At 42.6% G+C, this 134544-nt stretch overlaps 7 protein-coding genes and 1 non-coding gene across 9 annotated transcripts in view; 5 read left to right on the top strand and 3 right to left on the bottom strand.

Annotated features, from left to right (window-relative positions):
- LOC133110731 (homeobox protein aristaless-like 3) overlaps nt 1-4687 on the top strand; it is a 7006-nt gene extending 2319 nt beyond the window's left edge. The window contains exons 2-4 of the mRNA XM_061221003.1: nt 3023-3297; nt 3678-3806; nt 4328-4687. Coding sequence (XP_061076987.1) covers nt 3023-3297; nt 3678-3806; nt 4328-4687 — 764 coding nt within the window. The remainder of the gene's footprint in view (nt 1-3022; nt 3298-3677; nt 3807-4327) is intronic.
- A 9924-nt stretch (nt 4688-14611) lies between these two features.
- LOC133109295 (RNA-binding protein 15-like) lies at nt 14612-20483 on the top strand. Its single transcript, XM_061218556.1, has one exon. It carries the CDS (start codon nt 14764-14766, stop codon nt 17365-17367), a length of 2604 nt encoding a protein of 867 aa, XP_061074540.1. The 5' UTR covers nt 14612-14763; the 3' UTR covers nt 17368-20483.
- Nucleotides 20484-30699: 10216 nt separating this feature from the next.
- On the bottom strand, nt 30700-47745 carry LOC133110504 (monocarboxylate transporter 5-like). Its single transcript, XM_061220674.1, has 9 exons — nt 47285-47745; nt 44206-44314; nt 42806-42938; nt 42565-42708; nt 42094-42255; nt 41032-41655; nt 35622-35833; nt 33437-33530; nt 30700-31587 (listed from the first exon to the last, which is right to left on the bottom strand). Exons 1-9 carry the CDS (start codon nt 47290-47292, stop codon nt 31412-31414), a joined length of 1662 nt encoding a protein of 553 aa, XP_061076658.1. The 5' UTR covers nt 47293-47745; the 3' UTR covers nt 30700-31411.
- An 8004-nt stretch (nt 47746-55749) lies between these two features.
- LOC133110612 (zinc finger protein 397-like) lies at nt 55750-59462 on the top strand. The gene is made up of 4 exons (XM_061220843.1): nt 55750-56285; nt 56434-56558; nt 57411-57519; nt 58130-59462. Exons 1-4 carry the CDS (start codon nt 55994-55996, stop codon nt 59290-59292), a joined length of 1689 nt encoding a protein of 562 aa, XP_061076827.1. The 5' UTR covers nt 55750-55993; the 3' UTR covers nt 59293-59462.
- Nucleotides 59463-62878: 3416 nt separating this feature from the next.
- On the bottom strand, nt 62879-66973 carry LOC133110577 (zinc finger protein 397-like). The gene is made up of 4 exons (XM_061220794.1): nt 66453-66973; nt 66167-66291; nt 65461-65575; nt 62879-64450 (listed from the first exon to the last, which is right to left on the bottom strand). Exons 1-4 carry the CDS (start codon nt 66739-66741, stop codon nt 63270-63272), a joined length of 1710 nt encoding a protein of 569 aa, XP_061076778.1. The 5' UTR covers nt 66742-66973; the 3' UTR covers nt 62879-63269.
- Nucleotides 66974-67546: 573 nt separating this feature from the next.
- On the top strand, nt 67547-67627 carry trnai-uau (transfer RNA isoleucine (anticodon UAU)). Its single transcript is given in 2 exon segments — nt 67547-67584; nt 67592-67627. It is a non-coding gene; the product is annotated as a tRNA-Ile (tRNA).
- Nucleotides 67628-77820: 10193 nt separating this feature from the next.
- On the bottom strand, nt 77821-85867 carry LOC133109522 (amphoterin-induced protein 1-like). Of its 2 annotated transcripts, XR_009704733.1 has the most exons (3): nt 85783-85867; nt 82393-84936; nt 77821-78385 (listed from the first exon to the last, which is right to left on the bottom strand). XR_009704733.1 is itself a non-coding variant. In XM_061218852.1 (2 exons), exon 2 carries the CDS (start codon nt 84831-84833, stop codon nt 83337-83339), a length of 1497 nt encoding a protein of 498 aa, XP_061074836.1. In that variant the 5' UTR covers nt 84834-84936; nt 85783-85867; the 3' UTR covers nt 79944-83336. The 2 variants fall into 2 exon arrangements, 1 of the variants encoding a protein (XP_061074836.1); XM_061218852.1 differs by lacking the exon at nt 77821-78385 and having other exon boundaries at nt 79944-84936.
- Nucleotides 85868-120941: 35074 nt separating this feature from the next.
- LOC133109401 (G-protein coupled receptor 61-like) lies at nt 120942-122535 on the top strand. The gene has a single exon (XM_061218724.1). It carries the CDS (start codon nt 120942-120944, stop codon nt 122367-122369), a length of 1428 nt encoding a protein of 475 aa, XP_061074708.1. The 3' UTR covers nt 122370-122535.
- Nucleotides 122536-134544: the final 12009 nt, after the last annotated feature.

Raw genomic sequence — 134544 nt, 5'->3', positions numbered from 1 at the left:
CACGTTTCACGACTAAAAGTTAAAATTGTTGTATTCGATAATAGTAGGCTACATTTGTTAGGCTACTTTTGGTTGTAGTCGTATTGTAATTAAAGTATAACTTTTAATTAGAGACAGCGAGAGCCGCTCGTAAGGAACCCAGACAGTGGGGGTGATGAAACTTCTCTGAAATGATGCGGCACATTACTGCTAGGATACGCTTATCGGTTTTAGAAGTGCGATGTGTTGGCCTATGTAGGATATGTTAACATTTTATTTTTCTAATGGGCAATAATGGTTTCGGATGTAAGCCTATTTGATTTTAATTTTGTGAATTCCTGTTTCGTCGAATTATCTTTAGAGAAAGCGAAAAGAACAAAAATAATAATATTTAAGTAGTCAACATTTTAAGCGATAACTAGATTCGGTGCTCCATTTTTCCTGAATTAATGCATTACTTTTATGCGATAAAATGTCGCAAGCCATGCTCCAATCAAGCGTAATGTATAACTTTTAAATCCAGGATTAAGAGTATGAGCACTTTGGTAATGTAGACCTAAATGTTGAATTGTTGTATGTAAATTAATGCCAGGCGGCTCTCAGGTTTTCTCCCCCATGTAATATATGGCCTAGGTGACTCTAATCTAATTTGAAATTAACAAATTCTGCAATGTTTAGAGATCAATATACTACAGGTTAGAATATTTTTTTGAAAATTAGTTTGCAGTGAAAATTCTGTAACCCACAGTTTGCATTCTGGTGGGGAAACCTTTTCCAATGTCATATCATAAAGGGTGTATTCTAGTGAATTTCAGAAATAGGAATATCTATGCAATGAGCACAATATTTTGAATATTTCTTGTTGGCTTCTGTCAGAACATATATATATATATATATATATTTTTTTTTTTTTTTTTTTTTTTTTTCAGTTTTAAGAGCTGGGGAGACCATGCTAGCATTGCAAGTATTTTAATGATGTACAACCGTTCACGTGATTTTTAATGTCTAGTTACAGAATTATTAGATTTTTGGAAATGTTCTGCTTAGATTGTATTTTGGTTGTGAGATAAGTCTCCGAAATATGATTTCAGTCATGTTACAAACAAACTAAGCGGCATCCCTCATGGTTATCATTTAGTCATGAAAACACATGCCAACTATCTTTTGAGAATGTTCCAAGTGAAAGCATTGAAATGGCAGACTAAATTCAATATAAATGACCATCTACAATTCAAATTCTTTTTAACTTCAATAACAAATCTGAATCACATTCTAGGCCATTCCTGCTATATGCTTTGTAGCTTAAAGAAAGGGTTCAGGGCATACCCTGGAAACTGGACAATGTTTGTGCTGGGAACATTTAACCTTTTTTTCATAATGCTTTTATAATGTCCTGGGAGGACTAAAAATGGTTTGCTGGGTTTGGTCTCATTTTACTGAAAACAAATGCACAGATAAACAGAGGTTCTGATTATGTAACTCTGGCTGAAAAATTATTTCTTGCTTCATTTCCCTTTTCCAGTCAAAGGTCAAGGGAGTATGCCTCGCTTCTCTCTCTCTTTCTCACTCGCTCACTCTCACTCTCGTTCACTCTCACTCTGCTCACTCTCTCTCTCTTACTCTTGCTCACTCTCACTCTCTCTCACTCACTCTTGCTCACTCTCACTCTCTCTCGCTCACTCTCTCTCTCACGCTCTGACTCTCGCTCTCTCTCGCTCTCTCACTCTTGCTCTCTCCCTCTCTCTCTCACACTCTTGCTCTCTCTCTCTCTCTCTCTCTCTCTCTTGAATATGGACCTCCTCAGTAATAAGCTCCTCTTCTAGGTTCCCATTTTGCACTCAGAGGTATCACAGCTTTCCTGTTTTGTCTGATTCGGTGGGGCGACGGCCCTTCGGACAGACATGGTGAGCGTGGTTCATGTCTTTCCCCTCTGCTGTGGTGTGTTAAATGGACAGAGTGCGCTGGCCTCGCCGAAGCAGACATTTTTTGGCATTGCTGCTGGATACTCCAGTAACACCATAAAGGAAGCCTATAGTTTTCAGGTTCCACCAATTTTGGCCAACGAGCACATACAGGATCAGCATTGACTTTATTTCTTAATGGCCAATTCCCCTGTGAACTCCCTCTACTCTACTGTCTGTTTGTGGGATTCACACATTCACAATTTTTCCCCCTGGCCTTTGACCTCTGAGTGCTGATCATCTGTTCACGTGATCTCTGTACTGTAACTTGCAGGTATTTGGCATCAATAATATATGAATTTCCAGGCTTTCACATCACTTTATACTGGATCTGAGCTTGCCTAAATATACCTTGCAGTACATTTCAATTGATTGAAGTCACCCAGCACTTGTAATGGACTGAAGAATATTCAATGGTGGCCATTTTAGATTTCTCTGCACATAACGGGACCCCATTGTGGCCTTTAAAGCTAGAACAATATATTGAGCTACGTTTGTCTCACTATCTCAAGCTGTGTGCTGGGCTTTTCTAGTCCAGGATTTACAGTCTGTTAGCACAGTCCTGGCATGACTCGTGGCCAGGTCACGTGATCAGATCACATATTATGGTCATAAAGAGCAGGAGGTGACGTCTCAAGGGGAGGACAGTTCAAATTTAATATCGGCAGATTGGCGAGAATTCAGAATATTCTGCTCGTTTACAGCCTCAACAGACACGTAGATATTTGTTTTACTCTGAGAGAAAGTAAACCTAAATACACTAAATATCAACTGTTTGAAAAGTATAGACCAGTTAAATGTTAAATAATAAAATATAGAGGTTTGCGTATCTTAAGTAGTGAGTTGAGACAGAAGAAAAAGATTTTTTTTTGACATTACAGCACAGTACGCTTTCAGCACAATACTAATGATAATGCTGACTGGTTATAGGGCTGAAAGCACCCCACTGGCCCCACCTGTTGAGTCTCAGCTTCACAGCTGTGAGGTAGAAAGGCGTTTGGTCTGGAATGAATGGTGTTTGTGCGAGGGGAGTATAAATAGCCAGCTCTGTTTCACAGCTCCCTCCCCTCTGTGTTTATCAGATGGGGAGAAAGGCCAGGCCAAGCCCCTTGGTTTCCCAGTCCCAGGCTCCTACTGCTGCGGCAGACTGAAGGAGCTGCCAGCTGAGCCGCTGGGAGAGTCCATCGCCGACTCCATCGACCTGTCGGGCAAGAGCAAGAAGCGGCGAAACCGCACTACCTTCAGCACCTTCCAGCTGGACGAGCTGGAGAAGGTGTTCCAGAAGACGCACTATCCGGACGTCTACGCCCGCGAACAGCTGGCCCTCCGCACTGACCTCACAGAGGCTCGTGTGCAGGTACCCTGGTTAACTGCTTATGGAGTGTGTGTATGTAATATCGAGAACCAGCACACCCTGTAGCTCTCCAGGGCCAGGGTCGATGATGACTGATATAACACCCAGTGTCAGTGTCGATATTTAGTTCAGTATAAATATTTCATAATTACAATGGTAACAATATTCACAAAAATGTGTAAACTAGACATGATTGATTTTATCAGAAAGTACAAACAATTCAGTTCATGAAATATGAAAAAATAACCAAAAAAAGGAAGATACACCATGTATATCCTTCATGGACCTCCACGAGTCCCACGCCATAGTTTGGGAAGCCCCTTGCACCTCGTGGCCGAGTACACATATATATGCTGAGCTGGTTCTGTTTTGCTGACCCGCAGGTGTGGTTCCAGAACCGCAGGGCCAAGTGGAGGAAGCGGGAACGCTATGGCAAGATCCAGGATGTGCGCAACCACTTCGCTGCTACATACGACATCTCCATCCTGCCTCGCTCTGAGGCTTACACCCAGGTAACCCCTCACTAATGTGCGCTCGCTCTCTCTCCAACCCCCCTCCCAGATATGACTGTCTCCCACAGTCATAAAGATAGCCATCAGCCCAGTATGCTCCCCTGACACCCCCATGCACAATTGATTTGAACTGATATTTCCATTGGCTGGCTTTTCCTCTGGCTCTGACCATTTATGTAAACACATTTATTTAAAAACTACACAACATGGTAGTTTGTGAACTTTTCTGTGTATAGTAGGTCTGAGGATATTCTTCCACTGACTTCAAACTGCAAATTGCTCTAAGTTCGTAAAATAACTTTTTTCTTTGTATTATATAAGTTTGTAATCATTACTGCTGATTAAAAGGCAGTGATGCTCTACAGAATAGGAACAAAATGAATCCATTGTTGCTACTATTGCACCACTTCAAATGAACAGGATGTTGCAGTTCTCCACTGTCATTAATAATGAACATCGCAAGCAGTTTTTGAGTTGTTTATTTGTGAAATGTCTGACAGCTAACATCCTCTGCCTGCCAGATCCAAAGTAACCTGTGGCCAGGGAGCAGTCCTGGGACCCCGGGGGTGGGTGGGGGCTGCGTTCTGGGCCCCGACAGCATGCCCTCATCCTGCATGACCCCCTACTCCCACCCCCACCCCCACCCTCACAGCAACATCCCAGGTTTCATGGGTATCTCTGCCTCGCCCGGTGGTCCGCACCACCCCCACTCGCACCCCCACGCGAGCGTCAACAGCCTGTACTCACTGCACGGCTTCCCCGGGGCACTGGGAGGCCACTCTTTCGAACCCGCACCCGAGTCTGACTACAAGCCTTCCGGCCTGGTAGCCCTGCGGATGAAGACCAAGGAGCCTGGTAGCCTTCTCTCCTGGCCCACATGACGCTGGAGCTGACCCAGTGACTGTTCCACTGGACACACTCTGTTTGGCCAGCCCAGAGTGCAGAACCAGGGGCTGCTTATCCAGAACATCTGTCTGGCTGAAGGGATAGGGAACATGCTGAGGTCCCTGCCTCGGTTTTGGCCCCGGAATCTGGCATCTCCTCCTCTTCCTCTCAGCATTCTTCCTGCCACAAAGTAACCTCTCGATGTCAGTATTCAGGGATACTTCTCTGTGCAGGACACCATGGGATGCTGTTGAATGGGGCAGTGTGCTTGTGCACCTCGTACATATAAGTCAGTGCAGGCCTGAGCTCTATTTTGAACAACTTGCACGGGACATTTTTACTTTTTTTTTCTTTTTAATCGTCATTGAATTTTGATTATTTTGCATTTAGACTTGAAATGTATGAAAATGTATGTTTCCAAAGTGAAACGGTAATAAAATAAAAAATGAAAAATATCTGCCCTTTATCTGACAATGCCCAACAATAAATGTACTGATTTGTTATTTTGGACCACTTAAAATTTGTTTGTGTTTCTGTGCTGCAGATATATTCAAAATCAGACTATGAATCTGCTTTACTGGGGAGAGCTAAAAGAGTCAAGCAGCTTCAGTGAAATTAGGTGCCTTCAAATTAAATTACATTTACAGCTTAAATCAAGTATGTTTAAAGAATAAGTGTGTGGGATGTGAGTAAGAATTTACAATTATTAAATTGTTAAAAATGAGACCTTTCTGCTCATTTTAAAGCAAGCTTGCCTTTATTTTAATTTCTTACTGTTTATAAATTATAAAAAAGGAAATTATTTCTCGTTAAAAAGATGCTTACTAAGGCCCAGACCCAGGTGATTTACTTCAGTGAGTCAGGTGAGCATAATTCCAGGGCTGAACTTTTTTTTCGGAAGCAACTTCATGCCTTCGAAAGTATCCAACTGCAATGGCTGTTCTGTCTGGTTAACAACCATGGGTTCCTCTAAACAGTTGCCCAAGGATTTCAGAATGAAGATGGTTAATTTCCCCTAAGAAGGAGAAGGCTACAAAAACTACCATCAAACTACCATTCAAACTACCTATTTACACTGTCGGAAACATTATTAGATAATGGAAGATAAATGGAACAGTTGAAGTCAAGGCAAGGCCTGGAAGATTTCAGCCTGAGACCTGGTGAGGAATAATCAGAAGAACCCACACATCACTGCAAAAGAGCTGCAAAAAAGAGTAGCAAACACAGGTCTAGCTGTTCACAGGACAACAATACAACGTACTTTAAACAACAAAGACCTAAATGGCAGAGTTGCCAGAAAGAACAATCTCAATACAAAATTAAGCATCTGTATACTGACAGTATACTGACCTTATTATAGCAAAGCTAATTATTGGACAACAACTATGTCCTTTCAGTGGAAAACATTTGCATCAGTGTAAGGCATTAAAATATGAGGCATGTAATCTGTCCCATCAGCTGGCCAAGGAGGATAACGGCACATTGTGTCCAACCAAACTGAATTTGTTGGTCTGTTATAACCTCAGTTACCCTGGAGACCATTGGAACCTTTTTGAATGTTTCCGCTAGCCAGTGTATTTCCCATATTTGTTGCTGCCTCTTGGCAGAAGGGACAGGGCAGACTCTCACGGATCTCAAAAAAGTCACAGACTAATCACTGAAGCTCAACAGACAAGGAATTTTCAAAGGAAGAAAGTTTGTTTTGGGCATGAGCATGGGTGTGAGAATTACTGTGAATGACTTATGAGAGGTAAACCTGAAATGGGGAAAGTGGAACGAACTTTGCTGTTGTAAAATAAAAACATTTTGAAAATGCATATTAGCATCCAGGTATGTGCACATATATGCTTACAGTACATATGGAATTGTATTTCATTTGTTTATATGATCCACATATGCAGCTTAAAATATATGGGTCGAATCCAACAGAGGAACCCCCCCCATACTCCCTTTCCATCCAGCCTCTTCCGTCGGCTAGCCACATCAGGTAAACAGGATGTGCAGAAAGGGTGAGATAGAATCGCACACAGTATTGGATATCCATGAGTGCCCCTCCTGTCTCAGCTGAGGGGCCTCATTTGTTGTGAAGATTTTAAGAGGAGAATGTTCTCTGTATAATCCCTACTTTTGTATACAGTCCCCTCAAAAAGTATTGGAACAGTCCTTTGTTTTTTCAATACACTGAATACTGAGTTCTGAATTTAAGCTTTTATTTCCTGGTATTTACACCTTGATGTGTTAAACTACTTGCTATCAGACCATCCATTTTTTAGGTGAGCAAATGTATTTCAACAGAGAGTATTTCAGTAAATGAAAATAAATAACACTTAATATTTGGTAGCATATCCCTTGCTTGCAATAACTGCAACAAGCTTGCGACCCATTGACATTACTAAACTGCTACATTCCTTTTTTTGATGCCTTTCCAGGCTTTTACTGCAGCCTCTTTCAGTTGTTATTTGTTTCAGGGGGTTTTATCCCTTCAATGTCCTCTTCAGGAGGTGAAATGCATGCTCAATTGGGTTAAGGTCTGGTGATTGACTTGGCCAGTCTAAAACCTTCCACTTTTTCTCCCTAATGAAGTCCTTTGTTATGTTGGCGTTAGGGTCATTGTCTTGCTGCATGATGAAGTTTCTCCCAATTAGTTTGGACGCATTTTCCTTAACTTGGCAGACAGAATGTTTTTGTAGACTTCTGAATTGAAGGGGCGACATGGATCAGGCAGTAAGAGCAGTTGTCTGGCAGTTGGAGGGTTGCCGGTTCGATCTCCTGCCTGGGCTGTGTCGAAGTGTCCCTGAGCAAGACACCTAACCCCCAAATGCTCCTGACGAGCTGGTCGGCGCCTTGCATGGCAGCCAATCGCCGTTGGTGTGTGAGTGTGTGTATGAATGGGTGAATGAGAAGCATCAATTGTACAGCGCTTTGGATAAAGGTGCTATATAAATGCCAACCATTTACCATTTGAATTCATCCTGCTGCTACCATCATGAGTTACATCATCAATAAAGATTAGTGAGCCCACTCCAGAATCAGCCATACAAGCCCAAGCCATAACCTTGCTTCACACCAGGATTGTAGATTTTGGATAATGAGCTGCCCTTCTTTCTCCACTCTTTGGCCTTTCCATCACTTTGGTAGAGGTTCATCTTGGTCTCATCAGTCCATAAAACTTTGTTCCAGAACTTTTGTGGCTCATCTCTGTAATTCTTTGCAAATTGTAATCTTGCCTTCCGATTCTGACTACTAGTGGTTTAGATCTTGTGGTATTGCCTCTGTATTACATCTCACTAAGTCGACACTTGATTGAGATACCTTCACCCCTGCCCTGTAGAGATTGTTTGTGATGTCACTGACTGGTGTTTTGGGGTTTTTCTTCACAGCTCTCATAATGTCTCTGTCATCAACTGCTGTTGTTTTCCTTGGTCGACCTGTTCGATGTCTGTTGCTCAGTACACCAGAGATTTCTTTCTTTTTCAGGACATTCCAGCTATCTTTTTCTCCCAAAGACAGCTCTCTAATCTTCATGTTGGTCTATCTTTTCTAACACAAATGCCGTCTTCACAGGCAAACCCCATGGCTAAAACCAAGAGTAGACATTCAGAATTAATCAATCAATCTAACTGGGCACATCTGGGCACCACAAAACACCTGTCAGTCACAGGTTCCAATACTTTTGCCCACCTAAAAATTGGGTGGTCTGATAGAAAAGGTGATATGTTCTAAGTTATTTAACAAAAGGTAGAAATACCAGGAAATAAAAGCTGAAATTTGGATCTGTATATCTTTTAAGGAATTTACCTTGCTGTTCCAATACTTTTGGGGGGGACTGTAGGTACAGAGATGACATCTTCAGCCATTACATTACATTACATTATTGGCATTTGGCAGACGCTCTTATCCAGAGTGACGTATAGTTGATTAGTCTAAGCAGGAGACAATCCTCCCCTGGAGCAATGCAGGGCTAAGGGCCTTGCTCAAGGGCCCAACGGCTGTGCGGATCTTATTGTGGCTACACCGGGATTAGAACCACCAACCTTGCGGGTTCCACGTCATGTGCCTTAACCACTACGCTACAGGCCGCCCCTGTAGCCTACTCAATATGTTTTAGCAGATCCAATCTTTCCGCAATGGCTGATTCTTCTTCCTACCAGGATCCCCTAGACGTGAGATTTTATAATGTGTCTTAGTAGGGGCAGAATATGGTGCCACTTTTGTTTGCTAACATACAGTCTCCCTCAAGCCAGGCAAGTATCAGATATGCAAGCAAAAATCAAATACATTTGAAGGTCCATCTTCTGTGTGCAGTTCTTGATGGAATTTGCAAGTGAACCAGGTAAGTTCCGGTTTATATGGAAATTAAAAATGCGATTCTAATCACAAAAAACCACACATTTCTTGTATTCAAGCTAGTGATTTTTTATATGCATAACTCACCTTCTGGCCTCCAGTTTCAAACCTGATACAATTGGTCATGTCATGTAAATGTTACTACCCAGATTTGCTTCATTCAGATCTTCATTGCTATGTGATTATTCATCTGTTGCTGTGTCATTGGCTTGATGTTATCTTACATTTTTACCATTGCGGTGGATTAAAACCATTGTAAATTGTACAGAAGAAATTCAATTAGTGAGGAAATTTGTAGTGGTTAAAAATGTTTTGCTGCCATGATTTGAATAGCGTCTAACTGTTTGAAGCCTCTACGCAGAAGTGATTTATTTCAGTTCACATTTTCATCAAAATATAAAATATTTCCACTTGTTAACTTGCTGAATATACCATACACCACCTCCAATATTTTCCAAAGTAACTGAATTGGCTAAACACAGGCTGAACGCCAGGATACCAGACAAACTCTGCAAGCCCTCAGAGAAAGTCCACCTGAAATGAGAAGCATGAAAAACAGAAGGGAGGCACTGGGAATAACCGTCTTAGGTCGTCTTATTCTACATTATTATTTTTAAATACAGCCACCGGCTACTAACCACATCCTGACATTTTGCCTCCCTGCCTTTGTCACGGGTGCAGTTGGTCTCAGGCGCAGATAGCTATTGGCAACTAAGGGAGGGACCTGCCCACTATAAGACATAATGTCTGCGCCCTGTATAAGGAGCCGTCAGCCAGCACCTCGTGCATCAGTGCCAAACGGCAGATCCGTTAATGAAAAAATAACTGAGTGACCATAAGTCTGCACTCAATTAATAATGATGCCACAGGCCTGGATTCCTCCTCCTCTGCCAAAGACCAGCTCCTCCTCTACACAGTGGTTATTTATGAGTAGTAACTCTGCCGTCTAATGGCTAAATGAAAGTTCCTCTGCTTTAAGCTCCCAGTGCCTTTATAGCACTGTATTCTTTTGGGTTATAGAAGATGCTGATACACCACAGAGTATCTGCTATTTATAGGATGGCCTTGCAGTGCCTCCAGCAAGAATCGGCCCAGTAAATTTACCTTGAAAGGCCATGTTCACCTTACAGAGTGAGACCAATGGGCAGTTGCCAGTTCAAGACAAAGAGTACCAGATACAGTGAGGGTAAGATGGTACTTCTAAGTCCCTAGAGTTTTATACTTGTGATTGTATTCAGTATTTTCTTAAGTAGGCATTCATTGCTTCACTTCAAGGACAGGGCTCTCAGCTGTAGATCAGAATGTGTTCCCTGCTCACAGTACAGTAATACTGAGAGATCATGATTAACCTCTACACTATTCATAGACAAATTCACTACCCTGTTTACTACCAGGTTAAGAGATATCCTAAGAGTACAAACACCCACTCAGGGTAATTTTGTTCATACAGGGCACAGACATTATGGTTTTTATGTTCTCAAGTGTGTGGAGATTGAAGTTATGTGCAAAGGGCTGGAATCTGGTATGGTGGCTCTACAGCACATTTTGAAAGTTACCGAGTGTCAACCTTCTCTCAGGTTCTTACACACCTCAGAACAGCTCTTCTGACATTTAAATTGTTCATTTAAACAGTAGTGACCGATTTCAGTTGACAGTCTCTCATTTGTTTGCATCGCACAGCCCCATCTGGTACAAATAACTGGATGTCAGTGGCTGCTTCCTTAGGCCGATTGGCATGATGTTTTTTTAAAAATATACCAGAAGCACTGGTTGGGCCTTTCAACACTACTTTCTCTGAGAAGCGAATATAACACTCCAGGCACAAAGCAACCCCCCCACCCCTCGAAATACATCCTCCACTCTGCACATTAACTACCAGTCTCTTGGATTGTGCGGTATGTTTGCATGAGCAGACATGTGGTTTCAATAGAAAATGGGGCTGGCCTGTCAGAACCGCTTTCCACACCCCCGCCCTTGAATTTGGGCAAAGCCGGTGGGGACAGCGGCACTAGACTTAGCTAAAAAGAATCCCCTGATTAAATCCCAGATTAAGAGGCTGAGATATACCATGACAAACGTCCAAGTGATGATAAAAAGTTGGAGCAGGAGACTCACTTGGAGATGGCTGATGTAATGTATGGAAAAAATATTGTTCAAGCGCTTTTTTAAATCTTGACATTCAAAATTATCCTTCAGGGTGCTGCTAGACAAAAATTTAATTGGTTTACACCTTCCAATGCATTTGAAATCTTAACTGTAAGACTGTAGTGCCCTGTGATCGATTCTCAATGGCTTTCAAGAGGTAATTTCATAATCATACGGAGCAAGATCGTACCTCAGATCAAGCACACGTTAAAACATGAATCTTTTCCTGCCACACCTTTAAGTCTCCAAGCCAGTCATAAAATATAATGTATGACATTGGCATTTATGGCTGGTGAAACTTTTAGTCCAGGGCCTTGGTCATCTTGTACCCATTACCACAGTAAATCTAGTTGCCTTATATTCTGATGGAAGCTTGCAGTGCTGTTTGCCATTAGAGAAACAAGGCCATCCATTCATCAGAGACCTGTCAGTCTGGCAGGCGGCATGGGGCTGAGGTGAGGAAGAATTCAACATCCATCCCCTTCTCCTAAACTCCCTTTATTGTGGTCACTGTTTGCTGTCCTGATTTAAATTCTCTTCATTAACTGAACATAAACATAGTCATAAAATCCATTAGGAGTTGAAGAGTTGGCAGATGATTGTGGACTTAGAACTGTGCCTGACTACAAATTGGTAATGGTAAGACACATATCTAAATAAAATCTACTTTATTTATTTTGTACTTTCTTTTGTTCTATGTATTTATACTCAGAACACCCCTACAGTATTAATTCTAGCATAACATAATAATAATTATTTGCTTTTATCCAAAGTGACTTACAGTTGATTAGCAGGTGCGTAATTAAGGATTAAGGGCCTAGCTCAAGGGCCCAAAAGCTGTGTGGATCTTACTGTGGCTACATCTGGACTTGAACGACCAACCTTCTCGGTCCCAGTCATGTACCTTAGCCACTAGGCTACAAGCTGCCCATAACATCCCTGGCCGCCCTTGAAGTTGGGTTATTAATTGTTATATGTAAGTATGGCAGTTCAGTTAATGTTAGTGCTGTTAGTGCTGCCCATGTTCAACGGCATAGGCAGGTGAAAGCCTTTGTATGACGCAATAAAAAACTGAATTTATGGATGTTTTCCATAGATGGTAAGAAAACCGATTTAGTGATACATAGAGAATGGCTAGAGATTGCTTATTCAAGGTGACAGATTTTTATTAATTTATTAAAATGTAGACTGTAATAAATCATACAAAACCTATTATGCAAAAAATACCTAAGTAGGACTTCATGCAGATGGAAGATGCATAAGCACATTTAAAAGATATGTCCCAGATCTCTCCGAAACTACTTGAAATATGTGCCTTGGGCATCTGACAAAAGATGTTTCTTTTTATACTTTAAAACTTTTTTTTCTTTTTTTTGGAAACTGTGAAATATTGACTCGTTACCACCTGTTTATAACATATGTGATGCATTACCTGTAACACTAAAATGCAACCAAAAATAAATAAAAATATGGACAAGTCAATCTATAGTTGCAAATTAGTTATCACTGTTGGTTTAAGTTTTCACCAATTTGCTATGTATGTAATGCATCATAAAACAAACACCTTTTCAAATACTATTAATACACTTTTTAAATCACAGTATTGGCATGTAATATTTTAAAATACCAAGTATTTTATTTCAAGGCATATATGATTAATGCAGATTTTATGGTAATATCTACAACCACAGCCTCAACATACAGAACATCTATTGTAATGCAAAACGCAATGCAATATTTCCTCAAATAATTTCAGTGATACAGTATGTGTTTGCTAAGTGATTGTATTGTAATGAGTCACAGCAAAAATTGCCTATTTGAAAAGCATTTGTTGAACATATTTAAAATTTGATGTATTTATATTTAACTGGAAAGGTGTTCAGGAGAAAGTAGTTCAGCACTTGAATACAAAACACCATGTTAAACATTGTATTTGAAAATACTGCAAAGAACTACTAGAAATAGGGCAGTTTATTAACTTTTTTACAAACACCCATTAAAATATTTCCATTGGGATACAAAATGATGGTTAAAATTCATAAGGAAAAAATCCATCACAATCATAGCAATATTGAATCTTATAACCAAGATAACCTTAACATGGATACTTACATATAAACAATGCGGCTAAACTATCATTATATTACTAAATATATAAAATTAACAATATTCTTCTCAATGTCCTAAAAGATATTTACCCACAACATACCACCAGAGTGCATTTTTTAAATGTATTTATTCAATTAATTTACAGTTTGTGGTATATTTCTGTTCACTCTGATGTAACCTTTCCAACACAGTGTCAGGCCTGAAGCATGTACCCATGTGAATTGAGCATTTTCTATTTTAAGAGCATTTCCAAAAGGCCATTTGTAAAACTTCTTTCTGCAGCATTTGTTTTCTGAACAAAATAACCAGCATGCTACAATGGAAAATTGTCTGAAATCCTATTTCAATTTTATAAATGGATTTAAATTTTATATGAATGATGGCCCTCTGGATTGCAGATGAGATTTATGAAAAGATATCTTTGTCTTTGAATATAAAAGATTATACTTTATAACTGTTAAAAACTGTTCAAATCTAATCACCATGCACAAACCATATAGCCTTGGTGGAATAATAGACAGTAGTGTTATCAGGAATATCTGTGACAACACAGCCTACGTGGGTGTTGCATATACGCCATCTTCTTGCAAGCTGGTGTAAGTACAACTTTAGGACACATTTTGCTCAATACATTATTGTTCAAAATTGTGAAAATATATGGCCAGATTCACAGACGCGGATTAAGGCTATTATGTAATCATGTCGGTCTGTCTTGATGTATTAATAGCCATTCCACACGTGGGTGCGTTGACATAGGTATAGGGAAATCATTGAAAAGCAGAAAGTAGCCTACCGTCACCTACACACAAATTAAATTACATAGGAATAAAGGAACTGAACAAGCTCCCATTTGCAGTGCAATATCCAATATTTATAGATTGCCAGTTGACGCCAGTTTAACCAGCTTTGAACAGCTAGAAGTATCGAAAACACGGTTTAAACCATCTAGGAATCCTCGCCGGTCTTAGCTGGAATTTTCAGCAAGTAGGATACCAGACCGTCCTGCAGTGGAAAGAATTTATTTCCGTAATGTGTCATAAAAAGCTGCACGCATCTTTGAAATTAACAAGTGACTTAAGGTTTTATGCTATCCACTCAGACTAGAATACATTTACGTCTGGTCTGGGAAACTAAACAGCTGAAATCCAACACGGCAGAAGAAATTGTCATCATCTACGCAGCCATTTTCAAGAGGAAAAAACAAAAAAAGTCCCGTATTAAGTGGCATTTGTCTAAACCAATGAAATGCTCTCTAGTGCTTTGGTTATCCAGTAGCAACCATGGGCGGGGTTACTTATGTGTAGCTTCAAGATGGCGGATGCGGTGTTTTGAGGAAAGGACATCGGCTGTTTTAAAAAAAAATCTAATCGTTTAGGAAATATAATAGCGAATATTTACAGTGAATGTTAGTGCGTTTAGGTATTTTTTATTTTCGCCGGGGTAAAAGTAGTCGCAAGAAGCAGTTGCAAGCATGAAAGGCAAGGAACGGTCGCCTGTGAAAAAGCGCTCACGGGCCGTGGATGACATTCGAGACAGGGGAGGAAGCCACCCAACCAGCAAGAAAATGGGGGCTCTTTCGGTGTCTGGTGGCAGCAACAACGGGAACAGCTCGACCAAAAGCGACGGTGGCTCGGCTAGGAGGAGTTTACTCGCGGAAAAACGAGAAAGTCGGGACTTCGATGGTCATGTTTCCAGTCGTACTGGGAGTAACCATGGCTACAGCAACGTTGCTGCCAGCTCCAGCAGCAAGAATCACACAAACCTAACACTCGAACTCGCCACTACAAGGACCAATGCGCGGGTGGAACCGCGGCCTTCGCTCCCAACTAACGAAAGTGAGTACAAGACGCTTAAAATTAGTGAGTTGGGCTCACAGTTGAGCGACGAGGAAATAGAAGACGGACTTTTTCACGAATTCAAAAAATTTGGAGACGTGAGTGTTAAAATAAGCCGGATTGGTGACGAGAGGGTGGCGTTCGTGAACTTTAGGCGACCGGAAGATGCCAGGGCAGCTAAACACGCCAGGGGGAGATTAGTGCTTTATGATCGACCTTTAAAAATCGAAGCCGTGTACATGAATAGGAGGAGAAGTCGCTCTCCCATTGAAAAGGACACTTATGCAACAGTGGCAGGGCACAGACATTTGCATACCCAGCGACCTTTGTCCCCTACCGGCCTGGGATACAGAGACTACAGGCTGCAGCAATTAGCCTTGGGTCGCCTTCCCCCACCCCCACCACCACCCTTGCCTAGAGACCTGGAGAGGGAAAGGGAATATGCTTTTTATGAAGCTAGGGCACGTCCCGCTTACATTGCTGAGCGAGCTGCTTTTCGGGAAGAGGACCTCATCTCCCCAGAAGATGACCAGAGAGCCAACAGGACATTGTTCCTGGGCAATCTGGACATTACCGTCACAGAGAATGATCTGCGCAGGGCATTTGACAGGTTTGGCGTGATTACTGAGGTGGACATCAAGCGCCCCAGCCGAGGGCAGACCAGCACTTACGGATTCCTTAAGTTTGAGAACTTGGACATGGCACACAGAGCCAAAATCAGCATGTCTGGCAAAGTGGTCTGCCGCAACCCCATCAAGATCGGTTACGGCAAGGCCACGCCCACCACGCGCCTCTGGGTGGGCGGTCTGGGGCCTTGGGTGCCCCTCGCTGCGCTGGCGAGGGAGTTCGACCGGTTCGGCACCATAAGGACTATTGACTACAGGAAAGGGGACACCTGGGCCTACATCCAGTACGAGAGCCTGGACGCTGCTCAGGCGGCCTGCACCCACATGAGGGGCTTCCCCCTGGGGGGCCCGGAGCGCCGGCTCAGGGTGGACTTCGCGGACACGGAGCACCGCTACCAGCAGCAGTACCTGCAGCCCTTGCCGCTGCCCCACTACGACCTCGTGGCCGAGTCCTTCGTCCACCGCGCCGCTCCCGACGTGCTGCGGGTCAGAGAGAGGACTCCGCCGCCCCTGCATTTCCGGGAGAGGGAGCTGTACCCAGCGGCAGAGTGGGCGGCCCCGGCGGTCCGGGAGAGGGTGAGGGCGGCGGCGGCGGCCGCGGCCGCTTTCGAGCCCCTGGAGCACCTGGAGCGGGAGCGGCGGCCCCGAGAGGCCTGGTCCCTGGAGAGGGAGCGCGAGCTGCAGAACCGCGACCAGACCCGCAAGCGCCGGCTACTGGAGGACAGCCGGCACCTGGAGCGCTCGCCCGACAGCAGCGAGCGCGCCCGCCGCCGCCACTGCCCCTCCCTGGAGCGCAGCCCCGGGGGCAGCAGCAGGGACGGGGGCCGCTACAGCGACTCGGAGAGACCCCTGCGGGCGGAGCGGCCCTCCCCAGCCAGGGAGCGGCACGCCAGCCTGGACCGGGCCCCGGCGGAGAAGAGGATGAAGACCCTTGCCGGTGCGGAGGCCGCGGCCGGGCTCGGCGGGGCGGCCAGCGCCGAGCGAGAGCGCAAACGCAAGGTCAGCGAGACCTGCAAGAGCCCTGCCAAGAAGGAGGAGCGCTTCGACACGGGGGCCTCCAAGGGTGGGCAGCTGGCCAAGCAGGACGGTGCGGGGCAGAAGCTGAGCCTGGCCTGGCAGGGCATGTTGCTGCTGAAGAACAGTAACTTTCCCTCCAACATGCACCTCCTGGAGGGGGACCTGGGCGTGGCCACCAGCCTGCTGATCGACGGCTCCACGGGGGGGAAGGTGGCCCAGCTGAAAATCACCCAGCGCCTGCGCCTGGATCAGCCCAAGCTGGACGAGGTGACGCGGCGCATCAAGGTGGCGGGCCCCAGCGGCTACTCCGTCCTCCTGGCCGTCCCGGGCAGCTCCGAGGGGGGATCGTCTGCGTCGGACCAGGCCGCCTCCACCCAGCGACCGCTGAGGAACCTGGTCTCCTACCTGAAGCAGAAACAAGCAGCGGGGGTCATTAGCCTCCCCGTGGGCGGCAGCCGCGACAAAGACAACGCTGGAGTCCTCCACGCCTTCCCGCCCTGTGATTTCTCCCAACAGTTCTTGGATTCCTCTGCAAAAGCCCTCGCCAAAACGGAAGAGGACTACCTGGTCATGATCATTGTCCGAGGAGCATCTTAAAATGTAAAACAAAGGAAGAAAAAAAAAAAAAAAAAAATCTACGAGAAAGAAAAAAAAGTATTGTAATTTATCAACAACATTGCATGTGTTATTTTCTGCATTATGGGATATAGCAATCGTATATGTCCAGATAAGTCCCTCTCTTGTCCACCAAAAAGAAGTTGCATACCGAAAGGATCTTAGTGTAGCTATTTTGGCACCCTCTTGTAAAAAGGTTCCGATTTGTCAAAATGCTTTGTCCTGGGATCATTTGCTTCTGTGTGATTTGGTTGTACACCCACATATTGTATGGTCAGATTTACTTGTTAAAGGAAGGCATTACAAAGGCAGCTAAATTGGGAGGGAGTGACCGTTCATGTAAAAGCAGAATGAAATTCTAAATAGCCAGTAAACTTCTTTCTTTTTGGTTTTGCTTCATTTAAATGTAATAATTGCAATTTCTACCCCAAATTCAATAGTTTAATCTTTCTATGAAATTGCACAAATTCAACTTTGGGCATATACTTAATATCTGAATCTTTGAATCTGCTAGACAATTTGTAGCTTTCAGTTCAGAATTTGGGTCTTGGCAAGGCCTGTTTTCTCATCCATAAATACAGATTCAGCAGTCATACATTTTTTAAAGGGAATATTTTCTAAGTTTGCTGCAGTTGCATGAAATGACCTTTAGGTTGTGACTGGCCTAAGATTCATTATCCCATAATGCATAAGGTTTTCGGTTATGTGGATGTGAATATTTTTGGAAACAAAACCAAGTCTACTGTGATTCATGTGTTTATGCAACTGACAGTTGGTATTATACAGCCTCCATTCTGCTAATCAGCCTTCAAACCTAATTTTCTTTCCAAGTTGATCGAAGTGTAACAGAAATGTTCAGCTATAGTTTGCAATCGATAGAATTATTTCACATTTCCCATCCTTTTGCCGATTGAATCATAGCCTAAGGCATGTGTACAGATGCAAGGCAATGCTTATTATTACTGTAGAATTAGATTGGGTTTGAATCACTTTGAAAAAAAAAAAAAAAACTTTTTCCCCCCCCAGTGTTTACTTGTAAACACTGGAGACTGAGTTAAATTTGAAGTGTCTAGTAAATGTGTGATGAGACTTTATTTGATAATATATTTGATTTGGGTACCAAATCAAGCAGAACTATTTAATTTGGGATTAAGATATAAATCCATATAAATGTATAGGAAGTATTTTAAATGGCAGGTTATTACAAATGAACTCTTGTGAAACATTTAATCAGAAACTCAGTGTGTAAACTAAATGTCACATCTGCTTCATCAGAACAGGATCAAAGTGTCACTGCGATGTTTTTCACAAAGGTTAATGTCAGGAACAGGTTGTTCCACCATTATCACCAGCTGTCATGACGCATACAGAAAATATGGTATGAATAGAGGCTGGGGAGTATGCCTAGGCATATAATACTATATCTCCTGATGGAGCCGGAACTGAAGCTTCAGAGGATTTTAATTGAACCCAATTAACTTTTCTTGTAGCTGAATGCTCTTAATATTACCTGCGTGATTTTGTTTTCACAGCAATGGCAATATTAACATGTTCCCTCTAAATAAGCCACCCTATAGTTAAAAAAATAAGTTTTTATTTTTAATTTCTGTCTTTCATTTTTCAGTTTGTCAATTCACCACTAGTGCGCAGGATACATGTTGAACGTCAGCCAGGTTGCGTTTGCAAAAACAAAAGTACTTGAGCCTGGGTCAATAGGAAAGTCACACAACAGAATTCCCAATTGTTTGTGAGGTTTTGTCACGGCCCTGTGATGGTTGATGATTATTTTCAACAGGTGGCCCATGCACATCTGAGTGTGGGAGACTTTAATGGTGCTTATCTAATATTAGATGAATTGAGATCTGGTTATAGTTCATAACTGCCATTGGTACATGGTTGTGTATTGGTAGGCCCTGAGTACAGCGGGGGCTCTAGCAGGAAGGCCTTTGAGACCTTGGGTTCCACATCTTGGTATTCTGAAATGCTTTAATTCCATACCAGAAAAAAACATTACTGTTTGGTCTAATGTAAGTCCCGGTTCTCTAATTGTTTGTAACTCCATAAATTACCCCAATATAGTATACAAGAGTTTGGTGAAATACTTGCTTTTGAGACCCTTTTTGAGAAAATATTTTCATTATGGCTATTGACATTTCTCTACAACCAGATGTTCATTTTGAGTCAGTCTGTGAAACTGTTGTCAATAGCAGCACATTAATGTTATCTCATGTTTAAGGGTCCTATTTTGATGTTCACTTAAAAAGAGACTGGTTTTTAACTTCACAACACTCCTATACCCTTTTTGATAACGTTTTTCAGAACAGTTGCTTCTGAGTTTGTGCTGTACGGTTTATTTTCAGTGTGTTTTAAGCCTGCCACCTAAAATTGAACTGGATGATTGAAATATGGGCTTCGTGCATGTTAATCGATAATGTGTTTCAAACGAATTTTAGATTTTATGCCAGTGGCATTTTTTTTTTTTTTTTTTTCAAGGATAATATTTGGAATGCACTTGATAATGTACGATTTGTTGGTGCCATTGCCCATATTCTGTTTTAGTTTAATTTTGAAATAACTTCTAACCGTCTAACCGATATTGTAATATAAAAAAAAAAAAGAAATGTAGTCAGCTTTCTATGTTAGGTGCTGTTTAAAACATCTGTATTCTTCCACTGACTTGTTCTTCAGCTCCAAGCACGCCACGCAGAACTGGACAACCAATTTCACCTGACAGACGGACTTTCTGTGCCTGGGAACGACCAAAAAAAGCTTGTGTAAAGTCATACAGGAGCCTTTCTGATGAGGCATGGAGAAAGTTTTCCATGTAGTACTTGTGCATTTTCACTAAGAAAGCAGCTTAAAAGTTGTGTAACTGCATTTGTGATGCCAGTTTCCCGTGTTTTAAAGTGGAAAAAATGACCTTTTGCTTTGTGCTGTGTACACCTGATTTCTGGGGAAAAAAATATATTTGAGGAAACCGTCTGTGCACCTATGCAGCTAAGAAGTAGCTGTTCACACAAAAAAAGTGCACACGCACTTAATTGATTTTGTTTCAATATCAATAAATTGTCTTTCTCTTGAGGAAAAAAAAAACAAAACATGTTTCTGCATTGGAAGTGAGTTGAAGACACCCATTCTGACCCTTGTTGTGTTGCGACGGAAGTTGTTGCCGTACTTTAAAAGGCCTCCTGTCTGCGAGCGAGAGAAAGGAAAGCGCACCCTTTCAGTCCAGGAAGGAGAGGAAATAGAGTGAGCAAGGGAAAGCCGTCTTTCAGTGTTGTTCATCAGTGTTGTCCCTCTCCCCCTTTTCGAAGAGTTCCTGATGTTCTCACGGTAAATGCCTGCTTGCCTTCACCTCCTACTTCCTTCCTCCCCCCTGCGGAGCAGGGAGGGGCGGGGTGGTCACGTGTGTTGCCTCCGGCCCCTGGTCCTAGGGCCGGGTCCTGCTCTGAGGTGCGAACACGGCAGGAAGCGTTCCAGTGTAAACGGAGAGTCGGGTGCACCAGTTACCTCCCAGGGTGGTGTTGTTGGTTCCTGTCCACTTGTCCCCAGGGGTGGGGGTTTCCTCCTGGGTACCTAATGTTTGGCCCCGGTGGTGCCCGTTTCCACATTTGGGCGAGGGAATAGACCCGACAGCGTCTATGCACACACAAGTGGGGGCGCGCACACTGTGTACAGGGGTTACTAGACCAATGCCCCTGTTGCCAGCTCCAGCACAGCCAGGAGAGTACCGTTTGAGAGTCGGTTCCTCCCCCCTCCCACTGCGAAGTGGAGCCGGTTCTGACACCCTGGGTCCAGTTCCCGAGGAGCAGTCCATTTCTCTCATCGTTCTGCCGTTTGGTTTGTGTTTTCTCCAGTTATCATTTGATTTTTTTGTTCTCATTCTCAAGCCTGATGGAAGAGGATTTCCCCGGGGTCAGGGCTAGGAGTTTGGTTTGCGTTTTTTTCCCTTTGTTGTCCTTGTTTTGATTTGGAGGGGCCCAGCCGGCCTTCGTGTGCCTGCCCTGTACTGCCTGCCGCTCCAGTGCATGTGTCCTGATGGCTGCGGTTTCCACGGCAACCCCAGCACACTGCCCACCCATCCCTGCGACACCATCTTCTGCACTGTGTCTCCCGGGGGGAATTGTACGACACAAGAAAAGCATAGTCATTTTGATTTCTTTTGCAGGGATCCATATTGGTTTTTGTTCTTTTTGTTAATTTATGATTTTTTTGGTTTTTAATTTTTAAAAGATTATCCTTATTGAAAAGTGATCCAGCCAGGAATTGCTGTGAATTTTCACTGTCGCCGATCTAAGAGCAAGAGGAAAGAGGAACCTTGTCAATTTACTGTGTTGGGAGCTGTGTTGCCCACGTCTTGGGGACACCTGTCCTGGTGTGTCACTGGTCCTCTCTTCCTCCTCTCCTGCTGGAGGACCTACGTGACCTTTTCGTCTTGCTCTGTGGTCACCAGGATGCAGCTGTTGGGCGTGGTCACAGCTTCGACATACTCCAAAGTTCACGTCAGGTAATGTGTGATGCTAACCAGGGGTTGTGATGGTTTTCGGCTCCAGAGGTGCGTATGATGTAGACCTGTCTTTCCGCAGTGGTTAAAAAGTTGTGTGTACCACATGCAATAGCATGTTTTTATAGAATTATTTATTTCTTTGGCGCTATGCCTCAGTTGAATGACATTTAAACAGTAATCACTAATCAAATGGAGTTTCAGTGATTTCAGTGGGTGATGGCGGTTGTAGCAGCCAGATAAATTATATGAAATGCCCCTGATATTGTCACAGGATATTGTTCTGCTTCAAATATATCTTGTGGCATATATATCTAACGTCAGACTAATTTGAATTCAGCTTTTTAATGTATTTTCTGTCCTCACAATCACAAGGATGAGAAAATTAAAAGATTATAATGTAATCTTTTTCAAATATAGGAAGAACCAAATGGACGGTTCATACAGTCCTATGGTGAAAATGAGATGTTCCATAGATCTCTATACAGTACACTGTAATAGTCTTTGGCAAATGTGAAGTGAAGATGCTTTGAAAAATAATGAAATCAACAGTTTCTAAATATCAAAAAGTGTCATAAAATACGGTGTACAGTCAAAAACTAAATCAAATCATTATTTGAGGTGACTGTCCTTCACCTTTAGAACCATACAATCTGTTGGGTACACTCTCCTGCATGTTTTCTTAGAAAATCAGCTGGTAGTTTGTTCCAATCATCTTGGAGAACTTGCCACAGTTCTTCTGCAGACTTGCTTCTGGAGGTCCGGGTAATCCCAGACAGTTTCGATCAAATTTTAATCTGAAAAGTGGCCTATTAATTAATATGTTACTGTATATAACAAAGTACTTGTCTTGTAACTTTTTTGGGAAATTACTGTTTGAAAATCTGAAGTTTGCTCTTCTACTGACGTGCTAATGCAGAAAACGAGAAGTAATCTAGGGTGCCTAAGACTTTTGCACAATACTGTATATAATGATATACACACACACACACACGCATACACCAGATACATAATGCATAATAGTTCAATAATGCATTAAATGTTGTAAAATACTCTACCACAGTTCCGTACTTACCAAACTTCAGATATGTGATGATCATGAAATGGCTTGACGTTTAGCTACGATTTATACACCTCAGCACATTGCTATCATACAAATAATTCCCATTTGTCAGGTAAATGTAGCATTGTATGGCAAAAATAGGTGACAAGTTTATAATGGCGAACCAGTACCTATATCTTACCAGTATATTGTCTGGGCATCAATTTCGTGAATTGTATTTGCTGCTAACGGTAAGTTAACCAGTAGTGGGCAGAATGTATAGCAATGGCAGTTAATCAGGCCGTATGTTTGGTGGAACTATAGCCTGCTGAAGGATGGCCCCATACTGCTACCCGCTTAAGATTACATGATCTAGAGGAAAGGGGAAATGTGGTATTTGAAAGGGGTTTAAGAAAGTCTAATGGCAACAAAAACATTTGAGGCTTCGAATGCCTTTGCAAATATTCTGGTGACGGTAGGTGCCCACTGTATAAGCTTCGAAACATACTGACCCATGAAGTAAAATGCTTTAATGATCTATTGTGGCATTTGCAGGAATAAATCGATGCAGGGACTTTATTTCAGTAGTTGTCCCGGTTCTACAGTTAATTAGAAAAACATTGAGAAAATGGTTGAAAGATGCAGCTGACAGGATGGCCAGCTGGTCACTGAAGCACCATCTCTCTTGTCTCTCTTCCTTTGAGCTGACAGAACCGCCTGCTCTCCAGTAGAGGGAAGGTGGCCGTGTCTGATGAGCAGGATGACCGCAGTCATCATGTAACCCGCAGGTTTCTCTAGCCATTAACCTGTCTTTTTGACATAATGGGAGGGGGGGGGGGGGGGGTCTGTATACCCCTGACGTTGTTAAAAGCAGTTACAGTAATGAATACCATTGCAGTTTTAACATCTGAATGGGTGCACTTTATTCAGCTTTCCTTCTCATTTTTGTGTGGACCTGGGTGTTGACACAGCCAGGGAGAGGGCCCCGGTCATGGCTTGCTCTGAGCAGCTCCACTGTTTAATCAGGCCGGCCTGGGCCCCTGTTACCACCCACGTTTCTGTGAAGTCCTCGAGCATGTGTACACAGCTGTAGGTTCAGGCCCCGTCCCTCAGGGCGAACAGCTCCCTAAATGACCTCAGAGGTTTCGGCCCCCCCCATCCCCTCACCATTGCTGTCACGGAATAGCAGGGACACCACACCTATACGCCCAGGAGGTGGCACTTTTATGAGATTGAACAAAAAACTAAAGAGTTTCACACCTGTTCCTGCAGTGTCCCTACCTCTTCCTCTTGGCTGTTTTCAAAGCCTTGGCCATTGATCAGAGTGACAGGTCCCATTGTATTACAGTCTTGTTTTTCAGCTCCTTGAAAGTTTTTTTTTTTTTTTAGTTTGCAAATTTTTAAATCCGTTCAATTGCACTATTGGTATTTGAGTAATCCTAGAGACCGTTGCTAACCTGTCATTTGCAGAAATGTCAATCCTCAACGAAGGGAGATGCCATCTATCCAGACCTGGGCCAAACACGTAATTGTTTTTGATGCAAATCCTCTTCCAAGCTCTTCTGAGCTTGTTTGGTGTTTTGGAACCTATGAAATACTCTCAAAAAGTACAAACCCTGCCTTTGGGTCCTCTTGGTTGGCTCAGTTGCACCAGGCAAGATCAGTCGAGCCCTGAAAAACAGTTGGGTATTTGATCCAGATTTGTATTTATCATGTATAATAGTGTGGTATGGTCTCTATAATCTGGGGCTGAAATGTTGGTGTGAATAACTTGCATGTGTTTTTATGTATATTTTTGTTTTAGAGACATTGCTGTCGTATGGGGTTGCCTGTCTTGGATTCCTGGAAGTACCATGGAAGCAGACCAGGCTGTCACCTCCTCTTGTAAAAAGCTAAGTGGAGTAAGGCAAGGATGATTAGGAGGCCTGGTAGAGCCAGTGTTCAGCGGTGGGGCAGTGGCTTCTTTATTCTAATGGAATAGAGGTTCCCGGTAAGAGACAATAAAAACCAAGGCCGAAGGAATCCTCAGCCGCCATCTGAACCCGGCCACCCAGGTATTTGTATGTAGTGGTGAATTGGGTCATTAAAGCTCTGTGAGGGTCATGAACGGTGTATCACAAAGGAGATTTGTGCATTTTTACATAAATGGTCTACTAGGCCAGTGGTCTTCCTGGTCCTGGTGAGCCACAGGGTGTGCTGGTTTTTGTTTTTGCCTTATCAACTCAACTCAAATTGGTATCAACTTACCAATTCAGACCCAAGAAACCAGATGAAGCAAGTTAATGCTGGAGTGAGGACCACTGTACTAGGCAATGTGCTTAAATTGGCGTGTTAGAAATGGAAATTGAAACAAAATGTAACCATAATAATGGCAACTCGCTTAAAGTTGGGAGCAGGGCCCTGTTTCACAAAGCAGGATTACAGAGTTGACTGGAAAAAAATCCCCAAATCTGGAACATGGACTGAAGAAAAAAAGGCTGTTCCGGATCTTACTCCGTGCTTATCCAGTTAACTCTGTAATCCGGCTTCATGACACCGGGCCCAGTTCTGTTACGCTGCTGTCATTTAAGCTTTATTTCAGCTTGGGTGCCTCCCAGCTTCTGCATTGACATTCTGGTCTTGTCTTTACAGGAGCCTTCCTTTGCCTGAGCTCTCTACTCATTTTCTGGTGTACCAGCTCGTTTCCAAAAGTTACTTGAGTTTTTAAGGTTTTTATTTTATTATTATTTATGTTTTATTTATTTATTTATTCATTTGTAAACAAATAGCAGCACCATGGGAGCAAAAGGCATCATGCAATACAATAGTAATGTAAAAGTGGTGCCATGGTTTCTCAGTCTGCCCTGAGAACTGAAGAGAACAGTCGGCACCTTGTTTACAGGAAGAGAGCGACCACTTCACGGTGAGTACAGGTGGAACCACTCATTCACTGCTTCCCCCCTGGTGAGTTTTTGGGCCGCCGCTCCGAGGGTGGGGGGAGGGACTCGGTGGGGAGGTTCACTGCACACAAGCGCCCTGATGGCCTCAGAATCACGGCCCTGGGCTCGAGATGATGCAGCTTGAGGAAGCCGTGTCGATCTCTTCCCGGCTGCCGGGAGACGAGGGGGGTGGGGGGGGGGGGGGGGGATAAATAAACAAGGCAATTGGCCACTGCATTGGTAGAAAATGGGGGAAAAAAATCTTTAAAAAAAACAACAAAAAACCCTATTGCGTTTAAATGGATCAAGGGTTTATGTAAAATGTTTCTTTGTTTTTGTCTGTACTGGCATTTACCATGTTTTGATGTACATTTACAGCATATACATAAATAAAAAGTTTATCGCACCAAAAGAATTTGCATTGTTTTGTTGTAGTGTGAATGATTGAGTGTGAAGGATCTTTGTTTAAGCAAGTTTATTGTGGAATAAGACATTAATAACAGTAGGAAATCAGTCTATTCAACAGCACTCCCCCTACCCCATTTCTTCTAGAATAGGTGGTTTCATTCCCTCAGTCCCTACTAATTTATTTACACTTTGGATCCTCAAACCATCAACCCCACACTTGCCTCGATAAGTCAAAGTCAGTGGCATTCGTCACTAGTCACAGGCAGTTGCACACTGGGTTGAGCTGGAACGGTTTCCTGACCTTCCGCCACATTGTAGGTAAGGGGTGGCCAACCCTGGTCCTGGAGACCCGCAGAGTGTGCTGGCTTTTGCTTTCACCCTAAAATCAGCAACCAATTCAGACCCAAGAACCAGATGAGGTGAGTTAACAATGTAATCAAATGCTTTAATTTATCAATTAAGTGCTGAGTAACAACAAAATCCAGCACTCCCTGCAGCTCTCCAGGACCAGGGTTGCGCACCCCTGTTACAGGTTATTTTTTTACTGTGACCCAAAGTGTAAAACACAGCCGATAATAAGCCATAAGCAGTCCCTTTAATAAGAACATGGGAATAAGAAAGCCAACAACCACCTTCAAATATATTACTGTACAGTTGGCTAAGATGAAAGTTGATTTATTTGTTCTTTGTTAACCTTACTGTTCAAAGAGAGTCATTCCTGCTCAGTCTCTACATGGACAATTCAAATGAAATAGAATTTCAGATTTGTGCCTACCATTATATTTAGTATTTTAACTAAACATGTATGTACTTCAATATGGACATAGTCAGGAATGATCAAATACAGGGCGGCCTGTAGTGTAGTGCTTAAGGTACGTGACTTAGACCCGCAAGGTCGGTGGTTCGATCCCTGGTGTAGCCACAATAAGATCTGTTGGGCCCTTCAGCAAGGCCCTTAACCCTGCATTTCCCCTGGGGAGGATTGTCTCCTGCTTAGTCTAATCAACTGTACGTCGCTCTGGATAAGAGTGTCTGCCCGAACTCCACCCGGAAATGGAAAATGCATCTGGTACTAAATACATAGCCATACTATATATAATATAGGTATACATGGGAAAATCCAAAAAAAGATTCAAAGCAGCATTCTGCCAAATTTATGTTTTTAACTTTTTAATGTTTATGACACAATTGTAATGAGTGAAACAGAGTATTTTAGAGAGACTTTGGTTGCCACTAGAGGGCAGAGTTAAATAAGGAATGCTAAAATTACAGTAGCGGCACATAAGGTGAAGCAGCATTTTCTTTCACATTGCTATGCGGTTTCCCAAGTTTGAGTTAGTGCCGAATCACGTAATCACAAATCTAGTTGAGCAAGAACTGTTGCAAGGGTGTGCAGGCATGTAATGGTCAATTCACAGATATTTGCCTGTCAGTCTTTATTCTCTAAACTAAATGCATGACATATAAGAACACTATGCTCCCAAGATATTTCTTACAATGTCCTGTATCATAACTTCCCAAATAAAACCACTAAATGTGTCATTGCTTTGATTATCAATTCTTATTGGGTCTGTTTTGCAGACACAGATTAAGCCTAGCCTTGACTACATTCAATTTTGAATGGAGATTCTCCAAACAAAGCTCAATTTAGTCCAGGACTAAGCTGAACTTGTGTCTGTGAAACTCGCCCAGTATGTTGCATGAACGTGTAGTAATTAGATTGCACATTAACCCTTTGAGGAGTCAGTTTTTGGAATTCAAAATTCAAAGTCAGTGTTCTAGAACGCAATCGCTTACCACCCAGTAGTGATGGTTACGTCAGTATTAGACTGTTCTACTGGACATTCTCAACATGTAGTTGTGATCTCACACCTTAAAGGTGCAGTTCACCTAAAAAGTTTCCTCTTTCCCAGAGTAGTATCTGTCCATCCACATCCAGACTAGATTTCTACATATTTGCTGCAACATTTTTTGTTATTTTGGTTCTGTCCTCTAGCACTTTGAGTTTGACCATGAGCAAAAGGTGCTGTCATTTCTAAATGGTTCATCCGATATGGATGAAAATACCCTCAAATTAAAGCTGACAGTCTGCACTTCAACCTAATTGTCATGGTGTCCTTTCAAAGTAACCAAAATAACAAAAAATGTGTCACTGACCAATGAATTGTGCTCACTGTACACTGGCAGAATCTCCTGAAAATATGAGCAGTGATGTTAGTCCTGTGCAGTGGGACCCAGCTGTCACGGCCAGCCATACAGCCCCCTCCAAAAGTATTGGAACAGCAAGACCGATTCCTTTGTGTTTGCAAAACACAGAATACATTTGGGCTTGAGATAAAAATATGATCACGAGACAAGAGTTCAGAATTTCAACCTATTTCCTGGTATTTAAACCTAGATGTGTAACCAACAGTGTTATGTTCTAAGTATTATCAGACCACCCAATATATAAGTGAGCAAAAATATTGGAACATAGAGTATTTCAGTAAATAAAAGTAAATAACACTTAATATTTGCTAGCATATCTCTTACTTGCAATAACTGCATCAAGCTTCCAACCCGATTACATCATCAAACTGTTGCATTCTTCTTTTGTGATTCTTTTCCAGGCTTTTACTGCCGCCTCTTTCAGTTGTTGTTTGTTTCAGGGGGTTTTATCCCTTCAATGTCCTCTTCAGGAGGTGAAATGCATGCTCAATTGGGTTAAGGTCTGGTGATTGACTTGGCCAGTCTAAAACCTTCCACTTTTTCTCCCTAATGAAGTCCTAGTGTGTTTTGGGTCATTGTCTTGCTGCATGATTAAGTTCCTCCCAATTAGTTCTGGCATTCTGTCTGCCATTTCTCCTGTAAGTTGGCAGACAGAATGTGTTCTTCTTGGTTAATCAATAAATCAATCAATAAAGATTAGTGAGCCCACTCCAGAAGCAGCCAAGCCCAAGCCATGACACTTATTTTAATGAATGATAATGTCAGCAAATTGCTTTTAATCATTATATTTAGAGACCAGCAGAGGAATTTTGCCAAAAATAGCTCAAGACCATGCGGGACTCGAGTGATATTCACAGTGGATAGATGATCTAATTCTGTAGCCTGAGGGCATCACTCCCTGGCATCGTCTTCTATCTTATGAAATCGCACTTCAACTACACGATGATCCATAACCGTGAAAAGTAGACTAACTAGGTAGTCTAACTAACCAGACTACCTAGTTGATTATAATCTTTCGGTTTCACTTAACATCAGGTTGCAGAAGCAGTGTTCACGATTTTTATTTTATAGGCTAATGCCGTTAGCTGTTGTTAGCCTTGGGCTTCTTGGCAATGAAATAAGTGCAAATGTGGGTTTTAAACCGTTTTCTGTTCTGTAAGGCATTCTTGCATTTTGAAAATATCTAAGATTTTTATATGTGACTACATTTTGTGCTCATTTAAAGACTTCTAAATGGCCACTTCATTCATTTCCTATGGAAACTCTGCCAAACTTTCCCCTTCCTCCTTTGTGGGTGTGTCCGCTCTTGCCATCTGTCTCTATTGTAGCCAATCTCTTGAGTTCAGTGTATTGGATACATGCTTTTCACATACAGCGCATAAATACAATGCCACGCCTTTCGATTGAAGAGGCCCGAGGAGTTTTTAGAATAAAAATTAAGTAGACAAACAAGATATTGGGCAGAAGTGAACAGAGACAGATTGGCAGCGTACCACAGTAATGACTACGCACGTTTGTTTTCAAGGTGGAAATCCTGCATAGAATAGTATACAACTTCATTGCTCCCTGAGCTTAGATATATAGGGTTATATAGATCGATAATGACGTTATACGATATAGATAATGTTAGCCAGCAAGCTACAAATAGGATGAAGCTATATTCAAGGCAATTCATTTTTATTTACCAAAGACCAGAGTTTCAGTGGAGACAGAGATGGCCAGGGAAGATTAACGTCAAAAGTGAAGACCCCAGCGGTGATCTTACCTGTTCATCGGGCTTTACCACCACCGGTATGTTAAACCCGACCAGTTTAACCTGCAGTGGCAGAAAACCTTTCCATGGCTTATTTCCGAGGACAACCTTATGTTTTGTAAGTAGGGTAGACTTGGGCAGAAACTAATACGGGGCATGTTGAAACATGGGGTTTTGTGTAGTTACTTTTGCTCAAGTAACGTTTTTTCACCAAAGTATTTTCCCCTGTCTGATTTTTGGTGGTGGGGGGGTTATGTGTGAGTGGAAATAACCTCAAATTAAAGCTGACAGTCTGTAGATATTAAATGTTCATTGTTTTTGTACATGTTTATACAATTTAAAGCAGCTTAAAGCATAAATAATGACATAATTCTTAAATAAATACAGTTGAAGGCAGAAATAATAATTAAAAACCTAGAGTACTTTATATTCAAATAAATTAAATCAATTTGCTTGTAAATGTCTTTATTAAGGAAAAACATATTTGATCATTTTTCATTGCGCTCCTTAATTTCTTTGTGCTCCTAATTCCTTGGGAAGAAGGTCAAGCCATGCCTCTGCTGGCCCTTATCCAGTTGCAGGGGCTTGTCTATTCAAACATGCTCTAGTTCCAGTCACAGCTCACAAAGACAAAGAGAGAAAAATCCTCCCATGCCAATCTCTTCTAAATGAGGCAGCTCAATTGACTTCTTACACACCAAAACAATGATTTGATTGGTTGATATGGGCTGCTGCCTAACAACAAGTCGCACCCAAAACTGTCAAGCCACATTTATGGTACTTGGCACACGAAGAATGCAAAAACGCCATTGGCTGCTGCCCCACTTTTCGTAGATTAAAACAGAATGCCCCGGTGTTGTGCAATTCAGGTTTGTGGATCTCTCCTGCCCCTTGGGCCATCTGACTGATGTATTGTCTTTCTGCCAGACATGGTAAACAATGTAAACTGTAAATCTGGAGTGTTTATTTGGTGCAAAGTGGAAAAATGCTGAAATGACTTCTGCGGGTGATTACATATGTTCTCACAGCAATTCTTGCATTGGCAGTGAAGTTATTTTAATTTGATTGTTGACCTCATGGCTGGGTCTCAAATCCATACCTATTGAGTCTGACTGGAGTGTCCTTAAAAAGCCTGCAGGGTTCGCCCGCTCCCAGATGGTGGGACCTTCGTCAGCCTCCTGTCCCATCTCGTGCTACAAAATGTCATTTTTCTGGGACTCTTGCCCTTCACAGCCTCCGCCTGCTTTCCCTCGGGCCTGCCAGTGCCGCACCAGGGGCTCCAGGAACAGTGAGATGGAGGACAGCAGGTAACACACACCCGCCAGGTAGAAAGAACCATCGTAAGTCTGGGTGTAGTCATACAGGCAGCCTGCAACAGCGCATTAACACAGATAAATGCCTACATATTGTTATTTATAACCATATATATATATAACTTACAACCTCATATACCTCATAACCTCATACTCAGGAACCTTAAATTCCTTGGGTCTGGTGATGTAGACAAACTGGTGGCCCTAGCTAGTTTCTGCAAGAAGAATACATTATAACCTGTTTAATCCACATTAAAATAGGCTTTCTCTGAAGCATTCTCCATCAGTTCTGAACTCCAATTATTAAGAATGCCAATTATTTTCTGTCCAGAAGTACAAAGGACAGTGTCAGTGGAGTACAAGTGCCTAGTGGATTGCACAACATGCTCTTGTGCTGTGAGACCATACCCTGCTAGGCAATACCGTCCCTTTCTGGGCAATGCTATGACCAACTGTGATAAGTAGAGGTCACTAAAAGGGCCAATGATTAATTATTAATTTAATAAAATGAATTGATTTAATTAATTTAAATAATTAATTTAATTAGTTGAATCGGGTGTCTTAGTGGAGGGTATTAGGAGGGCTTAGCAGGGATGCTCACCCCACAAGAGCATCTTCTGCAGTCCACGAGGCACCTCAAGCTTTAAAACCAATTAAATGCAGAATTTTCTACATTAGAAATGTGTAATGCCCATTCCCTCCACAAGGGTGAGCCTGAACCCAGAGTGGCAACTCAAAATCTGGGCCCACCAGCCATTTCCAGGAAACAGTCTTAACCCTCCACTGGTCTCTTGGGGGAATTGGAGGATGTTAATTACCCAGAAAGCACCGCGACTGGGGGCCATTTCGAGGGAGCAGAGTAGTTGAAATAGTTCAGTCTAGGGTTTCTATTTCACCATGTTGTGACCAAACCTTGAGCATTTTGGTGGATTATTTTGGTGTGCTCCAAAACAAAAATTCAAGAAAGGGTACATATCTGAATATTTTTGTTTGGGCTCTATAACCACTTGAATTAAAACCTGGACTTATGCTTTGAATCTAGACGAGATCTCACAGTGGTACATTGGGTACTGAAGAGTATTGAAAGACTATCGGAAGGGGAAAAAAGCATCAGTTTGAATTGTACATTTTGGGCGTCTCTTTCCCACTGGTCGGCAGCTTTGGGCATTACAGGAGCAGCATTAGCTGCTCAAGTATGGTGAATGCTGCTTTTACGAAGTTGCATCCAGGCAATTTTAGAAGGCGTGGGAAAAATAACATCCCATTGATATTCAAATGCTACTGGACAGGTGTACTAAAGAAATCATTTTGACATTTAATTATTTAATATAAAAATATTAGAAACTAAATTAAACTGAACCACAAAGAAATCTTTTCAAAACAGAGAAGAACAAAATTCCACTGGTTTGCAGTAAAAATATAGCAAGAGTTTCTGTAAATGAAAGAAAATGAACTCTGCACTCTAGGAATTTTAGTCCCCTCCTGGAATCTGCCTCCCCCACAGCCCTCCATCCATCCAACGCTGTGCAGCCCCCTCTGCATTGAAAGGAGGGTCCCCCTCACCCCTGGTCCCACCAAAGGAGAATCATTCTCTCCCCGCACTCACACACACGCACGTCACAGTCCTTTCCAAAACAGTGTGTGGAGAAAGGCTGTTGTGGAATGGACTACCCATACAGCAGGGATGGCAGTCTCCAGGCCTGGCGGGCTGCCGTATTTGTGTTTTCCTTTCAATCAGCAGCCAGTTAAAGCCTTAAGAGCATGGTCTGGCTAACCAATAATTTAATCACTTGTGCTGAAACCTGCAGATACTGCAACAGCTGCGAAAAGCGTCACTGCAGTTCAGCGTACTCCTGAAATGCAACCTGAGGCACGAAAGACCAGCTGGAGACCAGCCTTGCTCACCTGCAAGGGGTGGGCCTGTGAGGCAGCCCAGGCCCACAAAAAACATGGAAAATCCCATCGAGTTGTTCAGCTTCTCAATCCCAACCAGGTCCACCTAAAGAGGCAGAGTGAGAATGAGAGAGTTCATTACCTTAAAGGCCCACACGCATGTTTTTAGTGTTTTTTTACCTTTTCACATCATCCTGGAGCTTTTAATTTGTGTTCCATACCGATTCAAGTAAAACAATTGCAATTTTGATCGAAGTATGCGTATTTTAGGGTCTAACTGCTATTTTTCGGAGCTGTTTGTAAAAACATTTCCCACGTGACATGACGTATATTTTTGCATCATTATCGGATGACGTTGCTAAATGTTAACACATGATGTTGGCGTTGTCTCTCCTTGCACTGCTTCTCATTCCAAATGACAGCAAAGCTTAGCTGAACTGAGAGGGGCCATTACACCAATGGGAGCCTGCAAACATGATTGGGCATTCCAAATTCGGGGAAACATAGGGAGATACTGTCAAGCTGACTTTATATAAATATATTCACAACTTTCCAATAACGTGCAACACATGCCAGCGACAATTGAAATATAACTGCTGTAAATGTGAAGAGGCACTGCATTGCAAGATTATCACGACATGGGAACAACCAAATATCCAAGTTATACCTTTCAAATGATGCTTATAATCTTAGTAAAAAAAAGAAAAAAGAAATGGTGCTATCACTTTCACAAATGTAATGACATATGAAATGTATATTTTAAATGTATGTAATGTCCCTTATGTGTAAAATTGTATAGGAAATGTTAATATACAATGCAGTCCATGTGTATTTGGATGGTAGGAACAATTTCTGTTCTTTTGGCCCTGTTGTCCAGCACATTCGATTTGAAATGAAACAATAAATGTGAGGTTAAAGTGCAAATACATGTGACCGTTCCTTTTCATTTGAGGGTATTTACATTCATATTTTGAAGAATATAAAGAGGGGATCACATCACTCTTTATACCTGTACATTCCCCCCACTTTATATATTTGATTGAACTTAAGCAGATAAGATGTTTCTGTAGACTTCAGAATTTATTCTGCTGCTGCTGTCAGCAGTCACATTATCAATGAAGGCAAGTGAATCCGTACCTGTGGCAGCCATACATGCCCAAACTACAATACCCCCACCACCATGTCTCACAGATGGGGGTGCTTTGCCTTTTGGGAAGTTCCTTTTAACCTCCACACTTTGCTCTTGTCATCACTGTGGTACAAGTCAATCTAGGTCTCTTCTGTCCACAAGATCCTTTTCTTTTTGGTATTTCTGAGCAAGCTGTATAACCAGGCCATCCTGTTTTTGCAACTCACTTGTGGTTTTGCGTCTTGCAGTGTTGCCTGGTTGTGAAGTCTTCTGTGGAGAGTTGTCACGGACACACCCACGCCTGTCTCCTGAAGAGTGTTTCTCATCTGTCTGACAGCTGTTTGGCTTTTTTTTCTTCATTATGGTGAGACTTCTTTGGTCATCAACTGTAGAGGTCTTGCTTGGCCTATCAGCCTCTTTGCAAATATGCGCTCACTTCAGCGCTCTCTTCTTAATGATGTTTGAAACAGTTTATTTTGGAAAGCCTCATAATGGCTTCTTTCAGACTGGCCCTCACATTAACAAACACCAAAAACAGACTCCAAAGGCAATCAACCGCCTAGTTACTGAAAGCTTTACTATTCCTGCACCAAGGAAGCAATTGAATATACTTGATTATTCAGAAGCAGCTGAGAAACCAACTGTCCAATTACATTTGGTGGGACTATGTATAAAAAGGGATGCAATTCCTACACTCATTACCCAATATGGATGTAAATACCCTCAAATTTAAGGGGACAGTCTGCACTTCAACCTTTTTTGTTTAATTTTAAATCCAATGTACTGGAATAGAGCAGCAGAACAGAAATTGTACCAACTGGCCAAATACATACACTGCACTGTGTTTGTAAATGGTAAAATATGCAATTTATTTGACACTCTAGCACTCCAGGAATGTGCAGATGAGGTTGTGTAATGTAACTGAACTGCTGACTAAAAAAGTCATCTCAGGCTGGTTCCGGGGACATTACATTGAGTTCAGTATATGCCAATGACCTTAAGTCACCAGATCTCAGTCGAATAGAGCATTTGTAAATGGTAAAATATATATTTTTTTTTTTCACTGACCAGGACGGGGACCAGCAGAGCCATGTAGCCTCCACAGAAGATGGCGAAAAAGACTGCATAGACCATGAGCAGGAGGTAGGTGGTGGCCAGAGGTGAGATGAGGTTGACCAGGCCGCACAGGATCAGGTAGGCCTTGTGGAAGTGGTACTTATGGAGTAGGTTCCTGTCTGTCACCACACCTGAAGCCAGCTGAGCCACTGTCTCTGTTATCCCTGGGGCAGAGGCAAGAGAAAGTGTCATTGACCCGTGTCCGTGCCTGCCAATCGGGAAAAGTCCACAAGGCGGGGAACAGCAATGCCTTCAGTTGGTTACGCCTCAACTGGGTTTTGACATCACAGCATTCCTGGTTTCTGTGTTTCCACTTGTAAATACACTCACTGAGCACTTTATTAGGTGTTTATTAGACTTCTTTTTTAGACTTATTGGTCTAAAAAATGAGCCTATCCACTTGAAGGTTTGACGCGTTGTGTGTTCAGAGATGCTCTTCTGCATACCACTGTTGTAATGTGTGGTTATTTGCATTACCTTTAGTTTCGACCAGTATGGCCCTTCTCCACTGACTTGTCTCATGAACAAGGCATTTCTGCCCGCAGGATTATGCCACCCTGGAATACCAGGCTTTGGCTGAGGAGACATGCATGCATGCAGGCATTAATTTATGCATGCATATAATATTCAGGGAGGATAAATACAGGCTAGGTCAAACCACAATAGGATTCTTATCTGATGAGCACTCAAGGAATGTGCAGATGAGGTTGTGTAATGTAACTGAACTGCTGACTAAAAAAGTCATCTCAGACTGGTTCCGTGAACATTACATTGAGTTCAGGATACGCCAATGACCTTAAGTCACCAGATCTCAGTCCAATAGAGCATGTGGTGGAACGGCAGAGTCATGACGGTGCAGCAGTAAGATCTGCACCAACTGCAAACCATCGTGCCTGAGAAATGTTACTAGCACCTTGTCAAGTCCATCGCATGAAGAATTCAGGCTGTTAAGGCTGTTCAGGGGGTAAGGGGAGGTCCTACCCAGTACTAGAAAGATGTACATAAATTCACTGTGTGTATACATAAAAAACTAAAACATTCAATACAGAATGATCATACTACAATCAGATCATATTGGGCCCTGGGGTTTTACAAATGTGGCATAAATTCACTTGCTTTATAACACTAATAATAGGTCATAGCACTTCATCATTTACTTTGCAACGGTGGACCAATACATAAAGTAATCATTATTTTTACATTATATTCAAGCTTTAAGGGTTAAGTACACCAGTAGCAGTTGAGGAGACCTGGTTAAAGTTTGAAGGAGAGAGGAGCAGCTGTACAATATTTGAGCATCTCTAAGCAATAAGAAGACACTGTCCTGGTGCATCCATCTTGGAGTGCAGAATGGCAATGAGGTTGTTTGTGTGATTTCACAACAGTAGGTTATTTGGGTTCTGTCTGTTTCACTGTCACCTTTTTATGAAGGGATACTAGTTACACATCCCCAACTGTTAGTTGCCCATACATCCCTTCTGCAGAAGTTACAGAGGACTTGATAAGTTTATGTGCTAGTCTGTCTTCCTTAACTCATCTGATTGGAGGAATGACCAGGAGAAAGATTTCCCTTAGACAAGAAAGAATAAGTTAGATATTGTTAAAGCATCATAAAATCCATGTTACATTTGGCCCACTTGAAAAACAAGCCTTGCTTACTTATCTTTCCACCCATGTATACACATACTGCCTGTTTCCTGCATAATATTAGCCACTTCAAAACTGAAGAATTCTGAGCCCCTTTGTCACCAAGACAGCCAGTTCACTTTTGAAGCTGTTGCCTAGCGACTCCCTGGGTGTCAGCTGTAGTTGGCCTTAGGGTCCTGTTTGAGAGCCTTGGAATTGGGGGGTGGGAGGGAGGGGGTTTCTGTCATTTTCATATGTTGACTGATTTTCAAACCGTACATCTGATTGTTAATCATGCTTTCAACTGTAAAACCATAAAAGCTTTAAATGTCAGAACGGATGACAGTAAAGTAAATGTTAGTTTCATTAATCTGTTTGAAATCTTTTTTTGTAATCCAAATTATGTCTGTTATTGTTCTACTTCTGCTAATATAGGCTAAATAAGGCTAAAAACCCCTTATTCCCACAATGGATTTGAAATGAAATAATATGACGTTAAAGTGCAGACTGTTATTGCATTCTATTAGGCATTTGGCTCTTATCCAGAATCACAGTCCAATCACTTTGGGAGCTTTTTTTTTTTTTTTTTTTTACTTGAGCAGATGCTTCTGTACACTTCAGAATTAATTCTGATGCTGCTATCAGCAGTTATAGTATCAATGAAGGCATGTGAGCCAGCACCTGTGGCAGCCATACATGCCCAAACTAGAACACCCCCACCACCATGTCTCACAGATGGGGTGCTTTGGATGATGGGAAGTTCCTTTTTGCCTCCACACTCTGCCCTTTCATCACTCTGGTACAAGCCAATATTGGTCTCATCTGTCCACAAGACCTTTTAACAGAACTCAAACAAACAAACAAACTTGGCCATCTTGTATTTGCAGCTAACTAGTGGTTTGCATCTTGCAGTGCAGTCTCTGTAGATCCATTTGTGAAATCTTCTGTGGAGTCACTCACACATTCACGCCTGCCTCCTGAACAGTGTTTCTGATCTGCTGAACAGGTGTTTGGGGTTTTTCCTCCATTATGGCGAGGATTCTTCAGTCACCAACTGTAGAGGTCTTCCTTAGGCTACCAGATTGTTTCAGTTACTGAGCTCACCATTGTAGCTAGGCTTATCAAACAGGCGTATCAAACAGTATAGTTTGGTAAGCCTATTGCCTCTGCTTGTTTTTTTTCCTCATTTCTCAGCGTTGTAATGACTTCCTTGACTGTCATTGACTGACTGGTCCTCATGTTGACAAATACCAATGACAGACTCAAAAGGCAACCAAAAGCCTAGAATCAAGAAGCCTAACTTGCACTAAGAAAGCGATTGAATATCGAATATTGAATATTGAATCTGACTAATCAGAAACAGATGAGAAGCCAACTTTGGATATGGTTATAACCCACCGAACATTTTGATGTCATCTAGACCTTGAATCAACGTCGGTCGTAGAGGTCGACAGAACGTCAATTAGTGGAGCAGAAATTAAACTGTTTTTTATATTGGTGACTCGATGAGTGCAAATGGCTATTCTACTATGGGTAGAAAAATGGTTGCATCATGACTCGACGTCATTCAGCCAGGTAGCCACTTTGCAGTTCAACACATTGTTTGGAGGGAATTTAATTCCTAATATGTTTTCAATGTTCTTTGTGAGGGAACACCCGTCCTCATTCTTAGTTCATGTAGAAGCCCATAGACCTGCCTCGCATCCTATTCATGTCCACATGTGATGAAGTGACTGAGCTTGTGTCGGACTGAAGACTGAGCTCACTGTGATGAGCACCATTTTCAGCAGACTGACAGAGCTTGCTGTATTTTTTCTGTCATACTATGTGAACCTACATTACTTGGCAACATTTTTTCTTTATCCATGACCAGCACAGAAGTCCAATAACAAGACACTGCTCAGGTTAAGATCAGGCAGGCCATTCCTCCCAATCACCCCCTTCCAAGTTTCTCCGTCGTTGCCCACGTGAGCATTGAAGTCGCCCAGCAGAACTATGGAGTCTCCGGGCGACACCCTTTCCAGGATGGTGCCCAGTGACTCCAAGAAGGCTGGATACTCTGAACTGCCGTTTGGTGCATAAGCACAAACGACAGTCAGAGCTTTCCCCCCAGCGAAACGTAGTCGCACGAGAGGCTACCCTCTCGTTCCCCGGGTGAAACTCCAACACAGTGGCACTCAGCCGGTGGCTTGTGAGTATCCCCACACCCGCCTGGCACCTCTCACCCTGAGCAACTCCAGAAAAGAACAGAGTCCAGCCCCTCTCCAGGAGTTTGGTTCCGGAACCAGTGCTGTGCGTGGAGGTGAGCCCAACTATATCTAGTACCGCTCCGCCTCCCGCACTAGCTCCGGTTCCTTCTCCACCACGTCCCCAGAACTAGTCTGCGACCCCGTGGATCAGCACGCCCGGATCCCCGCCTTCGCCCACTGCCCGTTGGGCAAAGCACCCGACTCCGATGCTGACCCCTGCAGGTGGTGAGCCCACAGAGCGGCGACCCCACGTTATCAGTTTGGGCTGTGCCCGGCCCCATGGGATAAGGCCTGGCCACCAGACGCTCGCCAACGAGCTCCCCTCCCAGGTCTGGCTCCAGAAGGGGGCCCCGGTTTACCTTTTCCGGGCGAGGTAGCTGGGTATCTGTGAGGCCATGTCATGGAGTCTTTGAATCACTCTTAGTCTGGCCCCTCCCCCGGGACCAATTTGCCTTGGGAGACCCTACTGGGGGCTAATGCTAATGCCCCAGACAACATAGCTCCCAGGATCACCGGGACACACAAACCCCTCCATCACGTTAAGGTGGCGATTCCTTGGAGAAGTTATTAGTTTCATCAGTGAAATATTTGTGTCCATGCTTTCTCTATCTGTGTAATTAAATCTAATGATTTTGCTTAATATATTACTGCATTTTATCCATACTTGAGGACATTTTAGGGGTTCTGCATAACATAGTTATTAGATGTCGTCTATGATCTTTAGTAGGGAATAACAACTGCTCCAGTTGTTATTCCGGTGTATTGAGAAACAACCTATAAGAGCAGCAGCAATATATGTTTGAAAATCCTGTTTTCCTACTTTGTGGCTACATCAATACAAAAAACAACTCCGATGATTGAGCAGCTCATGAAAACCAAAGCAAACAATGTACATGAGTTATTTATTTTCATAATTTCTATTTTTACAGTTCACTGTCACCGTGTCACCATACCACATGGCATGATTGTACACTTTCATTTTCTAAATAGGCTAGTAGTCAATGACACTGAGGATACTCAGGATTAAGGATTCTGTCCTTATCTGTCCTTATCTAATGAAGAATGGAGTAGGGGTTAGGAACCTTCAGTTGTAGTCTGGAAAGTAGACAACCTGACTTCCTATATTTTATGTCCAGCTGTTTAAGGGGAGACTATATTACATTACATTACATAACAAGGCATTTAGCAGACGCTCTTATCCAGAGCGACGTACAACGAAGTGCAGATCAAACACAAGTACAAGTGCGAAGAGGACCTGAGAGGACAGTATGGTTCCGAGTCCTAGTGTGACCATACAGATACAATCGGAACCCTTGAAGAACACATCAACTTCCAAACTAGCATACCACAGTTGGCAGCTAGAATACCCTGAGTACAACAATACAATAGCTATATAACATGTTTATTTTACTGTCACTGAGTGGCTCAGTTGATATCACTTCTTGTCAGTCATTCATCGTGGGCACAGAGCTATCGATGAAACTTACCAGCTACTGAGATGATGAAGGCTGCATCCATGGGATCAATCCCCAGAGTCCTGGCTCTGGCTGACAGGTGGAAATAGGGAATGAAGTAGGCCAGTTGACTGAAGACCACTGACCATGTGTAGATGAAAAAGAAGGGATTTTTTAAGAGAGAGAAATCCAAAAATTTAGCTTTTCTTGGAGGTTGCTTGGGGACACCGCATTGTTCCAGTGCATTCCTTGCGACTGGGGAATTTCCAATCTGTATCAATGACTTTGCCTCTGAGATGTCATTTCCCAGCACTGCCACAAGGGGGGTCTTTTCTGGACCATTAGCGGGACTTCGGACCATACTCTTTGTGAGGTCTGAGCTTGGTGGGGGATTTGTTTCAATGGCTGGCAACTCAGGGGCTGGGGTTTGCCAGTGGGAGTCCAAGGCAGGGTCTTTTTTTGGAATGCCATTATGCAAAGGACCGTGTTTGTTCAATGGACCAGTCTCCAGACCTGACTGTTTGGCTGATGGCGCTTTTTGGTCTCTAGGCATTGATGGTGAGGATGAGACTGACATGGGTCTTAGGTTAAGCGGCCTCAGAAGCATCCCAGAGGCTACGAGGTTCAACATGAGCCCTCCAAAAATGAGAAAAGCCCCTGTGAGGGAAGAGGAGAGAGGGACAAAGTAAAAAATTTTTATTAAAAATAAAACCCCTTTTTTTTCCTTCTTTTTTTTTACACAGAGAAACAGCTATTTACATTCTTGACCCTTTCCAGTGTGGTGAACCTTTGACTTAACAAAGACACATTTCCGCAGTGCTGTCTACATGAGCTGTTTGAATGTGTATATATTTAATTGGGTTATAATTACCCAATGACGCAATGCCAATAACACGTTTTACACTAACAGAATTGGAATTGTGACAGCTGTGTTTATTTATCAATGCAGTGATAAAAATGTACTCATAAGGGGTCCCCTAATCAGTAAACTGGCTTTGTGCTTCACCACAATGTCAAAACCTTCCAGTGTCAAAGATTTCTAAAGTCAAAATGTAATTTGTAGAAAAACAGATCAACCATGATTACTCTGCATACCTTGCCAGTCATATTGCTCAAGAAGGAGCTGAGTAAAAGGAGCAAGGGCAAAGGTCAGACCCATCCCAGAACGGCCAATAGAGTATGCTGTTGCAAGCCTCTTTCTGAAATACATCGCTGTGACAACAGATGTGGCTTGGTATAGAAGGGCAAAGCCAAGACCTGAAGTAAATACAATGAGACAAAATGTTCCAGCAATTACACTTCATTGCAGTTAAGTGTTGAAAGATTTCGCATTTATGCCAATATGAGTAACTAATTAATTTCTCTCCTCCAATTTTAGTTAATGAGATGTATTCCTCAATAAAATATAGAGTTCACAAGACAACACTCTTACATAAGTGATTTAAAAAAAAAACCATCATGATCCACCTGTGGGAAGTAAAGCTTTGAATGAATGATTTGAAATGCAAACGGTGGCAGTCCGTTTGAATAGTGGACCTCCGGGTCCGGCCTGAAAGCTGCACCTACCTACGACCACTCCCAAGCTGATGTACAGGAAGACTACGCTGGTGGCTAGCATGCTAATCAGGAAGCCCGCACTCACTAACACCGCTCCCACTACTGAGGTAATCCTGCATCCCAGCGTGCCACATGCCACAGCAGCCAGGGGACCTGCAGAGTACACACAATATTTTCATATTCTTTGGGACTACAGTGGAACAAGGAGTGGCCAAAATGGGGAGGGATGCCTCACTGTGGTTACATTTACCTAAGGAGAGCCGCAAGCAGGACATTATGGAGCCGATCCAGCTGATACTCTCCGAGGACCCCCCAAACTCATCCTGTAGCTCCAAAAAAAAGATCCCAAAGCTCTTCAGGGTGCCCATTACCAAGACATTCACCTACAAAAGAATGCACAGCTTAAAAGCAGCATCCATCCACTGTCCTGAATTCCTAAGGCTGCTTTCACATGACAGGAATGAAATCAAATGCTGCATTCAACTCAAAGTAAGGCGGTGACTACACATGGGAAGAACAGAGTGCTGCCAGCTGTTGAAACTTGTCGTCTTCCATCCAGGAATCCGTTGCTTTGTTAACCTACAACAAAACCGCAACATGTGATAGTAGTAGGTTATCCGCGGTTATGAAAGGCTAAATTGTGAACTCAACCGAAAATACTTGGGCTTATCCCAAAAGTAATTATACTAACCCGGCTAAGATGTAATTGGACACGCTAGGAAAGGTCAGCTTCAAACAATTTTAAATTATTTGAACCCTGATGGGTCTGAACTTGAACTTTATTTCGAGCTGTACAGTATTCCAGGCTTAGTGTTGCTGCCAAGTCAGGCATCATTGCTCCCTCCATAGGAATTGAACAGCCTGACACCATTTTGTGCCTTTTGGTGCTGATCATGTGAAAGCCGCTTAAGGATCTGAGAAGAAGGACTGATGGTTAGAACAATACATGGTTTAAGATCCCATTTAATCAGTTGTTTCTGTTATCACTTCATGACTATGAAGACAAAACCTCAGGGACATTCCAATGACATTTTTGTAAAAAAAAAAAAAACATTGTTGACAGGAAAAGCATCTTCTTTCTTTCCCACTTAAGTGACTGCACCTGACTAAAAAGGTCAATCAATTTCTATCTAAATGGAGTTGCCAATTAAAGTATTAGTTGTTTAAAGGTGCAATAGGTAATTTCAGACCACTAACAGTCGAGAGGAATTGCAGCAACAAATATGCTCAAACCACAACAATGTTTATCCCACCCCTTCTCTTTGAATGCGCTGAAGTTGAAACGCCATTGGCTGTGGCAATTAGAACCAATTTTCAACCAATGAGCTTGAATTATTGTACAGCTATAGATGTTTTGGTACAGAGTGCCAGCCCGTCAACTGCATATTTTGAAACCCAAATTTAAGGACTATAAACACAGGTAGAGGGTGAGTTAATATGTCAGTGAGCCTTTTTCAATGATAGGAAAGGATTTACAATGGTCTTGGAACAATGTTTTAACACAAAAATCTTACCCATTGTACCTTTAAATGTACCAGTTAATTAGTCGGTGTAGTCCATATATATATATATATATGTATACATTTTTCCAGGAGAACTTTGTAATTCCAAGGTCATGAAGAAGTAATATGGCCAACATAATGGACTTACCAGAAAGCAGTGCAACACGATCATCCATCCCCAGCCCCCATCTGGTGGGTCTACATAACGAGTCTCTCCCTTCTTCATCTGGGTTGTCTTTCCTTCTGCCTCTCCTTTGCTGAAAGGATGTAAACAGATGACCCATGACATTACATTTTATCCAAAGCAACGTACAAAACAGTGCATAACAAGGTCATACAACAAACAACCGAACACGTCAGACAAGGTACTTATAATTCATATATGATTGGTTGTAAGGCCATGAACATATGTCCAGTACACAAGATAGAAAGGCCATGTCTGTAACTACCATACCAAGACAACTACAGTACTGAGACAAATTCAAAAGTCATAGATTAAGGTATAAAATACAAGGGGCTAAGAGACATGAACCGAACCTCCACCTCACGCTCACGACTACTGTCCGTTCTGGCTCCACGGTGGTGGAACCATTCCCCGTTGAGGTCAGAACTGTAGAATCTCTCCCCACCTTCAAGCGCAAACTGAAGACGCACCTCTTCAAGCAGCACCTCTCCCCATCCCTCCCTACCTCCCTGTGAACCTTAATTGTTGTCTTTGTGATATACGTAGTGTTTCGGTATTTTTAGTTGGCTAGGTAAGCAGTATTTGGATAGTTAAGTTTGGTCACTTTTGCTTTGTTGTTTGTTTGTGTATTTGTTGATGAAAAAAATAAATAAAATAAAAATAGGCCCTGGTCTTTATCTTTATTGTACGGGTAGCAATTGAAATTGTACTTCTACTTTCTGCGCACTTTCCCCTGGTAATGGGTATGCACTTTGTTGTACGTCGCTCTGGATAAGAGCGTCTGCCAAATGCCAATAATGTAATGTAATGTAACATGAGACAATAGATTAGGGGACTCCCGCAAGGGAGTCATGGCACAGTGTGAAGACACGAGTCTTCAGACTGTGGCGGTAACGACAAACACTTTGGGGCCTTTCCCCTGTGTCTCCCTCAAGACTGGGAGACACACTGGGATGTCACTGATGGTATGAATATATACTGTAATTCCAAAGAACCAACCAACAAATACAAACATTTGGGGCCTTACCCCTGTGTCTTCCTCGAGTGAGATGACACTGATTGTGGGAATATGTCATTCCCAACAACCAACCAACAAATAACAGAATTGTATACAACATAAAAACTGGGAGAAAAGAATGAAAACAAGATGAGCAACAAATTGCACCGGGACAGATGGACCCATAACTCTTGCGTTTTGTCTGTGTGCACTAGGATTAATGTTTCTCACAGATACATTTATGTCTTATTGCAGGGGCATATATGCTGCAGCATCAGCATGCAGCACCACCAGTTGAGTTTCAAAGGGATAAATGTGAGCTCCCTGTGGTGCCTAACACTGATCTGGATATTTTATGCAAAGAAACATGCTTTTTTGGACTATATACTTATGATATCTTAATCTTGTCATTGAGGGCTGAATATGGTATTTTAACCTGGAGCAGTTCTGATTAAGACCCTCGTTCAATCATGCAGTACAACTGCAGCACCAAGGATGTGAATGGAATCCGCACAGTTCTCTATACATTATGCTACACTGCTGCCCCCAACCGCACCAGACATATTGTGCCATGCATCTTTCTCTGATTTTTAGAGCAATTCAGTTTTCATGCAGACTGCACATGCATTTGGTTTGTTCTTTTTGTTTGTTTAGTTTCATCAGACTGCACCCCTGCTCTCTGCTCTTCCTGGTGCCTCGGTGTAACAGGGTTGGCTACAAAAGCAGAGCAGCTTCCAGATGACAGGGTAATTCCTTTGTTTTCTCAACAACTTGTTTGTGAAGGTGAACTGCCCCTCCTCTTGCTTTGGGCTTTCAGTGAAATACTGTATTGTGATTGTATATTTTTGGATTGTTTTTCTTCATTACTGTTTTATTTGTAAGCTCATGTTTTACGCACTTTCAGGTTTACTTATTTTTGCTGTTGTCTTGGCCAGGTATCTCTTGTAAAATAGATGTAATATCTCAAGATACTTCCTGGTTAAAAAAAAAAAACAACAACAATACACCAGGTCACACCTTTTGCAGTGGTAACACCCCCTTATTGGTTAACTGTTGCTATTGTCTTGTATGAAGGGGTGTAGTCCTAAGAGATGGTAGTTCACGCATTTGCTTCACAACTATTTTCTTATATTCTGAAAAAATAGGCTTCCTATCCTGAACTAAGCATTTAAGGGGGAAAAATATGGGTCATAGCCTTACCCATTATCTGAAAAGTATGTGTATGTGTCAAAATCTGTTTCAATGCACACAAGTAAAAATGTCAGTGTTGATCTATTCAATTACCTAGTTTTACTTATCCAATATTCTTGCACTCCATACAATATCATATTCTATGGCAAGGCTGCTAATTATGAAGTGGCCTTTGATGATGGGTCTTTGTCCCAAATGGAGGGCACTGTATCCCTCGGGTGCTTTTACCGAGTGAACTACCCAGCAGCCCAGCTGTGAAAAAAGTGTTTTTGTTTACCTTTTTTTTTTTTTTTTTAAGCAAGTAACAGCTACACAGACAATGTTCTGCTCCAGTAGAGAATATATGTTAATCAGCTCAGCATGTTCTACAAACATCTCAATATCCTGGATTGTAATTTAAAATGTTCTTTGTAGAGACGCCTAATTATCTTGCATACGGGAATCTGGATTTACAATGTATTATTTTTACATTTTATGTACGTAGCATATTTTACCAAAAGGCGTTACACAGCGTTCACATAAAATCTATCTATGCGGCGTGTTATTTACTGAAGCAATTAAAATGAAGTGCCTTGTTAATGGGTACAACAGCAGTACACCACCTGGGAATCAGACTTACAACATCAGTTACAAGATGTTTGGACAGTTCCTGCACCTCTGTGCAGGCAACCGGGAGCATACATATTCTAATCTTCTGATAAACTGTAGACATTCAGGAAAAGGGGATACAGTACTCCGATAGTAACCTCATTTACTAGGCAAGGAAATCCATGGCTAGGTGAAAACTAAGACACAAAGAACCGAGTGGTGTGCTGACTGAAATATGCTTACCAAAATAATCAAAAGGATACTTACCGAAACATTTCAAGATGGAGCAACACAGCCCACGTCAAATTCTATTTAAAAAGAAAACTCCAAAGTTTACGCTAGGTCCAATATGGAGACTCGCACACCAATCTCAAGGTTGACCGATTCTAGATTGAAGCGGCACCGAAGCGGACACGTAGCTGCAAAAAAGCCACAACGGCAAGAAAACATTGTTTCCTTTGTAATGATAAATATGACGTTATCATAACAATGTCCTGGTACACAAGTCAAACGTGTATCTCCATCTTTCCATGAGTCCCTTACAGAAGTGAATGTGTCGTGCTGAACCAGATGCGCACAAAAGTTTGGAGATTTTTGCACATTTACACTTCGAGATTCTTTAAAGCGAATTTACTTCAATTGGATAGTAAAAGTAAGGCCACGCGTCATGCATATAAAATGTAAACTTATCAATGAAGATTTGTATCTGATAAACCGGTGTTGTTAATGCCGACTCTCGGCCAGGTCGCGCGCTGCCTGACTGGGACAGTTCTTATAATATTACAAGATTAGCATCACCCACTGAAAAGTCATAGACAGTAATTGACATTTTTCGTTGGTGTCTTTGCCCTCTTTTGGTGAAATCATGGTACTGCACTCGTCCAATGTCATTTCATCACACCACACCCACAAGATCGTGAAAACAAGAACTGACTAAGGGTTAAAATCTCAGAGGTGATTAAAAATATACGTTGGCATATGTAACAGCGATTAAATGGATGTTTGCCTGTGTACAAAGATTTTCCAATGTTGCATCCATTGCAGGATAAAAATGTTTGCCTTTTTTACTTAAAATTCAGACAGAGGCTGAAACTGAATTGCATGGGTGGCAAGTTTTTCCAACAATGTTCTGTATAACTAAACAAAAAAAAAACATACCAATAGCCTATTTATTGTGCCTGTTTCCACATTAAACAATGATTTATTCTCTCACACAAAGCATTAAATACGTAAATGCATAAAGTTGGATTGAACTATTGTGGATGAGGTTTGCGACCAATTCTTACTAACCAACTTGTATGCTAAATATGTTTGGACTTCTCAAAGCAACTAGGCCTACTATACATCTAGCTATAAGACGGAACACTGAAGAAGACGCTGAATTGTAACTAGTAAAAATTGCATTGTTGATATCAAGAATTCCGATTATTATTCGTTCAAACTGAATTCTTTATACCAAAATTGAATAAAAGCTTAAACAGCTTGTTATTTAAACGGCTTGCTATAAATGAGTAGCAGACATATTCAAGCGATGGCTGTTCTTGCGCGCTGACAGACTGAAGCTGAAGCGCTGTCAAGTGAAAGTAATAAGCAGCCATCGAAGGTTACCGAAGGTGTCCAAAAATTAATTGGGACTAGATATGCATATTGTTGACCCTTTTAAATCTGACTATTCATCAGATTTTTTAGGATATACAAAATAAATGCAAACTTTTAAGAAAACGCTTTACCTGTATTTGTTGTTTAGACGTTGAATCAGAAAGACACTGTATACCGACGAATATAAAATGTATTACAAGCAAACTACACGAGGAGCTTTTCAAAATCATCTGCCGTTTTCAAAATCACCTGCCAGTTTGGTTGCTTGGTAACATAAATGCAGATTTATTCTTAAATGGGGAGAGATTTATTCTTAAATTGGGAGATATTTTTTAAACTAGTTTTAGTAACCCTCCTATTATGTTAAGAGTGTATGACCACTTTTATGTTTGTGGTCAAATTGACCCCAACAATTTAAAGAAAAGATAAATTATTTCAAAAGATAAATTTTGACACTTTGTGTGTCGTCTTCCAAATGACTAGTCTGTTATCCATAAATCGGTGAGAAACGGTCTAAAAACTAATTTTGGAGCCTGAGGTACAGGAAGTGGAAGTTTGGCACCTGTATCTGAAAGTGCAACCAGAATCATCCACAAAGAAATCTGAGATTAAAATGGTTGTATATTTTGTTTCTGAGATACATTTTATACAGTTACATATGGTCAAAATAAGCCTATACAACACATGCACATGGTTTTTAAGAGATGTCAAACACTGAATGGGGTCAAATTGACCCCAAACATAATAGGAGAGTTAACACTCACATGCACACACACACACACAGGTTGGTGTAACCAAAGATGTAACCTAGTTGAGAACTATGATCCAGCTTTATTGCAACATTCAATTACATCACAGTCAGGTCTTGCAACTAACATATCATCATAACGTTTCTGCTATTTCTACTGGGTCTAACACAAACCATAACTTGGCAGCTGAGGTGTAGGCTCTAGGGCCAGATAACATTTTCAACCTTTAAATGATGTGCTTACAACTCACTAGAGATTGCATTTTGCATTTTCACACAACTTAATTTGTTGTTATAAATTATAAAATGTACCTTTTCAGAATTCTGTATGTATACATGTATTTTTCATCACAATATATCAATGCAAATGATGCAGTTGTATTTTAATGTTGCTGTGAAATTATGTCCAACTCAAGGGTAAACCAACATTACAAATATAGGCTACCCTACTGAGAGACCATGGTAACACTTGAGAATGGTCATTTAAAAGGAAATGTTATTCACTTTCACAGTTAACATGTGGAAATGAAGAATAAAAAACATTGTGTAAAACTCTTTAAAGAATGAGGTACTGAAAAAAGCAAAATTGACTCTATACAGTTACAGGCAAGGTAATCACTCTGAGTGCTAAATATGGCCTCCAGAGTTCTGCACTTGGAAAAGTATTATGCAGAGGAGCAGTTAAGAGCTGGAAGAGGGATTCAAACAAACTCCTGAGCCCTGTGGATATCATCTGCCAATACAGTGCTTGCATTGACAAAACATTCAATGTTTTTCTGAATGAAATAACCTTGTTGTTTAGTTAAATTATGCCCACTAGCTGGCAGTATGTTGTAAGACTCCAAGAGCGAGTAGGAAAGGGTACGAGACGGGAACTGTAAATAATGAGTGTTCTTTATTCAGCAGAAGGGGAGTCAATGCACACAAGATGAATGTCAAAAATCTCACAGAGAGACAGTCCATCTGAGCATTTATGTCTTTCATTTCATATCACTTCTCTTGTGCTTACCTTCAGGATTAAAAAATCATCACTTGTTAGAACTGGTCATTAATAACTGCTTATTAATAATTTAGATTTATTGCTTCTGATGGCAGGGCTTGGGCAGAACTCCCTTACCAGTCCTTCCCTCTAAACAGTTTTGTTTATGTTATCATTTATGTTATGATGTTATTTGTTTATGTTTGTTATTATATGTTATTATTTATGAATGTTATATTAATGAATGTTATTTTAACGTGCATAGGTCTACATATAATATATAATGCATCCACACATTTTAACAATCCCTTTAAATCAGAGGCAGAACCAGTGTACACTGGGCCCTGGGGCATGTGTTGAGGACCCGGCCCTAGGCCCGCCTGATGAGAGATTGACAGAAGATGGGTTAGGCAGGAATGCATTGTTAACCCCTCGCACATGCCAATGGGGTAGGAGTAAAAGCGCCCGTAAGAGGAGAAATATGTGGTTAAAGATAAATGTACAACCGTTTATGGACACTGAGGAGTCTGGGTTTAGGGTTTTAGAGAGCAAGGTTAAAGGTCTGACTGAGGTCATGCATAGAATGAGTTCCAGCATGACCTTGGAGGATACTCAACATGCTGAATGGGTAATTGGTGACCCAGGGAGTCTGGCTTTCAAAGAAACGGTAGATGTAATAACATACTTAGTTGAGATGTGTGGGCTTGCTCCTACAGGGGAGGAGCACAATGCCTGGCTAAAGCAAAAAGATGAGGAAAACAATGTAGATGATTGGGAAATAAAAGAGTATGAGGAGATGGAAAAATGTAGGAAAGATAAGGAAAACGGAAGGGATGTCAATACCGAAAGAAGATTAAGAGGCTTTAAGGGCCTTCCTGATCATAGCACGAATAATTTATTGGATAGATTCAAAGGACTAACAGTAGAGGAGTTAAGTGATGAATTACACTCAGCTATTAGCTGGATGTCCTTTGTAGATCCCTTAAGGCGCCACAAAAAAGAGCACCTGAAGAGTGTATTGAGATGGTGGAAGGCACTTACTTCTGGCTTGTATGAAGTCAAAGTGTGGAGAAAGTCAAGGAGAGACTATGAAATTGAGACAGATACCAGTGATGAATAGGTTCATTAAAAAATTACAAAAGAGCTAGTGTTTTTCCACTCGTATAATGAGATGGTGGAAACTCCCAACCGGAGGGGTATATGAGATAAAGTATTGGGGAAAACTCCCTTTAAGGTATGGGGAAATGACAGTGAGACAAATAAAAGTGATGAATATGTTCATTGAAAAAAAGGTTGCATAAGAGATAAATGTCTTTCCACTCAGTATACTGGGGACATTTCTTATCAAAAAAAGGTACACTTTTATACAAGTTAAGAATATATAAGGAATAAGCTTTTAGACGTTAGAATAGCATCTTAGAATTTTGCTTCACAAGATATCTATGGGCTATTGAAGAAAGAGCAACGCAGAACAACTATAATCAAGCTTGAGTGGTAGTTATAATCTATATTACTTGTAGAAGTAGGAAAAGTAGCACATAGAAGTTCAAATTATAAGTTTCCTTTCATTTTTATGTCTTTTATTTTTCATTAAGATACTATATAAGGTAGAAAAAATGTAGAGAAATTTTAGAGTGTTGATGCACATAATATTCTAGGAATAGTTTCTTTTAACTTCCAGAAGGGGTAGCTATAGGATAAGGCAAAGGCCAAAGAGGATGGATATTTGAGGGGTGTACCTTGAATTTAACATCTGGTGGAAAGGTAAATTAGAAAGAGCTAAAGGGGTTATCTGAAACTTGTATGTGATTAGCAAACTGAAAGATGATATTTAACCTGTCAGCTGTATAACTCTATTCTTTTGATTCTTTTGATTATAATAAAGTATATCTGACTATAATTAGGCTTCTCATAGGCCTCCACTGGCTTCCTATTGCCACACGCATCCGTTTCAAGGCCCTAGTGTTGGCATTTCAGGCTGCCCCACCTTACATACAATCCCTGATCACTCCCTACTCCCCAGCTAGACTACTCCGGTCTGCCAGCTCTGGTCGCCTTATGGTTCCCTCTCTACGTGCACCTGGCGGTCGAGCTGCACGTTCACGCCTGTTTTCCGTTCTGGTTCCTCAGTGGTGGAATGACTTGCCTACCACTGTCAGAACAGCAGAATCCCTCCCCCTATTTCGACGCAGACTCAAAACCCACCTTTTCAAACTCTACCTTAGTCCTCCCTCCTGATTTCCCCTGCCCCTCCTTTCTGATATCCCTATCCTTGTCTAAAAAAAAATAAAAAAAATTAAAAAAAAAATTATAATAATATTTCACTTATGATGACAACTATGTTTAGAACAGCATTTCATGTGTATTTTGCTAGTTTCTGGATGTGATGATTTGACTTATGGTAGAACCTATGCACTTGTAAGTCGCTTTGGATTAAAAGCGTCTGCCAAATGACTAAAATGTAAATGGAAAAATTATATGTGATAAAGGTTCTTTTAGAGGAATACAGTGAATACAGGAAATCGTATACCAGATTTGCATCACACCCTTCACTTCGAGACTGGGCTGGAAGTTCAGTAGAACTTACCAGGGCTCCAGGACGTTCGGAGTACTTAAAGTTTGTCCCCGAGACACCTCCTCGTGGGGTACTGCTCGTGGGAACGTGAGGTCTGAGCTCGGTAAGGGGTCCGTAGCTCACGACACATGGGCCCCCCTCCCCAGTGACCCCATCCACCAAACTATATAGTTATATCATACAATTATATGTAGCTTATAGCCCACAGCCTATACAATTCCACGAACGCAACATGACAGCAGACTCACATGGCATACACCTAAAATACAAATTTAAAACAGCAACTGTTAGGCTAAATTGGGAAATCACTACACAATTCGGGAAGAGTGACAGCGCACAGAAACTTTTTTTGTGCTTGTGTGGAAAACAGGCTGGGTCATCAAAAACCAGCAAAATTATTAATGCAGCTCATTAATTGCCTAGAAATAGCAAAAGCAATGGCACAACCCAACCTATCTTCCGGGTTTTACTGTGAGACAAACGGTCAGATCGAATTAGGGAAGGGGCTAGACTGCCTGGCTGAAGCGACTCCCACCACCTGGTCCAGCTGCCTTCCTTGGCTATAACTCTCTCCCTGTCTCCTCCACGGGGATCCCTTTCCAGTGCTGTTTGGGTTACCAGCCCCCTCTATTTCCCGAAGAAGAGAGGAAAGCGGACACCTTTGCCCAGGCCTTGGTTTACAGAGCGTGTAGGACGTGGAGAAGGGCACGTGCCATCCTGCTTTGCCACATCTCCGTCAGATGCTCTGCCTCTTGCTAAAAAGTCTGGCTGTCATCCCCGGACGTTCCACTCCAGATTTAATTCCAGTTTTTATTTTTAATCAATTTAATAAAACATTTCTAAAATATTTTTTCACTTTGTGTCATTATGGGTTATTGAGTGCACATTTATGGGCAAAACTGGCAATTCATTCATCCATTTAAAATGAAATCGACAACACAATAAAGTGTGCAAAAAGTGAAGGGGTCTGAATACTTTCTGATACCACTGTATGTGTGCTGCAAGATGAGGGCAAAATGTAAAATCTTGGTCTGTATGGCCGGAAAAACAGCTCGTACTGCCCTTATGCATGCTGGCATCCCCTTGTCCACTGTGTCTGAAGTTGAACTGTAATACCTGTCCATTTCCCTCAATGCTCCTGAGACAAGACAGCAGACATGAATCCAATTGCTTCCTTTCAGTGACATGCATAAGGGGCTTGGGCTAGTTGAGTTTTCAGTGTAGTTGAATTTTAGTCATCTGTCCAAGCTACGGTGTATCTGTGCCTTCAGGATTGCCTTTCTATAATTCAGTTAGTGGTTGAGCTGTCTGATTTATTAGCATGATTAAAACAAACACTTTCCTTTCACTATTGTGGGAGGAGGACTGTTCAAGATAGCATCTGTTTGATCCAGGGTCAGGCTATGCTGGTCCTGTGATATAGTGTGTCCTAGAGAGATAACACCAGCAATGCCTATCTGACTAGATTTTTCCCTAGCCCATCCATCAGAGTTTTTGTATCTTTCACATGTGTCTCTGTCAGGGAAGAACTGCAGCAAATTGTCATATCAAAGAGCTATTGAACCGTCTAATCTTATTTTTTTAAGGCAGTCCTTTGGTCTCTGGTGATAGATAGTAGGTGAATTCTGATATTATGTAAATGCAAACAGGTGTGACTTCATGTACTGGGACATTCCAAAACCTGTGAGACAGAACTAAGACACCGAGTAGACTGTGATCAGTACGGAGTTGCCCCAGTATTGTAAAAGGATTCTGTAAATTGCTCTGCAACTTTGTTTATCCCCATGGAGTTTATTGTTAGATGTCAGGCACCATCGGGTTTTCCCTTGGGTCAAACAGGAGAGTTAGTGAGACTGGAGCGTTTTTGTATTATGTTTTAATAAACCATGATAATGTCCTTGACAGCTGCTACAGATGCTGTTTTAATGGGCTACTTTAGTGGTGAGGGCATAATTTCTCTCACTCTCACTGACATGAATGTGTCAGTTGCCCAAAGGTGGCAGTTGTGGAATGTTCCAGTATATAGTGTAAATCATTTTTGGGGTTTCAAAGTGCTCACCTTCCCCAATATCAATACATTCCTGTAATTTGGACAATGTAGCCATGTCCAGTATAGGCCCCGTAAAAACATGTGTAAATTCATGTGGTCCTAATCTAATTGTAAAACATTTCAACACATTAACTACGCCTTATAACACTATACATAGTCATAACCTCACTGCTTAAATGTTGTACACAGTGAGGGGTACAATTATGACTTCAGCTCTGGTGTCTACTTATAGTTCATGGAATATGCTAATACTAACTAGAAGTGTCAAAAGCACATCTTGAACCAGCTTGACCAGTTTAGGCTGGTTTAAACCGGAATGATCAGCAGGGTCAAGACCGTGAACTAGTTTGAACTTCCCTGGTTACTACGCTATCTGTGATGGCAGTCAATAAAATTATTAGTATTAGAATAAAATGTTATAATGACGGTATACAGTGATATGTATGACCATGACCCCATGACAACACTGATAAATTAAGGAACAACAAAGAAAGGAATTATAAAAGGTGTGTATGTGACTGCATGCCACATTCGTGGTTATATATGGATATTAGTATGCCAAAGAAAGTCTTTGTACAGATTTTAAGCTTTTATTAGAGTATTTTTGTACATTTTTACATTTTTCTCTAAAAGGGGAGTACAGAGCCATCTCACGAAGAAAATGTTTTTGGCCCAAATATAATGCGATGTTTTTACAGTATTTACGGTTATGCGGTCACCACCACAGACTAAAATATCAGCAGACTGCTCAGCCTCAGACTTCCGGAAATAAATGGTTTTACTTGTTAGAAAAAAATAGGTTAACAGTACTTAAATGCATCCTAATGGTCCAAAACGGATGAATAATCACAGATTAATTGTAGGAACGGCACATAGCTTCTTATTAAATTGTTTTTTTTTTTTAAATAAATGCACTGTTGTTTTAGATTTACACATTCCAGACAGCTGTCACTAGCTACAGGATATAGCTAGCCGCAACGTGCCGAAAAAAGAGGTAATTCAAAGCACGGTAATCGGTGTTAAAAATGGTTAATTTCGTTACTTTTCAGGCGCAACTTGCCTCCATTATGGAGGTCCTAGCTAAAGCAGCAGTGGTAGAAATTACCAAACTTGTGGAAGACAGTTCCGCCGAGATACGACTCGAAATGTCTCGGAACCAGTACGAGAATGTAGCACTAAGGAGAAAATTAAGTAGGATGGAGAGCGATCTGGTTCTTGCTCGAGGATGTCGAGAGACGCAAGGCGCTGATAAGAGTTCCATAAAAGATTCTGTATTGCACGGTCCGATTCAGATATCGGACGATGAAGTCGATGAAGGTAAGGCTTCGTTGTAGTTTGCATGGCTCTGGTATTGTGTGGACATTTAACTGCCCGTTTATTGTGCCATGTTTAAAGCAGTTAAAGACCAATGGATTCATTCAGTAATGAAAAAAATGAGTTCTAATAACTTTCTCCAACATTTTAGATGGCCGTCATACTTTGGAAGGAAGTGTCTTCGGAGTTGAATGGGGAGACAGGCAGTGGACTGATGGAGAGGTCAGAGTTGTGGAAGACGACATATTCCTGCAGTCCATAACTCTAACGGAAGAGGTGAATTACATGGAGCAGTATTAATTGAGCCTTAATGTTGCACTATTATTCATAAACTGTACTGGGTTATACTGGATTTTCAAATGGCTTCAGATGATGTCAGTGTTAGTTTATCACTTTCAGCATACTAAATATAAAATAAGATAAATACCTTGTGAAATACGACTGTCCAACAGTAGCTAAAGACCTAAACTACTGTATTATGACAATGCAAGGAAGCAGTCAATGGATTACTCACATAACCAAAGCTCCCTGTATGAGAATGTACTTCCAGGGGCTTTTGAATGCCTCATGCCACAGCAGGATTGGCTGGACAACTGTCAAATTCACTGTAGGCTCGATCATGCCCCTTGCACTCGGGTGGGCTATGATAAGGGGAAGAAGCCTGCATTTATACTTTTGGCAGATTAATAAAATACAGAAGGTTTGGAAAGTACCTCTAAACTATTGCACATGATCCCCCAAGGTACTTTTTGTTTTGACAGGGCGTTTTGTGGAACATTTTGTCTTGCTGAGCACACATTTGATGGACATATAACAACATGTGGCTTGCAGGTTATTGCTATTAAAGTTATGCTTCCAGGCTGAATAAAGTGCTGACTGTGCCACAGAACTTGTTTTTGCAAAATCAAAAGAATAGATTCTTACAAATATGCGTGGTGATGCTCACAGACTATGCCTACCTGTCTTGGTGACAGGCTGTGATTGGCCAGGTTTGAGCCAAATAATGCTTTACTCACAGTATTACATTATTTAAGTGGAGAAACCAAAATACAGATTCACATTATATTTGTTTTGGTGTGGCAAGGTTTATGACAGAGTTCCATCTAACATCTTGACTTTCCTCTGCAGTTTCAGTCTACGGACATGGAGAAGGACGTATCGTCATCACTTATAGTCATGGAGAAACAAGGTCTGACAAGTGCGATACCAAGGGAAAGACTGGTGACCAGTGAAAAGAGTAAGTGCTGAGGGGAGAAAATGTTTGAAAATACTGTGTCTCACAGAATAGGGAACTGTACAAGAGCTGATTTTGCCGTCATTGCTGGGTTAATAATGAGCTGGGCTTGAGTTAATCTTAGTCTACAAAAAGTTTTGTAAACGCATCCATTGATTAAGGTGATGGAATGGAGTATATTATATCAAGATGCAGATTCCTATCACATATAATATAAATCCCAGGTAGAAACTATGTTTGAAGTGACAGTAAGAGTTGATAATGTGAAAAGCAAAAAACATCCAGTGAGCAGCAGTTCTGCAGGCAAAAACGCTTTGTTAATGAGAGAGGTAAGAGGAGAAGGGCTAGACTGGTTGAAGCTGACAGGAAGGTGACTGTAATGCAAATAACCACACATTACATGTATGTATGCAGAAGAGCATCTCTGAACACACAACGTATCAAACCTCTTAATTGGTAGGCTACAGCAACAGAAGACCGATACGTCCCTGAGTGTCTATGATGTACACTCATACATAAAACTAAAATAATACCTTTTTTATTTACTGGATAGTGTTTCTTACAGTGTGTCCACACAGGACCATTGGTTATGATGTTATTTCTCTTTCTGCAGGGCCGTCAGATTTCTGCTCTACAGAAATGAGACCTCCCACTGAACGGCAGCACCACGAGGCTCGCCCAGAGACTCCACAAACTGAGCCCATTCCCACAGAGCACCTGGAGGAGCTCCCTGGGCTGCAGAGGTACAGAAGCAGCGATGAAGAGGATCTGGAGATGAAGGGTGTTCGAGGAAGAGAGCCTCCCACAAAGGTGTTTGTAGAAGCAAGATCTGAGCGTGGTGTCAAGCCACAGAGCAGCCCGGGTGGTGAGCTTGTGTTTGAGAGCGGTGGTCTCCCAAGGGCTCCAGCTACGCAAGGCTACAGCGACCTGGAGGCAGAGGACCAGCGCTGCGCTAATGTTAGCGGTGATCCGCAGCGACTGTCAGGCCAAGCTGAATTGCATCCTAATCAGGCAGTGGAAGGTTCCAGAAACAGCACGCCTTCTTTGGGATCCCTGGATGTGAAGCTACACATTGGGACTCCAGGTTTAGCATGTGTCAAAGAGGAGGCTGAGATTCAGACTATATGCATTGAAGAGACTGCATCAGAGAGGGATCAGCGACAGGACAGAAAGACACTGAACTGTGTGAAAAGCGAAGACCAGGCATTTCAGGCCAGGCCACAGAGACTTGAGGCATCAGAAGAAGGAATGAGAGACAGTCAGAGCACGGCAGAGTCTGGCTCAGATACCGAGGACCCCCAAATTTTCCACATGAATGACAGCATCGAACCCCATCCGATAAGTGACCCCGCCAATTTAGTCAGCACCCATTCTGGCCTGAGTTTCACCCAGCGAAATAGCATACATGATCAAATACACCCAGGAAAGAAAGCATTCAGGTGCACACAGTGTGGTAGGAGTTTCAGCCATCGTAATAATCTTTCCTGCCACCGGCGAATTCACACAGGGGAGAAGCCCTTTGCCTGCGTACACTGTGGGAAGAGTTTCACACAACAAAGCCATCTGAATGACCACAAACGGATTCATACCGGGGAAAGACCCTTTACCTGTGTTGTGTGCGGGAATAGCTTCACTCAGCAAAGTAATCTTAAGAGACATCAGCGGATACACACGGGAGAAAGGCCTTACAACTGCATGCACTGCCGAAAGACTTTTACTCACCTGATGCACCTAAAAATGCACCAGCAAGTTCATTTTGGAGGGAATACCCTATGAGTACTGCTGATTGCTTCTGGCACTTATTTGGCCAAATTAACAGTTGAATTGAGAGGATGGGTGCACATTTTATATGCTTCTTGAGCTACCTTTTTATTCTTGTGAGGATTATATTTTCACACAGGTGATATGGGTGTTTGATTAAATTAAATAAGCAATCATTTCAATAATGTTTTGTGTTTACTTTCGAATACTACTTTTTGTCTAAAGACCTGAAACCATTTAGTGTGGAATATATGCAGGAAATTGGAAAGGGGCAATACTTTTTCACAGCACTGTGACATATATTCACCCTTATAAGAGTCCCTTTTTTACCTGCAGATTGAATTTGCAAATACATCGTTATACTACCTGCTACTGTGTAATTAGCCTACGTTTAGCTGCAGCCAAGCTGTCTGCTCTGATTGAGCTGATCGTAGGCTCATTTTAAAGTGGGAATCTACGATTTCCTCGGTTTTGGTGGAGTTCACGGCTACATGAAGACGCGCTCCAAAACAGCCGCATGGTTTGCCTATTTTTCTACTAGGTTTGGCACATAGGTTTGGCACATTGGTTTCCCTTTTTGGTCCCTTTACTATTTGTACTTTCATCCATTATTGCTAAATTACTGCAAACAAAGACAACTGTGCTGAGACTCTTCCTCCTCTTGTGCAAGAAGTAAGTGTCACACAAACTCTGCATATTTGCATTCATTTCTTCCATAGGTTTCTCCATACAGGGTGGGAATGGCGGGCCCTCCCCTAACTTAAAATGGTAATGTATAGAAATGAAATTAAACAACCGAAATGGTCTCAATGGTCATTGCTATAGAAATGCCAATTGGAATATGTCTGAAATTTGGTATTTTTCATGTAAAAAAATCACAGATTCCCACTTTAAACAAGTGTATCAAATTAAAGGGTAAACACCACATAAAGACATTCCCCGAAGTTACAATCACTGTGGGTCCAGTACAGGGATATTACAGGGATGTCTATGGCTTATATGAAGTGTGTTACCTCTATCAATGGCTGCAGATGAACAGCAAGCTTAGCTCATACCGTCTTACTAATTAAAATAATAATAATAAAGACAAATAAGTATCGCAGGTATCAGGGAGCAGGTAATGCCTTATTCCTTTTAAGAGTTGTTATCCTCAACAAATGACCACATAACAGTATAAAAGTATGATGGAACGAATCTAGATTTGCAGCATCCTTTTAAAAAAACGTTTTTATGACTTTCGATCTATTGTTCTAGTTTTTGGAATTCGCAGCCAAGGGTACACGATATTACCATACGTGAGTAGTGCTTTTTAAATGTGTGCTCTGCCGTGATATCTTCTGCTCGTGTTAGCCTTTTCTTGGGAAACCGTTTAACGCTCAGTGGCTACAAGTGTAGCTCCCACCTAAAGCCCATCATCAAATCTTTTGATGCGTTTATCAATTTAGCAATTTCAAAAATGTTCTGTCCTTCAAAGTCATTTAAATAAGTGAATTTGCCCGTTTCACACTTTGTTCTCAATGACATTCCCACAGTAGCCATTATACACACCTGGGTATCAAGCTGGCAAATGGCAAGAGCCTGGATGAAGAACTGGGGTGCACAGATGGTCAGCAAGCATGTCAAAGTGGTAGAGTTTTCTCTTCCATTGTCTGCTCCCTGACCTGGTGTAGGCAGTTGAATGGGCTAAATAGTAATGGGGAAGAACAGAGCAAATGATAACAGTGGTTGGGCAGATTATAGCCTGATATATTAAACTAGCTGTTAAAATAGTCCAGGTAAAAATGTACATTAATATGCAGGCAAGAGCAAGGTGATGCATCTAGGCCTCACAGTTGCTGGTTCAAGCCCCAGTGTAACCACAATAAGATCAGTGCAGCCCTTGAGCAAGGCCCTTAACCCCACATTGATCCAGGGGAGATTGGCCCCTACTGAGTATAATCAACTGTCACTTTGGATAAAAGCGTCAGCTAAATAACTAATGTAATGAATCATGGCTGATGTGCCATCATCATTAGACAGTACTATACTAGTGTTCAATAGGTGTTCAAGTCTGAGTAATCATGTCCAAATTTATGCAAACAACCGGGCATACATTTGGTGCAAGGATATTGTTCCATTCTGTTTCGGAGGACAGCATTACTAAAGGCAAGTTGGCAATTAGTAATACCTGGAAGAACAGTTGTCAGAATGTGATGATGCATATGATGCAATGATGCGAGTACACCTAAAAGCTTATCATCTCATTACTGTTTATGTACACGGTTACCCCGCTGCATACATCTGATCACCACTTCATCTCATTCTCCCTCCCTCTTCCTCCCCATCCTCCTCCCCCCTCCCACCCACACTTCCTCAGCCCGCCGTAACCTCCACTCCCTCTCACCCTCTTCCTTTACCACCACTGTCACCGCCTCACTCCCCCCTCTCGAATCCTTCTCCCACTGACTCTGCATCTGCCTTTGACTCTCTCTGTCCCCCTGTCTCAAAGCCGCCTCGCACATCCCCCCCCAGTCCTAGGATATCACCCTCCGTACCTCCAGGACCAGCCTCCGCACAGCGGAGAGGAAGTGGGGAAAATTCAGAGACCCTTCAGACCTCACAATTTACCAGTCTCTCCTGGCGGCATTCTCTTCCGCTGTCACTGCCACCAAAGCAAAATACTGTCAGACACAAATTCAGAACTCTAGGCCCATCCCTTCCTTTTCCACTTTCTCCCCCCTTACAGACTCTGATGTTTCTCAACTCCTGCTCTCCCACCGCCCTACAACCTGTGCCCTCTTCTCTTCTCCAGACTATGACACCTGACATTCTCCCATTTGTTACCTCCCTTGTCAACTCCTCCCTGTCTTCCGGCTGTTTTCCAGCATCCTCCAAGAGGGCCCACATCACTCCACTGCTAAAAAAGCCTACTCTGGATCCCTCCATCATCCAGAACTATCTCTTCTTCCTTTTCTTTCTAAAACCATTGAATGAGCTGCTTCTACTCAGCCTTCTTTCTTTTCTAACAACAACCTGCTAGACCCCCATCAGTCTGGCTTCAGATCGGGCCACTCGACAGAGACCGCGCTCCTCTCCGTCAGTGAGTCGCTCCATGCCGCACGAGCAGCCTCCCTCTCCTCTGTCCTCATTCTTCTAGATCTCTCTGCTGCCTTCGACACTGTGGATCACTCCATCCTCCTGTCCGCCCTGTTGGCAACGGGCATCTGTGGCACAGCCCTGGACTGGATTGAGTCCTACCTCTCTGGTCGCTCCTTCCAGGTTGCCTGGGCTGGTACGGTATCGACACCTCGGCCCCTTACCACAGGAGTTCCCCAGGGTTGTTGTACGTCGCTCTGGATAAGAGCGTCTGCCAAATGCCAATAATGTAATGTAATGTAATGTTTATGTGGTAAATCATCTGTGCTTTCCCTTGCATTCTGTTAATATGCTCTCATACTCTGTTGAATTCCCTTGTCTTGACCCCTCTGTCTCAGAATTGTGACATAATTGAGAAATTGAGAGTTTTTTGGTACAAAATGCAAAGCAAAATGGGGAGGAAATAACTGCCACAAAGCAGCAGTTGCAATGAAACGTTTCACACAACACAATGGAATCACAATCATTTGAGAAATCAGAAATTGCATTTTATTTCATGGAAAATCCTGTAATTTTGTAAAAAGAAAGTTAAATCCTTCTCCAAAAATATTTATAAAATAATTGTTTTGCACATGAAATGTCAGAATTGTTAAAAGTAGTTTCTCTATTATGTTCACAATTCTTATACTGTCAAAACTGTATCCATAAAAGCTGCACTTTTCAATCAATAAATTACAATTACAAAACATTACATTGAATGTTCATATTTGAAAATACAATACTATTTGTTGGTGTCCAATGTCAAACATTCTTTAGAGTTGTTAGAATAATAGCACATTTAAATAGCTCCAGAAAGATATAAAATTTGCATTCATCCTCCCAATCCAACTATTTAGCCAAAATAGTGCCCAAGACAATCAACAGTACTCAAAAGAACTGTGCGGTTTCCCTCCAAAATGAACTTGCTGGTGCATTTTCAGGTGCATCAGGCGAGTAAAAGTCTTTCCACAATGCATGCAGCTGTATGGCCTTTCTCCCGTGTGTATCCGCTGGTGTCTCTTAAGATTACTTTGCTGAGTGAAACTCTTCCCGCACACAACACAGCTAAAGGGTCTCTCCCCTGTGTGAATCCGCTCGTGCTCATACAAATTACTCTGGTGAGTGAAACTCTTCCCACAGTGTACGCAGGCAAAGGGCTTCTCGCCTGTGTGAATTCGCCGGTGACGGTACAGATTATTACGATGGCTGAAACTCCTACCACACTGTGTGCACCTGAATGCTTTCTTTCCTGGGTGTATTTGATCATGTATGCTATTTCGCTGGGTGAAACTCAGGCCAGAATGGGTGTTGGTTAAATCGGCAGGGTCAGTTATCTGATAGGGCTCTAAGCTGTCATTCATGTGGAAAATTTGGGGGTCCTCGGTGTCTGAGCCAGACTCTGCCGTGCTCTGACTCTCTCTCATTCCTTCTTCTGATGCCTCGAGTCTCTGTGGCCTGGCCTGAAATGCCCGGTCTTCGCTTTTCACACAGTTCAGTGTCTTTCTGTCCTGTCGCTGATCCCTCTCTGATGCAGTCTCTTCAATGCATATAGTCTGAATCTCAGCCTCCTCTTTGACACATGCTAAACCTGGAGTCCCAATGTGTATCTTCACATCCAGGGATCCCAAAGAAGGCGTGCTGTTTCTGGAACCTTCCACTGCCTGATTAGGATGCAATTCAGCTTGGCCTGACAGTCGCTGCGGATCACCGCTAACATTAGCGCAGCGCTGGTCCTCTGCCTCCAGGTCGCTGTAGCCTTGCGTAGCTGGAGCCCTTGGGAGACCACCGCTCTCAAACACAAGCTCACCACCCGGGCTGCTCTGTGGCTTGACACCACGCTCAGATCTTGCTTCTACAAACACCTTTGTGGGAGGCTCTCTTCCTCGAACACCCTTCATCTCCAGATCCTCTTCATCGCTGCTTCTGTACCTCTGCAGCCCAGGGAGCTCCTCCAGGTGCTCTGTGGGAATGGGCTCAGTTTGTGGAGTCTCTGGGCGAGCCTCGTGGTGCTGCCGTTCAGTGGGAGGTCTCATTTCTGTAGAGCAGAAATCTGACGGCCCTGCAGAAAGAGAAATAACATCATAACCAATGGTCCTGTGTGGACACACTGTAAAAAAATATTATTTTTGTTTCATGGATGATTATCCATTATTAATGTGGTATTGGTTATTGAAACAATTTCATTAAGGTTTTATCAAAATTTAAGAGTACTGTCTGGCACTGTCTAGCAGGTTCTAGTGACCAATGTGAAGTTATGCTGCTACTTCCTTTGAGATAGTTGCCAACAGTGGTCAGATCTGACTGAACCAATTACCTCAGAACTCCTTGTAAATTACTTTGTAAGATCACTATTGTTGTAACTTACACAAACGCAGGGTTTACAGTGTGGATAGTAATCAAATGGAAAATTTGTTCTGACAGCCCTAGCCCTGGTCAATACTATCCAATGCACACAGCTTTTCTAAATTAGATTGTGCTATACCTGCTTTCATTTCAGTAGGATGGAGAGCCGGCATCTTCATTATATTAGGTGCCTGAAGTAGTTTTTCACCACTTTTAACTCCTACTGTCACTTCAAACATAGCTTTTACCTGGGATTTATATTATGTGATGGGAATCTGGATATTGGTGTTGCATCATTACAATAGTCGGCCCATTACTCAAAATTAAAGTCATACTACCTTGAGACAGAGTCATGCACTTAAGTTCTTAAGCCTTAGAACTTCTAGAGCAGTGGTTTTCCTTGGAGAGCTACTGGGTCTGCTGGTTTTCGGTGTTACTCTGCACTTAATTAATCAATTAGAGCAGTTGTTGACAAACTTAGCTCACCTCACCTGGTTACCTGGGTCTCAACAGGGTGCTGATTATACGGTGAAAACAAAAACCCAGTAGCTCTCCAGGACCAGGGTTGGAGACCAATGCTCTAGAATGACCAGGCTTAATAAATGGATGTGTTTACAAAATGAGCCCATGCCCAGCTCAACATCAGCCAAACAAATGACTGCGAAGTCAAAGTTCCTTGTTCTGTGAGGCACGGTATTTTCAGATGTTTCCCCCCTCAGTACTTACTCTCTTCACTGATCACCGGTCCTTCCTTGGATATACTTGTCAGGCCTCTTTTAGGTCCATTCTCCTTGATTATATGTGATGATGGTATGTCCTTCTCCATGTTCATAGGCTGGAACTGAAGAGCAAAATCAAGACTTTAGATGGACATGAACCCTTAGAAGTACCTTCCCAACCCTCTGGTAGCCCAATCCAAAGTGAATGGAACGATGGGTTAGATATGCAACCATAATTTTCTCTATGAAGAATGGACTGCCAGGCAGCCTTGTTGCTTGGACCCCCAAGGGGATCCAAAATAGAAAAAGATGCTCAATAGCAGGCTTTTTTCCCTTATAGCTCACCCAAATGCAAGAGTCGTGAGTAATGACTGAGCCTACAGTGAATTTGACCGTTATCCGGCAAATTTAGTTGTTGCACAGGATATCCAAAGCCCCCTGGAAGTACATTCCTCATGCAGGGAACCATGGTTAGACCTATATGAGTAACACATTTATTGCTTCCTTGCATTGTGATAATAAAGTAGTTTCAATAGGACTTTGCTGTTTGACAGTGGTATTTCACAAGGTAATCATCTTTATTTTACTGCTTATGCTGACAACCATACACAAACATTGACATCATCTGAAGACTGCCATTTGAGAATCCAGTTTGGATAAAGAATCATTTCAAACACATTCAGGAACGATTAACACTGCTTCATATAGTTCACCTCTTCCGTTAGAGTTATGGACTGCAGGAATATGTCGTCTTCCACAACTCTGACATCTCCATCCTTCCACTGTCTGCCTCCCCATTCGTCTCCAAAAACACTTTCTTCCAAAGAATGACGGCCATCTAAAATGTTGGAGAAATGAACGGGAACGTTATTAGAGAAATAACTGTAATTAATTAAACCCATTCATGTTCTATAATGTGATACTTTAATCTATCTAAATATTGCACAACAAACGGGCAGTTCAATATCCATAGCATACGGTAGCCACCTAAAGACTTACCTTTATCGACTCCATCACATATCTGAATCGGACCGTGCAATACAGAACCTTTTATGGAACTCTTTTCAGCGCCTTGTGTCTCTCGACATCCTCGAGCAAGAACCAGCTCGCTCTCCATCCTACTTAATTTTCTCCTTAGTGCTACATTCTCGTACTGGTTCCGAGACATTTCCAGGCGTATCTCGGCGGAACTGTCTTCCACAAGTTTGGTGATTTCTACCACTGCTGCTTTAGCTAGAACCTCCATAATGGAGGCCAGTTGCGCCTGAAAGGTAACGAAATTAACCATTTTTAACCCCGATCAGCGTGCTTTGAATGACTTCTTTCTTCTGCAGACTGCGGCTAGCTAACGTATATCCTGTAGCTAGTTACAGCTGGCTGGAATGTGTAAATCTAAAACAATATTGCATTCATAAAAACAATTATAATATAATAAGTAGCTATGTGCTGTTCCCACATTTCATCTGTGATTATTAATCCGTTTTAACATTGATTAGGATGCATTTAGCTATTGCTAACAAGTAAACACATTTGTTTCCGGACATCTGAGCAGCGTGGTGACCGCATAACCGTAAATACTGTAAAATAATCGCATGACTACACTTTAGGGGACGTAGGAAAATGCAGTTAAGAATTACAACTATGTCACCATGTCAGATGGTTTTCCTGCTGATATGAATGTCCAGACTCTCATTCCCTCAAGATACTGATGTCAGTCTGCTGTCTTAGTTCTGTTCATGCATGGTGTTTTAGGAAAAGGTTAAGATGATTTCAGATGCTCGGATTTTATTTAAAAACATTTGTAGCTAACTTTAGCTTTTTGAGCAAACGCGCATTAAACTAAGCTGTGAAATTAATTTTCAACTGCACATAAAGTACCTACTGGTGGCAGTAGCTACCAATCACAATATTGTTATTACGTGACTCCATAGCTATAAAGCAAATTACAACAATCAGAAAGGTTAAAATGGTGATATGGTACTACCTGTTTTAATATTGCAATGATTATTCATTTATAATTACTTTCACAGCCGGATCTGGTCTATACCATTATTATACACCAGTCATTTAAGACAATAGTACACCGAAAACGAGCTCCAGTGGCGCAATAGTTTAGCGCGCGGTACTTATAATGCGCAATGCCGAGGTTGTGAGTTCGAGCCTCATCTGGAGCATGAGAATTTAATATATCTGCCACGAAGAGGATTTTGTCAAGAAGTGCATGGCTAAATATGGAATCCTGCTTGGGAAGGTATTACTGTGCATTATGTTCTTAAGGATCGGTCAGAAAATGTAAATCTAGAGTGGCAAGGCAAACAAATTTTCACTGAAGATGAAATACTGTTTGTGTTAAAGGTACAATAGATCATTTCGGACTCCTAACGGTCAAGAGAGGAATTGCAGCAACAAACAACCTCAAACCACAACACTGTTCCCACAGTCTATGAATATAACGCTTAATATATGAATGAGCTTGAATTGTTGTACAGCTCGGCGGCCTGACAAATGTGACGGCCCGACAAATGTACACTTTGAAACCCGAATTTAAGGACTATAAACCCAGGCAGAGTGTGAGTCAACATGGCAGTGAGGCTTTTTCAATAATAGGAAGGGATTTACAATGGTCTTGTAACAATGTTTTAACACAAAAATCTTACCTTGTGTACCTTTAATAACTGAGTAGACCAGGCTTACATTACGTCCCAAACAACAAATGTAAGCTCCAGTGGTGTAATCGGTTAGCGCGCGGTACTTATAAAGCAGTATGCAGTGAAGCAATGCCGAGGTTGTGAGTTCAAGCCTCACATGGAGAATGAGATTTTAATACATCTTTGCATTATCATTACAGCACAGAGGATTTGGTCAAGAAGCGCATGACTAACCAATCTATATGGCTAAGTATGGAATCCATCATAAAAAGGAATTATTGTGTATTATTATCCAGCTATATGAATGGACACTATGGGCAGTTGGACAGTTTCACAGATGCAGATTAAGCCAAAAAAAAAAAAAAGTCCAAGGCTAAATAAAATTTTGAATGGATTCTCCATTTACATTTTTGTCATTTGGCAGACACTTTTAATCCAAAGCGATTTACAAGTGCATAGGTTCTTCCACAAGTTAAAGCATCACATCCATAACTAGTAAAATACACATGAAGTGTTGTTCTAAACATACAGTCATCATAAGTGCAATTTTTTTTTTTTTTGGGGGGGGGGGGGGTTAGACAAGAGGGATAGGGATATCAGAAAGGGGGGCAGGGGAAATCAGGAGGTAGGACTAAGGAACAGTTTGAAAAGGTGTGTTTTAGTCTGCGTCGTAGTTTTTAGTCAGGTGCTCGTAGTGAGGGAACCATAAGGCGACCAGAGCTGGCAGACCGGAGTGGTCTAGCTGGGGAGTAGGGAGGGATTAAGGATTGTATGTAAGGTGGGGCAGTCCCTTTAGCAGCCTGAAATGCCAACACTCCACAGAAAACTCAGTTTAGTACAGGACTAAGCTTAATCTGTGAAATCAGCCATATATTTTAAAAGGCTAAAATCTAAAAGGCAATAATGCAAAGAAAGAACTTGTTCACACAAGCATCTACGTAGACCATCTTTCCCCTATGCACACAAACATACAAATGCACACACAACAGATGTAGATGGCCGAATAAACCACAACAATAAAACAACAATAAATTAAGTTACTGCAAAAACTTTTTTCTTTTTATCCAGTTTTATTTGTCTTTTGTAGCATAATCCATCCAAAAATAACTTAATTATTACTTCAATTAAAATTTTCAAGTAATGTTTCCTGTTAAATAGAAAACCCTCTATTTGGGTTAAACTAAAGGCTCTAATTTGGGATATAAATGTTTTCTGAAGTGGAGATTCAGATCTTTGGACTCCAGCCTGCCAGATTCTCATACTGTGATGGTAGCAGCCTCCAAGCTGTCATTTACAGGATAGCGATATGAAATGCACACGAGTCAACCATCTACAACTCTATTAAAATACATTTAATTAATTCATTAAAATGCATTACTCTCTGTATTAACTAACTGATGTAGCATTGTTAACAGTGATTTGTCAATCAACTGTGATACAGGATGCAGAACTACTACCAGAGTACACATAGGCTAATTCAACTGCACTTTAATAATGGTTTCCAATGCAGGTTTGAAAGTGTCACTTATGGTGCCTGTAGATTTATAGTTACCTACAGTACTGTAGGTACAGCAATGTAATCAAAAGTTTAAAACTGCATCAGTTCTCTTAGCTAAGGTATCTGTCAAGGTAACCCTGAAAAGTGGTCTACTACTTAATATGTTACTTAAAGCATTCTGCTTAGGAAAAAAAAAAATCTGTTAATTGTTTGGAAAATGACTGTATGGAAATCTCAAATTAGCTCTTTTCTATTGACACACTAATGCAGAAAAGAAATATATATATATCACTGGATTTTGTCAAGTTTTTTTGCATCATTCTTTGCAAACTCTAAAGACTAGTGTGCATGAAAATCCCAGGAGATCTGCATTTTCTGAGAGACTCAAACCACCCTGTCTGCCACCAACAATCATTCTATGGTCAAAGTCACTTAGATCACATTTTTCCCCCATTCTGATGGTTGATGTTGATGAATATTAACTGAAGCTCCTAACCTGTATCTACATGAACGTATGCATTGCACTGCTGCCACACAATTAGCTGATTAGATAATCGCATGAATAAGTTGATGTAATAAAGTACAAATGTTCCTAATAAAGTGCTTGCTGAGTGTATATATAAAAATCTAGGGTACCTAAGACTTTTGCACAGTACTGTACATTAGCTAGACAGAAGGTTTCTAGCTAGAAATGTGAAAGTTAAATTTTAGGGTGAGCTCTCTTCCAAGTGCCACTGAAGTTTTGGGGCTCCACTCTGTTGAATGTTTGTCACAGGAACACATCCGGTTCCGTCCACTGAAACAAAGTCAAACACGGGATGAACAGAGCTGAGTCAACACCAGAGAAGGACACTGGAACGAGGTCTCTTTTTCCCCAGCTCTACTGCCTCAGACGTGCAGAAGGTCCGCACGCTGAAGGCCACTTCACAGCAAAGTTCAGTTTGGAAAGTATGGGCAGCGGTCAGGTTCTGGTCATACTCCCGGTCTCGGCCCCAGTCCCAGTATATACAGTATACTAGATGTTACCCTCTGCCCATCAGTGCTACTCTCCTTCCAGTTGGCCATGTCAGGCCATGCAGCAAACTCTGGACTGCAGGCTCCATTACCCAGCACTATAATACTGGCTTACACACCCACAGCCCACTCTGAAAATCATACCCTGCCATTACTTGAACTTCTTTTCATTCTCTGTCACCATTTTGATTTAGTCTGCCCGGTGGCTGCCAAGAGTGGCCTCCAAGTGTACAAATCCACCCCAGGCTTCATACAATTTCCTCAGAGGGGTTTTCATTGCCACGGTCATCCATGGCTGGCCAATGGTGCATCTCCCACCTCAATATGTCTATCCTCAGCCACATACCGGAAGGAGGTGGTCGAATCTGTGCAGGGCGTTCTCCCCGCATTCCCACAGCTGCAGCCGGAAGAACAGCACCTGTCCGTTATCTCTCAGCTTCACTGGCCAAAACACCACTGTGCTCTCAATTCCTGTGGAACCACATGCCCAGGTCTTCCGAAAAGCACACAGAAATCACAACTCTCAATCCCCACATGCCCGACTGTACCAGCAGACTGCAGGAGACACTGTGTAAATCCACTGCAGTTTATCTACAATCTTGTGAATTCTTCTGTCAGCTTAGTTTATAGCAGGTAGGGTTAGAGTCAAGTGGCAGTGCATCGATCCACCTTTTGGAAGTACAAATATACTTGTTTCCACTCCTCCCTTTCCTTTTATCTACTAAGGTAAATATACAGACAGTTGAAGCACTCACCAGTGGTCTCATAGTGCATGTTTGGAATGTCCAGACCAGAAAGACGGGCAGCAAGAGCAGTCTTCCCCACACCACTCTTCCCTGAGATAAAGACCTTGTAGCGAACAGTATCCACACTCGGGTGATGAGGCAGCACTGGAGCCTCAAGCAGACCTTTAAAAATTATTAGCATGGATATCACTGCAGCGAACACCGTAGGCTTTATTCGGGAGCCATCGGCATGAACAAGAACAGTCACCGTCACCGCCTCATCAAAATAATGAATTTAAATCATCATAACATAATTACGATACTTAAGTCACAAATAAACGTTGTCCTTACATTTACGGTGCACACTTTTGAATAATGCAATTCCATCATAGGTGGTTTGTAGAGCGTTACATAATATACAACTATTCTGAACATAGCTAATGAAGTAGGTTCTAAATTCGGCTACGTTGGCACATTACAACCTAACACTAACAGATAAAGTCAAGAAGGAGCGCCGAACTGGAGGCGAGTTTCACAATGATCCCACCGCGACCACCGGGATTGCTCATTCTCATCGATTGGAACCGGTCTGCTGACAGCAAGGAATACTTCAACCGGATAAAAACAAGAAGCAACGCAGACGTTTTGGTATGAAGATCTCTAGATTTTATAAGTAGGTCCAGAGAATTTCAAGTTAACGAGGGAACTTCTTCAGCCTCATCAACAGAATAACCACCTCATAACGTTGAACCCTTAGAAAACAAAAGCTCGCTTTGTGTTAATTTGTATTTTTATTCAGTGGCAAATGCGATTATTCGCGCGCTAGCTAGCGAACAAGTTTTCGTTTTTATTTATACTCCCCTTAGACACCAGTGGACTGAGTGGAGCCTGTACTGTATCGTGTTTTTCATGGTGACTTCATCAAACCGCGACGAGTTTTCCTTGAGGAAAATGTTTTCAAAGAGGTGCATTTTGTCGCCAGATCTAGTGTGATAGCTCTGTGGATGTTGTGGCCTCGCGAAATTTTGCGACAGGGAGCTAAGCATGGTAATTTTGAATCTGCTAGCTAAAGTTTTTATTCTTGGAATAAAAATAACAGTGTTATATACTGTTTTGCGTTGAGATTTCAAACACCTGAGAGATGTTCTAAGGAAAGGCACGTTTATGACGTCTGCTTCACAGGCTATTTCCAATGAATAAGTGTTTGTTACAACATTAAATTTAGCCATTACATGCAGGTTCATTGTGTCAATTTTAATTTAACGTAAAAAAAAATCACAGATTGGGAATAGTAGTAAACACATCCAGTGTGAACAACATCCACAAAGTGACCTCAAAGCAACACAACCACTAATGAGGAATATAAACTTGCTACAAGTATGCAACGTGATGAAAGATGCATTCACAAACTCATGCAATATCTGCATGCACACACACAGACACACAGTACATTTATCTGCAATAATATTTTATGGGTATAATATTATTATCATGCTATAGTACTTGCAGTCTCTTCTATGGAAAGCCATTATGGACATAAATAAGTACAGACATTTGCAGATTGAGAATACAGATCTATACATGGAAATATTACATTTGATCAAAACAAACTATTTCAAGTAGTGGCTTGATAGAAGAAAGAAGAAATAAACTTCCAAGGCTTTCCAGAATTGCCTCTGTCTTACAGTACCGTCTCTAGCTGCCCAAGGGTGTCCTCTGGCTGCACCGGAAACTCTCGACAAACCCGAGACCGGTCGCACACACTTCGGTACATATTTAAGCTGGACATCCTTATTTTTCCAAGGAGAATGGTCTGCTCCGTTGCTGTTTTCTGAATACGGTTCCGTGTCCTCTCCTTTACAGACAGAAAAACCGTAACTAGTTGGATATACGCATAGTTGACATCCAAGAAAACCAAAGCTCATGCATCTGATGATCATGTACTCTTGTTACCTGCTACTTTCAATAATGTTTCATCACATCATCCCTCCAAAAAATGTGTTTTTAATCTATAAATGGTGACTCATTTTCCAGCTCCAATTCTGTTGCGCTCTGTCCAGTTGCCTCTGGTATCGTGTTGTTTCACTGTTGAGCTGCAAATGGAAATAGTATATATATAACTATATATAAGTGCCATTATAATCTATGGCAAGTATAATCATGGTGGTGAGGTAGGGAGGGAAAGGAGCAGCCTGAAAAGATGAGTCTTCAGTCTGCGTTTGAAAGTGGTCAGAGACTGCTGTTCTGACATCCACAGGAAGGTCATTCCACCTCCGTGGGCCAGAACAGACAGCAGTCATGACCGAGAAGTGCAGGTCCGACGAGGGGGAGGCGTCCCTTGAAGGAGGGGTCTTGCCGGTGTGTAGGCTACGTCTTGATAAGTGATTGAATATATACAGGGGCTAATCCATTAACTGCCTGGTACGCGAGCACCAAAGTTTTACATTTGATGCGAGCTATAACAGGCAGCTATGGATGTCGCTGAGCAGGGGGTGACATGTGAATGTCTGGGGACATTTAATACCAGACGGGCTGCGTTTTATGTAAGTGTTTGCTAGTAAAAGCACAATATGAACATTTGGTTTTATCCTACATGCCATGCTTAGCTATTTATGACATAATATGGCTTAAGAGATTCAAAAAGTTTGTTAGGCTTGTTGAAATTCAGGGATTGCAACTGGTTGGAACTAAAAACCGCGCACCATGGGCGTCTCATGACCAGATTGGGAACCACTGGTCTAAAGGTCATACGGATCTCGTTCCCAGACCAAAGGGGTGACCATGATCTAGTGATCTCGTTCACACGCTTCTGTCGTGGCACACCTGCGTCTTGTAACGAGATCCGTATGACCCGACTGTGAGATATGAATTGTTCCTTACGTGTTGAGGGAACGAAGTTAGTTGACTTGTGACGGGTAGGAACTGTTAATGTGAGTGAGTGCGACTATTGTAGGCAAGTGACTCACTAAATCACTCACGATCAGGAACTTATTCATATGGGGCTATTTTTCATTGTTTGGTCTGCGTGATTCATCCCTTTAGTCTCAGTTTTACTAAGGAATGTATGCGTCTGATACGCCTAATGTCGCCTTCAGATTACAAATAGCGCAAATAGATTTTTGAACTGCAAAATATACCATCACTGCTGTCTATACACAAATTGTATTTGCGAATATTACAATCAGCAGAAGGTGCATGGGTCGCACTCAAACTTCCTTTACAGGATTTACCGTTTTTAGACCACTAGATGGCGATAAAAGACAAGATGATCCAAAAAAAATTAAATCGAAATAAACTGGCAGAACACGATTGACAACTGTAGAATGCTTGTTGTGACAATCAATCCACTGCATCCCGTGGTATGAACAAAACGGTCATATGACTCATGAAAATAAGACAAACCAATGAAAAACGGAGGCAATAGGCTGCTAGCATGTTTACTAAAACTGTCCTGTTTTGTCTGTCAATTAACTTACTGCTCAGTCATACTAAAGCACAAGAAAAGCAGGCCACAGTCAGTACTGAGTTATAATAATCAATTACTCTTTTTAAATGTATTCTCATTTAATTCCTTTAAAGGCCAGGGCTCGGTTTAACATCTTGGATTTTTCCCATATGCTCCAGAAGGAAGAGTGCCCCCTACTGGCCACCAACAGCGGCTCTTCCAGCCGCGACTTAGTTTTTACCCAGGTGGTCTCCTGTTCAAGCCTACGCATGCTAGTTCAGAAGTTTGACATAAAATTGATATAGCGTGGGATGCAGACCTGGCTCGTAATTGTAATAGTAATTGAGTGGTTTTCAGCATTTTAGCATGGGACTGATCCATCACTATAATCTGTCCACAATCTGTCAGTTTACAGTGTCTTATCTGCAGAAATGACATTCAACAGCATTTTATTCTGTGAAGAGTTTAAAGAATCACTTTCTCCTATTCACTTGACAACTCTCTCATGCAAAACCTGAACAGTTAGATTAGTATTAGATATACATGTATTGGCAGGATTTCAGGTCAGTGGTGTGGATAAATGTTCTAATGGGCAGATGAAATGTGCCAGCAGTGGGTGTTATGGTGTCAGTTATGGTACTCTTCCTTGCAGGGAACTCCTTAATAATTCATTAACCCGTCCCCATTTACAGCTTTCTGCTTCCCTTCCTCCGGGAAGGAGCTGAGCTCTCTGTGGAGACCTGTGATAATGGATTTGTGATGCTGATGGATGCTAGAACACAAGCATATCTGTGTATATACAATATATTTTGTGTATAATATAAAAAAATAATATTTAACTGTACCTTAGATTACCAGACTGAAGTACTAGACCAGGGGTGTCTAATTGAATCTGAAAAGGGCCGATGTGTGTGCAGGCCTTACTGCTGTAGTCCAACGCTAAAACACTGGATTTGTGCTTATCAAGGTCTTGATTGAAAACCATAATTAGGTCATTAATACAAACAGGAGTTGTAGTGCTGGGCTAAAATAAAAAACATTTTATCTTTTTGCATAAGATCATTGCATTGGGCACCCCTGTGCTTTTTAAAAGTCAAAGGAAATTTAAGTAAGCTTGGAGATAGTGTGTAGAAATTATAGAAATATAGACCAAACACTAGTCAATTCACGATGTGCCAAATATAGGCATTTGAAAGCACACCAGCATACTGACAGGTTATAATCTCATCTGAGAAACTCTGCCAGTTTGTCTGCTCTGGCCTTGCGTCACCACTTTGACATGATGATCTCTGACCTATGCTCTGTTTTTGGAACAGGACATTCAGTTCTTCCTTACAACAGTGAACGTGATAAAGGCTCTGCATTGGGAGCAAATGATTGAAATGCTTGTGCGCATGCAAGACGCACACGTGCACACACACACAGAGCACAAAGTCATGTTACACACTGGGGCAGGAGTAGGCATTTGATGAACACCAGGGGTGACAGATAGTTAAATTGGTTACTGACAGCTGTCCCTCTGTGAGTGCATGCGTGAAACACAGCGGTGCCTGCAAGCGGGGAGACACAGTAAAAAGAACCCACTACGTGTGGATGCAGTGGCCACAGCAGACAGACACTATACACGCACTATTCCACACTATTGCCTGCTGTGTTCATTTCATTATCTTTGAGCAGCAGGACCTACTGCAGACAACCCTAAATATCATCTGAGTCATCCAGCTACAGCAGCTGCCACCGTCGCGTTCCGCTCGGGTTCACCGGCGCTGAGATGTCGGTGTCATTCATCCAAAGTGGGAAACGGGCCTCCTGTCATAAACAACTCATTTATATTATTATATGCACCCTTTGACACATACTCTCTACTGGCTAACCTCTTTTGTTGTGGCATATGTGTCGCCTTTAATTAGATAAAAATCACCTGTGCACACCCACTGCAAAGCCTCAGGGTAAACGTCTCCTAGGAGCCAAGGTATTGGCCTACTGTGCTCTGATCATTCTGATCTGATGATTTTTACCAAAATGACCATAAATTCCTAGCCTAGTGGCTAAGGCCCATGACCGGTGTAGCCACAATATGATCCAGACAGCTGTTGGTCCCTTGAGGAAGGCCCTTAACCCCACATTGTTCCAGGGGGGGACTGTCCCCTGCTTAGTCTATTCAACTGTAAGTCGCTTTAGATAATAGTTTCAGCTAAACGAGAAATTATTTATTTAATTATTTATAAGTGTTCAATTACATCAACACAGCTGGGGGGATGTGTAAACACTTTTTTCAGGATAATGCACACAAGCAAAATGCAGTATTTTACAGTTGATAATACCCATAATATAATTTAGTTTCCAAGTGTCCTTTTGGAGTAGAATGTATGTAGAATGTAGAATGCTCATTTTTGGTGATATTGTCCTGAAATGAAAGGGGATTTGTCCAGTGTTGGGCTCCATTTTGTTTCTAAGCACACTGGCCACAGCTAAAATAATCTGTATCCAGTCAAAAACAGAAAATCTTTTCAATCCTTTCACTGTGTTTGAGTTTCTGTAACTTTGTTTTTATAATATGTGTAGTATAGTAGTGAAAGGAGTTCAAGAATAGTAACTATTTTATTTTGGGTATGTATGTAAGAAAAGGGGCGGTACTTAAGGGGTTAACCAGTCTTGTAATGAGACATGAAATTGAATTAATGTATCTAATTTTTTTAGTTGAAAATATTACTGTTTTAAGTTGCTGTTTGCTTGAAAAGTGACATTTTCTTACCTCATTGGCAATATTTCAGCAAAAAGTCATTAAAATAAGATTTTAAGTTTAAATCTAAAATGCTTGCTGAGATTGACTAATTTATTTGTTTTTTTTGCAGTGTATTATGGAAGCCAAACAGCAACTCATTACCATGTACCGGAGTTCAGCAAGATCTGTTTAATACTTTGCTGATCAAAGAGATGTGTGCTTGCTGTAGCCATTTTGAATTTTAAGAGGGTGCTTAAATGCAAGCGCTTCCTAAGAGGGCTGATGCACGAGATGGGATGAGGCTGTCTGATGCTTGGGCTGGACTGCCAGACTGTTTCTAAATTCAATTAGCAGGAGTGGTGGCATACTGTGCCCTCCGGAAAAGGAACACTCTGTACAGCCTCATTCACTTGACTTTGGATTCAGCAATCACAGCAGCTTAGTAACACAGCATTCGAAATAACACTCGGTGCCCAGAAGTCTTACAGCACTTACAGTTCACTCCCTGGTAATACTGTACACAGCTCTGGCCTTTCCTGCCCACCATCCATGGTAACAAAAGACTGAGGAGCCTTTAGCAAGTGTACAAATGCCATGTGACCTGCAGCTGCGCACCCTGCTGTAGCCGACACGGACGGCTGAGTAACCGCTCCCTCCGCCCCGCTGTCTTTGAATTTGTCTCCTGCTGGCCGGCGGTCTGCTTGATGTCTTCATTTCCATTTCAGCGGTGCCCAGGGCACCGTGGGGGGCGGGGTGAATGGCGCTTCTCCTGGATTTCAATGTTGGGTTTTCAGGGCGTGCCAGGCGCCGTGTCAGGGCCTCTTTAATGGTGGAGCAGCTGAAGGTGAAGGTAGAGCTCCTGCTCGGATATACAGGTCTGTGAGTGACAGCGAGGAGCATACGGGAGGTGTGGAAAATGTCAGTGGTGCTCATGATCATTACAGCAATATTATAAACATGAGCATGAACTTCAACTACCATTTTGTAAATAGCATGTAAATAAGATGTTAATCATCAGTGTAACATCTGAGTGTGTGTGGGGGGTGGGGTGCATTTACTGGCACATTACAAAAAAATGAGTATTTTTCCAAATTAAACTTTAAGTCAGTTGTGCAAACAATTACGATAGAGTGAATCTGTAATTATTTACCTGATTCACCTGAACATATTTTTTGACATTATTTTAAGGTGTATTCCACATTTTCAGATGGCTTATATTTATTAGCCATGTAATTTAGTCTTAGACCTCTTATTGAGATATGTGTGCACCCTAATATGATTGATTTCAAGTTTTCTTTTCTAAAACCAATTTGTTTGCCCTTGATATTTTGTATTTTCCCATTTCTATAGAAATCCTACAGGGACCACACTGCACATTTGAGTAATAACTGCAACATACATGTTGAAACTGGCTCTTGATGTTGTTCATTTATTGATATGGGCCCACAGCCCTGTACTAATCAATGTGTTTGTCAGGAACACCCTGAAATAAAGGTTTTCACTTTAGTTTTTTTCTTAAAAAAATAAACAACAAGTATGGTCCCAAGTAATTTGTGGACATCACTTGGTAAGTGTTTACTTGATGGTAAATGAACAATTTTATGTTTTATTCACACAATACAGTGCTAACAAGATTGGGAAAGGAACAGGTGGAATGCTGTAAGCTTTTCAGTACCAGAAGGCAGCACATGTAGCCACTGAGATTATTAGAAAATTAATGCACAAAACACGACTTGGTTCTTATTCTTGCATTTGGCCAAGAAATATAATGCAATTCCATTGTAATCAACTAGCCAGCTACAGATGAGGACTGATGTGATTATATCCAAACATGTTGCCAGTGGTTACCCATAATCAATTTCTGTGAGCTTGGGCCTGGAGGGAACAGCACACTGTCTGGGTTCTGTACAAGCAAGTGATATATTAGCATTTTACAATTCAAAATAAAATACTGATATCATTGCACTTGTTATATTACAGCAGAGGTGTAAATATAGAGGTAATACACAAAATAAATGATTTACTGATAAAAACAGAAGTAGAACTAGAAGTCAGGTTACTGACTAAAGTATGGCTACTGCTTCCACCATTTCTAACGTATCCTTATATCACCTTTGTGATTTACTTTCTTCAGAAGGCATCTATATACATCCTACACTTCCTTGTTGGCATGTACTTGCTACACTTCTCAATGGTGCACAAGTTAGGTGGCACACCACAAGGAAGGTGTGAACATTTAGTATTTTGATAAGGTTGTATGTTGTCACAGGCAACATGAAATGTGGCCAACTGCTTTTGCCAAACAGATTATGGCAATTTATGCATGCTTTTGTTCGTAATAGGGATCACTTCCATTTTAAAAGAATAAGCTAAGTGAATGTCATTAGGCAGCATGTCCATAGAAGCATGGATATATACACTCTTAATTCATCAAGTCACAGAATTGAATGCATTTAATACCATTCTATTATTAATACATCAATACATAAGGAGGATATGTTGTGCCGTAATTAAATAGAAATTCACACATTGAAGTACAATCCATGGAAACACAATACAATCGTAATTGTTTTTCAGTGTCTACCAGAGACTTCCGTGTCAGAATTAAATGCAATACATGATTGGTACAGTATCTGTGTATGGATATTTTTGTCATGTACATCCTTTATTTAGTTCATTAATGCAAGTTCATTTTATTTAGATTTGAATGTTGACATGAATGTCAAAATATTAGCCAGTGGGGCAGACTTGGGGCATGATCAAAAGATGGTTCAGTCACTCAATAGCCAGCATTTCAGTTGGGCTTGTGGAAATGCCTGAAGAAGTTCCCTTGTCCCAGCACTAAGAGTTTGCTATAGTCTCTTCTCAATCACCTTGTTAAATACATCCCAAATAAACATTATCATGGGTGAATCTTCTAAGCATGCGGTATTTCCATACAGATAGTTTATTACCAATCTAATAGAAAATTGGTCGCAAAAAAGTGGATTTAATATAAATTTTTGGTCAATGGATCAGAAGCAACTTTCAGTAATTAAACGTCAAAGTAACAGAAGATTTAAAAATGGCATGAGGTATGTAGTGAACCCATTCTTGGTAGACACTGAAAACAAATGATCGTATCGTATTTTCTCTCAAAGAGATATTGTATTTTGGCTTTTAGTTCCATGTTTATATTTGTATTTAATTGTGGTGCAAAAATGTTCTTGAGAAATACAAAGGCTTTCTTGTGACGTAAATAAATTTGACCGTTTTTTATATTAAAAAGTAGTCTTTACTTCTACTGTAAATAACTATATATTATACTGGCCTACACTATAGTTGTTACAGCAACTCCTTATAGGGAATAATATGATGTTCCAATTCAAATAATAACCAATAATTACCTGGAAAAGTCTATGTTTTCAACAAGAGGTATTTAGGATGAAAATAAATGTTGGAGTTGGATGTACAGATATAATAAGCATGGGACTTCAGAAACAAAAACCTTGATATAACCTTGATTAGAACATGTGATAAGGATTTATCCTGCTCATGTTTTATGGCTATATTATATATCCTGATTTAGCAAACATCTCCTAACCCTTTCAGCAATACAAATCCAAACAGAATGAGTAAGAATTAATTCCTCAAAGAGTTCCATCTATGGGGTTTGGGAATTCTGTTACGTACATATTTACAGCCCTGATAAATAACCCAAAGTTTAATTCTAGGAGCTAGCGAGCTCCATGGAAAAATTCTGTTTTTAAAATGTTCCACCAAGGAAGAGTACCTGGCTTTGGTGAACAACATGCTTCTATTGATTATGATATTTGTTTCTGTGGGATGTAAATGCAAGCGTTGATGGGAGCTGTAATGATGGAGAGACAAAGCATGTTTTAGGCACTGAATACCTTTCCCATATTCTTTGGAAAAGGGTGTGAGGTTGAGAAATGTAGGGGCCCATTTTGGATGCAGCCTCGTTTCACCGCCACACAACGTTTGCGTCTTTAGACGCTCTTGTCTTGTGTGGTTTAAATTGATTACAGCATGTTCTGTCTGAGACCAGGTTGCCTTGATTGAGACTTGTACGGGGTTGCTGAAGACAGTCTAAGCAGTCATTACACAAAGAACCGCAGAACTAAGGAAACACTGCTTCCTTTCTTTACAAAACAAATGTCATATTCATTTCTCTGTTCACTTTCTGGGAATACAAGGACACATCACTCTTATAATAGCAACAATATAGGCTTCAGACAGTGACTGTCTGAATCTGTCCAGGAACAAACACATTTTTGATGTAGATAACAATTGTGCTAATAGCGTTTAAATAACTGACAAAAAGACACGTGGTTCATGTTTTTGTCATTTGTACTATTAAGAAAATATATTTGATGTAAAAAAAATCATATTGGAGCATATGACAGAAAATGTGAAAGACTCAACTCAGAATAATGTTCAAGGTTGTTTTTAACAATGACAAATACAAAGTTTCTTCTGTTTTCTTTATTTTTCTGTTTTAAAGGACACACAGAAAGCAAAGAAAATAGTGGCTGAAACTTTATATTTGCATTCAGTGAAAAGGAGTGAAGACCTATTCTTTTTAATGAGCATAACAAAAACAGGATGGTTCTCAACAAACCTCTAACAGCAGAAAGCTCGAGAATCACTTTTTAACATGGTGGATTTGCAGAAGATGACAATCTCTGCTAATGTAATTATCCATTAGCCATTTTAGTTTCTGTTTGGGATATAATTTGGTTAGAGCTCTGAAATTTAATCAAGTACACAAATTATGTGTATTTCACATGCAAGCTATCTTGTCCTGTAAGACCATTAACTGCTGTGCATTCATAACTGTCAATCCCACATTTTATCAGTATGCTACGGTACATTTACACCAACCTGTAGTTGTGAATAGCATTAGACATCTTGAGTTTGACTTTCAGTTGGCTTCAGCCTACAGTTTTTAGCTCTGAAGCGGTTGCAGGTTGAATGACTGCATTATCTGCACTTTTGCAATCTCCTTTGGTTTGCTTTTATGAAACAATCATCCAACATCTGTTAGTCCATTTGCTCTGTAGCACCCCTTGGCTAGAATAAAGCCTCTATTTCCATATTTCCCATTTTCCAGCACAGCTTGCTTGTATTCAAATACCCCGTTTTTGTTTGCGACATGCTATTCCACTGGCAGCTCCTTTTTATAGTGATTCAGTGACGGTGACTATTCATAGCCTGGTGATCCTAGCCTGTCATGCCCAGCGGAGGGTGTACATAAGTGTTATAATTTCTATAGGAAATTGCATGACTCACACAGGGATATTTCTATTAAATATTAAATGCGTTCTGCAAGGCTCATGCTCATGACTTATTAATAGGTGTAAAGCCTTTTCCCCAGAAATTTTACTTCCCTTATTTCATAAAATGTCCACTATGTGTCCCTTGCCCTGCCTTTAAACATGCTGCTTCTGCTTACCTTACTCAAATACTCAACTTAACCAGCCAATGCTCCTTCCTCTTTTTCCCTCTGCCCCTCCCTGATTTGACCTGATTTAAGAATGTCCTCTAGCCTTTTCCAGACTATATCACAGTATACATAGTTAATTGCTACAAAGTAAAATGCTGGAAGGGGTTCCTCGTTCCTTGTTCTCTGGTCTCTTGTCTTTTACAAAGACAGATTGTGAATAGAATACCCCCAATAAAGCTAACCATTCCCTTGAGCTGAATGACGTGGGTGGCCCCTTGTGTACCCCAATTCCAGGAACTCACACCCAACAGAGGGTGCCATACATCCATTGATATGTCCCATTTGGAAGACGCATCCACTGAAGTGGGTGTGGGGGGCACACTCAGACCACGATGGGGGTGTCCGAGCAGACGGAGCTGATGGACTCCGCGTCCGACTTCTTCCTCTGGCCCCTGTCCCGACGGCCATCCCGCTCCTCGTCTGCGGCGGGTTTGACCTTCCCGTTCTGCCCCTGTAGGTCCTTGGTGTCGATGAAAGCCACATGCCTGCTGAGGCCGGCCTTGGTGGCCAGGTCCTCGTGGGAGGGCGTGGCGCTGAGCATGGAAGAGTGGATGCTGTCCTCCTGCTGGCTCTTGGCCTTGCTGTGGCCGGGGCAGCGGCAGGGCGTCAGGTACAGGTAGATGAGCACCAGGATCACGCTGGCCAGGCAGCCGATTAGCGTGGTGTAAGCCGTATTCAGGGTCTCGCTGCTGCCGTCAAGGGTGAAGTTGTGCACCTTCACCGTCACATAGAGGGTCTCATTGAACACCTCGCTCACAGCGAAGCACGTGTAGATTCCGGAGTCCTCGAGCTGCACCGAGGCGATCTCCAGTCTGCCGTCTTTAAGGAGCTTGGCGCTGTGGTTTCCTCCGGGGGTCACCAGCACGTTCCCAGGAATCATCCAGGTCTTGTTCATGACCCTGTGTCGAGTGTCACAGTTGAGAGTGAGAGGTTGTTCCAGGTAGGTCTCTTGGTCCTCTGCCTTGACCGTGCTGCAGTTCAGGTAGTCCTTGTTCAGGTCAAAGACGGCCACCGTTGTTTTCTGCGGGCCCGGCAGGACGCAGGTGTAGTCGTCCTTGAAGTCGACTGCGGAAGTAAGCTGCCGAATGTGCCAGTGGGCCAGCATGTTGTACAGGTCACAGTTACAGGCAAAGGGGTTGTCGTGAAAGTAGAGTCCATTTTTGATCCACGCATGCAGGACCTTGAGCTCCTGAATGGGCAGGTTCTTGACCCTGTTGGAGGAGACGTCCAGCAAGCTGAGCTTCTCCAGCTGCGTCTTCCCCTTGACCAGCTCCAGAGGGAAGCGCGACACCTGGTTCTGGCTCAGGTAGAGCTTCTGCAGGTTGTCGAGGCCTGAGAAGGCCGAGCGGTCGATCTGGGTGATGCAGTTCTTGTAGAGCAGCAGCACCTCCAGACACTTCAGGGGCTCGAACATTGACTCTTCCAGCTGCCGCAGGCTGTTGGAGGACAGGTCCAGGTAGCGCACGTGGGTAACGTACAGGAAGGCCTCGGTGGAGATGAAGTTCAGGCCGTTGTGGCTGAGGAGCAGGTTGTGGAGCTTGGGCAGCGGAACCGTGGTCCATTGGGCGCTCAGCCTGTCGATGCTGTTGTAGCTCACATCCAGTACAGCGGTATATGCGGGCAGGGTGGTGGGAATGGTGGTCAGATTCCTCTTGGAGCAACTCACAATGTTGCTTGCGCAGATGCAGGTCTTGTGGCAGTTAAGGGTTGTGGCTGTCACCCAGGGCAGCAGCAGGGCGAGGGGAAGGAGCCTGAGGACAGTCCTGGGGACGCAGGAAGATCCCAGCAATGGCTGCTCGGCAGAGCAAGGGAAAAGCATTATTACAGTAGTTCTTCACAGAGGAGACTACGCTGTCGGCCAATTCTCACCAGGCGTGGTGGAGTCACAGCTCGTGGGGGCTCCTGTCATTGTAAGTGGACGACTGTGAGAGAAGCAGAACAGAACAATATATTTTGTCAGCATCCATTGTAAGAATTTAAATTACATTGTTATGGTTGTACTAGTCTACTACACCCGCCAAATCCACGCACATATACACGTGCACACAAACAGCAGAAAGATGTTACAATTAAGTTACAGTCTCAAACGTAATGGATATTTGTTGCGATTACTTTAGTGCATGTAGTGAAAACCAAAACAGGCGCGCTGGCTGTAGTCCACAGCAACCGGTCTCAATCACAGCAATGTGCACGTGCTGTTTCCCCTAGGGAGAACTCATATTGTCCGTAGAGCAAGTACGTTGGGATGGTGCTTGCAGGAGGTGTAAGTGTTGCATTGCACCATTTTGTATATGCACATAAATGCACAACATAAATCCCTTAACAGCGATTTCAGCCACATATCGGTTAATGCAGCAAATCGGCATCGCCTACATCTCTTCTTGATATTAACATTTCTCCCCAGGCTTGTTTGTTTTAAAGTACATAGGTTACGTCACGTCCTTCAGCATCAAAACCTCGAGTTCAGAGATAAGCGAAAGAAGAAATTTAACCTCTAAACAAAAATCGATGAACATTGAAACAATCGTGGAAAAGGAAAAAATAAATCAAATGCATAAGTAAAACAAATATTACTGTAAATTTATGGAAGAAAAATATGACGGAGGAAAGCCCAACATACAGTATGTTTCAATGTCTTAAATCCGTGTAGGCTACCTTGTGCATCTATACTCCTTGGAAATACGAGTTATGAAAACCGTTCTCTTCTCCTAATCTATTCCTCCTTTATTTCCAAACGACGGTACACCGGGCCTCGGTTATTATTTTACCTTGTGTTGCTTCTCAGGACAAATGGAATCAAATCCGATTGCGATACAAAAAATCCAGTCTCAGGTTCTTCATACTCAATCATCCGAAACGCAAATCTCAGAACGCCCCTCCCCTCTGAATCACAACAAATTGGTCAAAACTGCCGTTTAACGAAACGGCGACAGTTTAAGTATCCGGTGTTCCTCCATCAGAGATCGAAAGTAGCCTACTTCAGCTGGCAGCCAGTGCCGCAACAAAGCTAACGGGGCTTACGTGTATTTTCAGTAACAGAAACGGCAGCCCGCAGTCCCTCAACATAATGCAGCTACTGATGAGAGTGTACTAGTCAGCGCTGACGGGACCCGCTTGTGCACAGCGCGATCACAACTCATCAGGTGTCCGACTGCTTATTCAGAAATCAAAACAAAAACCGTGATGCAAGGACCTTCACCAATGGTGTGTTGCGTTGATTCTGATAGCGGTAATACCCTTTTTAATTAGCTGTCGGATATTAGCCGTCAACAATATAATAACAGCGAAGGTAATGTATTTAGTAGGGCCGGATAACTGCCGTGCATCTCCGTTTCAGCGTCTTCCGTTTCTGTCTGAGTCAGTGGTAGCTACCCTAGTAATGCAGTACGGCATCTCCAACGCATATCTTCATTAATTAATCTCCTATAGCTACTCATCGGTGTCCTGTTTTCCGATTTTAATAAACTGTTTTGCTTCGCTGATGAATAACCTACACTAATGCAGAATTTCTTTAGGCGGACGTTTCTGCGTTTGAACAATATTTTTAGAAATAAAACGCGTCACCCATCACAAATCTTAATGCAAGCAGGGTTACTTATTTGACTATCGCTGTAAACATTGTTCTTGTTTTTACTTATTTTACTCTATAGTAACAATCACCTTCTTTGAGCAAACACTGATTTACACCTGTAGAAAATTAGGAAAATAAACGGATTCTTGTGGAACGATTTATTGATTTCACTAGAGCAACCACACACAGTCGAGTTGCTTGTTCAGTCCCTGGCGTAAATCCAAACTATCCATCCTTGCCGTCCTCGCTGGCTTCCACGTGAGGCTGAAATTACACTCTACACTACATTATTCATATTTGAACCGTCTTATTTTTCAAACATCTGGATATTGTTTGCTCAAAGATAAGAGTGGTTCATTTAATTGAGGCTTTGGCATTATGGCTAATCCATTATTTTTGCCTCTGAGAATTGTACTATTATGATTATGAATATTATGGCGACTGCTGATGGGAATGATAGATAATAATGAAGGGCATGATTATTATTATTATTATTATTATTATTATTATTATTATTATTATTATTATTATTATTATTATTGGCAACTACAATCATAATGATAGTGTATAGTAATAATAATAATAATAATAATAATAATAATACCAAATAATACAAAAACTACATAAATGGCTTAAAAGAGGTTGGCTTAAAAGGGATGGGTCTGACACCTGCAGTGAGCTACAGATAAGGCCCAGTACAAGTAGCATTATTAGCGCATGGGTACAGCAGCCATGTGATATGAGCCATGCGATATGAATGTCTGCCATTGTGGGCTCTGCCCTCCTGCTGCCCCCCTATGTGGTGCTCATTATAAAGGCTCTAAAGGTGTGGCTGTGTCGGAGAAGCCTGCCATGGAGCCCAATCAAACCACACACAGTAAAATGTCCGGTGTTAATTCAGCTCTAATGGAGTACATATGAGTCTAATATGGAGCATATGTACTCTAAAAGTTGACTTAACTCTGAACATTGTACTGTTCAGACATCCGGGTAAGCCACCTGAAGCCATCTAAGCTTCTTGTTTAAGTTTGCCAATTCGGCCTTAAGCCGAAGAATGCTTAATATAAAGCACTGTTATTCAAGCACCCACTGTATGATGTTTCACTCACTTGCGACATTAAATGTGTAAAATAAATACAGGACGTGGTTACATTCTGTGCCATCAGTTTCTAAACAGTAAGAGTAGAGCAGGACAGGTCCTCCATCTTTTCCTCACCTTTCCTCACCTTTGCTGTCTGCGCTGTGGTCCCTACCTGTTACCCTCTCTGCTCTCTACCTGTCTGTGCTGTGGTCTGTACTCTACCTGTTACCATCTCTGCTCTCTACCTGTCTGTGCTGTGGTCTGTACTCTACCTGTTACCCTCTCTGCTCTCTACCTGTCTGTGCTGTGGTCTGTATTCTACCTGTTACCCTCTCTGCTCTCTACCTGTCTGTGCTGTGGTCTGTACTCTACCTGTTACCATCTCTGCTCTCTACCTGTCTGTGCTGTGGTCTGTACTCTACCTGTTACCCTCTCTGCTCTCTACCTGTCTGTGCTGTGGTCTGTACTCTACCTGTTACCCTCTCTGCTCTCTACCTGTCTGTGCTGTGGTCTGTACTCTACCTGTTACCCTCTCTGCTCTCTACCTGTCTGTGCTGTGGTCTGTACTCTACCTGTTACCCTCTCTGCTCTCTACCTGAATAAAGCAAAAATTACTTTAATAAAAAAAAGCAGCATATTTGTGAGGTCCTCCTGTAACCAGATTTCACAGCACTTAGCTGAAATTGCATTATGGTGCGTTTGCATATGATATTTCACTGCATCTTCCCAGAAATGATGTGTAACAGTTATGTTTTAAGGACTTTTTAAGCACTTTAGAACTTGCTCATATTCATCACAAATAACTGTATGTAGCTTTCTATTTCTATGTATATTCAGCTGGTTTGGATGCCAGTCTGCATGTTGAGTGGTTCATAAACGTTTCTAATCTCAAAGCTCCATGAAGCAACTATAGCTAAGGACCACGTCTCAATTAAATATAAACAAATATTTTGGGTGCTTATATTTTGGGGATTTTCTTTGAGATAACAAGACACAATGAACTTTGGAGGTAGTACAGTATGTGCCTATTCTCTTTTTGAGAAATCTCTCTAAACATGAATTGGTGTTATCTGCATTGCAGTCAATGTATTCCTACAGTCAGTTTTTAGAAAACCAAGACCTGTGCCAAACTCATGGTGCTACCAACTGGCTTGATTGATAGCACTCGCTATCGTGCTATTCCTGTGCTGTTCTTTTCTCAGTTCATCAGAGACGGGAAGCCAGTGCTACTGCTGTAATGTGTACAGACATGTATCTACTGGATATCTCCTTCTTACCTTGCAGCAGTTTTTGATTGGCATGTTTATTGTCAAAGCATCATCCTCATTATTCCCATGATCAAGGACACTTGTATTAATCAAATAGTATTTCTGTATAGTGGTTTTCTCGGCAACCAGGATGAGCTGGATTACACGTACACAACATTCGTGCCAAATTTCAGTTTAAAAAAATAAATAAAAATAATTCTAAGTCAGTGTTCTAGAACTAATGCATCTGCATTAGAATGTTCTGTTACAAACATTCTAATGACATATTTGTGATCCTACACCAAGGGTTAAGACTGCCTGCATCAGTGCATGGGCGCAGAGACATGTGGGAGATGAGCAGTATATACTGTGGCATTGCGGTGTCACAGCAGGGGACTGAACATGTTTACACTTAGAGCTACACCAGCTGCTGGGCTTTTGAATTCTGTGGTTTTCCCACTGCAACAAACGGACATCCCAGTCAATAAAATGACTTTGCTATCTTGTATGAGTCATCCACTGCAAGCGTTTGTTTCTTCCTATGCATCATATACTTCAGAGGCAACTGCAATTTCTCAGTCTTTCACAATATTGGCTGTCACTCTGCAATCGATTTGGTGTGCATTGAAACATCAGCCATGGAGAAGCATGGATCTGCAAAATGCAGTATGTACAAAGCAGAATGTTTAAAATTAATGAAAATTGTATGAAACCCAGATGAACGAGCATGTTTGGTGCATTTGCAATAATAGTGTACAGTTTTTAATAGGAATTCAACATTCTAATGCTGATGTAACAATAACTGCAGGTAACAGAAAGCAATGGAGTTCTAGAGCACTGCCTGAAAATAAAAAAATAAATAAACAAAAACCCTACTCTTCAAAAGGTTAAAGGTGACTTCTGCTAGAAGCACATCCAATTTGCTTTGCATACTCATTCACTAAAGAACAGTACTGCCCTTCTGCTGAAACACACCTCAGGATAGTTGATGAGTACTATTTCCTTTTTTCTTGTAAGGCCCTCAAATTGATTGGAGGAGTCTGTACTCCTCAAGATGAGAGTTAATCGCATGTCAAGAAGGCAATAAAACCAAGGTCACCTTGGCCATAAAAATGGCTTACATTAGTAGCTCCTTCGCCTTTCTCACTGTTTTCTGTGGGGGTTTGGAGGGAGAAAGCCAGTGACTCTTCATTACATTACATTACATTACATTACATTACATTCCAAGGCATTTAGCAGACGCTCTTATCCAGAGCGTGCAGATCAAACACATGTACAAGTGCGAAGAGGACCTGAGAGGACAGTACAGTTCCGAGTCCTAGTGTAACCATACAGATTCATCTTTCAGGTTGAGCGTAAAGTCCTGCAGTCTGTAATGACCATGTACACAAACGTAAACCTGTTCTGGTTTTATGGTTCTGGGCTTCTGAAACAAAGCAACACCATTTTGTATAGTAAACCAGTTGAGTTCTGGTGTACTGGTGTAGGACCACTGATCTGTGATGGAGAAGAAGGAGCTTTCTGGTGAAAGGGGGGAAGATTAAACCCATGTTAGACAGATTTGAGGCAGGCATAGTGTTACCTGTGCTCTCAGAACAAGGGACAGCGTGGTTTAACCGTGATTATGGTTGTCATGGAAGCCAAGGTCTCTCTTTAGATGTTGCTATGCTTTCAAGTGGAGGGAACAGGAAGACAGGGCTGTTTGTGCATGTATGCGTGTGCAGGGGTTATTCTTGCTTATGACAGTGAATGCAATGGTGATACAGCCTATGAAACAGTTAAAAGTCAGTGAGCAGATCTTAAAAAGTCATATTTCTTTAATGAAATGGTGGAGTAATGTGGCTATTAATAAATTATAAGTATCACTGTTTATATTTATTCACTATATTGAGTTATGAATGATGTACATAGTCACACATATGAACCAGACGATAGTAATTATATATATATTATATGTAACTGTGGATGCCTAAAGTTTTAAAAATCGCTTGCTTTACATTTCTGTATCCCACCATTTATACTTTACTTTTGGTTTGTATTGTATTGGCTGCCTGATATTATAACAAACAATTACAACTGAATGTAAGCAATAAGCATGCTATGTGTTGTTATTTTCTACTCTTTTGATTGTACGGTCAATAAAGCGGCTTCTGAATCTGAGATTTTAACATTAGAAGACAATATTACAGTAGAGGAGAAATGGAAGGCGGTAAGAGAAATAGAAAGTGAAAGAAATAGACTGATGTCGTATATCTACTTTGTATTTGAATCAATTATATTTTCAACTTCAGGATAGACTAAGGATTTTAATCAGTGCTGAGTCATGATAGAGTCTAAACCCTCAGAACACTGCCTGATGACTGATGATCCGTGAATGTGTCCTTTATTTGCATATTGTCACTGCATATCCATTTGAATAACTGAAAACTTGAATATATTGTGTTATTTTAATAATGTGATATACATTTATTAAAAAATGCATTTATGATGGAGTCATTATGATGGGATTTACATTTGATCAGAAATACTGTGGCTACAGCAGATTATACATTCATTCATACACACATATCAGTAATAAGACTTGAGTCATTTTGAACTATGTAATGCCTGTAAGAAATGGTATGTTTTAAAGTGCCTCTAATTATTTGCAGAGTTGTCCTTTCTGTCCAGGGCACAAATGGGCCTTGACAGGAGGTGATCGATGCGCACCTGTGAGTACATTTGCCTCTGCTTTCGGGAATGGCAGTGATAGCGTTGCCTGGGGACCGTTAACAGGGGCTTGTTTACCTTGGTGCTTCTGGAGCCTGCAGTGCTTTTATCTGAATGCCCAGCCCACTGTCGCACAGAGACCTTCTGCCGTTTTGCGTCTCACTGTGAGGCAGCAATGGAAGGGTTCCTCCGCTTCTCATACTGCATGAGTGCCACTTCAATATTTAAACAGACGTAAACATTTTAAACAGCCTTCGCTTGTTTTCCACGCATTAACCAAGACAGACCTGCGTGCATTTGAATTCATTATTTAGGTTCCTGAGTCGGTGGCTTTAAGCAGTCTGAGGGGCATTGCCCCGAGCAGTGTGCATTTCCATGCTGTATGGGGCAGTGTGGAACTGTAGCTTGCTGACTGATGGGCAAAAGCCATTGGATAGTCTCGTATCACTCTGATCACTCTGTCTGATAGGCTCACAAGGAGCTTGTAAACACAAATCAATCAGGATTGCGGATAAACGATTTTTCAGAAACCGTTGCAAAGGCACGAGGGGTCAGACACCTGACAGTCAACTGTAATGAGGACAGGGGAGTCACCAAGTACCCATCTTCTGTTCAGCTTCTGTTTAAAGCCCAGATTGTTTTCTATCTCAGCAAGTCTCTCAGTTTAATGTGGTTATAAACATGTATATATAGTATATACTACTATTTCTGAATGAATTGTATTATCTACACACCACCACCGGATTGATAACTCCAAAGCACTCCTGACATATGACATTGTCAGTGTTTGGACCCCTTCCACCCCCCAAACTCTGAAAGTCTGAAATGGTTTCAGCGTCATTGTATGCAAACCCTTCTTTGATGGGCACTGTCTCCACAGGGAGAGCTTAGACATGGGAGTCTGCCCCGGCCCACGCTCCTGCTCTCCTGACTGCAGTGTGCACTGGGGGAGACTGGCCCCTGGTTCACCCCGGAGCTGAGCTTCTCTAAAGCCTCCCTCCCACCCCACTCCCACCCACAAACTCAGGGGAGTGGGGCTATATGGGGCTGTAACCCCCACTCCACCCCACCCCACACATTCTGTTTTGGATATCCTGTTTTCTGATCTCTGCCTGGCTCTGGACTCTGGGTTTTGGATTTAGTATTTGTACCTACGCTTGCTTGGACTGCCTACCTGTTTTTTAACTCTGCCCGTTTATCATTACACTTCTTATTCCCCTGGATGTACCTGTCTGCCTGGAATTCAACCCTTTCTGGATTACATTCTTGGCCTGCCCATTGTTAATAAGGCCTTTTTTTTCACGTTATCCCCAAGTCTGCGTTTGGTTCCTCCGTCCCGGGTCCTGACAGTAATGAGGAGTAATGATGCGTAATGATCCCGCTGGCTAACCGCATGCGGTGTATTCAAACACCTTCACCCGAGATCAAAGCTTCACTGCTGGGTGCACGCACACACTCACACACACACGCCGCATTAACAGGCTTAGCCTGCTCTCTTTCTAAATCACACACACTCTCAAAACCGGCCAGTGTACCACAGCTGAATCCAGCCAATTATTGGACTTGGTGACCTGCAGGCCCCGCTCAGACCAGTTAATTACTGTACATTTTATTCCTGTTTCCATGGATGTGCAGGATAACACACAATGCATATGGCACAGATAAATAATTAGTGGAGAAAAATCAATGCATTTCTGACGAAGACAACAAGCCTCAGCCTTAATTATTTTTAAGTGGCAGAATTAGAAGAAGAAACCAGAATCAGACAAAAATGGTAGTGACTATTGTAAGCAAACATGTTTTATTTATTTTATTTTATACATAGAGCATATGGAGGTGGATTAAACAGACCAATATTGAACAGATTAGAAAGAGGTGAAGACAGGACAAAAGATTGGGATGGGGGGAGTCAGTCAGAGTACAGCTGACCCCCATCCCCCTCCACCACAGCCTGGCTTTTAAAGGTTCTAATAACTCCATTAAGCAGCCCAGCACTCCATTTTGTTTCTCTTCTCGATCGATTCGGGCATCCTGCAATCGCTACAAGGCAGCCGTTCTGCCTGCGGGATGTGGGATTCAGTTCATCAATCATTCCTCCTGCTGCATTTCTGAGCACCCTCCACCCCTCCCTCCTTTTCCTTCCCCCCTTTCCTATAAGAAGAGGGGATAAACTCCATCCTTCTCTCCCTGCCATGGACGCCAGGAAGCCCTTCACACTCACATCGCATTTGCACTCTTATTCAATCAGACGTTTCCTGTGTTTCTGCAGGAAACAGAGACACGGGAGGGGCTTTCAGACAGATTGGTATTGGTATTTTCCACAGACACAGATGTTTTTTATTTTTAGGTTTATTCTGTTTTACCTTGCGCTCCCCCTGTGTGTCTGTGAGACAGCACTGCAGGACAGACGCAGTGGGGAGAACCTGTCACAGGCCTTACGTCACTGAATACGCTGCGTGCCTTTGGTAGAGGTCAGTCGAAGGATATGAACAGCAGAGGAGCAATCCTTATGTGGGTAGAAATAATAATAATAATGAATAATAACGGCTTTAATTCTGTAATTCATCAATTGAAATGCAGCTCGAAGTGTGTTCCAAGCATAATAGAATAAAATAAAATATGAAACAAAATAATGAAAGAATGACAAAATAAAATCCATAGTTAAAAATCATAAAAAGAAATTGTGAATATTATATTATATTATATTATATTATATTATATTATATTATATTATATTATATTATATTATATTATATCATATTATACTATATTATATAAATTGTGCCAGGCTGCAGATTGTCTGTGTATTGGTGTATTGGTGTGAAGGCCAGGAGTCTCTTGAGGTGAGGAGAGGAATCTAAATGTTTTCAGAGCTCACTACAGCCCTTGTAGGTGGAAGGCTATGGTGCTTAGCGTCTGTGACAGAAAGTACAACTCAAGTCAAATAAAACCATAAGAATGTAATTGAGTGCTGTGAATAAATAGATGGATGCATAATGTATCTGTTCAGAATGAATAAGGCCATTGGTGACTATTTTTAGTGTGCAGTAAGAATAGCAAACCAGGCTGATGTTTAATTCATAAGTGCTGTCCTCTCCCCTCCCCTGTCCCGTACAGAGGAGGGGGTCTAGTTCCGCAGTGGGTCTATTAAACGCTTGAAGATGCAGGGCGCTCACAAGCTGGGCCGCAGAGGATTGTGGGAGCTCAGAGTTAATCTGAAACTGCTGCGTCAGCAGGGGTGTAGGGAGATGTCCTGGCTGACGTGAAAAGAGCCGGAGCTTCACATCCTCTGCAGCAGCACCGCAGCGCAACGGTACTGCAGGTCTCGCCACGGGCCTGTGATCATGTCTGCTCATGAGCCCTGCTCTGCTCCGGTCTCTGTCCCTTAGGCCTGCAGTGAAGGAACTGTTCAAGCATTCTGATGTCATTAAAAAAACCAACAGAAATTAAAGAGACTAAAAGCATTAATGGAATTACATTTTAGAATAATGTCTGTTCTGGGCACAGAAGGAAGGGAGGAGGAGTCTGGGATAGGTGGGGGGAGTTCAGGGGCACGTTTCTGTGGGAAGAAATTACGATAAATTCTGCTGAATGTGGGAGGTGAAGATCATCGTAAAGCTACTGTGTGGTCCCATGGTAGAGTCAGGTTTGTGCATACACAAATGAAATGTTTATTAAATATCTTATCAATAACAGCAAAAGCTACTGCAGAACCTATGAACATATGCATATCATTGTATAGTGCTTAGAGCCTGCAGTTTATTGTGCTGGGATGAATATGTTTTTATACATTCAGAATCTGAACCGAAATTCTGTTTTAGTTTGCCTGGTTCAAGTACACGTGGTTGGTTTTATTTTTTAAATAATAAATGATATTGTGGACATCTTAATCACATTAAAGCCATGTACTCTCTCGTTGGTTCTTTTATATCATTGTCTGTGCAGTGGACGCTTACTCAGGAGTGAGAATTCGTCTGGAAACCTGGTTTGTTTGTGGTGTTTTTGAAGAGAAGGAGTCCTGCTGTTGTCTGTTGCATTGTGCCCGACGCGTCTCTGTACTGAAGTATGTTTTATTTTGCTCTCACTGTTTCAGCATCCCCACCATGCCCCCGCTAACAGGCCCAGGGCGGGGTCCGCCTGGTCGGCCCAGCTGGGATTCAGTCAACATTCCCTAACAGTCCTGAACTTTGGCTGACAGTTAGTAAACACATTACGTATTCTTTTTTTCTTCCCTAATACAGTTTGCCAAGCTCAAACATCACTGAAATTTACTTGGGCCCATGAATAAAAAGTGTGATGCCTGTATTTATATACAGTATACACTCAGAGCACTTCATTAGGTATTTATTAGACTTATTTTTTAGACTTATCATGTCTTCTGCTGCTGTAAAAGTTAGAGACTGTAAACTCTCAGGAGATCAACAATTTCTGAGATACTCAAACCACCCTATCTGGCACCAACAATCATTCCACGGTCAACATCACTTTGATCACATTTCTTCCCAATTCTGTCCCCATTCCCCATTTTGGTCTTAAAAACAGCGGAACCTCGACCACGTCAACATGCTTTTATTCATTTAGTTGCTTTCACATGATTGCTTGATTAAATATTTGCATTAACAAGCTGGTGTACAGGTCTACCTAATAAAGTGATCACTGAGTGTATATGTCGTTAAAAGTTGAGGACAAATGTTGGTTGGACCCCAGTCCACTCTTCCCTCTCACCCCTTAGAAGCTGGAATAAGCTGAATGACTAGGATGCCTTGTGCCCTCAATATAGATCACCATATTCCCATCCCGCCATGCTCCCTAAACATATTTCTTTAATGTCCGTTTCATTATTCATACATTTATCCATGTGACTGAGTGCAGAATTTTCAAGGACCTAATTTGGTTTTTAAATGTTCTCAAAGTTCTGCCACCTGGCACAGATGAATATGTTGCATTGTTTGGCATCATGGACTCCCCCCTGTGGGGAGAAACAAAACATTAGGTTGTTGTTTTGATAGCACTAAAATATTTGTGATGAGACTGTGTGCCTCGCTGCAACCTGAGAGAGAGAGAGAGAGAGAGAGAGAGAGAGAGAGAGAGAGAGAGAGAGAGAGAGAGAGAGAGAGAGAGAGAGAGAGAGAGAGAGAGAGAGAGAGAGAGAGAGAGAGAGAGATGAGGCTAATTCCCACCTGGCTACACTAATGCTAGTAAATCCTTTCTTCCAGGCAAGAAGGAAAACATTGATTCACATTTACTCTGGCAATTTGCAGTAAGTGGTAGGAATTCAAATGTGCTAATTAAGTATGTGAGTGATACTCTGCCTTATGCAGTGTGAAGAAGGCTATCAGTCCACTACATCCATAACAGGGAAATCTTGGTTCTACTGTAGTAATCTATTTTTAAAGAAAAAATAGGGGTTATTTGACTTTTTAGTTCTTCATGGAGCCCTCTATCGTACGTAGGTGTCAAGTGTGAAGGCTCCCAGACAAATTTCCTGGAAAAGAACCCTTGAAGTAGATAGGGTTCCTCTATGGAAGCACAGGGTTCCTTTTGGAAACAATGTTTCTGAGAGTGTAGGAGTAGGGGTTCTAGCATCTACTTTCCTTTGAATGTGTGTCATCCCTGCTGGAAAGAAAAACTGCTCAAGCTCGGTTTTGAAACAGCTGGTTGACCAGCTCAGACCAGCTCCAAATGGTCACTGGTAATTTCAAGATGGTCTGGCTGGATTTTACAGGAGGGATATTCAAGGTTTGGGCCCTTTGATTTGCCTCCAGCAGTTCACTGAAACAGGACTCTGCAGTGTTTTCATTTCAGGAGCATTTGCACCTGAACACGGATGTGTGCTAACTTTAAAAATAATTCAGGAGCACATCTATAATTTGGATGCATTATGATACTCCATGGGGAAAAAAAGTTAATGTTGTGTAGAGCCCTGTGAAATCATTTACTTGCAGCTTGAAATTCTTTTGACATTTTGTTGAATGTTTTAAATGAACTGCAGAGAAAGGCTTTGATTTAGGACACGCCAGAAGAGCTATTTAAGGGCCAATTTGTGCTTTGCCTGTCCAACCCAAAGCTCTCTCAAATTTTGAGTTCATTACAGAAAGAATTTGGGTGATTTTTATTCATGGAATCTCACTCAGCCAGTCTGTAAAGTCCTTGATTGGTGTTCACAATTTTGGCAGACTTCATTTATTAATGAATTTATTCATTCCCACACCGTGTAAATTGGGTTGAAGTGATGTGGAATTGACTGGGAAACCGTTTTTAGAAGCCTCAGGCTCATTAACCTTTTGAAAAACATTTGTTACCTTTCCTTTTGCCTTTTCACAGAAGTGAAAAAACAAAAACCAAAGATCATTCAGTGTTGCCTTACTGGGCTTCACCCCCCACCCCCCTCCCGCCCCACCGCCCCCTGCCTCCTGCCCCCCCCCCCCCCCCTCAAAACAGAGGTGATGTCATCCCCCCAGCTGCAGCTGCTGTTTCCCAGAAGCTGCCGAAGCTGACAGCACTAATAACAGTAATCGGCCTTGATTAATAGTAGGCTAATTGTGCTTTGTAAACCTGTGGGTAGGACAGGCAGGCACAGCAGTGTATGGGGAGGGAGGGTGTCTTACAGAAGCCCTGGCTGTACCCGCCGCTGTCACTGTTTCCCAGCGCAAACACCTGCTGCGACTCACAGCAGCGCGCGGACGGCACCCCCCCACCCCGAGCCCGTCTTCGTGCCGTGCGCCGGTACCAGTCGCCGTTGTTGTTCCGGTACGTGCTTCCCCTGCAGCTCCCTCCTCATTAAATGGCCCTCCCCCGTCAGTCACGCTCCCAAAGGTCAGGCCCGGCGGGGCGGCGCTGACAGGACGCAGCGCCAGGCCGTGAAGACAGGTGTTCGCCCAATCGATTTGTCTGTCCTCTGAACGCGTTCCTGCGGTTGTCTGGGCCTCCGACAGGCATCGCTGGAATTGTTCGCTCTCCTCACTAGCGGGTGCAGGGAGGGGGGGGGGGCACGTGGCTGGCACTGGAAATTGGCCAATACCCTATAACGCCGGCGGGCGGGAAAGGTTTCTACTTGGTCGTTGAGTAAATCCGGTCTGAGGGTAGCGCCCTCATTCCACCTGAGTGTCATCAGGGTCGTGTGGCCATTTTGTGCTCTGAGCGGATTTACTTACTTGCTTGCGCTGTGACAGCCGATGGTAAAAATAGTGATGTAATCCGGCCAGTGATGTCCAGTGCATCACTTGGAGATGTCCGTGACATTCTTTCCTGCATGCCTTGCGCTTGCTTCCATGTTCAATGTTGACAAGTTTATGTGGATTACACTGTTGAGTCCACTGTGCTGGAGGCAACAATCCACATTTGACCACCCCAGTCTGGAATGTTCAGCAGTGGACAATGCAGTCAAGATTAGTCAAACTTTTTTTAAATGTTTGAGAAACATGCCCATTCATCTTAAACCCAGCATTATTTATGGGTGTACATCTGGTGAACAACCTATTTTCATCACATTTTTCCTGTTAACCGTTTAAGGTATGCAAAAGTAAAGATATATGATTAGGATGCTTTTAACTGAACATATAATCATCTACTGCTGATCAAACAGTCACTGATGTGTGACCCAAGAGATAGCAATAGACTGGCAATTCACATACAAAACAAAACACTGTTTCAGCATCCCCTCAGAGAGTGACAGGTCTGAGAGCCTTCTCAGTCACAAGGCAGGGGAGAGATGACCGTTGCATTTATTGGCACAAATATTTCCTTGGCAAAATAAATTAATACAAAAAACCTATCATTAATGGATGAACATCTAATATAATGAATCTTTCAAATAATCATTATTATTTGTATTTGCAAAGCACAATCGCACAGCACAAAGACTGTAGATAGTAGTGATGGATGGAGGGAATTAGAAGGTAAGAAATAAGTTCAATGGGTCCTGTATACAGTATGCTTGTGACATTAATAACTATTCTGGACTAGTATAAGCAGTGCCATTGGCTATTTGCTTTCATGTTGCAGTCATGTTGCAGATCAAAGAGCAGATTATGGTTTTGAGAAGGTCAGACATGATATGTAATTTCAGTCTGCAAAGAAACAGTTGACCTTTACATGCCTGCCCTTCCCCCGCCCCATTCTTACTGAAATTACAAATATTGATTGACAATATAGTTCTTCTGTTTTCAGAGACCTATTTTCTGTATCAGAGGATCACCAAGATAATTAATCCTGTACTTCTTGGGTTTCAGTGAGCTGTTAATACAGAATCTCACAGCTAGATGAATAATGCAGACTAAAAAAGAAACAATGTCACAAAGGTTCTTTCCTGCATCCTCACTGAAAAAAGAAACTGTTCGACACCTTTCTTTGCATCACCTTGAAGCATTATTTGCTTATACACTCAGCATTTTTTTTTGGTATTTATTAGACTTATTTTTGAGACATGTTAAGTCTTCTGCTGCTATAGCCTATTGCCTTAGAGTTTCGTTGTGTGTTCAGAGATGCTCTTTTCCATACCACTGTTGTAATGAGTAGTTATTTGCATTACTGTCAACTTCCTGTCAGCTTTGACCAGTCTGTCCCTTCTCCTCAGACCTCTCTCATTAACAAGGAATTTCTGCCTGCAGAACTGCTGCTCACGGGATGTTTTTCGTTTTTCACAACATTCTCTGCAAACTCTAGAGCAGTGTTCTCCATGCCTGGAGAGCTACTGGGTCTGCGGGTTTACGTTGTTACTCTGCACTTAATTAATCTATTAGAGCAGTTGACACAATTAACACACCTTACCTGGTTACCAGGGTCTCAACTGGGTGCTGATTTTAAGGTGAAAACAAAAACCAGCGGACCCAGTAGCTCTCCAGGACCAGGGTTGGACACCACGCTCTAGAGACTGTTATGTATGAAAATCACAGGAGATCAGCAGTTTCTGAGATACTCGAGCCACCCTGTCTGGCACCAACAATCATTCCACAGTTACTTAGATCAGAATTTTTTCCCCATTCTGATGGTTGATGTGAATATTAACTGAAGCTCCTGACCCGTATCTGCATGATTTTATGCATTGCACTGCTGCCACACGATTGTGCAATTCATGCTGATTTGATAATCACATGAATAAGTAGGTGTACTAATAAAGTGCTCAGTGAGTGTATAGCTCCTGCATTTGTAATGAATTAAATGATGATGAACCAAGCAGTTAGTAGTATAGTGGACAGTGTCCCCTGATGGTGAAATGGGGAATTTGCATGAGGGAAAGGCTATGGGAAAGTGAATCAAACATATATCTTTATACACCGCTCAGACTCGACTGGAACAATGCCTTGTTTACTGCACAGTTTTGTTTCCATTAAAGTGTCAGCCAATGACTATTGTCATCAGGACAATTCAAAGAGGAACAAAAATGCAGTATGTTTCTATTGAAAGTGCATACCAGTTCTTCTGTGAAACCAAAGAATGAGTGGTGATATCATCTTGTTCCGAGCCAGTTTCAGTAAAAAAAGACTATCTAAACAAATGCTACCCCTTCCCGCATGACTCACCGTGATGGATAACTCATAGGGTGCACACTCAAATCATGGCAAGACATCCTTTCTGCGGTGCAGACCCCGAACACCGCGCTAAGAGGAGATGCATTACTCATTCAGGGCCGTAAACCTTGAAAGCTTTTTTTTCCAAATCATGGAAGCTACAGGAAACAACAGTATTTTTCATTCAGAGAGAAAAAGAACATTTATGGTGAAAGCTGTTTCTTTTTATCACATCCCTGAATTCTACATGAAAGGTAGTGAGGTGGCCCCTGGAACCATATGCCTTGGCATGCATAAAGTGCTCTTTATTTATGGTGCCATTTTTAACTCAGCAGTTCCATTCCCAAGCACATCTTAAGCTTTCACTCATGATATGATGCTTTATGTTCTGAATGTATATACTGAACAGTGTTTTTATTTTAATTTTAATTACTTTGTTACTGTACCTGAACATAGGTTCAGATATAAATGAGACAATAAATGAGACAATAACATGTAATCAAATACATTTCATATTATTACTTACTTTTCAAGTATTAGTGTACGTCGTGTTGAGGTTGATTGTGCAGTGGTCCCCTGAATTAGTGTCTGATTCTTAAAATACTGGGTCCAAATGTTAATGGCAAAACATAAAGTGCTGTTACTTAATTGTCTTCTTGTGTAAATAATTAACTGGGAAATTGTTTTCTAAAATGGGAACACATGAAATTCAAGCAGATACAGACTGATCTAGACTGGAAGAGGTGTGCCTGGAAGATGTAAAACCACTTATTTCAAACCTTTGCAATTGAAATATGCAATGGATCAGGGAGTCTACAGATTACCGCTCAAAACTCTGTCAGCCAGATTTGCAGCTGAACAGCTGAGAAAGCATTAAACTCCTGATTACATTACATGATACAGACGAGTCAATATCTGCCCATCTTTGCATTTTCCCATTAAGAGAGATATTAACCAGGTATGATTCCAATCACACACATTTATATTAATTGACAAATTTAGATTCCGTTTCTCTACTGTGTGTCTATCCTGAATACATCTGTAGGAAATTTGCATATCGGTATGGTGTACTGGAAGATGTTTAAGGTCAGGCATTGTAAGGCGTGCCTTGCCTCTGATTGAAATGAATGAACGCTCTGGTGAAGCAGTACGTTTCAAAACATCACGTGTAATTAGACTAATGACCTCTAATTAGCTTATGTTTTGTACATCAGGGTGCTTCATTGCAGAGAAATGGCTTTCCATCTACGCAGGGTCATTTGTGATGTCTGTGTTCCACACACAAGTGTCTATTAATCCACTTGTGAAATTATTTTGAAAAGGTCTTCTTCCCTTTTGAATATCAGTATTCAGTACTCTCATTACAATTGCATGATTTGACCCCTGCAAAAACATCAGGCTAATTTATTTTAAAAGGCCCAAGCTTCCTTTTTCCTAGTCAGTCTCAGACTACTGCCTTAAAGCTTTCCCTTCTTATTGACTGAATGTCCAGCAAGGGCACCCTGTGTTCTGTGACATTGTAAAAACGTATTGATCGGAGCTGTGCGCCCTTTCTTGGGTGACATGCATCGACCCCTTGAGTAATTCCTTGAGCTGCTCTGTGAGGTTGTTTGAACTGCAGGATTGGATCGATAACCCCCCCCCCCCCTCCCCCAGCTGCAGCACTGTGCCCTGCTGATAGCTACACTTAGAGCAGAAACGTTCTGTTCCAGCCACACCTCCTGCACCAACCTACTCTGCTGTGAAAGCACATATTATGGTAGAGATTTCTGGAGTTGAACTGGGCTTTGTCACCTAAAGGTTGCAGGTTTCATTCCCAGGTATTTCACTGCTGCTGTACCATTGAGCAAGGTCAATTCAGCTGTGTAAATGGGTACTGCGTAGTACTTTGTAAATGTGTAAGTCTGGATAAGTGTCTGCTAAATGGCAGTGATGTAATGGAAGGGAAATAAGATTGCAGTGATTTGGAAAGCTTTCTATGGCCCTGACTCTGCCACAGGGAGGGTCTTGTAGGTTGAAATCATCAGTTATCTGACCGTGAGGTGGATTCATACACTGCAGGTGTCCTGAGGGATGCACAGCCACCATTTTGCACATCAATGCTCAGTCAAACCACTGCCCTGGATCAGGAGCATAGTCAGTTCCACATCCACTATGGAAGGAGAAATATAATAGATGTATTTATACAGAGCATAGAGACACAAAAAACGTTTCGTACACTCGTGTTCGAGTGCCTCAGTTTTGGTTGGGGAATTAAAATGTACTGCTAGCTTCAACCGTTTGGGACGGATGTTAAGATTTCAGAACACAGAGGCTGATTTTGGTGGTTAGAACATTCGGTCACCGGTTGTCCAATTAGAGTGAGACCAGGCTAGTACATGCAAACAGATTATCTTGTCGTGTTTATCCCTGATCGTGATCATAAATATCAGTTTTTATATCATGCCAGTGCTTCTTTCCTTGAGTACAGCTCAGTTACATTGTACCATAGTTCCAACTGGAAATACTATTAACATCTATTATCATGTTAACATACACATATTTGTGGAATAATCAGTTACTATGTATACATACAATCTCTGGTGGTGTAAAGTTGCTGAACCATCCACTTTGGAGTTCCTTGAAATGTATTTTCTTGCTTTAGATCATGAGCCTGTGAATGGTCCATTGAGAAGCAATCAGGGCCAGAAGAACTAGGTTTGCCTCACTGGGCATCCATACATCCATACCTGTCTCCAAGCAGTACACTGTTCTGTGATGTCACGGCTAGATCAGACAGGCAGGAAATGGGCCTGTGATTCCTTTTGCACATTAACTTTACTGACTGTGTTCTGCTGCTTATTCTCACTGGCTCTCCATCCGGCACGAGGGAGTCCATTAATGGTCACTGGCTTCCTCCCCACACCAGCCCCCTGGCTATGCTAGCGCGCGACTGTGACAAATGAAGGATCTTAAGTGTGCTGGCTGCGAGGAGAAAGCAGGCGGGTTTGGCACTCAAAGGCTCATCAGTTTCCCCACTGCATCTCAGTGCACTTTTCATGTGAGCTTAGCCAGCTTTTCCTTTCCTTACAGCGGATAATAAGAGTAAGACAAATCCACTTTGCCTGCCTTGCCTGTGCGTGTGCCCTTTCTGCAATCAACATGGAGCTTCATTACTGGACATATGAATGGTGGCAGCTGGGTTTCAGTTCACAAGCCATCAAGTACCAATCTGTGCCCTTTGCTGCTTCAGTACACCAGATTTAATAAGACTGTGTGCTTTGACAGTGCTGAGAAAATGGGAAACTGCCAAACTCTGAGTAAACATGGTAAACATTATTTATTGTTTGGATTGTTCAGTAAATTCTAGCAAAGTTTCAGTTTTGATCCTTGGTAAATGGGAATGCCACTAATGACAAGTGAATAAAGGGGATGGTCAACTGGACTGTGCTCTGCTTACTCTAATCAACTGTAAGTCACTTTGGATAAAAGCGTCAGCTAAATAACAAAATTATTATTGTTTTTATTAATGAATACAACAAGGATGAGCCTGTGTGTGTGTGTGTGTGTGTGTGTGTGAGAGAGAGAGAGAGAGAGAGAGAGAGAGCGAGAAAGAGAAAGAGAGAGAGAATGTATATGTGTGAATGGATAGGTGACATCCTGATTAAATCTATTGTTTCCTAATGAAGTGTGACAAGTATCCAATGTCCACAGAATGAAGTCCCTGGGGGCATTCCCTCTGGTTTTCTTGTTTGATGATCTCTCTCTGTGTGTGTCCTGAATGCAGAAGCAGAGGAGAAGCAACACGTGTGAGCTGCAGTCTGGGAGCTGTAGGCTTGATGAGGCAGGTGTGGCCCATAGTGGCCTGGCAGAGCTGCCTGCATCAGTCCTCTGTACGTACAGCCCAGTCCAGCTCAGTTGTGCCTGTGTTTACAGATCCTCCAGCTTCTTCAGAAAACGCACTGTATGCGCGATACGTCCGCTCTAATCCTTTCCTTATCTAATCTTCTGTCCTTAAAATTCCCGCTTCCAGCGATGGGAAAAAGAGACTGTGCTACAAATCCAATTTCCCCGCATCTTACAGCAATTATCCAGATCAATGGAGCATGGTGTTGTTTTTTTGTCTCCCGATTAGAATAACTACAGTGAGCTTTAGCAACTGACCTGTAAAAGGACAAACCTCATTCCCTTTTTGATTTTTATTTATCTATTTATATTTTATTTTTATTTTTTTCTCCATATCTCATTTTGACAGCTGTTTAAGATAACCAATAACGTATTAAGACCAATCATTTTAACCTAGCCATGGGCAGAGAGAGGGAATGCATTACAAATCCAATAAAGTTTAAATAAAGAAAGAAATAAACATATGCACATGCAATAATTCATACATAGTACATGCAAGAATTTCTGAATGAATAAATCAATGAACCAAATGAATTTGCTGTTCTGCACAGCCTCAGCTGTGTGCTGCAGGGAGGAGACGGTGCAGTGAGAGGACAGGGGGCGCTGTTTCAAATCCCAGCCGCCCAACTCCAGGGGAGATACTCACATGTTTGGCTCACCAAATATTTCAAAAGGGGTAAGTTACTGAATTAAATACAGTCCACTAGAATATTTTCAGTCATGAGATACTGAAATCTCAATCATTTTCTTTATTCACATTTTATTTTTGCAAAAAGCATGAAAATTATAACAACATGGTTAATAAACAGTTGTTTTATTATTATTAATGAGTAATGTATAACATATTAACAATATAATATTAATGATAATAATAAATAAAAATGAAACTACCCTCCATTTAGAAGCATGTGATCAATTTGTACCCACTTGTGCTAAATGTCTGCAGCTCCTTGACTATGCGGTGCTGTGGAGACAGTGTTCTGATCCACACATCCGCCCCATAGGTCCTGCGCGTTAAGCACTTACATGTGCTCGTGGCAATGCACGGCTGCATGGTGTGCACATCGTAAAATGTCCTGTTCAGTGGGACAGCATGCTTGACAGACTGACTGCTTAATTCATCAAACATTTCAAATTGATGGCCAATGGAATATGTGTGTGTGTGTGTGTGTGTGTGTGTGTGATCACAGTCATATTATCACCTCATCACCGCAGTGTGCACTGTTTTAGAGAGGGAAATAATCTCCTAATTTGTTAGTCATTTCATTTTTGATCCAACATCAGGAGTGACATTGGATGGTAGTGTAGCATAATGGCAGTAGAACGGGGCTTGTATGTCTGAGCTTGTAGGTTGGACCCCCAGGTAGGACACTGCTGATGCTGATGAATTACTTCAGTAGTTATCCAGCTCTATAAACGGAGTGCTTGTAACAATGCAGGGGATGTAAATCACATAACCACCCTCATTCCAGCTGAACTGAAACTGCTCATCTGCATTGCTGTAATCTTCTCCAGAGTGATTTTACACAGATTGTATGTTTTCTTTACAAACTTGCATCCATTCATGCAGATTTGTTTTACTCAAGTAATTTAGATGAATTGGGCTGTTTTGATTAATGATACAATGGAGATCCACATGTAGCCTGATGTCAATCCATGTGGTGAAAAGGATTTGTTTGAATTTTACAATAAGGCATCACATTTGGCAGCAACATCAGGGTGTGGGTACAATTCCTCCGCATTGTTTTAATTTACAGCTGTCACCTTGTACGTGCTGCTGAAAGCAAAGACTAACTCTTTGAAGAGAATATTTTAAGTCAGTGTTCTAGAAATCCATTGCTGTGATTTAGTAGTGGTGATTGTCGCATCAGCATTAGAACAATCAGTTAATAATTCAGTTAAGAAGAACATTGCAATGACATATTTGTGACCTCATACCTTAAAGGGTTAAGGTTTCTCATTCCTCACTCCCCAGCTGAGCTGAGTGTGACTCACGTTCATCACGTTCCCTGGTCTAATTCTTTTTACAGTGGGTCTCAAAATAACTCCAAAATGATATCTGAGCCTTCAGGGGCTCAGGCACCCTGTCATCTCCCACTGAGGGGTGCTGTTTTCTTGAAATTCATTTAGCATATTAGTGGAGCTGGGGGAGACGGTGAATTTAAAAGATAAAATATCTCAGGGGCAGTTTCTCATTGCATTCCAACTGCTTGGAAATAACTAAAATTACAGTTATTATAGAACCATGTAGTACGTTTATGTGCATGAATCTACATAACTGCATTTTTCTCTGCATTACTGCAGTCAGGCCAGCATAATATGTCACCTCAGGCAGTTGAATTATAGGTCACCAATACAAACACAGCTCTTGAAAATCTGAAATTCGCCTCGAATAAATCAATTGCATTTTTTTTGGGAATCTTAGCTATGGATGTGTGCACCTGCTGTGTTTTATAGCTGATCGTGTTTCCATGGCGGTGATACTGCTGATGTCACTGTGATGTCACAGGTGATCAATCCAGCTGTTAGTTGGGCAGCTCTGTTTCTGCGGGTTGCGTGGCTCACTCTGGGGCGGAGGGTGGGTGTGTGTGTGTGTGTTCTGTTACGCAGGGTGGCTGCGTGGTGCAGCTGCTGTGGTAAATAACAGATGGCTACAGCTTACAATTTATCCACTGCTTCTGCGTCACTGAGAAAATAGCATTGAAATAGACAACACTACGTGTAAATCTAATTAGCCTGGGATGAATACTTTCCATTCATATTTTTAAGGAAGCAGTCCTGTTACTAACTATTGGAAAACTGCCCATCTGCCCACACACCCACACCCACCCTCTACCAAAATAGACCAACCTTGAAGATGTATCTAAACACATACCATTCTTACGCCGATGACACCCAACTCTTTCTTTCCTTCCCTAACGATACCCAGGTCACCACACAGATCTCTGCCTGCTTGGCTGATATCTCTGTGTGGATGACTTCCCACTACCTGAAGCTTAACCTTGCCAAGACTGAGCTTCTTTACATCCCTGCTAAGTCCTCTCCGACAATCAACCTCTCACTGACTGTTGAGGACTTTGTAGTTTCCTCCTCCCATATGGCAAAGAATCTTGGGGTGACTCTTGATAACAGCATCACCCTGGCTCTACAAGTATCCTCCACTGCCAGAACCTGAAGGTTCTTCCTCTACAATATACGCCATATCCGTCATCTCCTGACGGAGAAAGCCACCCAGCTCCTAGTCCAGGCGCTCGTCATTTTCCACCTGGATTACTGCAACTCCCTCCTAGCTTGCCATCAAGCCCCTCCAGCTGGTCCAGAATGCTGCAGCCCGCCTGATCAGCAGTCAGCCCAGGTCGGCTCCTGTCACCCCACTCCTCATTGGCCTCCACTGGCTTCCTATTGCTGCACGCATCCGATTCAAGGCCCTAGTGTTGGCATTTCAGGTTGCTAATCAATCCTTAATCAATTGAATTGAATTGCACTTATGATGACTGTATGTTTAGAACAGCACTTCATGTGTATTTTACTAGTTATGGATGTGTTGCTTTAACTTGTGGAAGAACCTATGCACTTGTAAGTCGCTTTGGATCAAAAGCGTCTGCCAAATGACTAAAATGTAAATGTAAAATGTAACACAGCACACTCATTTTAAGGAAAAGCTTAACTTAAGATGTCCATTGTATAAATTGCTTATGTTTAATAACACACATTTTGGACAGTTTTGAGGTCAGGAAGTACAGAATGAAAGTGACTACATTAAAAAGCATCTGTACACCTGTACAACACTGGACAATAACCTTACCATGGCAACAGTCGACTGCTAAAGTTTCTCTGAGGGAAAACCGAAGCTATCAAACATTGCCCCCTGCTGGTTGTTAGCTTAAATTGGAAACACAAACATAACAATGTTAAAATGATACCATTTAGTTGTAGTAGTAGTAGTAGTAGTAGTAGATATCACTGAACACTATACCGATCTTGAGACACTTAACGATGAAAACGCACCATATTTGCCATTTACAGTACATATGTACTGCAGCCATCTCAGTCAGAATGCTCACAACACGTTCCAGTGGGAAGGCGAGGAATTTCCCAATTATAGTCACTAATTCAAATGCCAAATACTTTACATTTTCAAATGCCATACAAACTGTCCATGGTATTTCAGCAGTCTTGATAAATGCATATAATTATTAAACTGCCCTTACATTAGTATACTGCCATGACTATGAGCGTCACTACTAATGTACAACCACAAGAGCGTATTCTCATTCCCCTGAGGTTAAATCAGATTCACATTTGTGTGAGTAGACTCTCACACAAATTTCCGAGTGGCACCCTATTAATCTAATCGTCCACTTGCCAAAGACAGCCATTCCGCAAAGGTTTATGTGAAAGGTACATGGCAGTACTTTTCATAGGCACATAAAGAGTCTGCTGGGCACTGTAGGAGAATATGAACACTGTCTGAACTGAGCCCCAGTTTGAGTGCAGATAATGTCCATTACAGTGTGTATGATCGTCCATTACACCGTGTATGAGGTCGGATGTGAAGTAAATGGATGCTGTATGTATCATGTTCTTCACGCTTTTGGAGAAAAAAGTTGATGAAAATGTTTAGATGAAGCACTGAGAAAGTGTTTAGTTGGCCGCAACTTCGAGATTCATTGATCAAACATACATTAAAAGTCTTACCCATTTCCTCAACATTGCCTCAATGTATATAAAAAATCACTGCACTCAAAGCTCATCATTGGGCCAGTGCTAACCAGCTAAAGTACACATATATATTTTTTCTCCAGACACTAGAGTTTTTTGTAATGAATCAATCATGGGTTCACACTGTCAGCTTGGTCGTTGCATTTTCCCTTTTAATTACTGCAGGACTGTTGAAGTAATTCGCTCAACATGCATCTTCCAGATCTAAGCCCCATTTGTGCTATTGTTGCTCTGAATGTACGGACAATAGAGTGTGTGCAAGGGTAATTAACTGTGGCAAAAGTGATGACAATCAGATGGCTCAAACCGCATTGGGATCAAAAGGTCATGCCATTGTCGACCTCCCGCTGCCCCCGCCCCCCCCGGCCTGGTCGTGGGCTGTAATGGAGTGTTGGCGTGTCAGTGGCCTTTTGTGCATGCTTACATGAGCACTACCCTGCGAGGGTACAGAGTCTCAGTGTTTGGATTCCGTATTCAGTGCGGGCGCAAAGCTGAAGCAATTGACTTTTCCCAAGCATGCCTGGTCCTGTTTACATGTCAACAGAGCACGCGATGCCCACAGAGGAGGCTCCAGCATCGCCTCTGGAGCTCCGCATTGTCCTGGCTTACTGCACACATACTCCACATGGGCTCCCTGTCCATCACACATGCAACGGGCAGCTACTGACCCTCGCTGTTTCTACTGACCAACAGGCAGCTACTGACCCTCGCTGTTTCTACTGACCAACGGGCAGCTACTGACCCTCGCTGTTTCTACTGACCAACGGGCAGCTACTGACCCTCGCTGTTTCTACTGACCAACGGGCAGCTACTGACCCTCGCTGTTTCTACTGACCAACGGGCAGCTACTGACCCTCGCTGTTTCTACTGACCAACAGGCAGCTACTGACCCTCGCTGTTTCTACTGACCAACGGGCAGCTACTGACCCTCGCTGTTTCTACTGACCAACGGGCAGCTACTGACCCTCGCTGTTTCTACAGACCAACGGGCAGCTACTGACCCTCGCTGTTCTACACTTTACCGGGTGCCAATGATCATTGTACGGGTTAATTTTAGAGCAAATCCATTTCAGAACTGAGGATATCAGAAATGTTCTGTTTAATGTAAAATAAGGGTACAAAAAAAAGTAAAGCGAAACAAGTATTATAATCCTTTAAAACTGAAAAGTTTTTAAATGTCATTTGTGTTACTTTTTTTCTAATTCAGACAAAAAACTGCCAATGAAGTGAGTCTCATTTCAAGACTTGCCCCAATGGAGTAATGTCAAGCAAAAAGTTACAAACAAGGTTGTATTTTCTACTTAAAAATACAAAATAAAATGACTCAAATCAAGACTAAAACCCTTATAAAGACGGATGTTTTTCCAGAGTAGCACCTGAAGAAGCTGACACTGTGATGCCCATCTAGAAAAGTGATTAAACAAGCCCTCCGTTAATGAATAAATATATACAGTAAATACATATGGATTAACGTATACCTCTACCCTCCATGCCCCTTCTTCACCTGATTGAGGACAGGCAGATTTTGTTCATTTCTCTGCAAAACCCAAAGGTCGCTTAAATAGGAAAGTACTGGCCTGCAAGTGTGGAGTGTCTGAGTCTTTAGAACAAGCACACTGAGGAAAAATTGAAACTGGGAGATGATAAAATTATGTAATGCAGGCAGAGGAGGACTGTGAAATTAACCCATGACTATCTCTTTTTAAAAGCTGTTCCCACGGAGAACGCACGCTTCGCAATCTAGCTCATAGAATAAGCCTGGCCGCCCAGTGTGGTTCAGCGTGGGATAATGAGGAGAGGTCTCTGTCTCTCACTGAGTTATGACAGCTCCTAGAATCATATTCCTGCACACGTACATATTTGAATTTATACATGATATTTCTGTTGCCCAGCAACATTATCTACGCGGTGTTGGTTTTTGTTCCCCTGTAAGAAGTACGATGATGGTCTGTAGAGAGCTGGAAAGACTTTAATTGATCACCGTTACTGCAGATGAGGTCATTAGTAAGAGATTATCAGCACGTTTTGACTCGAGTGTGACCAGGTTGCCATTTCATATGCATGACTATGACTTTTCTGTTCACAAATGCATTAATCTACACCCAGTAGCATGTGCGTGCCTGTGTGTGTGTGCGTGCGTGCGTGCGTGTGTGCGTGCGTGCGTGCGTGCGTGTGTGTGTGTGTGTATGTGTGTGTGTGCATTTGCATGTGTGTTAAATTAATTAATTTAGAAACCCTACTACATATACACAGACAAGTTGGGCTATTATAGGTAATCTCACACTTACTTTGCATGAAATATCTGGCTAGTTTCACCCATGCATGTAAAGCCTTGGTCTAAACTATATTCAATTTTGAATAGAGATTATTCTGGGCCAGAAGCAATGGGACAGTTTAGTCCAGGGATAAGGTGAATCTGTGTCTGTGAAACTGGCCCATTGTTTCTGAAATATATGCAAAAATTTGGCATAAAATTCAAACCAATGTTAATCTCTTTCAAATGTGTTAGATTAACAGGCCATAAGAAACATGTGGCAAAATCCAAATTCACAACGTGTGAAACCTGTGTTTGTGTGCCTGTAGGTAGCATCATGAGTTGTTATTTGTGATAGATCCACAAGTGCATTGGTTCAACCATATGAGAGCTCCACCTACTGGTGAGTTGCAGACCAACAATCATCTAATCATGACTGAAGTTGTGAAGTAGACTGAAACTGCCAATGCAAGTTTCAAAGTTTATCATTTATAATAAATGTTAAATTACATCATTCAGTCATCTGAAAATAAATATTCATTTCAGGTAGAAATGTATCTTTGTATTCTATTTAGGGTTTGGTTTCCAATGCATGAGGATTGGGTATGTCAACATATACTTAGTGAGCACTTGATTAGGTAGATCTGTACTTGTTAATGCAAATATTTAATCAGCCAATCATGTGGCACTAACTAAATGCTTAAAAGCTTGCAGACGTGGTCAGAAGAGGTTCAGCTCTATTTCAGACCAAATGTCAGAATGGGAAAGATGTGTGAATGTGATCTAAGTGACTTTGACCATGGAATGATTGTTGATGCCAGACAGGGTTTGAGTATCTCAGAAAGGGCTGATCTCCTGGGATTTTCAGGCACAACAGTCTCTTGAGGTTGCAGAGGATGGTGTGAAAAACAAACATCCAGTGAGCAGCAGTTCTGTGAGCAAAAATGCCTTGTTAATGAGAGGTCAGTGGAAAAGGGCCAGACTGGTCGAAGCTGACAGGAAGGTGACAGTAATGCAAATAAACAGTGGTATGCCGAAGAGCATCTCTGAGCACACAATGCATCAAACCTCTAAGTGGATTTTTTAATTATGCCATTATGGGTTATTGAGTGTGGATTGATGGGCAGAAATGTCAATTTTATCCATTTAATATAAAATATACAACACAATAAAGTGTGCAAAAAGGCATCTGAATACTTTCTGAAGCCACTGTAAGCCTTCTGAGATGTTATATGCCCTCTCTAATTCTGTACTTCCTCACCAAAACTCATCACTCCCTGCCTTTGCCTGCAGAAAATATAGGTTTATGATCCTTGAGGATGAATAAATAAAAGTTAATTTTACATGGTATGGTCCATTTCAAGTGTAAAATAGGATGGCAGATGATTTGTGACAGTGATCCTTTTCTGCAATAACACAAAATAATGTCCCAGTTTAGTTAGTAGGTTAGAAATAGGCTGAAATAGCTTTTTTCCTACTGTAGGAGATGTTTGAGTCTGTTTGCAAGCAGGTGTGTGCACGTGCCTGTCCGTCTGTGTGTGTTTATATCGAGGGGTGGGGGGGATTGTGTCCTGTATTTATGTATTTATTGCTGGTTATTATTGGCTGAGCAGGAGTGAGCATGCTGCCCTTTGCAGGTTCTGAGTGGGAATCAGGAGTCTATTTTCAAGGTTGCCATGGAAACCATTGTATTTGCAGTGGCAGTGATTGGTGGTGCCGAGAGAGGGAGAATCTGCTATTTCTGTCCTGAGTCAACACCTGAAATGTGCGCACACACACACACACACCCACGCATGCACAAACACACACATACACACCCACGCATGCACACACACACACACACACACACCCACGCATGCACACACACACACACACACCCACGCACACACACACACCCACGCACACACACACACCCCCACGCATGCACACACACACACACACACACATACACACCCATGCATGCACACCCACACATGCACACACACACACACACACACACACACACACATACCCACGCATGCACACACACCCACACATGCACACACACCCTCGCATGCATACCCACACACCCACACACACACCCACGCATGCATGCACACAAACACACACACTCATGCATGCACACAGAGAAGAAGAGACAACATTTTTTTTTAGGAATCTAATTGAAGTGATCAATCACAACACATACATACTCACACATTCACACATGGATATACACACACACACACACACACACACAGACAAATGTGACTATATGACACATTCAGTGACTAATACTTGCTCTGTTAAGTGTTTATATGATACATTTCAGATGAATTGCTTATTATACACTTAGACATTTTCATGCATTTGTACATTTTTGGACTTTTTGGACTGGATTTTACCAGCTAGTGTCTTAGCTAGATTAGAATCTGTCAAACCTATTTATTTATTTGTTATTAGTTAACTTTACCTATTAACCTCTCTACATCCAGGTTCAGTTACCTTTTCTCCTTTTTTTACCTCACTGGCTAGATTTTTGTGATCCAGGAGTGGTCTTGACAATTTTCTGTTTTTATCATTATGTATCATAAGTGTCATTATGGCAGTGTCTTTCCGCAAAAAAAAGGAATTTAATTTAGTTACTTCATGGCAAAAATTAATGCTTTGCCATGCAGTTGCAAAGAAGAATCTGCTGTATCATATACATTTCAGGTCATGATATTGCTGATGTTGACATGCACACCTGAAACTAATATGCTAAGACTCATTTAAATCTGTCACAGATACTGTATGGACACAGTTTTTATTTCATCTTTTAAGGTACAAGATCACAAGTGAAATAATTCATTAAATTATTAATGTGAATAGAATGTTCTTAACTGAACATAATAATGCTGATATAACAATCACTACTGGTAATTGAATGCAATAGAGATAGAGAACACTTGGAATTTTGAGAATGCTGTCCTCACTCACAGCCCTGGTCCAAAGAGAGCCCAGAAGCATGCACAGGCAGTGGGGAGGGTTCAGCTAGACTGAATCTGATTGGAGGTATTGGTTGTGACTGTTTCAGAGTTCACCTCCTCATCCTCATGCTCATTGGTTTGGTTTCGATCACATACAGATTCATTGTGACAGACATTTAAACCATGGGTGCCAACATTTCTGCACCCCTCTGTAATCAGTGTGACCTCTCCAGTGGACCACGTTAAGAAGAAGAGTCAGCATCATCTTGACAGTTGCATTGTCTGTAATAATTTAATCACAGGAAAGCAGGCTAGAACCAGAAACGTGCAGGTGTGGCTTGTGTTTGTTGAGCATCAGGCCTTGGGGATCCAATTCAATCAGAGCAGCCAGCCTGCATATCAACAGCTACCCTAAATACGAATGACGTTGAGAGCAGAACACAACAGAAAACACCTGATTAAAAAGACGTGACGTGTTAAACATATGAATATGGTAAATCTAACATTGTATAGTAAAAGCTTTTAAAATAATTTAAAATTAAATCCCATTTATATTTTTAAAAAATTCTGTATAGAAGTAGTGCATATTTGAAGGTGAATGTACAGTATAATTTACAAAATCTCAATAAAATTTTAAAAAACAATTTTAAAATTTAAATGAGCTTTTTGTTATTTTTGCACTGCAAATTATTACATATTCATTCAATAATATACAGGGTAAATTATCATGTAAATGTCTTGTCTGTAGTGAGAATTTTTATGCCATCTTTGAATAGGAATTACCAACAGGTACACAATGTAAGTTTTTTAGGCTGTTCAATCATGTGATTATTTCACTTATTTCACAAAAAACGTACACTCAAATTTCTTGTGCCGGTAGTTGACAGTTTATAAAAACAAAGCTCAAGGTGTTTGTAGAATTCCAATCTAATCTAGAATCTAGTGTAAGAAACATCAACAAAAGGTAGGAGTAAACTGTCAGTCTGTGGGCAGTTGAAAGAGAGTGCTTTGTTTCTGTAGTATACCTCCTGCGCAGATTAGCATGATAAAACAGCCCTCATTTACAGGTGTCTTTTCGTTTAATGAATTTCAAGAATGTTGCTCGCCTATTCAAGAGCTGACAGATTATTATTTCTGCTGCACACATCCTCTCTCCAACTAACATGAAAGAACATGTGTGTATGTTTCTGTTTTGTGTGTGAATACATGTGCATGACAGCATCAGAGTAACATTGGCTATTTAAACACAATTTCAAGTGCTCTTTTCATTATAGATCCCTGCCAATTATGAACTGGGTCTGCCGCTGTGTGTGTATATGTATAAGACTATGATCATACTGTACCTGTTGTAGCGACAGAGGAAAAAACAACGCAATGGTAGCCCATAGGTCTGTCGAGCAGCAGGGATTAGTGGACAGGGATTAGTGAGTAATGTGCTGGGATGAATGTGATGAATGAAGTGTGGTAATACTGACAGAAAAGGGATACGCTGGTGTTTTTTTTTCTTCCATCCTGTGTTATTTGTTGTTTTCCTAGCTGGCTGCTAATAATCGGCCCTCGTGAAAGGGCTTTAGAAGCGCTGGCTCATGGGAGAGATCAGCCAGCCTTCCAAGATCATGATGGAGAGACGAAATGAGACCGAGTAGCAGAAGGAGAGAGAGCGCGCGAGAGAGTGCGAGAAAGAGAGAGAGAGAGAGAGAGCACTCTCATTGTTCCGCCATCCTCATGCTCACAGCCTGGAGTGACCTATCCCTGGGATAATGGAGAGAGCTGGAGGAGAGACACAGACACGCACAGACCACAGACGGCCAGGCGGCGCTGAAGAAAGGGGCACTAGGACCCAGAGGAGTGTGTGAGGCTGCGCGCTGCCTGCCTGCTCGTGCGCCTGTCCCCCTCCTCTGCAGTCGCTCAGTCCGTGTGTGTCTGAGAGAGAGAGAGAGAGAGAGAGAGAGGGAGAGAGAGGGAGAGAGCCAGCACTTGTACATCAGAATCGGGAGAGAGTCACTCTCGTTCTCTCTCTTGCCCCCCCTCTCCGCTGCACCCTCCACATCCCACATCCATCGCCACCACCGCTGCAGCCTCCCAGCACCCCTCACCCACCAAGAAGAAGAAGAGCTGAGCTGTGAGGAGGAGAAGGTGGGGACGAGACCGAGGCCTGGCACGCCGACCAAGGAGTGTCCCTTCAGCCTTGCCTGCGCTGCTCTGTGCTGCGATGTGCCTGGAGCTCCTGGTGGCCAGCCGGGCGCTCGGCAGGTGCCCGTTCCCATGAAGCCCGGCATCGGCAGCCGTCTCTGGACTAAGGTACGCCGCCACTCTCCTCCTGTGGGCACCTCTCTCTCCGCAGAGCCGAAGCGCGGTCTGTGTCCATTTGCATGCGAGCACGAGAGTGGAAGGTGTGTAGTTTGCGTGCGTCAGTTACTGTGCGTTGGTATGAATGCCTAAGCGGTCCAGGGAGGGGGTGGGGGGGCTGGGGGGGGAGGACCGTGACATAGACGGGACATGGGGGCCGCCTGTTTGTGGAGCACCCGAGGTATTGGGGTACCGGGCTGGGCTGCTGAGGCGTGGGGTTTGGGGGAGCAGTGACTGAGGCTGAGATGTAGGGCCAGTGGAGAGGCCAGGTGAAGGGCTTGATGTTGGTGTTTGACAGGGGACGAGGTTGGATAGATCGGTGGAAACCCTGCCCGCTTCTTCCCCAGTGTCCTGGTGGGAGTGACGATTGTCCTCGCTGTCACTTGCATTATCGCCGGTGTGTCTTGCACTCATTAATACTAATGGCAGCCCTCACAGACAGAACTAAGAGGTTAAAAATAAACCTTGCGGTGTACCATGGCTGCACTGAGCTGGAGCCATCACGTGTGGGTGCTTCACTGGAAGAGACTGAGGTGGGGGGCTGTTTTGGCTAAAAAGAAATACATTGCCACTAGTTTTAGGCCGATCAGAAATGGGGTGGGAGGGATGGTGTGCTATCGATCCAGAAGGAATCATATCTGCTGCTGCCGTCCAGTACAGGAAGGTGTGGTTTCTACTGTGGGTCAGAAAGCGAGGGATCCTGGGGAGACATTATGGAGTGTGTGTGTGTGTGTGTGTGTACATGTGTGTGTGTGCATGTGAGGAGCCTGATCTTTGCATTGGGCAGGATGTGTGCTTGGACAGTCTCAGTCCTCCTACAGCTCCAATCCTCTATAAAGAGAAGAAGAACGTGACATCACATTCAAGAGCAACCGGGGGGTATAATTACGGGCTAGATTGGGCCTCACCGTTATTAGAAACATTTGCATAATTATTTGATTCCCCACCCCCTACCCTATATCCCCATTTTTGGGGCATTGAGCTTCTTATCATTGCTAACCATTCCAGATTCATGCTCACAACCTATAGAGCGAACAATCCATTGCATTTATGTTTCTTTTTGGATTTTGAGATTTAACCCCCCAAATTCAACCCCCCCTTTTCACAGCATAATGAGTTGCATGTCAGGACCTCACTATTAGCATTCACAGCTCTGTAGAGCTCGGGTTTATGATCACACTGGAGAGTCAGCAGGGTATTTACCTGCTTTCAGTACTTCATCAGTAGATGTATAGGCATTGATTCCCTGCTTCTAACTCTCTCTGCTCTCTCCTCATTTCTACCTTTTTTCTGGAATGAGCAAATTAGCCTAAAAAATTGATTTTATCCATGATACTCCAATAGAGAGTAAAAGTGTCTTGAGTCTACAGAATTGGCGGTTTGCGTTGCAGATCACAGTTCAGACCCACACTTTATTTATTGTATGCATCTAAAGTATATTCTTTCATTTAGAGGATTTAAATATTCACATTATGTTTTAACAAAATAGTTTTTTATCATCTTTAAGAAAAGTTGTACTTTAAAGTGAAATAGCTCCAACAACTGTGACATTTTTAGTGCAGTAGTAAACACATGATTTTATGTAACTATGGAATTTCTAGATTTTTGTACTTTTGGAGTTCAGTTGAAGGACTGAATGCTACAGGACTTGTGTGGTCAGTATTGATCTCTGTGCTTTAAGAACGTGAGCGTTCTCTGCAGCCTAAGTGCTTCCTCTCTCAGAGAGAATATCACCCCTCCTTCTTCAGCCGTCTTACTGACTGTTAGAGGCACCACCCTTTGTTTTTATTCAACACTTATTGCTGATCTCTGCTTCAAATCCATCTGAGCTTCAAAATACAGTCCATTAAAACATTTAAAGTCAGTAATGTAGGATTAATTGACCTGTGAGATAAATATAGTTTAGAGAGGGAGAAGTGCAGCTGGGCCTGAAACGGGCCCCTCCGAGGTGGCAGCTAGGCCTGAAACGGGCCCCTCCGAGGTGGCAGCTGGGCCTGAAATGGGCCCCTCCGAGGTGGCAGCTAGGCCTGAAACGGGCCCCTCTGAGGTGGCAGCTGGGCCTGAAACGGGCCCCTCCGAGGTGGCAGCTGGGCCTGAAACGGGCCCCTCCGAGGTGGCAGCTAGGCCTGAAACGGGCCCCGCTCCCCGGTGTGTGGAAATGTACTGCGCCCTCAGATTTTTCCACTGCTGCAGAGGCAGGCGGGGTCACGGCCAGGTGAGGTGGTGACAGTAAACAACGCACACCTGGGCCAGGAGAGCTCACGCACCTGACTGCGGGTCTAAGATGACCTGCATTTCTCCTCATGCAAATGGCCACCCGATCAGCTGGGCCGGCGTCCATGTTACGCACACAGTCTGTTCCTCTCTGTGTCCGTGGGGAAACACAGCTTTGTTTACTGCAGGTCTCTGGACTCCCTGGTACAAGTTGTGACCAAAGTGACATTTCTTTGGTAATTTATTGGAAGTGTGATGATTTGTACATGTAGCAAACATAGTGTGCCGCTCCATTATTCTGATTGTCCTGAACAAAATATATAATTCAATACTTAAAAAATAAAAAACTTCTAAAAAAGAAATTGGCCACATCCATGCTGTCAATTTTTTACTTAAAAGTATGCACAAACTTTCTGTAAGTATAGATCTTTATGTTACTTTGTTTTTCCCTAGAAGCACAGTTCTATGTAAGGCACTCTGGAATTACTGGTTTGTAACTGTATGGATAATCCATTTTGTTACAGCAAACTTTTCCCTACCGTCTTTGCTTTTCCTTGAGACAGAAGAATGGCTTGTGCTACGGAAGGTGACATTGTCTGTTGCTTTAAGTTGCTAAACTGGTGGACTTGATATTGTGGATGACGTCATATCTTTGAAGAGAAGAAAAAAAGATGTTTATGAAACAACATTGTACCAGCATCCTCTTGTACTGGTAATGTACAGAAATTACAAGGACCCGTTGGAAATTCTTAAATGAGATTAATCCCAGTGAAAGCTGTGTAGCCTGGTTTTGTAGTTCCCGATTAGCACAAGGATGAGATTAGCATTAGCATGGAATGAGGTAGCCTCTCTGGCAAATACCAGCATTTCTTTTTTAAATGACCAGTAGAAAAGTGAATCGGTGATTGGTAAAAGCTTGGGTCGACAGATGAGAAGGCCTTCCTGCACACTGTAAAAATGTAACTTTTTTTAGCCGGATTTTCTGCCCCTGGGTGTAGCATTTCAGCTGTGAAATGTGGAGTCATGATTCAGTCCTCGACAGCTGTTGGGAAATGTGTGCCCATCTTTGATGCCTTTATTTGTGTAAAAGTGTCACTGTGTCTGCTGCTTTTCCCCAGGTGAGACACGGAGGGGGCGGACACTTTGCTGAGCATCGTGGGATAGATTAAAGGCGGACTGGTGTCCAGTTGATGAGTGCCTGGGGTGAGTCTGGTGTTCCCCAATAAGCCGCTGCTATTCCTGGCCCTGCTGCTCACGTCACATCAGCCATCTCCTGCTGCTCCTGGCCGGACCGCCCCATCTGCGCTGCCCGAGCCCCACACCCTGGGACAGCCCGCACCCCCCGGCCTCGCCCCTCGCCCTGGGACAGCCCGCGACCGGGAAGGATGGGTGATGGGCCCGTGAGCTGCAGCGCCCTTTTGCCCCGCCCCACCGCCCCATGGAGTCCTCCGCTGCCGTCCCCTCCTCCAGCCCGCCGTGGAACTCCTCCCTCCTGGCCCCCCAGCCGCCCAACGCCTCCAGCCTGAGCCCCCCGCAGGGCGGGGCGCTGGCCCAGTCGCTGGCCCTCTTCGCGATGCTCCTCATGGACCTGCTGGCCGTGGGGGGGAACGTGGCGGTGATGGCGGTCATCGCCAAGACGCCGCAGCTGCGTAAGTTTGCGTTCGTCTTCCACCTGTGCCTGGTGGACCTGCTGGCGGCGCTGCTGCTGATGCCTCTGGGCATGCTGTCAGACCAGCCCTTCTTCAGCGAGGCGCTGTGCCGGAGCTACCTCTTCCTCAGTGTCTGCCTGGTCAGCGCCGTCATCCTCTCCATCTCCGCCATCAACGTGGAGCGCTACTACTACATCGTGCACCCCATGCGCTACGAGGTGAAGATGACCCTGGGCCTGGTGGTGTCCGTCCTGGTGGGCATTTGGGTAAAAGCCATCGTCATGTCCGCCATGCCCCTGCTGGGCTGGGCCTTCCAGGGCGGGGGCCCCTTCCTGGACGGGCGCGTGGGGGACCCGCTGTCGCCGCTGGTGCGGGGCCGCAGGCACTGCTCACTGCACTGGACAGGCGGCAGCTCCAACCGCACGGCCTTCATGGTCCTCTTCACCTTGGTGTACTTCCTGTGCCCCCTGCTGGTCATCCTGGTGGTGTACTGCAGCATGTTCAAGGTGGCTCGAGTGGCCGCCATGCACCACGGCCCCCTGCCCACCTGGATGGACACGCCCCGGCAGCGCTCCGAGTCCATGAGCAGCCGCTCCACCATGGTCACCAGCTCGGGCGCGGCCCGAACCACCCCGCAGAGAGCCTTCAGCGGCGGGAAGGCCGCCGTGGTCTTGCTGGCCGTGGGAGGCCAGTTCCTCTGCTGCTGGCTGCCGTACTTCTCTTTCCACCTGTACTCGGCGTTAGCGGCCGCCTCGCCCGCGGACCTGGCCCACCTGGAGCAGGTGGTCACCTGGATCGGATACTTCTGCTTCACCTCCAACCCCTTCTTCTACGGCTGCCTCAACCGGCAGATCCGGGAGGAGCTCAGCAAGCACCTGCCCTGCCTGTTCAACAGGGGGCCGAGCGAGGAGGACCGCCTGCCCAGCCGGGAGGGCTCCATCGAGGAGAACTTCCTGCAGTTCCTCCAGGGGACCGGCTGTAACCTGGAGCCTCAGAACTCCCACAGCACCCCCAGCCCCAAGGCCGAGCACCGCCGCCCCACGGTCAGCCCCCCCCCCACCCAACAGCCGCCGCCCCCGGCCCCCGTCGACTTCCGCATCCCCGGCCAGATCGTGGAGGAGACTCCCGAGTTCATGGAGCACCACCACATTAACAGCGACCTCACTATATCAGACGGCTGCCTCAGGACAGCGCCCTCTCCCAAGCCAGAGGCGTAGTGGTAAAGACAGGCCATTTTGTTGGACAACTTTTGGGTCCTTAGGTTGCCATTTTGTTTAGTTTCTTTGCTTGTTTTTTCATGTGTTGATTATTATTAAAAAGCGAACACCTTTTCCCCACTCCATGCGAGTGATAAATCTTAAAGTAAGGCCTTTGTTTGGCGACGTGTCTCAGGCAGGGGAGCGATGGATGCACTGCTCAGATTTGGGGGTAAATGCGTAATGGGGGGGGGGGGGGGGGGGCGGTTACCTGTAACTTTAGCATTTGCTGTCACATACAGAAACACCAAATTCATTTTAATTGCATGAATGGCTCAGAGGGAGATGCCACAGTAAACATGCCACCTGACCTTTGTGAGGAGGACAATTGGTAATTGGGCGTCTATTCCTATGGCTACAGTGTAAAATTATTGCTTATTCAAAATGGCACTATGTGAAATCAATTGTAAATAAACACGTTCCCTCTCAGTAAACAGCTAATGGACCACAAGTCACGGGCAGTGCTACTTCAGAGAAAGCTATACACTCTAATGTAATGAGCCTTGCATTATTATGAGTGTTATATACTTTGATTTGATTTATTTCAGACCTTACAGTCCCGCTTTGTTTGTGTCCCATCCATCTATGGCAGAACTGGCAGAATCTAAGAATTATGCGATAATACAGTGACAGCGAATAGCGATTTTGATGTCTAGACGCAGGTCAGTTTTATGGATGTACCCCATTATGTCCAGAGTGCCTAAGCCTGTGTGGAAAGCTTGAGGATTTCTGAATGTGATTTTATTTTTGGACTGCGTTGTCCCCATCCACAGGGGGCCAATTAAGTCAGATCATCCTTCATTTGATCAGCTGTTTGCAAGTATCCCATTGACTTTGATCTCATTATTTCAAGTAGTTCCTCTGTGTTTATTTGTAGGAATGACTGTGGGTTTTTTTGTGAGGCCGACTTATCACCCGTGTTAAAGCATTTCACCAAAATCATTTCCTGCCAGCCTTTTGTAATTTTGTTGGAAAATGCAAGGGAAAGTGCCACAGCGCACACACACACACACACACACACATAGGGTGAAACATAATTCATTCCACCTCTGATAATGAGGAGCATCTCGTGTGACAGTTGCAGCCTGGTTTCAGTCTGGTTTTATGCTGGTGCAGTTGGTTTTCAGCCGATACTCATGGTGGCCAATTACTGTCAAGCAGCATGGCGAGGCACATGCAGTTAACCCTTTATGGTGTGAGATCACAAACCTTAAGTCCTCCACAAGTCTTATGCCACTGCTCTTTAAAGCCGTCCCCAAATGTGCTTTGAAAGTTCTTAACTGGACATTCTAATGCTGATGTAGCAACAGCTTCATTGACCACTGACTTGGAATTTAGAAAAAAACACTCCAAAAAAACAACTTTAAATCAGGATGGGAGGATAAAAACGGAAAACCAATATTTAAAAGTACAGTTGTGAATTACTCAAGAATCCAGTGATCAAATGAAATGTATCCCACCAATGTGCTCTCAACCCTGGGAGACTACATGGTAGTCACTCTCAGGACAGGGTCTATGTGGAAAATGATGTTTCCTCCACATCAAGTGTATTGTAAAAAGGCCAATATAGTGCAGGAACTACAGTTGTCTCCTCCCTCTGCCGTTTGTGGCTCACAGAGATTATTGGGTATTATTTAAAGTGTCTTTCACCAGTGCTTTTTCAAGATATGTCCAACGATGCGTGTAAATGACAGCGGAGCCACTCTGTTGCACTTGACAATCCAAGCAAGCTTTAGAGCTTTAGTGTGTAGTCCAATGCACAATGCCACCATCAGTCCCGACTGTCCTGCCTCCTCCATTGTGCTAACATTGCCCCTCACCCACCCCAAATATAGCAATTATAGATAAACCTGATAACTGGAATGAATAACTGAACATAAATGCTACACATTATTCGACATTAACGGACATGTTCTGTGCCCTTCCTGTCTTGGTTCCTGTCTGAATGTGATGTCGTACACAGTAAAGAGTTCAGTGTTAAATCCACTATGGGAGAGTGCAGTACATAGGGTCCCTATTTGACTCAATATGTACTCTGTTAGAGTTTAATTAACACTGGGCATCTTACAGTGTTCCTGGTAGCACCATTGCCCATCTGAGGATCAGCTGTTCCCTAGCCAATCAGCAGAGCGCTGTGTGTTTGGTAGGGGAGCATTTCCTTCCTGAAGTGCTGCGTATGGAGCCACGGGGTTGGGGTCAGGTAATCGTGTGTCTTTTGTGTTGAGTGGGACGAAGAAATAACCGGAAACTCTGCACTCCCGTTTCCCCTGTCTTCGTATTATTAAATCAGCTCTGACTCTGTCCTGGCTGTTTTTCTGAGCTGATAAAAACACGTTTACCCTTTTTTCTCTGCTTTTCTTAGGCCTGTGTGCTTTATAAGTGTTTTCCAAGGACCAACTTTATCTGAGGATTCAAATATCACCCTACTCTCTGTGCTATTTAAGGGATGGAGATGATTTTTTAAAAACATCTGCCTGATTGCATTAAGGCTTTGCCAGGGCATAGTAGTGTTAATTCAGTATGTGTGTCAGCATGGTGCTGTGGCTTTCACATCATGGGAGTATGCCTGTGCTGTTATGAACAGTGCTCACTTGTTCAACCTTGATATCTCCTCGAAGCATCTGTTTCCAATAAGCCACAACTGTCTACATTTTATACAAGAAGACAAGTGTTTCCCATGGTCTCCAAAGAATGATGTGAAGGAGCTGAAATGTTACATTGAGAGCTGCTTTGACAGCTTTCTTCAGGTTTCCAATATCTGTGATATTGACTCAGGAGAAATGGTTGCATTGCTGTGTACACAATAGAAAGTGCATATGTTTGCAAAAGTGTGTTATTCACCTGCGGAATCTGTGCAATTTTTATTTGTTCTCACAGTGATTCTGCTAACGATAAAGATGATATTAACAAGAATTATATTATAATCTAATCTCCTGTTTTTTTCTCTTTTTCTCATCATTATCATCTGATTTTGTATGCTCCTTTTCTCTGGCAAGATGGTGTGAATTTAATTTGGAAAGGGTGTCTGTCTCATTGGAGGCATTGAGGGAGTCTGTCTCATTGGAGGCATTGGCTCAACTTAATGAAATACATGGTGACTGAATGTGCTTTCCTTGGCGTGTGATGATAGACAGTGATTTTTCCCTGGAACTGTCAGATGATGCGAGTGCTAAACATCGCGCATGGCGGTGGAAAGGCAACAGTTGTCAGTCCTGTCAGGTAGCCTGAGGGCTGAAAGGCCTTTGTTATCTAAATGGACTTGGAAGGGCATGAGTGTTCGTTTCTGCCATGCCTGCAAACATTGATTTCCAAGATTGGATGTTTTTATTGTGGGAAAAGCTGGGAAATGGTAACGGTGTGTGAAAGGAATCGTGGGGGGGAATGTTCACACTCAAAAATGAAATTAATCATTCAATATTACTTTGCACTTTTGACAGCTATTATTTTGAAGTTGTCAGAGCATGCAACTCCTGTCAAAATCACATGGTCTGCAAGTTGCTCTGTGGGCAGTGCATGCTATTTTCACACGGGCAAAGCTGGTTCTACACAGCTGTGGTGTTCTACAACACCTGGTTAGATGCTTTGCACCATGATAGAAAGCCCTTGACATAAAGCAGTGGTGACAGGGCCACAGGGTGACTTGGAATTTCCAAGCATATCTTTCTGCAGGCTGCAAGATACGCTTGTCTGATATTACATTAAATGAATGGCATTTTGGTGTGTGTGTGAGAAGAGGTGTGTATGTGTGGGGTGGGTGTGTGTGTGTGTGGGGGGGGGGGGGTGTGTATGTATGCATGTGTGTGTGTGGAGGGGTGTGTGTGTGTGTGTATGTGTGTGTGGGGAGGGGGGTGTAAATGGTAAAATGGTAAATGGTTGGCATTTATATAGCGCTGATGTGTGTGTGTATGTGTGTGTGGGTAGGGGTGTCTATGTGTGTGTGGGTAGGGGTTGTGTGTGTGGGGGGGGGGGGGTGTGTATGTGTGTGTGGGGAGGGGGGTATATGTAATATGTATGTGTGTGGGTGGGAGGGGTGTGTGTGGGGGGTGGGGGGGTGCGGAGCGGGGGAGGTGTGTATGTGTGTGTGAGGAGGGGTGTGTGTGTGTATGTGTGTGTGTGTGTGTGTGTTTATCGACAAGCCTTTTGAGAAGTTTCATGCGCACTGCTGGCTCTGGTGGAGACAGATGGCAGTCATTAGGGCTGGCCCTCACGGCTCCCTGGTGTTTATAGGTGAACCTCGCTCCTCTTCCCAGACCGCTCCCAGCACCACGCTGTTTTGCCATAAGCAAATGGTGGCTTGTTTTGTCCACATGGTGGGTGGTGGTGGCAATGCATTTTACAAGTATTTGCTCATGTGCACTTACACCCTCGTCTAAAACACCATCTAAATCACCTCCCGCACCCCCTTATCATTCTCTGCGTTTCCTTCAAATTAAAAATGAGCTTCATCAGCACGTATTACCATAAGAAATTATAACAATACCTGCAGTACTTTCGCTTGTCAACCCCCCCAGTCCTAAACATACACAGTCAAACACTCTTTCACAGATGGCTGTTCCTCCATAAAATGCCCCCCCCCCCCCATTTATATTGAACACTGCAGTTATGACTGGGGCAGATGTTTGGAATCGGGGAGGGTCCTCATCGGTATAGAGGACCAAGCAAGCACAATTAAAGATAACACAGTAAAACAGTACTGATCTGTTCTTTCTCACCATCTGTAACGCTCTCAAGCAAGGTATGCGCTGAAAACGGAAACCTCGGCCTTCTCTCCACAAGTCTTATAGCACTGCTCTTTAAAGCCGTCCCCAAGCAACAGCGTCGTTTCTGTGGCAGCGCCCTCCTTCCTGTCGGAAGAGATGAGCCGCTTTCTCCTCCTCAGTACGGGGCCTGGTTTACTCAGGCATTTGGAATGCACAAAACCCTTTAGCACACACTAAATCAATAACATGACCAATGACTGGTCATGGTATATGCTCTGCACCAATCATTGGTTGCGTTATTAGTTTTGTGTGTGCTGAAAGGTTTTACATATCCTATAGGTGTTAATAAATCAGGCCCATAATTATTCTGCTGATCAGTGTCTGCCACCCTCAACATGGTGTAATAACAACAATCAGTGTGGGGTACAGTTGGGGTGAGAAGGTGTTTATTTTGTTAAGACAATAAAACATTCTTTGTATGTGTGTCAATGAAGGCAAACGGCCACATTGATTCCTGGACTCTCTCAAACCTGAACCCTTTTGCCTGGGCTCCATTACTACCATTAGTGGGTACTGTACAGGTTTAGTGCAAAAGGACCAGGCAGTTCATCAAACTGCATTTGTGCTTCTCCAAATGTGAGGATTTCTTCCTCAGACATACCTCAAAGCAGAAATGTGACATAGAAAAATGTCTTTTTTTTAACTGTTCAAATGTTTTTCCTTCCAACAATGGAGTGAATTGTCAAAGCCTTCCGTTCTGTGCATTGCTTTTCGATGATGAATGGAGACGGACAGATCCAGCCATCCTTCTGTGACCTTTTCCTGAGCTGCAAACCTGGCCTTAGGACTGTGCTGACATCGCATCTGGAGCGGCAAGCTTCACAGGAATGCACACTCTTCTGTGTGGAGACCCTGGAAAACGTTGGTCACGTTTGACCTAATTATTATTGACACAAGGAGGCTTATCAGTGGCACCCGTCTATAGAAACATGGTTTGTGTAAGAATAGCTTATTAATACATACTGGTTTTCTTTTTGATCCATATTTGATTATTTATTAGACTAATTGTTGGTTATTGATCCCTCTTTGTGAGTTTTCTTTTAACCAGAGATTATATCTTCCTCATACGCATTTTGTGGTCACAATGTTTTTCTACATCTTATGTCATGAAATTAATTCCTAGATTAAAAAATATGAAATTATCAGTAATTGTGTGTGTGTATGTGTGTGTGTGCGTGTGTGTATGTCTGCGGACATGCAAGTGTGCACACGTGTGCATGTATGTAGGTATGTGTAAGCATTAGTGAGTCGTTTGCCTGTTGTTATGGATGGTATAGTGACATGGTTGTATTCACGTGAATGAACTGTACATTTAATATGAGCTTTGCTGAGTTTATCATTGGGATAATACCGTCTTTTCCTCTCTCAGTGGCTAATGGGACACTGGGATACCATACAGGTTGTTATGGAGACTGATATAGTCTGTCAGTGCTATCCCCTCCTACAAACACATAAACCGTTTATTTGACGCTGGTTATGCCAGCAGCAGTTATTCATACAACCCCTAATGAATTATTGGTATGGGGTGAGGGGTGAGGGGGAAGATGAAAGAGAGGAATGACCTTTTGAAATGAAGGAGGAACACTCGATGGCCTGTGCCTCGTCCAGCACACCACCAACCCCATCCAGCCTGACTCCAGCACACCACCAACCCCATCCAGCCTGACTCCAGCACACCACCAACCCCATCCAGCCTGACTCCAGCACACCACCAACCCCATCCAGCCTGACTCCAGCGCACCACCAACCCCATCCAGCCTGACTCCAGCGCACCACCAACCCCATCCAGCCTGACTCCAGCGCACCACCAACCCCATCCAGCCTGACTCCAGCGCACCACCAACCCCATCCAGCCTGACTCCAGCACACCACCAACCCCATCCAGCCTGACTCCAGCGCACCACCAACCCCATCCAGCCTGACTCCAGCGCACCACCAACCCCATCCAGCCTGACTCCAGCGCACCACCAACCCCATCCAGCCTGACTCCAGCGCACCACCAACCCCATCCAGCCTGACTCCAGCACACCACCAACCCCATCCAGCCTGACTCCAGCGCACCACCAACCCCATCCAGCCTGACTCCAGCGCACCACCAACCCCATCCAGCCTGACTCCAGCGCACCACCAACCCCATCCAGCCTGACTCCGCATTTGTTTACCTACATTTCATTGCACATTTAAACATTTTAAAAAGCAGGGGTTATCTACTGTATATAGCTGCTAGGTAGTACAATCAAGGGATTGAATAGGAATTTGTCTTACCATTTTGGAACATCAGTATGGTATGATGGTAAAGGATCTATGGTGAAGGATCAGGCCTGTAACCTAAAGGTTGCAGGTTTGATTCCCAGCTAGGACACTGCCGCTATACCCTTCAGTAAAGTATTTAATCTGAATCACTGCAGTAGCTATCCAGCTGTACAAAATGTACGCTATGTAAGAAATATAAAAAAGCTGCATAAGAGCATCTGCTAAATACCTGAAATGTAATGTGTAATGTGTAATGCCACCCTGTTGAAGCTATGTTTTGAAATAGCTGGTAGCTGGTATTTCAAGCTGGTGATAGCTGGACTTTACACCAGGGCATGCAAACCAATGGAGCTTCTTGCTCTGGTTTGGCTCCACTATGTGGACATGTCACAGTCTATGGAAATTTTAAAAGCCCTGGTCTCTGGCTCAACTAAAATCTTCAGGTCAGTTTCCTTCTGTCATCAATGGTTATTTATGTAAAAGATTAGCATTAATAATGATAATGGTTGGTAAATTTTGCTACTAAATTTAGCTATAGTGGTCTGCCTTTGAACACACCCCTTTGTACATAGGTATGATGAGATAGAAAATCAGTATAGCACTATTTCTAGGGCGACCTAATCACAGCCAAGTTTTTCTTCCTTATTTACAGTGCCACTGCCTTGAGGACCCTTCATCTTAGAGTACCCTTTTATCAGCAAGGTCAAAAGGCATCTGAATCAATCAATTCCCAAACAACTGGGAATAAGCCAGCACAGTTGATCAAAGAGCCAGCACAGACTCAGTTGAATCAGTACTATTGCGGGGCTCTTGGGAGTCAGTGTCTCCCTTCACCCTTGACAATTTACTCCCGGAAGAGGATCCATATTAAGGTGCTGCTCTAATCCCGCACTGTATCAGCCCTGTGGGAGAGATGTCAGGAACTCAGGATTTGGCATTGTTTCAGAGATAAGGGAGCTATAAGAGACCAATATCCCTTTGGAAATGAGGGGACTTCAATAGTCATCTGCTCAGAGACGAGGGCACCCTGAGGGCCTGAGTCAGGAGAAGACTCAGGGAAATCTACTGATCAAAGGATGCTGGGGTCTATTCAGCACCAGTTCCCCCTAACACTTGCGCTAAATTTACTGCCAGTTTAAGCTGCTCAGTGGTCCAGTGGGCTTTGAGGCTAAGAGGGTCCAGTTATCCCTAAGACTTGTAGAATTAACAATTGCTCTTACAAACAATGTCATTTACCTCAGAGTGGTGGATTTGTGTCCTAGTGACCCTGGCTTACTTTTACTTCCTAATCCTGTAGACTTAACCCAAGTTCCTCAGCCATTTCATTTAAATGAATGCAGGTTGGCACTGTTCCATTATTGCACTGTTTGATGGTGCAGTGGATAGCACTGTTGCATTGTTGCACTGCATGGGGGTACTGTGGTTAACACTGTTGCATTGTTGCATTGTACAGTGCAGCAGTGATAGCCACTGCAGCATCATGCAGTGCAACAAAGCAACAATGTTTTGACCTAAACAGACTGAGTAATAATGCAATGTATCTTAGATTTTACCTGGATATAGCCTGGCTCTGATGTAGTCAGATAGAAAACTTTCAAATCTAGCCGGGTTTCCACCTGAATGCCATTACTGACTTTTCATGACAAAAATGTTAGCTGGGAGCTGACATCATGCCATGTCAAAATCATCCCTTGTGCTTTCTCTCCCTGAAAGAAAATCATGCATCTCTCTCTCTCTCATTCACTCACTATCCTTCTCTCTCTCATTACCCCTCTCTCTCCCTCGTTGCTCCTGAGACATGTGCAGTGTGTGCTGTGCTGGACCGCTGCTCATGAGACATGTGCAGTGTGTGCTGTGTGCGGTGTAGGATCACTGCTGATCTGACTCATCACTTTGATGTCCCATTGGAAAGGGAGACGGCTAAGAGCCAAGCAGAGCAGTTCAAACACCCTGACCTTTTCAGCTGCGTTTCAACTTCAAAATTAAAGTCACACGAGGCTCACCTTCTACGGCTGAAGAGGAGGTAGGGGAAAACAAAGGACAACACTGATTTCTGCTCCCTTCCCTCCATCTAGTTCAGGCTACTGCATGAGCAAAATACAAGTCAAAACCAAAATACAGGCACCAGAATTTTTAAAATGATGAAGACAATGATCTTAATCACTGTAATCTGAGTGATTCCAACAATAGAGACAGCGTGTAGTATCCACAAAATGCACACTTTGAATCACCACACTGCAGGGGCAGGGTTTTTATGTGCACTTTCACTGCAGAGGATGACAACAACTTGAGCATCAAGACTGTGTCAAAGGTGACAAGAGATTAAAGGCCAGGCATTACTTTTTCCAAGTTACAGGAGGGTATGAACATGTCTGAGAAGAATGTTTGTGGAGGTTTCCAGTGTTGTCTGAAGCCATTAGCCAATTTCAGATTTTGAAAATAGAATCAGGAAACTCTGCTTCAGAGTGGACTGACTAATTAACTGTTCTGATTGTGACTAATAGGGTAGAATACAGGATTGTAACTCTTTTCCTTCATGTTGAAATTCAATAAAGTGCATGTCACATTTTTTTTCACAACAAGTTCAGAAAGCACAAAATCCCAACGACTGTCTTGAGATTTTTATTTATTTGTAAATGGATTGTGATTTTGAGTGAATTCAAGACAGTATCAAAATATAAATGTATGATGTTCATGATGCACTGCAAAAGCTTTATAAAAAGATGAAATGTGCTAAAATCTAACATGTGATTGGGAAGACCTGTAATGTTCAGCAATCAGTGAGTCATCCCATATCTGCAGCCTTTAAACACATTTGTCCACAAAATAGTTTATTTACATGTGTTGATACAGTAAAACACCTCCAGCTAAGTATTATGTCCTCATAGCCTCCCTCCCATCACAACAGGTTTGTTTTTATGTCTCACCTTAACTGTCTCCAGTGCAGCCACCACTGACCCCAATACATCTTTAATGCAGGCATTGCCATGGCTCCAGTTGCCAATGTTTTTGCATTTCAATGGCAACACAGAGTGGGAGGTATTGAGTTTCAGAAGCAGAAATGTTGAGTTTCAGAATCAGAGATGTAATCATATGGTGTAAGGTGGAGGCTGAGTTGGGTTTAGATATCCCTGGATTCTTGCTATTCAAGCTTTGCCTTTGATGGTGGCTAAATAAATAAAAAAGCGTTTGCTTTCTGCCATACTACAACCAGCATGATATCCAGTGGACCACTGAACACAGCGGAACTGTTACACGGTGTTCCATGCCTTAGCACAGTGGATCCTGCCCGCATGTCCCCGTCCCCTCCGGGGAACTGCTGTTTCCATGGAAATGCGTCATCAACGACATTTCCCAGACTGAGGTTGTGGGGGGGAGGAGTTTGTTGCAGACAGATCCCTGGTCACCCCCACCCCCCACCTTCCTTTACCTAGCCTCCACTATAGTATTTTTTTTTGTTCTGTTTTGCTATAAAGGTGTGCAATGTCACTGCTGTTGAGATGTATACAAAGGGATGTCAGGTGATGGAGATAAAGCTTTCCTATGTGGCTTCAAGCCAGATTTTCATTTGTAATGTTAGTTGGGATTTTTGAGTTGAGCAAATCTCCCTGAAGTCAGTTCTTCTGCTCACATACTTCAGATAACTCAATTATTCAGAAAGGCTCTTTATATAGCGTACATTCATAGGCTGTGTGTGTGTGTGTGTGTGTGTGTGTGTGTGTGTGTGTGTGTGTGTGAGCATGCTGGTGTGCACATGCCTGCATTCATACATGCGAGTGTGTGTGTGTGTGTGTGTGTGTGTGTGTGTATGTGTGTGTGTGATGAAGTGGATGAAGAAATTAGGGGGGGCATATGAGGTACGTTTATCAGTTATTTTGTATTGTATTCACTTTTTTCTGTATTCTATCCCAGAAACTAAGTGGAACCTAACTGTCAAATGAAAACCCATCTTCTTCAGAAAACACCTGAACTAAACACTTCCCTACCCTCTATTTACCTTCAATAAACTTTCAATAAAACTTAGCTTACTCTTACTTATCCTACTCTGCTTACATGTGCCCCTTCAAAATAAAATTGTGTGGGCAGTAGCTGTTTGCCTCAAGAGTTTTTTAGTTGCCAAATACAAGGATGCGAAGCTGTCTTCTCATACTGAAAGCTTAAACAACAACTTAGTAAGACATTTACTGATGTAAATGTTAATATAAATATGCTGCAATCATTAAATTTATTGTTTATATTTCAAGTGCACTTCCATCCAATATTATAGTTATTTGTTTTCAATAAAGCTATAGAGCCACATTTTCAGGGGAAGACAGGGGGATAATTAACTAGTTCAGTAATTAATTAATCAACTAATCTTGTTCAAATGCAAAAAATGAGTGTACACTTGTAGGGCCAGTTTCACACAGACACAGATTAAGCTTTGTCCAGGACTAAAGTGTTTTGTATGGAGAATATCTGTTCAGGGCGGCACGGATGGTGCAGTGGGTAGCACTGCCACCTCACAGCAAGGAGGTCCTGGGTTCGAATCCCTGTCGGCCTCTCTGTGGAGTTTGCATGTTCTCCCTGTGTCTGTGTGGGTTTCCTCCAGGCAGGTTAGGCTGATTGGAGAGTCTAAAGTGCCCGTAGGTATGAGTGTATGAGTGTATGAGTGAATAGTGTGTGTGTGTGTGCCCTGCGATGGACTGGCGACCTGTCCAGGGTGTATTCCTGCCTTTCGCCCAATGTATGCTGGGATAGGCTCCAGCCCCCCTGCGACCCTGTTCAGGATAAAAGGGTTAGGATAATGAATGAATGAATATCCGTTCAAAATTGAATTTAATCTCGGACTAGATTGTGAAACTGGTCCATCGAGGCAATTTTGCAAATTAGATGTAGGGAGGGAAAATGCCACTGGATGGCGCTCAAAACCAAACGAGAACCAGTAAATGTTGGCTATACGTACTGGCTTGAATGAGTGAGCGTGGTTAATGTTTCGAAATTATGCTACAGCCTGACGCATTGAAAAGAAACATTTGTCATGAGACTGAGAAGCATGAAACATGGATGCGTGTACGAATTATTCATCTAGCCTATGCGACATCACACGTTTGCTTGTGTGTCTCGCCTTGAAATATTGCCCG

The sequence above is a fragment of the Conger conger genome, chromosome 14, assembly GCF_963514075.1.
Source record: "Conger conger chromosome 14, fConCon1.1, whole genome shotgun sequence".
Lineage (NCBI taxonomy): Eukaryota > Metazoa > Chordata > Actinopteri > Anguilliformes > Congridae > Conger > Conger conger.
The sequence above is the reverse complement of the archived record's forward strand: the minus strand, read 5'-3'. Positions and strand labels throughout refer to the sequence as shown.

What these genes read in the sequence shown, in the direction of transcription:
- LOC133109295 (XM_061218556.1), top strand. Translation starts at nt 14,764, where the DNA reads ATGAAAGGCAAGGAACGGTCGCCTGTGAAAAAGCGCTCACGGGCCGTG.
- LOC133110504 (XM_061220674.1), bottom strand. An exon ending in TCGTGTTGCACTGCTTTCTG is followed by an intron (nt 42,939 to 44,205) that starts GTAAGTCCATTA and finishes ATTCTTTTGTAG; the next exon opens with GTGAATGTCTTGGTAATGGG. An exon ending in TGAGCAATATGACTGGCAAG is followed by an intron (nt 41,656 to 42,093) that starts GTATGCAGAGTA and finishes CTTCCCTCACAG; the next exon opens with GGGCTTTTCTCATTTTTGGA.
- LOC133110612 (XM_061220843.1), top strand. Translation starts at nt 55,994, where the DNA reads ATGGTTAATTTCGTTACTTTTCAGGCGCAACTTGCCTCCATTATGGAG. An exon ending in GGACGATGAAGTCGATGAAG is followed by an intron (nt 56,286 to 56,433) that starts GTAAGGCTTCGT and finishes CCAACATTTTAG; the next exon opens with ATGGCCGTCATACTTTGGAA. An exon ending in ACTGGTGACCAGTGAAAAGA is followed by an intron (nt 57,520 to 58,129) that starts GTAAGTGCTGAG and finishes CTCTTTCTGCAG; the next exon opens with GGCCGTCAGATTTCTGCTCT.
- LOC133110577 (XM_061220794.1), bottom strand. Translation starts at nt 66,741, where the DNA reads ATGGTTAATTTCGTTACCTTTCAGGCGCAACTGGCCTCCATTATGGAG. An exon ending in ATGTGATGGAGTCGATAAAG is followed by an intron (nt 66,292 to 66,452) that starts GTAAGTCTTTAG and finishes CCAACATTTTAG; the next exon opens with ATGGCCGTCATTCTTTGGAA. An exon ending in CCATAACTCTAACGGAAGAG is followed by an intron (nt 65,576 to 66,166) that starts GTGAACTATATG and finishes TTTGCTCTTCAG; the next exon opens with TTCCAGCCTATGAACATGGA.
- LOC133109522 (XM_061218852.1), bottom strand. Translation starts at nt 84,833, where the DNA reads ATGCTTTTCCCTTGCTCTGCCGAGCAGCCATTGCTGGGATCTTCCTGC.
- LOC133109401 (XM_061218724.1), top strand. Translation starts at nt 120,942, where the DNA reads ATGGAGTCCTCCGCTGCCGTCCCCTCCTCCAGCCCGCCGTGGAACTCC.